This window comes from Rhamphochromis longiceps, linkage group LG7 (genome assembly GCF_057381845.1).
Source record: "Rhamphochromis longiceps isolate RC_006_pf linkage group LG7, R_longiceps_female_GT1.1, whole genome shotgun sequence".
NCBI lineage: Eukaryota > Metazoa > Chordata > Actinopteri > Cichliformes > Cichlidae > Rhamphochromis > Rhamphochromis longiceps.
In genome coordinates, this window is record NC_140563.1 from 47,030,294 (window position 1) to 47,152,810 (window position 122,517).

Genomic DNA, 122,517 nt, shown 5'->3' on the forward strand with positions numbered 1-122,517 from the left:
TATTGTGGAGTTTTTGCGTGTGGAGTTTGTACGTGTTTTGGAGTTTTTATGTGTTGTGGAGTTTTTACGTGCTTCAGGGTTTGTACGTGCTTCAGAGTTCGGATGTGTTTTGATGTTTGCACGTGCTTTGTCTCTAGGAGCCACCGTAAATATACTTTTATTTATTCACTCCACATAAAATCTAATAAATAAATAAATAATATAATACAAAAACCAACTATTCACATTTCAACTTTTAACCATTTAGCTTTCAGCTTTTTCCTTTTAAACAAATTTAAAGTGAAACAACACAAAACACTTCAAATCACAACACAATTAAATATAAATTAAAATATGAAAACAAAAAGAACATGCACATTCTCTGTCATGGGCCTGCATGAATAAACGTTCTGAATCCTTTATCATCTGCAACTGAAAATAGTTGTGGATGATCACTATACCTTTCTAATGTGACGTTTTTGTCCCTGGCTCTCTTTCTCTGTCTCTCCCTCCTGCTCTATTCCTGTGCTACTGCGACTGTAACTACCGCCCCTCCCCCCTCCTCCCAGCGCAAGCACAAGGCTCGCATGCAGAGTGAAGCGGAAAAAAAGTGCGAGAGAGAGAGAGAGGGTAAGAGCAGAGGCGGAGCCAGACATTGTATACACCCGGGGCTTAGCCCTAAAGGGTAATACGTGCGCGGGGGGTTGGAAATGACAAAAAAACCTGCTATGAAGTTGAAGATTTATTAGGCTGTGTTGTAAGCTTTAAAGAAAAGAAAAAAAACTTAATATGAGAAAAAAATATCACATATGTAGCTTAAAAACAGTTTTTTACTTAAACAGCAAGGCAGAACAAAATTAGGGCTGTTTCAAGATACGGGGACTAAACCCCATTTCAACCACACCCAGAACTGATCCGGAATGAAAACAGGACTACTTTAGTAAAGTAAAGTAAAGTGTGCGTGTTAGTCCCCATAGGGAAATAGTTCCTCTGCATTTAACCCATTCACCCAGTGAAGCAGTGGGCAGCCACCAGTGCAGCGCCCGGGGAGCAGTGTGTAGGGACGGTACCTTGCTCAGGGGTACCTCAGGGTAGCCGTTCAGTGGAGTTGAACCCCCGACCTTCCGATCATGGGGCCACCACTCTACCTACTGAGCTATCCCTGCCCGTTAGGACTTAACCAACAAAGAACCAAAATCAAAACTAGATGACAGTAGCACTGAAAATCATCACAGATCTGCACTACACTGACAACACCTCTTTATTGTGGTAACATGAGATTGTATCTTCGAGGCTTGAGTTTTGCAAACCTATCAATGACATTTTCAGGGTCAACATTATCCAAGTACTCCTTTTCAATAGATAATATGGCCAAATCATTCAGCCTCTCTTGTCCCATGGTTCTCCTTAGCCACATGTGGAGATGACGCAAGGCACTAAAAGAGCGCTCACAGCTGCAGCTACTGACAGGAATGGTTAGTGCAATTCTAAAGATGACCTTCAGAGTTGGGAACATGTCCTCGTCAAGCAAGTGGAAGGCAGTTGTGATGTCGCAAATGTCCTCTTTTTCCATTTTTCTTTTCATGAAGTTTTTTGCCACAACAAGTTCTTCAGGCTTTATCATCACATGGTAGTGTGCCACAATGGGTTTTAAGGCACCTTCGGAAAGGAATGTTGAGGAGGATGGATTGCATGCCTGAATGCCCTCCATTATTTTCTGTCCTGCCCCAGAAAATCTGTCTGCTAGCTCCTGCAACATTCGGTCCAAACAAGGAAAGAATATCTCGTACCTAAACTCTGCTGAGCTTGTGAGATTTGGTGTTGCACCACAGCTGGACTCAAGTACAAATCCTTCAAGTCTTTTCTGTTTGTGTCGTGCCCCCTGAGGAATCTGGATGTTGTAGCTTCCACAAATGTCCATGGCCTTCTCAAATATTTCCTCAGTAGCAGCCTCTGTGCGCAATTTACTTAGTGTATCAACTACCGACATCTTGTACTCCACAGCTTTGCCCATGTCTAGCCTTTCTCCCTGCAGGTAGCGGTGCAGGCCTTCGGTGATCCCAAGCAGCTGTGAGAACATGATTAACATGTACACAGTCTTGGGTTTTGAAAGCTTGGACAAGATCCCTTTAGCAATAGGAGTGTTTGTGGCTTCGAGAGTTGCTAAAACTGCAGAAATGTTGTTGAGAAGGGCTTTGATGGAATTTACTTGGCAGGCCCATCTTGTGTTAGAGAGCTGAACAAGCTCAGATGCAAACAGTCCAAGGTCCTTTTGCAGTTCCTTAAACTTTGTGTGGTTTACCAGGGAGGTGTTAAAAAAATGTGTAGACATTTTCCAAAAGTCCAAAGAAGTCAGAAGCAGCTGGAATAGCCTTGCATGTATGGCAAAGGACAAGGTTGAGCTCATGTGCATAGCAGTGCACATATACTGCTTCAGGGTGTCTCTGTCTGAAACGGGACTGCACACCACCCACAGCACCACTCATAACAGATGCCCCATCATAGGATTGAGCAACACAAAGTAAGTCACTGAGCGTGTGATACTGCAACAGCTCCTCAATAGTGTCTGTAATGCACTGTGCACCAAACCTTTCTAGTTTCCGTAGACCAAGAAAACATTCTTTGACATGGCCTTTACATGACACAAAACGTACACACACTGCAAGCTGTTCCATGTGCCCATCTCTAGCCTCATCAGCCATAACAGAGTACATCTTAGCTTTCTTCATCTCTTTAACTATATTTCCAGTTATTTCATGTGAAATACTGATTATCATCTCATTTTGTGAAAAATGAGTCAGATAGGTAGCATGTGAGACAGGACTGTAATTTTTCAAAAATGGATCAAATGTTTTCAGCAGCTTCATGCACTCAAGGAAGTTCCCTTGATTATGACTGGTGGATTCCTGCTCATCGTGGCCACGGAATGGTATTCCTTGTTTTCCAAGGAAACTTGTTACAGCTAAGATCCTGTGGAGATATTGTCGTCTCTCTGAAATCTCTGCTGCGCTTGCTGATCTAAGTTGCTCAACAACGTCACCTTGGTTTTTTGTGGTCTTAAAGCTGTGCCAGCAGATCATAGAAGACGAATGGCTGGAACTCTTTTCGTGCTCCCTAAAGGCATTTAAAGCCCTCTTCCAATTGCAGAACCCTGAATGACTGAGGCCATCTTTTTTTAAAGTATTCTGCTTCCCAAAAATGCGACATGAAAAACAGAAAGCCAAGTTCCTCACAACAGAATACTCCAGCCATGTAAACTGTTCAAACCAACTCTTATTAAACGCCCTCTGCTGGCCTCCAAACTGGCTCAGCGGATATTGTGGGAGGACATTTTGTCTTGGACCACTTTCTAGAGTTCCTTCCAGTAAACCTCCTTCAGCTGTCCTTAACGATCCACCTGCTGCTTCCTGCTGTGATGCTGTTGTGTTTTGGTTTTCTCTTGCTTTCCTGATTTCCCCTGACCTCTCTGAATGATCAGAAAGAGAATCATTACTAATTAATGATCCCTCTGTATTTGTCTTTGTGAGTCACAAGTTTGTGCCATATTATTTTTAATTCTACCAAAGTACTCTATTTAGATTCAGAAAAGTTTATATAACTAATTAGCCTTGTGGTGCAAATAAGTTTGCATAACTTAATAAATATAGAATTTGAAAAATAACAAACCTAAAAAGATACACTAGGTACTAGATATGTGTTCTGATGTTTTGGCAAACAACCATTTGACTAACGTCTCACCTGGTTCTTGTTCCATTTCTCTTCTGTCCTCATTCTCCTCTCCATCTCCCTCTCTCACCCTCTCTCTCCCTCTTTGTGCTGACAATCAAACCAAAACCAACATCATCAAATATACAGTTGAAACCAGATATTTACATGCTCTTCAGATAAAAACACAAACACTTATTTAAGGTAAAACCTCAAATTAGACTAAATGTTTAATTTATATTTGTTAAATTTAAGAGTAAAGAGAGAAACTGTCATGGTCCTGGGCCATGTTGGCCCAGTGTTCTTAGTTTTCTTGTATGTTTGTATTTTGTTCCTTATTTAGGCCATGTTTTCTGAGTTGCCCTGTTGTGTTGTTCCCTAAGTGTTTTCCCTTCATGGCTTTACCCCCTGTGTGCCCCTCTGTGTATCTGTGAGCCCTCGTCTCTCCTTATGTTTTATTCCATGTTTCCCCTGCCCATTATGTCCAAGTTCTCCCCGTGCTCTCTCTCTCCCCCCTGTGTGCCCTGTGTATTTATGAGCCCTCGTCTCCCTTTGTGGTTGTTTCATGTTTCCCCAGCCCGTTATGTCTGTGTTTTCCCCGTGCTCTCTCTCCTCCTGTCTGAACCTCTGTGCACTTCCTGTTTACTTTGTGACTCTCACGCCCGTACATGTCATGTTCAGTTCACCCCGCCCTGTCTCGTTATGATTATCAGTGTCACCTGTGTTCCCCGTGTGTTCCCACTTTCCTCGTTTACCCTCTGTGTATTTCTGTCTGCGTCTCCCTCTGTTCGGCGTGACGTCGTCCCTCATGCTGTGTGTGGATCTCCCTGTGAGTTCTTAGTTTATGGTTTCCCAGTTTAGTCTAGTTTGTATGTTTGTTCTCCCAGCAAATAAAGCTGTGTTTTGAGTTCACCTCCCCGAGTCTGTGAGTCCTGCATTTTGGGTCCAACTCCTGCCTGCCGCACAGCGATTCCTGACAGAAACTATCTGTATTTCTTAATTGCAAATGACACCCAAATTGTATTCAAACTTGAGCCACACTTATGGAGCTCCACAATTCTTTTCCTGGTGTTTTGGTTGACATCTCTTGATTTTCCCATTTCAAAGAAACAGGCTCTTTTGCCTTATATGCATCCACAGGTGTGCCACCAGTTTACTCACATGGACTGTACTAACCTATCAGAAGCTTCTTCAGCTCAGAATGGAATCGTCTGGAGTTTTCTTATTATTTAACAATAAACTTAGTGTACATGTACTCCTAAATTTGATGAAAGTGATAATAAATAGACCGATCTCTCTCTCTTTATTCTGACGTTAAACTAATTCAGAATATATTTCAATATTTATCTAAAACAAAAGTTTACTCTAAATTGATGTTGTACAGTAAAAATGTTTTATGTTTTCTCCCTAAAGTGTATGTAAATATCTGGTTACAAATGTGAATATCCTGCTGTGTACTGAAATCCCTCTTGTTTTGCATAGAAATATACTGAACAACATACAAAGCATAATATATAAAATAACATTTACCTGAGTTTTTTCTTTGAAAGAAGCCTCTAATGTCCATTCTTATATTTCAGTACATAACTGAAACCGATTTAGTTGGGGAGGGTAAGAACTGAAAATATGAAATAAACACACGTAAGCTAAGACTCTCTAAAAAAATAGCATTTGTTCGGCTTTTCATTTCGCCATTTGTTGATTCACTTGAAGAGCAAGTAACGTAATATTGGTCAAGTGATCAGTTTGATATCAATCTTTCGTGATGCACCGTCATATTCACATTATTTTTACGGTACGAATGATTTGCTTTGGTACCTGGTCAAACTTAAGCTCTCCTTAGTATGGCTGGCTCCGTTTCTCCAACAGCGCACTCACAGGCATCAGCTGCCCCGCCCTCTCGCTCAGTTGATTAGTGCCTGAGCTCGGATCATACCAATATCAGGGGGGGATTCACGCACAGTCGTAAATTCCCACAGTGTGCACTATGTGCTTCGAATATTGTGTGTACTTTTTGTTTTATACAGTTGTCAGCCAGGCATCTAACTATGAAAAAATTACACTCCAAAAGACCCCAGGCTTCTGACAAAACAACCCGGGCTTAAGCCCAGTAAGCCACCCCCACGCTCCGCCCCTGGGTGAGAGAAAGGAAAAAAAACAACAACCCATGGCTTGCGATAAGGAGCCGGCTCGCGTCGTTCATGTCAAAGACCCGGCTCTAAGAGCCATTTCGTTTGCGACCGACACATCACTACTACAGAAGGAATCGTCAGCCCTCATTTGTGTTTGGTGTGAACAAGTCATAACCCAATCAAATGATGCAGGTACAGCATCAGTCACCAAACGACAATGACAAAACCTGAAATGTAAATGTAATGAGGCCAAAGGAGAAGGAAGAGGGAGGTCTTTTTTCCATCGGATGGAGAGCAGCTAAAAGAATAAAATAAAGGGGTCAATGCACCCAAGAAATACAAAACTCAAGAGTAGCAGATAACATTTGTCTCAATCATCCAGGCAAGGAAATTCCCCAAAGTTAATTCTGTTCATCTGGACGTAGCGTTTTGTGGGAGAAACGTTTTGTCACTGATCCAAGTGACTTCTTCAGTCTCAGCTGACTGCAGGTTTCCCAGATCTTATAAACAGTACATTTGCATAATGACTGAAACTATCACAACTTAAGTGTACCGGAGGCTGATGCGTACTGGAAACCTATGCATAGGATCAGTATTTAAGGTTTGACTCTCATCATCCACTCAGTCTTGCTATATTTAACGAGTTTTCAGACCCCTTAGCGACTTTTTTTCTAAAAAAAAGTCGCTAAAAAAAGACGTGAAAGCACCTATCGCTTTTACTCTCAACAAGCAGCGGGTGCTGTAACGCAGTCAGTTCTTCTTTTACTCTTTTACTCTTATGCTGTTTTGTGGATCACAAGGTTTAAAACTACTTATAAACACACACACACAAAGTAACTCCACCAGAGGGCCTATTTCGGGTCACTTTTGCCGGTCCAAGCCCGGATAAAGGAGCAGGGTTGGAATTGTGACATTAAAAAAAAGCAATAATTGCTAAAAGAAATTTAATTTGTAGTTCTAAATAAACTCTAAATGCATTTAGGACGTTTTATACTCACTTTATGTCTCTTCCACGATGTTATTTCTCTCTCCAACAACATAGGTTACAATTAGATTAGCATGACCAATTATGCAAATTAGGCGATGACGTCATTTAGCGACTTCTAGCGACTTTTAGGACAGCCAATAGCGATTTTCCTTACTGAGGAGTTGGCAACACTGCATCCACTGGAGCATAAATTGGGTGTCATCAGGACGCTACAACACAGAGCAAACACCATCCCCACAGACACACTGGCCAGGGAAGCAGAAGAACATCACATCAAGAAGGCCCTGAGTAAATGTGGTTATCCCAGCTGGACATTTGCCAAAGCTGCAGTATTCATGCTTGTGCCACTTTTGTGCATACTCTGTCACTCCTCTCCCAACTGCCCATGCTCTGTGACTCTTCTTGACTGCCCTCACCTCCCATCTTTTATGCATTGTGAACAGGTGTGGAGAATTGCTTTGATTATGGTGTGGGTAGGAAGAAAAAAACCCTTAAAAATAAAAGCATGCAAAATATATATAAACATGCATAAAACCATACTATAACACCAAAACAGTAAAATACAGAATATAATATTAAAACTACTTCTACCCCCGTAACATAAACAAGGACACCCAAGTGGGTTGGTAGATAGCTATGGTCACACATAGTTTCAGGAATGGAAGTTCCCCATTTTCTTCTCCAGCTGGAGAAAGGGACAGCTCAGAAGCAGACAGGGACACAGGCTACGTCCACACGTACCCGGGTATTTTTGAAAACGCAGATTTTTCTATGCGTTTGCACCTTTCGCCCACACGTAAACCGCGTTTTCGGTCACTGAAAACGGAGATTTTTAAAAACTCCTGCCAGGGTGGATATTTTTGAAAACTCAGTTTTTGCATTTACGTGTGGATGAGAAAAACTGAGAAAATGCAGAAAACGCAGCGTCAAAGGTGTGCGCCTTTTTTGACGTGACACTGTGCGCCACGTTATTGTTTCGGTGAAATTAATTTCTACAATACTGTTACTGTTAATTGTACTCTCTGCAGTGCTTAAAGGCTTACATATACACACACAGTTACTGTCCCTCCTCACATACGACTCGGTTCTGCTTCTATGCCCCATCTTTATTTACTATTTCCCACCGAGGCTTCTAGACTTCTGATTGGCCAACATTTCTGCACGGTTAGGAATATATCGCCACCTGTTGCTTTGGCATGTTCCTAGCAGCGTTTTCCTTCATTTCTGCGTTTACGTGTGGATGGGATTATTTTTTAAAACGAAAACTGAAAATCTCTGTTTTCAAAAATACCCGTGTACGTGTGGACGTAGCCACAGTCTCATCCTGTGTTGCCACATTTCCTGATGTGTTTAGTAGCACAGCGGTCCCCAACCTTTTTTGCGCCACGGACCGATTTATGCCCGAGAATATTTTCACGGACCGGCCTTTAAGGTGTCGCGGATAAATACAACAAAATAAAACTAGTACTGGTACCAAAAAAAAGAAGATTTATTCATAACACACATGAAAAGACCCAGGAAAACCGAGTTAACGATAAAAACGATGACAAAATAACGCTGAAAACCGATAAAAACCCTGAAAACCACACATTTCGGACCTGAGCCTCAACTCTCGCGGGCCGGTACCGGTCCGAAGCCCGGAGGTTGGGGACCGCCGTAGTAGCACACCACACCGCACAATGAGACATTTGAAAGTGGCCTTGAACTGGCCTGGTGAGGGGTTGTTATTCCAGCCCCCTAAAAAAGCATACACACATAAACAACAAACAGATACCAAAAATCCTTTGTTAAGCTCACTCAAATAAGAAACATTGAAGAAAAATAAATGTATTATTTTTGTCTGGTTTGTTCAGTTGGCTAACCTTTATCTAGGTTTTGGACTGGTGTAAAAATCAGAGGGGGAAAGAAGCTGAATGGCTGGATGTCATAATGACAACATAGTTACCATAGAAAAACCCATTGGTGAGTTTAGACCCTTTGGGTATGGAACGCCAGGACTGCCATAATGAATTAATTAAATACACCATTAAATAATTAATTAAATGCGGCAATAATTAATTAAAATTGGAATTAATTAATTAAATAAATAGTTATGACACGTGTAATTAATTAATTATTGACACATTTAATTAATTATTTATGTATTTCACATTTTAATTAATTATTGACACATTTAATTAATTATTTATGTATTTCACATTTTAATTAATTATTGACACATTTAATTAATTATTGACACATTTAATTAATTATTTAATGATATATTTATTTATTTCATTTTGGCAGTCCTGACGCCTGGCTCTCATCTTGAAATAATTTTATCTGTCAGCCTCACCCATCAAACTCAGGGGGCGGGGTTAACGCTGCCCATGCAGCTTCTCTAACATTTGATTGGTTGCCGTGCAAAGTAAGTCAAAACAGGTTGATCCTAGAAAATCGATTGCTTGTGTAGACTTGGGGCAGCCAGTTATCCCAGAATGCAGATCAAATCACAAGCAGCAATGGTGGTGGTGTAGTTTTAAAATACCCCGTTTTTCTGTCACCAGCTACACTTTTAACAGTGTTTTAGCCGCGAATGTCGCAACGTATGTCTGGTCAGGTTGTCAACATAGAACATGTTTGCAAAAGTGCTCAGATGTTTTCAGAGATTTCACTAGCTCTGCTAACAATTAGCATGCAGAGTGCACCGAGGGGGTACGTTAACCGGTTTGTTTACATATTCCACTCTCCGTGTTCCACATGTTGCATTCGCAGATTCTCATTTTCACCGAACGATCGTCTCTTTCCGCCTGGTCTTGTGTCTCTGTGCTTCTGTAACATAAAGAACGAGCTGACATTTTTCTCACGAAACCAGCGATCAGCTCAGCAGACCCTCAGTTTACCTGCATGCATCCTCCTCCTCATCTGTCAGCTGTTTAACACCTGCTGCTAATTCAAGAAACACGCCTAGTTACCTGGTGATAGTCACAGTTTAACTGGGCAGCCGGTGCTCGATATAACGCAATGTCAGTGCATTTTTCTGCACAAGATAAGTAAATATAGTGTTTTCCCCGAGCGCAGAGCTGCTGGAGCTCGTTTCCTTACAGAGCACTTTATAGGCGAACCAGCTTCATCAGCGGCTGATGTCCAATCACCGGCACACAGCTTTGAAACCTCAGCTGAGTTTTAGCTCTCAGTGGTTAAACGCTGGACTTCATTCACTCAGGTTCTGTCTGTCGGGTCACGTTTACTTCGCTGTTTTATTTACAACTGAGCAAATCGGTTTGGCTGAGGTTAAAGTTACGTTTCATAACTGCATAGTTTCACAGACGTTTAATGGTTCACTGGCACATGTGTTAGACTGAACTATTCGCTTTTCTTTATCTGGTGTGTTTTGGATTTAACAGTGAATTTTGAGATTAAACTGACTTTTAAAATGTTTTTATACAAAGAGGAAAGAGAAGGCGCATTTCCACCAAGAGGAGCAGAGTTTGCAACAGCATGCTCATCATGAAGTCTGCAACCTGGACAGAAATATTATATCATCTGTTTTTTAATAGTTATTCAACTGTATTCTAAGCACCAGCTGTCTGTTAGAATGTGATTTTTTTTCTCTGTCTGTTGGCAGACGTATAAAAATGCGCAGGAAAATCTGACGTGCATGGCAAACTTCACCGACGATTAGGGAGGAATAAACACGCATCAAACATAAATGAACCATTTGCCTGTCTCCATAATTGAGAGCATTTTTCTTCACAGGTTTGCTCGTTTCTTGGATTCATTTGGTGATTTATTAAATGTATAACTGTTATTCTAATCTGCTGCTGAGTCTCTTACACTTTTCTTTATGCTGTATATTTTCACGTCTCTGGAATAGTTGGCAGTTAGATAGTCAGCTGGGAAACTCTGTGTTAACTCATGGAGCTGAGGATATCGTGGATATGCTGACCTCGCTCCGTGGTGTACAGGGCCGTTTACCCTCATGATTAATATTCACAATAAAAATATTAGCCGAACATCATGAAGTCTGTATGTGTTTCATAGTGTCGAACAACCTTTGTACAGTTAAAGCCAGCAGTTACTACATGACGGAAACACCAACGTTATCTCTTTTATGCGTTTATACACAGGTCACGCTGATTACTGAACAAAAACCCAAAGATCAGATGTTAAACAGATTTATTTGCTCTCTCTCCTCCTTAATCACCCCTGTAGATGACTGTTAACCATGTCACACGCTGGTCTAATGCTGAACATTAAACATAATATAAATTATTTTTAAAAAGCTAATTTAAAAACATTGATAGAGGAAATTTTCTGCAGAATAATATTTTTACTTTGATACTTTGTGCACAATTTTACAATTATATAATTTTATGTTTGGTGAGGTGTTTTCATAGTGTTTTATTGCTTCTTTTTGTAAAGGATTGGTTTGAAAAATGTCTCCACGACTTGTAATTGTCAGCCAATAAATAGCAAATAATTTGGTATAAAAACACAGTCACTCACACTAAATGACTGTTCTAAATGTTCATCACAGTCACAGCCTGTGGAAAGAAACTGTACTTGAAGCTGCTTGTTTTGGTGTACTCTGCAGCGCCTCCCAGAGGAGAGAAGTTGGAACAGGTTGTGCCCAATTTCTGATGCGACAAATGTGGCATCATTTAAGAGGAAAAAACAGACTGTTAAACAGTATAAGAGTTATTGCCAAAAAGCATCGTCACAACAAATAAATAATCGATCACACACAAATTTCCTTATTTTTTTGTGCTAACTTGTAGCTGCTGCATGCTGGGTGTGCTATGTTTTTATGCTTTGTGGTCGTCTCTGTGTAGCCAGAAGATTAGCTATGTTGTTATGTCTGTCCATCACTCAGGTCTCCTGCCTTGGGCTTGCAGATTACAGGGAAATGCCACACATCTGTCTGTTGTCACTGCTAGAATATTTCTTTTACAATTTTCTTTACATTTTTAAAATTTTAGTTAGATATTTTTCTATATTTGCTTATTTTGCAGTCTTAATAGTGTTCATAAAGAGACTAGCAAGAACAATATTAAAGAGCTGTTTCAATAAACAGTGCACAAATGCTGTGATGAAATACTGATGATCAGCTGTTTAAAGCTGTGGAAGTAGTATCGAATCCTAAATTCTATACTTTATACAGATGTCTTTGTGGACCTTTATGGGAGCATTAAATTGTCTAAAATATAGTATCCTATACTTTATATTTATGTTCTATAAGTTGTAACACCACAGTATATGTAGAGTCTATAAAAACAGACTTTTACTGAAAGTACAAATGTTCTGGAGTAAAATATACGTCAAACTCTATATAACTATTGAGTCTTTAAAGTGGGAATACAGTTGGATCTAATTCACTGTAACTGAATCACACCATAATTTATTTGTTGATTTATATTAACCTAAAGAAAGTTCAGTGAATAAATAAATCAAAAATCAATATGAAAGAAGTGTATGTATGTGTGATGTATGTGGTGTGGTCTTATACATAAACCCTGAGAAATCCATTAATACTTCATTTTTGATGCAATTATTTATGTATCCCTGCTCCTAACCTGCTACAGTGTGCAACTTGGCATCTTCATAAACCAGTGCGTGATCTGAAATGACAAAGCCGCTATGAAAAGTGCAGAGAGGTTTGAATATGGACAGGGGTGTGAAACACATCTGAGCCACACACACGAGCGAGTGCCATCAGTCATGTAAACAAGTGACACATGCAAAAAATAAATAAATAAATAAAAATACACAAAAGCAACCTGATATGAGACAGGCCAACACAACCAGAAGCAGATACACACAAAACAGGTCCGAAGAGTAGATCTGTCAGTATGGGTGGGGAATTGGCAGTAATAATGTTGGGTGAAGTCTGAAATGTTATTGTTTGCCAGAGAGCGTCACTGGATTATATTCCAGTGTTTGTTGAGCTGTCTAATTCATCCAGATTTGCTTTCGGCCTTTTCTAATATGAATAAATATATTTCTACAGTCAAATAATGCACAAAGTAAGCACTTTAATGCATAAAGGTCTCCGAATGCTGTGAAGTCTTGTGAAGTGAAGTCTTTGAAGCTTAAATGTGACGATCAGAATAATATTTCCACAGTATACGATCCCGTTAATTATTTAAAACAACTGTATAGTCCTATAGCGTGTCAAAACCATTTCTTTTGATTGACAGCTAAACCGAGCAATGGTCACGAGCCATGCAACCCAGCGGACCAATGGGAGTGAAGGTGACGGTTCAGTGGGCTGGGTTTAGAGCAACGATGGCCGCCGCCAGCAGCAGCAGTCTCTACAGTGGCTCCAAATTACTGCTCGGTTTTACATGCAAAGGGAAGAAAATGCCTTTGAAATTTCGCTGGACAATCGCTTTTCTGGTTGTTACTCTAAGCCTGTGTTTTGCCGACGATGACCACGAAATGGAGGAGTTCCTGAAGCGGGAGCATTCCCTTTCCAAGCCTTACCAAGGTACCTGTGGTACAGGAGGGGGCGCGGGCTGAGGGGCGAGGACAGATATTTCCAGAATAATGTACTCACTCATGAACTCGTGCACGCACTAGCCGCTTTTCTGAGATGAAATCACTCTATTTCTCACGCAACTCGTCTAGTGGCATTGTCATAGTGACATACTCGGTATATATTTTGTGCTTTCTTATCTTTCATGCGCGTGTCCCCCTCCCACTCACTGACAAAGCACTTTGATCTCAGGCTCAGTGAGCTGTGTTTTGCTGTCATTATAATGGGTGCTGATTGTTTTACCAGGTGTGGGCTCCTCAAGCTCCTCCCACTGGGAGCTGATGGGCGATGCCATGGTAACCACCGAGCAGGTGCGCCTGACACCTGACATGCAGAGCAGACAGGGGGCGATATGGAGCCGCATTGTGAGTAAAGGCTGCACTGTGTACACGTTTGCATACTCCCAGTATACTGCATGAGCAGCAAGTCTGGTGACTGAGTTATTTCCTTGACTTAACTGCTTTAGGTGCTTAAAAAAAAGTTACAATCACTTTTCATCATCTAACTCGATGCTAAGTGTCGGATGCAGTGGTGTAAAGCACGCTGCCACTGGACTCCAGAACAGTGGAGTCTGGTAATCCGATGGTAATCCGATTCTGGGTTTGGCTGTTTCCAGGAGAACGGTGATTGTCGGACTGTATTGGGCCAGGTATAAAGGTTGGTGGAGGGGCGATTATGGTGTGGGGTTGTTTTTCAGGAGTTATTTCCAGTGAAAGGAACTCTTAATGCTTCATCATACCAATCCATTTTGAACTATATCATGCTCCCAGCTTTGTGGGAACGTGACTGCACACCAGTGGATAAAGCGAGGTCCATGAAGACGAACGAGTGTGGTCTGGATGAACTTGACTGGCCTGCGCAGAGTCCTGACCTCAACCCAGTAGATGACCTTTGGGGTGAATTAGAGGGGGAACTGTGAGCCAGGCCTTCTTGTGCAAAAATCAGTGTCTGAGCTCACAAATGAGCTTCTGGACGAATGACCAGAAATTCTCATAAACACTCCTAAACCTTGTAGAAAACCTTCACAGAAGAGTAAAGGCTGTTAAAGCTGCAACAGCTGGGCCGAAATCATATTAAACCCCTATGGATTAAAAATGGGATGTCACCCAAGTTCATATGTGTGTGAAGACAGACGACCCAATACCTTTGGCAATATATTGTGTCGTTTCAGCTGTACTTGTAACAGCAGGTTCAAATAAAAAAGAGTAGAGCTACCTCTGTATTTACATTTACAGTAAGAGCCAGAGACACAAGCTGCAGATGGAGAGGTGAGGGTTAGTTTGAAATCCTGCAGGGTAATTTCCACTGTGTTGCCTGATGAAGTTAAACAGACTCGTGCACTCTGTTTCCTGTTTATAAGGTTTACTTAGCTACAGCAACGCAGGCTAACACCCCAGCCCTGCAGTAAATCCTGATTATTACTACATGGTAAATAAGCAAGATATACTAGGGTTAGAAATGAGAGATGTGTGAGAGCTAATGATTGTCATACTGTCATGCCAATATGCAGATCCATACTTTGTGGTGAAGTAAGGGAGCATCCAAAAGTACCCAGTCATGAAAATGTTTTGCTAGATTTGTCTAAAGCAGGGATGTCAAACTCATTTTACACCAGAGGCCACCTACAGTGCACTGTGATCTTAAGTGGGCCGGACTAGTAAAAATCGCTATATCTCGCTATAAGAAAAAGAAGTGTAATTTCAACATCCGCTCTCACGTATTACTATTATTATTTTATTGTGAAGACATTGTAAAAACATAAATTTCTGTTGTCTATTCTGTTGTTTAATTGTTTTTCTCTTACTTGTGTGTAGTATGAAAGACTTTGGGTGCAGTTTTCATCAGCTGTAAAATTTACGAAAATACAGTTAAATGTATGCCCTCCTTTACATTTTCCAAAGAGTGGGCCAGATTGGAGTCATTGCTGGGCCAATTCTGACCCGTGGGCCTTATGTTTCACACCCCTGCTCCATAGTAAAGCACAAATGTTTCTTCCACTTTCAGTAGTTGCTGCAAGAAACATTGAAGGTTTAGACCTATAGTTATTGTACAAATGCATGCAATGACTGTGTGGTCGTGATAAGAGCTGCTGTACACTGACACGAACTGGCTGATAACCACAGCCTGTCTTCAGTGAGCGAGGCTTTACTACGTTTTCAGTTTAAGTTGTTTTGTTCTGGAACTGTTTTGACTTTAAAAAATGGGCTTTTGACATTGTTATGCTCAGTCACAATATGATGGTAATATTTGGTTTTAAGAATTGGTTAGATGTGGTTCATTACAGTAAGAAGCTTGACTGCTTGCCCACTATCATCTTTACTTTAACCTTGCTGATTTTATCTCACACTGGTAAACAAACATCCTCACCGTCTGCTGCTTGTGACTGTGGTTGGGTTAAAAACCTCATGCAGCTACCTCAATCTTAGTAGACTCGCTAAAATGATGAAGTCTGCTTCTATTTTCCTTTCCTCTTAGCTTGACCTCAACCCATCCTTAAGTGTTGTCCATGCAGTCACCTCACCTACACCTAATAAAGCTCTATATCAAATGTAGCAGGCAGTGAAACATTATTTACTCAAAAGGAAACCAGACTGTGGAACAGTACTAGGCCTACCAAAGACTTTTAACTTATACTTCTGTAGCTTATTGGACTTGTTGTGTTTTAGCCCTGCCATCTGAAGGACTGGGAGGTGCAGGTGCACTTTAAAATTCACGGGCAAGGAAAGAAGAACCTGAACGGTGACGGGTTGGCCATTTGGTACACGAAGGAACGCATGCAGAAAGGTAAGCACTACAGGATGTAATTTAAACCCAACCATGGTGCTAAATAAACTACAAGAACTAGTGTTTATATGTTACCAGCACTGTCTTTAAATCCTTTTCCAGGGCCTGTTTTTGGAAATAAGGACAACTTCACCGGCTTGGGCGTTTTTGTGGACACATACCCCAATGAGGAGAAACACATAGAGGTGCGCTGCTGTGGTTCTGATTACTGTGTGGGTGCACTGTGGGATTAACAGTTTATGTAAAAGGGGCTGTATTAATCTTCTTTTGTGCACACAATTGGATACAGGCGCAGAAGAAGAGATACACTCCTCGCACACAGGTAACCAGTGTTTTTAACATCTGACCCTCTCCCTATGATCCGGCCTCCACTCTCGTTTAACCCTTTTTCTCCCCTCCCCCCGTGGTTTGTTTGTGGTTACAGCTGGGTCATACTTAATAAAATGTTATGAAATTACACAAAACAATCACATAATAGGAAGTGAGCCTGCATGTCCTAATTGTTCTCCATTTTATTATTTTTTCTTCTCCTTTAGCCCTTTTTCTTTTTCCCAGCTTGCTGCTGTCACTGTAGTCATACTAATGTGGATTCACTCTTGCTAAAATGCCCTGTTCCCTCTCTGCTTTTCCTCCTGTGACCACAAGAGGATCTTCCCCTTCGTCCTGGCAATGGTGGGGAATGGCACCATCAGCTACGACCACGAGCGGGATGGCCGGCCCACAGAGCTGGGTGGCTGCAACGCCATGGTGCGCAACCTCAAGCACGATAGCTTCCTCTTCATCCGATACGTCCGCCGCAGGCTCACGGTGAGAGACACAGCCTTTAAATCATTTTGGCGTGCAGGAAAAAGCAGCTTGTATCATATAAGTTCATTCTAAGTGGTGAACCTTAGAAGTAAATGGAAATGTGTCGCCCAGGTGATGATAGATATCGACGGGCAGCATGAATGGAGGGACTGCCTGGACCTACCTGGCGTGCGGTTGCCACAAGGCTATTATTTTGGCGCTTCAGCAATCACTGGAGATCTCTCAGGTAAACAAGTGCAGAGTAATGCAATGGCTGGTTTTAGCTTTATCTTTTAAAACTGTTGTTGTGTGCTTTAGAGGTCATGTGTGGCGTTGAGCCAACTGCAAGACGCAGAAACAATGGAATGAAGTGAAATCGAGCCTTTATTTAATAAAGGAAAAACATAGGGAGAGACAGACAGAAAAAACTCAGTGAACACTCTGAGAATAATGGATTCAAAAAAGAGACGGAAACACAAAAAAACAGACACCACAGAGGAGGTTAACGGATGCAGTGAAGGCCGACATGCAGAGGGTTGGTGTGTGAGGAGAGGATGGTAGAGATGGAGACAGATCTGCTGTGGTGAACTATAAAGGGAGCAGCTGGAAAAAGAAGAAGTTTAAATGTGAAAATCCACTTCTGCAAAGAATTAGGGAAACATTTGATCATCACAGTCTAACACCAAGTAGCAGACCTGTCAGTTCTCACGCCACCATCATGCAGACAAGAGTATATTTTGTAAAACTGTAGTAAAAATGAGATTAGGAAACGTAAAAATATGAAGAAAAAAGAAACTAGATGCTGTTTATTGTCGTTATCTGGCCTTGTGTAACAGGACACTCTACTCAGATATTAAAACTCTAAATTATGGCCTCAGGGCTGTGAATATTTAGCGCTGCGAGCTGGGATTTTAACCTTTAAGTCAGCAGTTTAGTCGTGAAAATAATGATCTCACCATCGATTCACAACGCCAGCTTCACTTGAGCTGAATTATAGTGCAAGAAGATTCCTAGAACTCCATATTAGCTTCTAATCTCTGGGTTTCTGTTTAACTTTTTCACATTTCCATTTGCTGATTCTTACTTAATAGATAACCATGATATAATTTCTATGAAACTCTACCAACTGACGGTGCTGCGGAGCAAAAAGGAAGAAGAGGAGGAAGAAGACGTAATAACCATACCCAGTGTAGACAACATGGAGCTCATCAGATGTGAGATAACACAGTCACGCATCACTTAGTGGAGTTTCCATCAGAGGGTGTGCTTTTCGCTCACTGCTGTGCTCTCTTTCAGTGGGTCAGAGTGATGAGGGGATGAGCGGAATAGCCATTTTCTTCACCGTGCTCTTCTCCATGCTGGGGTGCATCTTCCTCATCGTTATCGGCCTGGTGGTGTACAGCCACTGGAACGAGAACAGACGCAAGCGCTTCTACTGAGGACAACAACAAAGCAGACAGCGATTGTAAAAGCTATCGTGGTCCGCGGACACAACTGCACTGAAAGTGAGACGCTGCTGTCAGCTGGCACTGGTTTGTTTTTGTTTAGTTTTTTTTAAATCCCGAGGACAACTCAGTTTGACAGGAAGTGGAGTGGATGTATTCCCTGCTACACAAAAAGCCATACTACAACTTTGCCATCAGTAGCCATGAACCAATAGGAGGCTCTCAATTCACACTTTGTCGTCGCCCCCCCCGTTGACGCGCACCAACTCGGCCTTACCATCTCCACCTCTGTACCTGATACAAAGCAGATGTGCGGCACCGTCACTGACTTCTCATGAGCAGCTATTTTTTTGTGTTTTGGTACTGTTTGCTGGATTTGGAGGATATTTTTTTCACTGGTTTTCACATCACTGATGTTGATTTTGCAGCTTTAAGAAATCTACTTAAGTAAGCTGATGTGTTCCTGCTTGCAAGTCCATTAACTACCTGCAGTACAAGGCGCTAACCAAATTAGCAAAAGCCACTGATCCGCTTCTTTGCATTAGAAAAGCCTCTCAGTTTATACTGTGCTGTATTATGTGCTCTTTATTCTTATTGTTGTTTTAGCATGCATGGCGTTTGTGTGGGTTAGTCTGTGATCTGCTTTGTTAACATCATGTGTGAGCTTTTAGCCGTTCTATCTACACATAGCATGTGTCAATGGCAGCGATCGGTGTGTTTCAGGGAAATTATCAATTTAAGTCAGTTGCTTTGTCACAACGTTTATTTATATTTCATACCTTTACCCTAGTCTGTGTGCGCATTTAAAAAAATGTTTTTTTATTTTCACTACTGCTATTTTATGTTTGTTTTCTTTTATAAGAAGATGGTTCTTTCAGCCACTTTTCTTTTTCTATTTAGCACGTCACACCCTTCCTGACTCCACCCTCTCATTTACACCACACGTCATCATATCTCTTAGGTGGTGCTTTTTATTTATTGTGCAGTCTTTGGAAACTTCATTTGTTTCTGTAACCCAGCGGTCCCCAACCTTTTTTGCGCCACGGACCGGTTTATGCCCGAGAATATTTTCACGGACCGGCCTTTAAGGTGTCGCGGATAAATACAACAAAATAAAACTAGTACCGGTACCGAAAAAAAGATTTATTCATAACACACGTGAAAAGACCCAGGAAAACCGAGTTAACGATAAAAACAATAACAAAATAACGCTGAAAACCGATAAAAACCCTGAAAACCATACATTTCACACCTGAGCCTCAACTCTCGCGGCCCGGTACCAAACGACTCCGAGGCCCGGGGGTTGAGGACCGCTGCTGTAACCACTTTATCCACCGCACTACCTTATTTATGTTTTTTAAATGTTTTTTTATGAAACTGTGCCTCATGTATGCAGTCAGTGACTTAGGATTTACAATAAATTTAGGAGTTTTTATCTTGCTTCTGTGTCCTGAACTGTTTGATGTATTTAATGTCATGGAGGGTAGTGAGCACTGTTACTATGGCTCACTGCATTTTAAGGTTTTTACACATTTATGAATAGAGCCCTACTATTGTCATTGTTTACGGCTATGCCACCCTGAACACGCCCAATCTCAGAAGCTAAATGATAAATGAAGTGGTTCTTGTATAGTGCTTTCTAAGAGCTTTCTAACATTCACACTCCAATGGATGCATCAGATAGCAGGATACCCAAGGATACTTTGGGACGCGGCACAATTTTCCAGTGTTAGCAGATGACTCGCTGTACCTCCCCAACCAGATTTAGGCCTGGTTTGTACTTTGATGGGAGACTGCCTAGGAGTACCAGGTGCGGTAAGCTTGGGGTGGCTCAGGAGGTGGAGTGTGTCATCAAGTGTGAATGTTAGATAGAAAGCTCTTAGGTCTAGAAAAAGTTCTTATGTGAATGAGGCAAGTTGTATAAAGTGCTTGGAGTGCTCGAGTAAAAAAGCACTATAAAAGAGCCCATCCTTTTACCGTACTATTTACACATGTCTGTAGCTGGGGCACAGAAAACCCATTTTTCCTTTTTTTCTATTTTATTTCTGACTGTAGGAGGGTTTCTTTACACACCAATATTCTCCAGGTATCTAAAAATCAAGGATCATAAACCTTAATGACTACAGACCTTTTGCTGTCATATCTCCCTGACCCCATCTCAGACCCCCTGTAGTTTGCCTATAAAGCCAGCGTGCTGGTAGATGATCTCCATGAGTATGCAGTTAACATGGCACTGCACTTTATTCTCCAGCACCTGAACTTTACAGGAACTCTTTCCAGGTTACTTCATGGACACCATCATGCAGGACAAGCCGTCCCAGTTGAATGTTCCTGCAGCTGCATCGCTGACTTCCTGCCTGACAGGAGGCAGAAGCATGTGAAACTGCCAGACATATGATGGGCTCTCCGTCTGTCAGCACTGGTTCCCCTTAAGGCTTAATATGGTGATCTGTTGTAAATACAACAACCTGGAGCTTAGTGCTGTCAAAACAGTGGAGGTGATTGTGGATTACTACCAGTGCCTACAGACTTCATCTCTCTATATCGCTGCCCAGTTGACAGTGAAATCTTTCCACTTCCTGGGAACCACCATCTGCCAGAATTTAAATCAGGAGCTAAAAATCAGCTTCCTCATCAAGAATGCACAGCAGAAGATGCACTACAAACGCCAGGGACTAAGGAAGGCTGCAGCGTGTTATCAGTTTTGCCAAAAAGGTGACTGGCTACAATCTGCCTTCTCTATAGAGCTATACACCACCAGGACGCTGAGATGGGTCAAAGTTTATGTCTGTTTAAGTTTATTCCTCCTCATGACACCGATCAATGCAAAAAACTTGAAGGGCAAGTTGCTACGGTATGGGTTACTTTCCAATTCAGAGCTCTGGTATAGAAACTGTATTGGCTTTAATTCATAGTGATTCAGCTATAATTTAATATATAATTTCAAAGTCTGTTCTAAATGATAGAACATCATAACATCAGTGGGGAGGTCTGATGCCTTAATGTGACTGGGGTTTGTTGGCACATGCCGGGATGTCAATTTGGTTGCAAATTTGTGAACTGAATTCATTTCAATGAATCAGTTTCATTCATGAACATATAATTCAGCATTTAGAAACTTTGTGAAACATTTAAAATGATCTTGAAGGTGTCAAAATGGAAATAAATGACTGAAGAAAAATGGCAACAGGACAGACACCAGCACAGTTTATGCTACAGACAGGCATGCAAATGAGGACTTCAATATACCATTCAATACACTAAGCAAATACAGCCAGAGGATCAGACAGGAAGAGCATACACACACACTCACACCACCCTTATACAAATGATTTGGTTAAAATATGCATAAACTGTGTTGAATACTTGCCTGTTCTGTGGTATGAATTAAATATGTAACTTTTGCATTTTCAGTGTGCCGACCCTGTGGTTGGGAACAGACTTTAATCATGATTACAATAATTTCAGCAATCATGTGTGAATATGAGCTTTATATATCGTTAAAGCTTTCAGTTGGTACTCGTTTGACTATTTTAACTTTAAAGAGTCACAAGTGTGCCAGCTAAACCCTGTTTCACAGTGTTTGAGGCTGGCTGTGCGTTACCCTAACAGCTAAATGACACCCATCAATAATTTAGACTGAATGCCTGAGGTGCATTAACTCAACCATGTGATCATCCTCCAAATTAATATGTGGGTACAAGAGGGGACGGGGAACCTTTTGTAGCCTTTCAGGTTTGTTTGATCCTGAGGAAAAAGGGATTCTGCAAAAAGGACAAACTCAAAGTCGATCAGCAGTGCGCCAATGTTTGTTTTATTAAAAAAATAAAATACAAATGATGACCCAAAGAGTACACAGCAGACTTCTTACAAAACCAAAGCATTTTTTGTCTGTCAGTCAGTGCTTATTGTTTTTCTATGTTACTTATTTTGGCTTTTTTTTCTTTTCTTTTTAAGTTATTAGGAAAACAATGTAGAAAGAGTCAAGTTGCTTTTTTTTTTAAATAGATGCCTTCCCTCTCAAAAGTGGATGATTCCCATTTTGGCAAAAAAAACAAAACAAAACAGAAAAGACAAATGACACAGCTCAAAGACATGTGCCTCTCATCTGTTTGGTATAATCTATGTTTGAGAAAAAAAAAATAGTACAGTTCACAGGTTTGATGGACACAATCACACTGAAATGTTTTCAGTACAGTGTTGAGGGCTCAGCAAAGTATTACTAATAATGGCTGGTCTGATCCACGCTGACTGTGTTCCATGTTGAGGTCTTTCATGTGTATGATATAGATAAAAAACTGTGGTTCTGTATTAACTGGGGATTAAAGGCAATGTTTACATATTTAGCCTGTAATTTCATGAAGATGGAGAATAAAAAGTTGAGGAACAGAAAAGTGTCAAACAGACTAAATAATAATAATAATAATATAATCAACTCTTTCAGCATACTCAACTAAACGTGTTTTATCCATAAGTTTGTAGCAGAAATGTTAGTGGTTGAAGGAAGCAGAGAGAAAAAGCCAAAACAATAAGAGGGGAAATGGTGTATATATTCATATATATATATATATTTAAAAACTAGAATGGCATTTTAACTCAAGCCCCTCAATAGACACTCCCCACATCACTGTAGTAGCATTACAAGTATTTTTCTTTCTTTTTAAACAGTTTTTCTTAAACAAATAGATAAAACACAGACCAACCGAAGTAGATTACAGTATAGTGCAGTGCCACAAGTACTGAGAGTTATATTGCTTGTACTGGTGCCCACAAACAAAACGACAGAGAGACTGTAAAACAGGAGCGGAGGGGTCGCAGCATATAACAGTAAGTTCATGTTTTTGCATAGCCTAGATCAGTATGTTTCACAGAGATACGTGATGCAGACAAGAAATATCAAGACAGTAATAAAAGCGAAACAGTTGCTTTGGCTTTATGAGACTCGTGGGTGAAAAATGTGTCGATTTCAAACTACAGCGCTGCTCGCTAGAGGTAACCCTGAGAGTACGAAACAGTGATGAGCCGTGAAGCGCGAGGATGGTGAAGGCTTTGGTACGTTTACTCTGTCGATAAGCTGAGGAGCAGTGCAGCTGAGAATAAAACGAGCAGCTACAGTGTTGGCTACACTTTCTGTTATCGAGACGCAGCCTGGTGGAGGTTGGTGGAGTTGCAGCCCATAAACGGCCGACGGAGCAAAACATGCCACTGCTTTGGGGGGGCGGAGGAGTGTGTGTGGGGAGGGTGGGGATCGGTCGGTTACGCTGCATCACGGATCTCTGTTGAGGTCGACAAAACAAGAAGGCAAAGTTAAAGCCTATAAAACAAACATATGTGGTCGTATACAATCAGCTATTAGATAAATACGAGCTCCACCGCAACATCACGAGACAGCCAAGTCCAAACGGTGATCACGCGACTCGCTTCTGACCGCTTTCAGGTAGCGGATCTCGGCATCTGTGGCTTTTAAAGAACAACGCAGAACAGATGAATTGCTCGATGAAATGGGTGGACTTGACCAATATAGCCCTTACTCTCAGTAAACATGTGAAAACCAGGGAGGCATAGCAGTTGTTTGGCAATGGGGGAAAACCATGAACCTCCAGTTCACTCCTGCACAGAAGAAACCCCTATTCCCTTATTCATTCCCCACCCCCCACCACCCACCTGCCCTGCTCTGTTATTACCCTAAATATGTATACAAATAAGAAAAGAGCCACCTTAGCAACAAACAAAAAAACTCTTCTGGAGTCAGTTTTTGTCCTTCATATGGAAAACAAGCCATAGAAAACAAGAACGAGGACATTTTCTACTCTTCTCATGCTTTCAACTAAGTATATTTCACTAAATAAACCAACAGCCACCTCAAAGAGAGGAGAAAAAAAAAGCTAAAACAGACTGAGCACAAACTACATGGTCTGAACATACTCCGTCAGTGCCACAGCTAACTACACACAGATTTTAAAGTCACTACAACCGCCCCTCCAGTAACAACGCTGTACAGAACAGTTCAAATCTTGTGGCTTTTTAATGTTTACCCACCACATCCTTTTCTAAGACACAAGCACACTTTTCTCAGAAATGTATATTCTAGCTACAGCAACCATGCTTCAAAAACAAATGTTACCACAGGAAAAAAAACCCTGACTATTAGTCTACTTTAATAAGGCAGTATCACATCTGCTTCCGCACAGAGAGGTTATAATTTATATTTTACTGTGCAGCTCCTTAATCATCACATTTGCTCTGTATAAATGCACCAAGGCAGCTCGAGGTGTGTTGGCAAACAAAATGTCTATTATCATTTATGCTAATGAGTGTGCAGCCATGCTCACAGTGTGACTGCTCCTCTGATAAGGTCGCTGTCGTGTTAGTATGGCTTCATGTTAAAGCACCGGCTCGACCGCACAGCACACGGACTGCGAACCTCTAACTAATCTTGTATAACGCCATCGCAGCAAGTTTAAAGACGCCCGTTTAAATGAATATGAAATTTCAGGCAGCTGTGCATTCACATATTTTCATTCTGCTCTCAAACGCCTGACGCAGTGGCCCACTTGTTTTCGTTTTTTTTAGCATGCACAGCCACAACCAGAACATGCTGCTGCTAGCTGGGGGGAAATAACAAAACTGATTCATGAGCCACAGAGCTGCCTAAAATTACATATTTGTGCACAGAACTCAAGTGTTGTGTTCTGCTAACAGGGCCAACAAAGTTCAGTTCAAATGTGTCCTTGTCAGAGTTCATTCAGCACTGAAAATAAAGAAGCCGCATAAATATAACCAGCAAGCTTGAAATGCTAGCCTTTGTTCCCCGCTTTGCCAGATGGAAATGTCTTCTAACTCTATGGTATTTAAAGGAAAAATCAAAACACATGTGAAGATTGTGAAGCAACATCAGACAGACAGAGTGCATGTGAACTATTGTTACCCTTGGTGAAATCATCTAGAACAGAGAGTACTGCACCGCGATGTTAACTGGTGATAAAGGCCAAATGGAAGCAGGACTTGGTGAGTGCATGTGTGAAGCAGACTGACTGACCTGAGTCTCTACACTGTGTCCGTTTGGACATGTGCTATCAGAGCAGACAAAAAGTTATTCACTGTTGTTCCAAAATAAACTCTCAATGAAATATTTACTAACTTATCAGTTACTGCTCATCTTGCAAAGACAAGAATTTCTAAATCTGACTACAACCGGTTTGACTGGCTATGTTCTAAACACAAACTGCACGGTGTGCGGCGCAAGCAGCATGTAGTCAGTCACAATAGAGTTGGCTGTTGTACCAACACCGAATTGACTGCAGAGGACAGCCTGCATCCATCTCAACCTGCTAATGCACCGGGCTCTCTGTTGCCAATGGAAAATACCACTGCAAATCCCCTCACACTGCCAAGAGTTACAGGGGCCAGATAGAGAGCCAAGACAGCCTGAGCTAACAAGCTATCAGCACGACATGGCTCACACGGTCAAAACAACACAAAAATATTAGATCCAGACAGTTAATGTTAAACCTCAGTCCCTTTCTTTCCCCCAACATCGGGGCTCAAACCTGTGCAGTCATTATTACTGCAACAAAATAATAAGCAAAGCAAGTAGCACAAGTACTAGAAAATTCTAAAACGCTACTTTCGGCCATCCCCTTATTCACAAGGGGGTCGCCACAGACGGGTAGCTCCGCATGTTTGATTTAGCTGATGATTTCTTTCTGACAGAAACCCAAATACAGGATACAAATGAGCTCATATATAAACACATAAACCATGCCTCATGCAAAACACCAGTGCTTTTAATAGTAACCTCACCTCAGTCTTTTCAACCAGGCAACACAGCACTTTGAAAGATATACACACAGACACACATCTCAATGTTTCCCTACTGCACTGAAACACCCAAGCACTACAACCGCTACTACGACGCACTCCAGCAGCCCCTGTTTGGAGCTTTGTTGCAATTAAAAGTGACACCTGTGGCATTTACTGAAGCACAGCTGGCTACGAAATGAAAACCGCATTCTTTTATATGAACATCCAAACTACGTACTGAGCACGGCAATACAGAGCCACCGCAAGGCTTTTTTATTAAGTAATAAGTTTGGTGGCATCACTACTATGGATTTAATGCAATCTACAACCAGAGTGAGATTACATGTACACAATCCATAAACCGCTGAAATGCTGAGTATCCCAAATGTCATGGTGACTGTTGGTGACATGGCCGAGGAAACTGCACAAAGGGTGAGGAGAAAGTCGTCTAAAAAGGGGGTTCGTGTGCCATTCAGCATCCTAAGAATGAGCTAAACTCTTTGCTCTTCCACCAGTGAGAGTCCCAAAGTCTTCACACCAGATGCTGGTTATCATGACCTCAGACGTGACATCACTACGCAGCTGTGCCCTGGATTTCACAGCAGAGGCCGCAGTCTTGCACGCACAGAGCTTTGGGGAAAATGAAAAATAATCTGTTGTTGATTTCATCCAGTCTCATCCTACAGTTTCGAAATGTTTGCTGCTGCTTCCTCTGCTTAGTTGTAGCTGGGGGGGCAGATACGAGAGGAATGCAGCTGACTGCGTTGATACGCTCCTGAATAATTGCCTCCACCAGAGATGAAATGTCAGACAGGAAGGATGGTTGGAGATGTTTTGACCAAGGCCTGAAATATGACAGCAGGGCTAAAGGACAGTCACAATGACGTCAATTCTGGTTCACAATCAACTGCTGTCTTCTAACCACCCAATAACTTTCTCGTGGTTAGTACTAAATAAAAAACACCTAATGGGGCTACAACATATAATTGCTTGCTCCCCAATTAGAAAAGCAAAGAAAAAAAATTGTCCACACATTACAATAATTTTTCCTAATCTGGAGCTATTACGGATTATTTATCATTATCTTCATCACCTAGATGTCATGTCTAAGTTAGTTAGTTTAGAGAATTAAAACACAAGACGGTCTCCCTGTGGTTGTGGAAGCTGCACCAGTTGGCTGGTTGGTTACGCTGTGGATCACACCACGTGGTCTCCATTGCTGGTGCTAGTCTGGCTAGGCAGCTCTGAGGCGTGCTCCTTCTGTCTTAAGGTTTGCTGTTGGGGGGCGGAGCAGCAGTCCCTCCCGGCGACCTTACACATACGCTGCTCCTCTTCGCTTTCCTCCTCAAGCCCTGAGCCTTCGTCTACGTCAAGCTGGCAAACGCACACCTCAATCCCTGAGTCGCCGGTTACGTGCCGACGCCGAGTCACAAGCTCCTCGTCCTCCTCTGCCGCCTCTACATTCTCCTCTGCCGCACACTGTACTTGGATTGGGAGCGACACCGCCTCCTGGTCTGATGACGAACCGGAGGCCTGAGAGTCCACCCTCGGCTCAGCCTCGGCGAGGGGTTGTGGCACAGAAGAAGCGTCCGGCTGGTTCACTTGTGGAACGACTACAGGGATACACTCAGGAGGGTTTTCAGAGTAAGGAGGAGGAGGTGTCGGAGGGTGGCCAACTACCTCTTCATAGTCAGGAAGCTTGCAGTCATTCCAAAATCCTGAAAGTGAGCAGATACAGAAGCTTCAGCTTTGAACCATCATTATAATCAACTAACTTCAACTTTAATCTGCTAACTGGTAATCATAAACTTGTCAGGAAACACTCGCTACAAAACCAAATCTATCAAACTGTAGATTAGACAGGAAAAAAGTTCACTCTCAGTCACTTTTGGGTCTAAACTAACAACCCTGAAAGCACACACTGGGATTCACACTCTGACTCCTTTTTAAGGCTTTCAACTTATATAAATGTGGATCCCACGAATCTATGAATTTACACAGAAATAGTTTCTTATTGTGCCGACACTTATCTGAAGTGAAAAGCAACTACACTACATGTTGCCAGGGTCCCTGTGCAAGTGAGTCACTGTCTAAATATGCACACAGTTAGAGTTGTGTTCACATTCTTGATATAAAGTCAAGCATGTTTGGAGTGGGCTTCTGGTAAGTGTACACCTTATCCAGCTCCTATTTGTGATATCAGCGGACATATCATGTTCAAGCTGAGGTCCAGTGATCGCTGACATTAGAGCAGCATCTCTGCTGTGGCTCGGCCAGCTTCAGACCATAACTATGTAATACACGCTTTGTATAACAAGATTACCATGATCACCTTCTCCAATTCTAAGATCATGACTTTGAGAAAAAGGCAGCTGCTTAATCTGTTAGGAGGAGGGGAGAACATGGAGTATTGTGTTTTAGGGATAAAGATTCCAAGATGTGCTGCTGCCCCATGGACATATTAGTGGACCTCTGTGGTAGAGAGCAGAGTTCAATGTACCACCTATGAATACAGAGCTTTGAGCAGTGCCCAGAGAAGCTGCAAATATGAAGCCTGTCAGATTTTCATGACTCTGAGAATAACTAAATATCAGCTCAAGGATGAATTAGAGGTTCACAAACAACATCAGGTTGCAAAACCATAGAAACCTAGACGACTATGTTCAGCATGAGGGGGAAAACTACTCACTTAAATTGAGAGGTGGAGGTGAAATAAAGGAGCTGGAGGCTCCTTGGTAGGCCATGAGGCTGATCTCACGCTGGCGCTGCTCCTGCTGAAGACGCATTTTAACCCTCCGGTGTCGATAGGCACAACAGCAGCTCAGCATGATGATTAAGGTCCATACCAACCAGAACCCTGTGAGAAGGGACAAACTCAAAAGTCACTTCTCCAATGAGGGGATGTGGAGCACATAAGCCTTTTGGAGTTTTTTTTAAAGTTTTTTTTTGTTTATTTTCCTGCAGTGTAGGACTTCAGAGGTGAAGGAAATAATTTTGCAAGAGCTTCAAATACATGGTGGAAGATTCATCACTGCTGATGGTGGTGTCTAAGAAGAAAAAACAGAGTTGACAAGAGTCTCTTTTCTGAGTTTAACCAGTTAGCGCTGAGCTTTGCCTAAATATTTTTAGGGAGCTACCCTAAAATGAGTACTTACGGTATAACTCTTTTTCACTAGTCAACTCAACTCTATTCAGTCTTTAGGGTTTTCCACTAGGTGGTAGTAACTGGTATGAGGCTCTTTTTTAGCCAGGGTTCTGAGCAATCTGAATCGATCCAAAAATGTGATGTCAACAGACTGCATGTCAGACTGCATGTCAGCTGGATAGTAAATGGCATGACTTGATGAATCAAAACCGCCATTTTTGAAACCCAGCAAAATTGCTGGGTTTCAAATGGCTACTCATAAACCAACACCGTGGTCCCAGAGTCTGAAAACTCAATCATAATGGAAAACGAACGAAACCGAGTTGCGTTGTATCGTGCTGAGTAGGTACTAGCTATTTGTCTTCCTCAGTGGACCCAAAAGAGACCTTTCAGGTGAGGTTCCTGCTAGAAGAACAGGCACTAAAGCTGCAGTATGACAAAAGTCACAGCCTGATTCTAAACATCTCCACATTTACGATATAAAGCACACCTAAAACATCCACAACAATTAAACATTGTCTTTCTGCACTTAAAATAAATCAGGACATTTTTTTTTTCAGTCACAGGTTTATTTCACTTTTACTTCTCAGTTCACGTAGGTTCATTTCAACACTACATGAAAACTAAAACATTTAACAGCGAAAGTAAAGCCAACTCCAAAAGTTAAGCAGAGTCTGAAGAATTATACATACATATATTTATCTATCTATCTATTTATCTATCTATATATCACACATGGTGCTATGTATCTGAATTAAATGATGAAATGAATGAATAATCAGAAAATAGTAATTATACTTACACCACAGTTCATAGTAGTAAGTGCAGCATTCTGTTTCACCACAGCAGTACCCCATCTCACAGCGGTACTGCTCATTGTTTACCCCAAAACAGAACTCCTTCCCCTTAAATACACAAAGGTAAACAAAGCAAAGGCTTCAGTCAACAATCAATTGCACAAGTTAACAAGAAAATGTACAGCAAACTCTTGAGCAAATGCCCTGTTTCTAGGATTTCTGTTTAACCTGACTCACTCACATTTCTGTGCCAGTTTTCTGTCCTTCGTGTAACCTATATTTAGACATTTGAAAGTACACGCCACTTAAATGCACCCCCTTTATTCTGAATGCCATTGTAAGAGCAGCAGATATAGTGGTAATAGTAAAGTAATAACAATATACGTTATGTACTTATCATTTTCCTTTACGTTACAAAGTGTAACCAATTCAAAGCATTTAAGATAAGAAATAAGGAAAAGCTGAGGCTATAAAGACAACAACTGTTTATCATGAAGAAATAAGATTATGATAAGAGAAACCTTTACAAAAGCAATACAGCAAAATAATACAGATAACACCAGAAATGTAAAATAAACTCGGGGGTGGGCTGGTTGGTTTGTGACAGTAAGACGTCTGGCTATGTCTAATTTCGCTTTCATTTTCATGGTAAACTGTAATAAAATGATGGCATTGGGCTATCAAAAACTAGGCCGAAAAGCATTTCTTAACAAATATATTCACAGCAAATTGCTTAAAAGCTTTAAAAAGTTCAAATCGTTTCAGTTTGTTTGGTCAACATTTAAAATAGCGACTCTGTAAGGGAAGCCAGGCACAAACTGCGGCTGGCTGGCTGCCCCGTCTGTGCTGCTAAAATCAACAACTATGAATAAATACGTCCATTTGCCGGGTATCAGTTAGCAGCGGCTAATGTTAATCTCTACAACCTCGACCCAAACTGAGAAACAGACAAAATTAAATATTTCTCTCAAGCTCCCCCAGCTTCACCAACCCTCAAAACAATTTACTGTCGAAATTTTATCGAAAAACTTTTACTAACTGACGTCATCCCCAGCAATACAGTCGCGAGCCGTGCCCAGTTTCCTTTGTGGAGGAGACAAAAAGGTTCGACAGAAAGCGGCCTTCACCCAGCCCACGAGCAGCGGCCTCGCCTTGAAGCATCCGCCGACCCCGCGAGCTCGAGCGGAGGCTTACCTGCACAAGATAGGTCCCGGTGCAAAGAAGACCAACAATGGATCCCAGTGCTTTCTGTGCCATCTTTCTGGGTTGTCGGCCGTTGTCACGACGGGAATCATATAGCAGTCCGTCGAAGTGACGACTTGTTGCGGTGACAGCAGTCGGCTGTAGCTAGTAACGGTTCAACCTCTCGGACATGTTTTTGTTGTTCTCAATCTGAGGTACCGCGCTGGTACTGAGGCGAAAAGGTGCGCAGCCTTGGACACCAGGGGGCGCTGTGTGTGCGGAACAGAGCCCGTCGCGGTGCAAGAGAAAGCATATGACTTCACAGAATGCGGGTTCAAATTCACTGCGGAAAATGACTTCTTTCAAACAAACAGTAAAGTTTTGTTGATCAAATTTTATATATGTATGAGTAATCTCCAGCCAGAAGATAAGACCCCTCCAAGCAGCGATAATCAGCGCTACTCATTCATTATTTATAAGCACTGGGATTTGAAACTTTTTTTTTTCAATCAACATTTTGAGGTCAAAAAAGTTTAACGCAAAGCTTAACAAAAGAAATACCATGAATAAGCACCTATTCATTTCATAAAAGACAACCTTCATACTTACCATGAAAGTAAACTTGTTAAGGACTTTGACTTAAAAAAAAGTTTCCAAAATGAACATTTAATTTAAATAATTAATAGATTTAATTCAGCACTTTAAATCTTCCTACAAAAATAAGATATAGATGCTGATATTCTATAGTTAATTATTTGTACCTGCTTTTTTTCCTTCTTCTTCTTTGTATTTATGGTGAACTGGTTTTGTGCTGCTGGAACGAAATTATGGTCCCTCCCCAAGGGATGAATAAAGTTATATTCTATTCTGCTCTTTTTGTGACATTTGCCCAAAGACCTGATACCATTTATTTTGGTCTTATTTTGTAGCACTGACTTTAGTGAAAAAGACTATAGAGCATTTTACCATATTAGGCTGATGAGATAAAATGGAAGTTCTCAAATTATTCAGTTTAATTTTATTTACATAATGCCAAATCACAACAACAGTCACCTCAAGGTGTTTTATACTGTAAGGTCAGAAGCCTACAATAATAGAGAAAAATCCCAACAGTCATACAACACCTTATGAGCATTTGGCGACAGTGGGAAGGAAAAACTCCCTTTTACCAGGAAGAAACCTCCAGCAGGCATCTAGGGCAGCCATCTGCTGCAACCAGTTGAGGGTAAGAGAAGGGATACAGGACAAAAGACATATAATAACTAATGATTGAATGTAGAATGGTGCATAAACTCATAGTGCGAAAAAAAAGGTGAGTGAAGATTTATTTAATTTGTATGCTATTTTTTTGTATTCTAATCTTTGAAGTCTGTGGTTCACAATTATTGCTAATAATAATAATAATAACGATAAAATAATGTAAAATTTTATGAAAGTTAACTCAAAATCAGGTTTGAAGTGATTAACCAGAAAAAAAAGCAAATTAACTATTTATGTTCTTTTTATTTTCTACTTTTATTTTTTAACCTCGCGCCACAGGAGCCCTCTTGCCCAGCGTTCCAGAAGACTGAGCGATCACGTCGTTTACGCTGACGTCACCGTTTCCGTAGCAACAGAGCCTGACAGTCGTTCTGCCAGGAGGCCAACAAGCACGTGTGGTCAGAGAAGATGTTAATCCACTCACACACTGAGCGAGGGCCACAAAACCACCCGAGAAAAACATGGTGAGTTATAATGATTCACGGCCGCAGCGGGTTTTGTTTGCGTTGGGCAAAATGACTTTATTTTGATTTGTTTTATATTTAAAACAAAATTACTGAAATTACTCTTGGCACCTGGTAAACATTGGTGACAATGGTCTAAATACAGTTAAATGATGTGCCACCTTTAGCCAAATACTGAGGGCAGTGTATGTGATACTGGTCATTAAACTGGCCGTTTTATCCCTGAAACTTAATACGCGTTTCACTTCCAGTCGTTGATATAACTCAAACGTTTTGTTTGCCAGTGGCAGGATTAAACTATATTTATTTATTATATCTGTTTATTTAAATTTAGACTTGGACTTTCTTTTTCAACCCAGTTTATTTTTACCTATATATAACTATCACCTTAAGGTACTTATTGTAAGGCAAAGAGTTTAAACCAGGTATGGAGACTATGTTGAAAGGTAAACAGAAACACTTTTATAATTTTATAAAAACTAAATTTATATATGGAGTACTTTTCAAAATTGGAGCTAAAACAGACTTTATAGGGGGAGTAAAGCTGACGTAAAAGAGATGGAGAGGGAAATTTATGATAACACAAAAATAAAATGCACAAATTACAAAAAAAGTAGTGGCTCTGAAGATGGATTTTAAAAGTGCTATGTGTATTATTTTGTCTTTTCAGAGCAGATTTTGTATGGTGAGGGGTCACTGTTGCCTTAAAAGTAAATAGCATGAGCCAAAGCCTTTCCTTATTTCCCTCCTCTGGACAGAAGCCACTCAGTAACTTACTAACCTCGGCTGGCTAAAGAGGTCTTTAGGGCTGGTACATTTATAGGTCACTGCAGCTAAATCCTCACACTCTAGATGATTCTAGCTGTTGGGTGAGAGTGTAACATGCTGTGTGTACTGTGTCATGTTCCTGTGACAGACTCTGCCAACAGAGTGGTGTACTGTAACTGGTGCAAGCTGAAAATGATTTGGTCCAGCAGCTTATTCAGGCTTTATTTGATAAAACTTAGGCCATGACTCTGGAAAAGCAAGAAAATGCTTGCAGGTTCCTCAGTGTTATGACATCTCGTAAGCTGCTGTTCCTTTAAGACTAATCAGCTCTAATATGTGCTTTGATCCTCCTGCAGGGCCTTTTGTCCATCCTTCGGCGGCTGAAGCAGGCTCCAGAGCAGGAAGTACGCTTGCTGCTGTTAGGGTTGGATAATGCCGGCAAGACCACTGTGCTAAAACAGCTGGCAGCCGAAGACATCAGCCACATCACCCCCACACAAGTACACACATCCACACTCTCTCACATGCACAGAAATGTAGAGTCCTGTCATTTTTAGAGCCTTTGAATTCTCCTGCTGCAGATATTAAGCATCTGCGATACCTTTCTTAAGGGCTTTAACATCAAGAGCGTGCAGTCCGCAGGCTTCAAGCTGAATGTTTGGGACATTGGAGGTCAGCGCAAAATCCGACCATACTGGAGGAATTATTTTGAGAACACAGATGTGCTGGTACATACGTAGTCTTCATAATATCATTTTTTTTCTGTGTTCTGATCAGTTTGTTAATATCTACGACTGTATTGCGTGCAGATCTATGTGATTGACAGCTCAGACAGGAAACGGTTTGAAGAAACAAGTCTGGTGAGCTCCATAAATACGTTTACATTTTAGGGAGGCACAGTAGTCATCTTCTGATAAGGTTGAAGGTTAGAAGGCATTCAGGAGCTGTTGGAATTAGAAGCTGATCAGGGATGATCGGCAGTATGATGTTGTGTTGCTTCTCAACACGTCTCAGTGGTTTTTCTGTTGGCAAATACCATTAGAACAAGTGTATGTGTCTGCACCGTGTTACAGGAGCTAGCTGAGTTGCTGGAGGAGGAAACGCTCGCCATGGTGCCGTTGCTAATCTTCGCCAACAAGCAGGACCTGATGACAGCTGCTCCAGCGTCAGAGCTGGCAGAAAGTCTCCGTCTGCACACAATACGGGATCGCATGTGGCAGGTGCAGGCCTGCTCGGCGCTCACTGCAGAGGGAATTCAGGTAAACATAGAAACGGACACAGTCTGCAAACGCAACATTGCACACACAGCAAGGGTTGGGATAGTTGCCTGCAGCCGCTTTCGGAAGTCAGGGAATGCTGGGATTTATTTTACCTGTCCTGGTCTTAAAAAACGGGCTAGAGGGACTGAAGTTTGTTTAAGTAAATCACGTTACGATGAAATAGAATCATTTAACCGCGTTATGGTAGATTTCTAAACACAACCTATAATACCTTTAGATAGCAAAAATAAAATCAGTACAGTTCAATGGAGTAAAATGACACAAAGGAAGCACAATAAAATAGAAATATGCAGAATAATTAATGAATACAAATCTAATTAAAGCTGCAAGCAGCGTTATGAGGGCCCTCGCACCCCCGGCGCGTCGAGCCACGCCCAACACCTAAAACCAGCACCTCCGATCGATGTCACATTGATGGAATTCATGCATTTAACCACCAGCTAACATTTCAACTCATTCATTCATGATTAGCTAGTCGTTCCACTAGGTGGCACTCTAACCATTATGTACAAATGGCATAACAAACATTTCCGAACTCGAGTCTCATTATGCCTGCGACCTTTGGGTGAGATTGGACATTGTGTTTTTGAGTAACAGCAGATTACTGCGTTTTGGCGAGTGATTGAGAGTCTACGTGCCGCCATGACCACCCCGTTTCCCTGAACGTAAAAAGCTTCGCAATTTAACAACACAAAGGTCTTTGGATTCCACACACTGAAGAATAGTGCAATATGATGAAATCCCTTGGAGGAGTTCGTCAAAGAACGATGCCTGAAAAGAGGGGAAAATGTTGCCAAAATTGCACATTAATTTTAAAATGGCTGACTTCCTGTTGGATTTGGGATATTGCTCCAAGAGACTTTTTTGTACATCTTGATATCTCCTATAAGCTTACCAGGTTTCAGACTCATACATAAAACACAGAGCAGGGGCTGTGATTTTGAAATTTTGTAGGGGGCGCTGTGGAGCCATTTTGGGATATTCAATGAAAATGATCACATGCCAACAAAGCGTTCATCCATTTGGAGGTGTGTGCCAAATTTCAAGCCTCTATAAACTTGCCAAGACCCTCAAAAGCCACTTCATCTTTCATGTTGAACAGCATTGCCACCAGGGTGCGCCGTTCAGTTTAAAGTCACAATTTTTGCACTGAAGCATCACGAGGGACTGATGGTGATATTCACCACTTTTGAGGTGGCCACGATGAACCTGTGAAAATCAGTACAACAAAATTAAAGCCATGACATTTCCTGTTGCCACTAGGTGGCGCTGTCCGTATTTCCGACAATGGGCACATCAATCTGTTCAGGGCGCGTCTGACATCATGCCTGTAAAGTCTGGTACTGATCAGACTGGATTTCATTGAGTTATACTAATTTGTTTCTTCATGGCGTGACATCAAAGTTCGCCATGCTGCTGGGGTCACACCCTTTGGCGAAAACTCACAGTTTTCACTGTAACCCAAGACCAACTCCTTAAGGCTTTCCTGGAGAAATTTGAGGCTGCAGATGTCACCCATCACTATACTGTACCCCAAAGTGTAAAACATGACATTTCCTGTTCCCACTAGGTGGCGCTGTCCCTGGTGTCAAATATGGCAGTTGAAATATGTTCAGGGGTGGAGCCTTATCATATGTGTGCTCTTTGGTCCAGATCGGAACATGTATGACAAAATGAGAGGCAATAAGATTTTCATGGCGAGTCATCGAAATTCGCCATGGCGCCACGGCCTCATAGTATTGTGAAAACTCAAAAGCTCCGCAATTTAACATGGCACAAGGGTGTAGTTGACACTGTCCAAATTTGAAGGTTATGAAATGAAACCCCAAGGAGGAGTTCGCAAAAGTTCGAGGCATGGAAACGGTAAAATCAGAGCCAAAATGTCACATTCAATCCAAAATGGCGGACTTCCTGTTGGGTTTAGGACATTGCCATAATAGACTTTTTTGTTCGACTCTGAACGTTATATAGGTGTACCGACTTTCAAACATGTAGGTGATACCCATACCGGGGGCTCGCATTTTTCATTTTTCTAGGTGGCGCTACTGAGCTAATTTTCCCTGGCCATGTCTGAGAACATTAAAATACGTAAATTTTCACCAGACCTGACGCGTGTGCAAAATTTCATGAGTTTTCGAGCATGTTTAGGTCCTCAAAAGGCCGATTCATTTGCCGAAATAATAATAATTAAAGCTGCAAGCAGCGTTATGAGGGCCCTCGCACCCCCGGCGCGTCGAGCCACGCCCAACACCTAAAACCAGCACGTCCGATCTGATGTCACATTGATGGAATTCATGCATTTAACCACCAGTTAACATTTCATTTGGTTCAACCATGAGTATAGTCGTCCCACTAGGTGGCGCTCTAACCATTATAGACAAAGGGCATAACAAACATTTCCGAGCTCGAGTCTCATCACGCCTGCGACCTTTGGGAGAGATTGGACTTTGTGTCTTTGAGTGACAGCATATTACTGCTTTTTGGCGAGTGATTGAAACTCCACGTGCCGCCATGACCACCCCGTTTCCTTGAACGTAAAAAGCTTCGCAATTTAACATCACAAAGGTCTTTAGATTCCACACACTGGAGAATGGTTCAATATGATGAAATCCCTTGGAGGAGTTCGTCAAAGTATGAAGCCTGAAAAGAGGGGAAAATGCCGCCAAAATTACACATTAATTTTAAAATGGCTGACTTCCTGTTGGATTTGGGATATTGCTCCAAGAGACTTTTTTGTACATCTTGATATTTTCCATAAGCTTACCAGGTTTCAGACTCATAGATGAAACACAGAGCTGGGGCTGATGTTTTGAAATTTTGTAGGGGGCGCTGTGGAGCAATTTCGCGCTATTCAAGGAAAATGGTCACATAACTAGAAAGCCTACATCCATTTGGAGGTGTGTGCCAAATTTCAAGCCTCTATAAACTTTCCAAGTCCCTCAAAAGCCACTTCATCTTTCATGGTGAACCGCGTTGTCACCAGGGTGCGCCGTTCAGTTTAAAGTCACAATTTTTGCACTGAAGCATCACGAGGGACTGATGTTGATATTCACCGCTTTTGAGGTGGCCACGATGAACCTGTGAAAATCAGTACAACAAAATTAAAGCCATGACATTTCCTGTTGCCACTAGGTGGCGCTGTCCGTATTCCCGACAATGGGCACATCAATCTGTTCAGGGTGGGTCTGACATCATGCCTGTAAAGTCTGGTACTGAACAGACTGGATTTCATTGAGTTATACTAATTTGTTTCTTCATGGCGTGACATCAAAGTTCGCCATGCTGCTGGGGTCACACCCTTTTGCGAAAAGTCACAGTTTTCACTGTAACCCAAGACCAACTCCTTAAGGCTTTCCTGGAGAAATTTGAGGCTGCAGGTGTCACCCATCACAATACTGTACCCCAAAGTGTAAAACATGACATTTCCTGTTCCCACTAGGTGGCGCTGTCCTTGATGTCAAATATGGCAGTTGAAATATGTTCAGGGGTGGAGTCTTATCATATGTGTTCACTTTGGTCAAGGTCAGAAAATGTATGACAAAATGAGAGGCAATAAGATTTTCATGGCGAGTCATCGAAATTCGCCATGGCGCCACGGCGTCACCGTATTGTGAAAACTCAAAAGCTCCGCAATTTAACATGGCACAAGGGTGTAGTTGACACTGACCAAATATGAAGGTTATGAAATCAAACCCCAAGGAGGAGTTCGCAAAAGTTCGAGGCATGGAAATGGCAAAATTAGAGCCAAAATGTCACCTTCTCTTCCAAATGGCGGACTTCCTGTTGGGTTTGCGTCAATGGGCCCACTGACTTTTTTGTTCGTCTTGGCATGATACACATGTGTGCCAAATTTCATACATGTAGCTCAAACGATGTGGTCGTAGGGCTGCATTTAACAAGGCATAGGTGGCGCTCTAGAGCCATTTCCCAGTGCTCATATGTAAAACCATTAAAATACAAAATTTTTCACCAGACCTGGCATGTGTGCAAAATTTCATGAGTTTTTGAGCATGTTTAGGCCCTCAAAAAGGCCCTTGTTTCGCCTGAATAATAATAATAATAATAATAATAATAATAATAAGAAACGGAGCAGATACAATAGGGCCTTCGCACTCTCGGTGCTCGGGCCCTAATTAAAGCTGCAAGCAGCGTTATGAGGGCCCTCGCACCCCGGCGTGTCGAGCCACGCCCAACACCTAAAACCAGCACGTCCGATGTGATGTCACATTGATGGAATTCATGCATTTAACCACCAGCTAACAATTCAACTCATTCATTCATGATTAGTTAGTCGTTCCACTAGGTGGCGCTCTAACCATTATGTACAAATGGCATAACAAACACTTCCAAGCTCGAGTCTCATCACACCTGAGACGTTTGGGAGAGATTGGACATTGTGTTTTTGAGTGACAGCAGATTACTGCTTTTTGGCGAGTGATTCAAACTCTAAGTGCCACCATAACCACCCCGTTTCCCTGGACGTAAAAAGCTTCGCAATTTAACATCACAAAGGTCTTTAGATTCCACACACTGGAGAATGGTTCAATATGATGAAATCCCTTGGAGGAGTTCGTCAAAGTATGAAGCCTGAAAAGAGGGGAAAATGTCGCCAAAATTACACATTAATTTTAAAATGGCTGACTTCCTGTTGGATTTGGGATATTGCTCCAAGAGACTTTTTTGTACATCTTGATATTTTCCATAAGCTTACCAGGTTTCAGACTCATAGATGAAACACAGAGCTGGGGCTGATGTTTTGAAATTTTGTAGGGGGCGCTGTGGAGCAATTTCGCGCTATTCAATGAAAATGATCACATGACAACAAAGCCTACATCCATTTGGAGGTGTGTGCCAAATTTCAAGCCTCTATAAACTTTCCAAGCCCCTCAAAAGCCACTTCATCTTTCATGGTGAACCGCGTTGCCACCAGGGTGCGCCGTTCAGTTTAAAGTCACAATTTTTGCACTGAAGCATCACGAGGGACTGATGGTGATATTCACCGCTTTTGAGGTGGCCAAGATGAATCTGTGAAAATCAGTACAACAAAATTAAAGCCATGACATTTCCTGTTGCCACTAGGTGGCGCTGTCCGTATTTCCGACAATGGGCACATCAATCTGTTCAGGGCGGGTCTGACATCATGCCTGTAAAGTCTGGTACTGATCAGACTGGATTTCATTGAGTTATACTAATTTGTTTCTTCATGGCGTGACATTAAAGTTCGCCACGCCGCTGGGGTCACACCCTTTTGCGAAAAGTCACAGTTTTCACTGTAACCCAAGACCAACTCCTTAAGGCTTTTCTGGAGAAATTTGAGGCTGCAGATGTCACCCATCACTATACTGTACCCCAAAGTGTAAAACATGACATTTCCTGTTCCCACTAGGTGGCGCTGTCCCTTATGTCAAATATGGCAGTTGAAATATGTTCAGGGGTGGAGCCTTATCATATGTGTGCTCTTTGGTCAAGGTCAGAAAATGTATGACAAAATGAGAGGCAATAAGATTTTCATGGCGAGTCATCGAAATTCGCCATGGCGCCACGGCCTCATAGTATTGTGAAAACTCAAAAGCTCCGCAATTTAACATGGCACAAGGGTGTAGTTGACACTGTCCAAATTTGAAGCTTATAGGACCAAATCCCAAGGAGGAGTTCGTTAAAGTTCGAGGCATGGAAACGGTAAAATCAGAGCCAAAATGTCACCTTCAATCCAAAATGGCGGACTTCCTGTTGGGTTTAGGACATTGCCATAATAGACTTTTTTGTTCGACTCTGAAAGTTATATAGGTGTACCGACTTTCAAACATGTAGGTCATACCCATACCGGGGGCTCGCGTTTTTCATTTTTCTAGGTGGCGCTACTGAGCTAATTTTCCCTGGCCATGTCTGGGAAGATTAAAATACGTAAATTTTCACCAGACCTGACGCGTGTGCAAAATTTCATGAGTTTTCGAGCATGTTTAGGCCCTCAAACGGCCAATTCATTTGCCGAAATAATAATAATAATAATAATTAAAGCTGCAAGCAGCGTTATGAGGGCCCTCGCACCCCCGGCACGTCGAGCCACTGCCAACACCTCAAACCGGCACGTCCGATGTGATGTCACATTGATGGATTTCATGCTTTTAATCACCAGCTAACATTTCATCTTATTCAACCAGGATTATAGTCATGCCACTAGGTGGCGCTCTAACCATTATTGACAAATAGCATAACAAACATTCCCAAGCTCGAGTCTCATCACACCTGCGACCTTTGGGAGAGATTGGACATTGTGTTTTTTAGTGACAGCAGATTACTGCTTTTTGCGAGTGATTGAAACTCTACGTGCCGCCATGACCACCCCGTTTCCCTGAACGGAAAAAGCTTCGCAATTTAACATCACAAAGGTCTTTAGATTCTACACACTGAAGAATGCTTCAATATGATGAAATCCCTTGGAGGAGTTCGTCAAAGTATGAGGCCTGAAAAGGGGGGAAAATGTCATCAAAATTACACATTAATTTTAAAATGGCTGACTTCCTGTTGGATTTGGGATATTGCTCCAAGAGACTTTTTTGTACATCTTGATATCTTACACAAGCTTACCAAGTGTCAGACTCATAGATGAAACACAGAGCAGGGGCTGATGTTTTGAAATATTGTAGGGGGCGCTGTGGAGCCATTTTGCGCTATTCAAGGAAAATGATCACATGACAACAAAGCCTTCGTCCATTTGGAGGGGTGTGCTAAATTTAAAGCCTCTATAAACTTTCCAAGCCCCTCAAAGCCACTTCATCTTTCATGATGAACCGCGTTGCCACCAGGGTGCGCCGTTCAGTTTAAAGTCACAATTTTTGCACTGAAGCATCACGAGGGACTGATGGTGATATTCACCGCTTTTGAGGTGGCCACGATCAACCTGTGAAAATCAGTACAACAAAGTTAAAGCCATGACATTTCCTGTTGCCACTAGGTGGCGCTGTCCGTATTTCCGACAATGGGCACATCAATCTGTTCAGGGCGGGTCTGACATCATGCCTGTAAAGTCTGGTACTGATCAGACTGGATTTCATTGAGTTATACTAATTTGTTTCTTCATGGCGTGACATCAAAGTTCGCCATGCTGCTGGGGTCACACCCTTTCGCGAAAACTCACAGTTTTCACTGAAACCCAAGACCAACTCCTTAAGGCTTTCCTGGAGAAATTTGAGGCTGCAGATGTCACCCATCACTATACTGTACCCCAAAGTGTAAAACATAACATTTCCTGTTCCCACTAGGTGGCGCTGTCCTTGAGGTCAAATATGGCAGTTGAAATATGTTCAGGGGTGGAGCCTTATCATATGTGTTCACTTTGGTCAAGGTCAGAAAATGTATGACAAAATGAGAGGCAATAAGATTTTCATGGCGAGTCATCGAAATTCGCCATGGCGCCACGGCCTCATAGTATTGTGAAAACTCAAAAGCTCCGCAATTTAACATGGCACAAGGGTGTAGTTGACACTGTCCAAATTTGAAGTTTATAGGACCAAATCCCAAGGAGGAGTTCGTTAAAGTTCGAGGCATGGAAATGGCAAAATTAGAGCCAAAATGTCACCTTCTCTTCCAAATGGCGGACTTCCTGTTGGGTTTGCGTCAATGGGCCCACAGACTTTTTTGTTCGTCTTGGCATGATACACATGTGTGCCAAATTTCATACATGTAGCTCAAACGATGTGGTCGTAGGGCTGCATTTAACAAGGCATAGGTGGCGCTGTAGAGCCATTTCCCAGTGCTCATATGTAAAACCATTAAAATACAAAATTTTTCACCAAACCTGGCATGTGTGCAAAATTTCATGAGTTTTTGAGCATGTTTAGGCCCTCAAAAAGGCCCTTGTTTGGGGTGAATAATAATAATAATAATAATAATAATTAAAGCTGCAAGCAGCGTTATGAGGGCCCTCGCACCCCCGGCGTGTCGAGCCATGCCCAACACCTGAAACCAGCACGTCCGATCTGATGTCACATTGATGGAATTCATGCATTTAACCACCAGTTAACATTTCATTTGGTTCAACCATGAGTATAGTCGTCCCACTAGGTGGCGCTCTAACCATTATAGACAAAGGGCATAACAAACATTTCCGAGCTCGAGTCTCATCACGCCTGCGACCTTTGGGAGAGATTGGACATTGTGTCTTTGAGTGACAGCATATTACTGCTTTTTGGCGAGTGATTGAAACTCCACGTGCCGCCATGACCACCCCGTTTCCTTGAACGTAAAAAGCTTCGCAATTTAACATCACAAAGGTCTTTAGATTCCACACACTGGAGAATGGTTCAATATGATGAAATCCCTTGGAGGAGTTCGTCAAAGTATGAAGCCTGAAAAGAGGGGAAAATGTCGCCAAAATTACACATTAATTTTAAAATGGCTGACTTCCTGTTGGATTTGGGATATTGCTCCAAGAGACTTTTTTGTACATCTTGATATTTTCCATAAGCTTACCAGGTTTCAGACTCATAGATGAAACACAGAGCAGGGGCTGTTGTTTTGAAATTTTGTAGGGGGCGCTGTGGAGCAATTTCGAGCTATTCAATGAAAATGATCACATGACAACAAAGCCTACATCCATTTGGAGGTGTGTGCCAAATTTCAAGCCTCTATAAACTTGCCAAGTCCCTCAAAAGCCACTTCATCTTTCATGGTGAACCGCGTTGCCACCAGGGTGCGCCGTTCAGTTTAAAGTCACAATTTTTGCACTGAAGCATCACGAGGGACTGATGTTGATATTCACCGCTTTTGAGGTGGCCACGATGAACCTGTGAAAATCAGTACAACAAAATTAAAGCCATGACATTTCCTGTTGCCACTAGGTGGCGCTGTACGTATTCCCGACAATGGGCACATCAATCTGTTCAGGGTGGGTCTGACATCATGCCTGTAAAGTCTGGTACTGAACAGACTGGATTTCATTGAGTTATACTAATTTGTTTCTTCATGGCGTGACATCAAAGTTCGCCATGCTGCTGGGGTCACACCCTTTTGCGAAAAGTCACAGTTTTCACTGTAACCCAAGACCAACTCCTTAAGGCTTTCCTGGAGAAATTTGAGGCTGCAGGTGTCACCCATCACTATACTGTACCCCAAAGTGTAAAACATGACATTTCCTGTTCCCACTAGGTGGCGCTGTCCTTGAGGTCAAATATGGCAGTTGAAATATGTTCAGGGGTGGAGTCTTATCATATGTGTTCACTTTGGTCAAGGTCAGAAAATGTATGACAAAATGAGAGGCAATAAGATTTTCATGGCGAGTCATCGAAATTCGCCATGGCGCCACGGCCTCATAGTATTGTGAAAACTCAAAAGCTCCGCAATTTAACATGGCACAAGGGTGTAGTTGACACTGTCCAAATTTGAAGTATATAGGACCAAATCCCAAGGAGGAGTTCGTTAAAGTTCGAGGCATGGAAATGGCAAAATTAGAGCCAAAATGTCACCTTCACGTCCAAATGGCGGACTTCCTGTTGGGTTTGCGTCAATGGGCCCACTGACTTTTTTGTTCGTCTTGGCATGATACACATGTGTGCCAAATTTCATACATGTAGCCCAAACGATGTGGTCGTAGGGCTGCATTTTACAAGGCATAGGTGGCGCTGTAGAGCCATTTCCCAGTGCTCATATGTAAAACCATTAAAATACAAAATTTTTCACCAGACCTGGCATGTGTGCAAAATTTCATGAGTTTTTGAGCATGTTTAGGCCCTCAAAAAGGCCCTTGTTTGGGGTGAATAATAATAATAATAATAATTAAAGCTGCAAGCAGCGTTATGAGGGCCCTCGCACCCCCGGCGCGTCGAGCCACGCCCAACACCTAAAACCAGCACGTCCGATCTGATGTCACATTGATGGAATTCATGCATTTAACCACCAGCTAACATTTCAACTCATTCATTCATGATTAGTTAGTCGTTCCACTAGGTGGCGCTCTAACCATTATGTACAAATGGCATAACAAACACTTCCGAGCTCGAGTCTAATCACACCTGAGACGTTTGGGAGAGATTGGACATTGTGTTTTTGAGTGACAGCAGATTACTGCTTTTTGGCGAGTGATTCAAACTCTAAGTGCCGCCATAACCACCCCGTTTCCCTGGACGTAAAAAGCTTCGCAATTTAACATCACAAAGGTCTTTAGATTCCACACACTGGAGAATGGTTCAATATGATGAAATCCCTTGGAGGAGTTCGTCAAAGTATGAAGCCTGAAAAGAGGGGAAAATGTCGCCAAAATTGCACATTAATTTTAAAATGGCTGACTTCCTGTTGGATTTGGGATATTGCTCCAAGAGACTTTTTTGTACATCTTGATATCTCCTATAAGCCTACCAGGTTTCAGATTCATACATAAACCACAGAGCAGGGGCTGATATTTTGAAATATTTTAGGGGGCGCTGTGGAGCCATTTTGCGCTATTCAATGAAAATGATGACATGACAACAAAGTCTTCATCACATTGGAGGTGTGTGCCAAATTTCAAGCCTCTATAAACTTTCCAAGCCCCTCAAAAGCCACTTCATCTTTCATGGTGGACCGCGTTGCCACCAGGGTGCGCCGTTCAGTTTAAAGTCACAATTTCTGCACTGAAGCATCATGAGGGACTGATGGTGATATTCACCGCTTTTGAGGTGGCCACGATGAACCTGTGAAAATCAGTACAACAAAATTAAAGCCATGACATTTCCTGTTGCCACTAGGTGGCGCTGTACGTATTCCCGACAATGGGCACATCAATCTGTTCAGGGCGGGTCTGACATCATGCCTGTAAAGTCTGGTACTGAACAGACTGGATTTCATTGAGTTATACTAATTTGTTTCTTCATGGCGTGACATCAAAGTTCGCCATGCTGCTGGGGTCACACCCTTTTGCGAAAAGTCACAGTTTTCACTGTAACCCAAGACCAACTCCTTAAGGCTTTCCTGGAGAAATTTGAGGCTGCAAGTGTCACCCATCACTATACTGTACCCCAAAGTGTAAAACATGACATTTCCTGTTCCCACTAGGTGGCGCTGTCCCTGGTGTCAAATATGGCAGTTGAAATATGTTCAGGGGTGGAGCCTTATCATATGTGTTCACTTTGGTCAAGGTCAGAAAATGTATGACAAAATGAGAGGCAATAAGATTTTCATGGCGAGTCATCGAAATTCGCCATGGCGCCACGGCCTCATAGTATTGTGAAAACTCAAAAGCTCCGCAATTTAACATGGCACAAGGGTATAGTTGACACTGTCCAAATTTGAAGCTTATACGACCAAATCCCAAGGAGGAGTTCGTTAAAGTACAAGGCATGGAAACGGTAAAATCAGAGCCAAAATGTCACCTTCACTCCAAAATGGCGGACTTCCTGTTGGGTTTAGGACATTGCCATAATAGACTTTTTTGTTCGACTCTGAACGTTATATAGGTGTACCGACTTTCAAACTTATAGGTCATACCCATACCGGGGGCTCGCGTTTTTCATTTTTCTAGGTGGCGCTACTGAGCTAATTTTCCCTGGCCATGTCTGAGAACATTAAAATACGTAAATTTTCACCAGACCTGACGCGTGTGCAAAATTTCATGAGTTTTCGAGCATGTTTAGGCCCTCAAACGGCCAATTCATTTGCCGAAATAATAATAATAATAATAATAAACAGAGCAATTACAATAGGGCCTTCGCACTGTCAGTGCTCGGGCCCTAATAATAATAATAATAATAATAATAAGAAACGGAGCAGATACAATAGGGCCTTCGCACTCTCAGTGCTCGGGCCCTAATAAACAGAGCAATTACAATAGGGCCTTCGCACTGTCAGTGCTCGGGCCCTAATAATAATTAAAGCTGCAAGCAGCGTTATGAGGGCCCTCGCACCCCCGGCGCGTCGAGCCACGCCCAACACCTAAAACCAGCACGTCCGATCTGATGTCACATTGATGGAATTCATGCATTTAACCACCAGCTAACATTTCAACTCATTCATTCATGATTAGTTAGTCGTTCCACTAGGTGGCGCTCTAACCATTATGTACAAATGGCATAACAAACATTTCCGAGCTCGAGTCTCATCACACCTGAGACGTTTGGGAGAGATTGGACATTGTGTTTTTGAGTGACAGCAGATTACTGCTTTTTGGCGAGTGATTCAAACTCTAAGTGCCGCCATAACCACCCCGTTTCCCTGGACGTAAAAAGCTTCGCAATTTAACATCACAAAGGTCTTTAGATTCCACACACTGGAGATTGGTTCAATATGATGAAATCCCTTGGAGGAGTTCGTCAAAGAACGGTGCCTGGAAAGAGGGGAAAATGTCACAAAAATTACACATTAATTTTAAAATGGCTGACTTCCTGTTAGATTTGGGATATTGCTCCAAGAGACTTTTTTGTACATCTTGATATCTCCTATAAGCTTACCAGGTTTCAGACTCATACATAAAACACAGAGCTGGGGCTGATGTTTTGAAATTTTGTAGGGGGCGCTGTGGAGCCATTTTGCGCTATTCAATGAAAATGATCACATAACAACAAAGCCTTAAGCACAATGGAGGTGTGCGCCAAATTTCAAGCCTCTATAAACTTTCCAAGCCCCTCAAAAGCCACTTCATTTTTCACGGTGAACAGCGTTGCCACCAGGGTGCGCCGTTCAGTTTAAAGTCACAATTTTTGCACTAAAGCATCATCAAGGACTGATGGTGATATTCACCGCTTTTGAGGTGGCCACTATGAACCTGTGAAAATCAGTACAACAAAGTGTAAGACATGACATTTCCTGTTCCCACTAGGTGGCGCTCTTCATATTCCTGACAATGGGCACATCAATCTGTTCAGGGCGGGTGTGACATCATGCCTGTAAAGTCTGGTACTAATCAGACTGGATTTCATGGAGTTATACTAATTTGTTTCTTCATGGCAAGATATCAAAGTTCGCCATGCTGCTGAGGTCACACCCTTTCGTGAAAAGCCACAGTTTTCACTGTACCCCAAGACCAACTCCTTAAGGCTTTCCTGGAGAAATTTGAGGCTGCAGATGTCACCCATCACTATACTGTACCCCAAAGTGTAAAACATGACATTTCCTGTTCCCACTAGGTGGCGCTGTCCTTGATGTCAAATATGGCAGTTGAAATATGTTCAGGGGTGGAGCCTTATCATATGTGTTCACTTTGGTCAAGGTCAGAAAATGTATGACAAAATGAGAGGCAATAAGATTTTCATGGCGAGTCATCGAAATTCGCCGTGGCGCCACGGCCTCATGGTATTGTGAAAACTCAAAAGCTCCGCAATTTAACATGGCACAAGGGTGTAGTTGGCACTGACCAAATATGAAGGTTATGAAATCAAACCCCAAGGAGGAGTTCGTTAAAGTTCGAGGCATGGAAACGGTAAAATCAGAGCCAAAATGTCACCTTCAATCCAAAATGGCGGACTTCCTGTTGGGTTTAGGACATTGCCATAATAGACTTTTTTGTTCGACTCTGAACGTTATATAGGTGTACCGACTTTCAAATGTGTAGGTCATACCCATACCGGGGGCTCGCGTTTTTCATTTTTCTAGGTGGCGCTACTGAGCTAATTTTCCCTGGCCATGTCTGGGAACATTAAAATACGTAAATTTTCACCAGACCTGACGCGTGTGCAAAATTTCATGAGTTTTCGAGCATGTTTAGGCCCTCAAACGGCCAATTCATTTGCCGAAATAATAATAATTAAAGCTGCAAGCAGCGTTATGAGGGCCCTCGCACCCCCGGCACGTCGAGCCACGCCCAACACCTAAAACCAGCACCTCCGATCTGATGTCACATTGATGGAATTCATGCATTTAACCACCAGCTAACATTTCAACTCATTCATTCATGATTAGTTAGTCGTTCCACTAGGTGGCGCTCTAACCATTATGTACAAATGGCATAACAAACATTTCCGAGCTCGAGTCTCATCACGCCTGCGACCTTTGGGACATATTGGACATTTTGATTTTGAGTGACAGCAGATTACTGCTTTTTGGCGAGTGATTCAAACTCCACGTGCCGCCATGACCACCCCTTTTCCCTGAACGTAAAAGCCTTCGCAATTTAACATCACAAAGGTCTTTAGATTCCACACACTGGAGAATGGTTCAATATGATGAAATCCCTTGGAGGAGTTCGTCAAAGAACGGTGCCTGGAAAGAGGGGAAAATGTCACAAAAATTACACATTAATTTTAAAATGGCTGACTTCCTGTTGGATTTGGGATATTGCTCCAAGAGACTTTTTTGTACATCTTGATATCTCCTATAATCTTACCAGGTTTCAGACTCATACATAGAACACAGAGCAGGGGCTGTGGTTTTGAAATTTTGTAGGGGGCGCTGTGGAGCCACTTTGCGCTATTCAATGAAAATGATCACATAACAACAAAGCCTTAAGCACAATGGAGGTGTGCGCCAAATTTCAAGCCTCTATAAACTTTCCAAGCCCCTCAAAAGCCACTTCATTTTTCATGGTGAACAGCGTTGCCACCAGGGTGCGCCGTTCAGTTTAAAGTCACAATTTTTGCACTAAAGCATCATCAAGGACTGATGGTGATATTCACCACTTTTGAGGTGGCCACGATGAACCTGTGAAAATCAGTACAACAAAGTGTAAGACGTGACATTTCCTGTTCCCACTAGGTGGCGCTCTTCATATTCCTGACAATGGGCACATCAATCTGTTCAGGGCGGGTGTGACATCATGCCTGTAAAGTCTGGTACTAATCAGACTGGATTTCATGGAGTTATACTAATTTGTTTCTTCATGGCGAGATATCAAAGTTCGCCATGCTGCTGAGGTCACACCCTTTCGTGAAAAGCCACAGTTTTCACTGTACCCCAAGACCAACTCCTTATGCCTTTCCTGGAGAAATTTGAGGCTGCAGATGTCACCCATCACTATACTGTACCCCAAAGTGTAAAACATGACATTTCCTGTTCCCACTAGGTGGCGCTGTCCTTGATGTCAAATATGGCAGTTGAAATATGTTCAGGGCTGGAGCCTTATTATATGTGTTCACTTTGGTCAAGGTCAGAAAATGTATGACAGAATGAGAGGCAATAAGATTTTCATGGCGAGTCATCGAAATTCGCCGTGGCGCCACGGCCTCATGGTATTGTGAAAACTCAAAAGCTCCGCAATTTAACATGGCACAAGGGTGTAGTTGGCACTGACCAAATATGAAGGTTATGAAATCAAACCCCAAGGAGGAGTTCGTTAAAGTTCGAGGCATGGAAACGGTAAAATCAGAGCCAAAATGTCACCTTCAATCCAAAATGGCGGACTTCCTGTTGGGTTTAGGACATTGCCATAATAGACTTTTTTGTTCGACTCTGAACGTTATATAGGTGTACCGACTTTCAAACATGTAGGTCATACCCATATCGGGGGCTCGCGATTTTCATTTTTCTAGGTGGCGCTACTGAGCTAATTTTCCCTGGCCATGTCTGAGAACATTAAAATACGTAAATTTTCACCAGACCTGACGCGTGTGCAAAATTTCATGAGTTTTCGAGCATGTTTAGGCCCTCAAACGGCCAATTCATTTGCCGAAATAATAATAATAATAATTAAAGCTGCAAGCAGCGTTATGAGGGCCCTCGCACCCCCGGCGTGTCGAGCCACTCCCAACACCTAAAACCAGCACATCCGATGTGATGTCACATTGATGGAATTCATGCATTTAACCACCAGCTAACATTTCAACTCATTCATTCATGATTTGTTAGTCGTTCCACTAGGTGGCGCTCTAACCCTTATGCACAAATGGCATAACAAACATTTCCGAGCTCGAGTCTCATCACGCCTGCGACCTTTGGGAGAGATTGGACTTTGTGTCTTTGAGTGACAGCAGATTACTGCTTTTTGGCGAGTGATTGAAACTCCACGTGCCGCCATGACCACCCCGTTTCCTTGAACGTAAAAAGCTTCGCAATTTAACATCACAAAGGTCTTTAGATTCCACACACTGGAGAATGGTTCAATATGATGAAATCCCTTGGAGGAGTTCGTCAAAGTATGAAGCCTGAAAAGAGGGGAAAATGTCGCCAAAATTGCACATTAATTTTAAAATGGCTGACTTCCTGTTGGATTTTGGATATTGCTCCAAGAGACTTTTTTGTACATCTTGATATCTCCTATAAGCTTACCAGGTTTCAGACTCATACATAAAACACAGAGCTGGGGCTGTGGTTTTGAAATTTTGTAGGGGGCGCTGTGGAGCCATTTCGCGCTATTCAATAAAAATGATCACATGACAACAAAGCCTTCATCCATTTGGAGGGGTGTGCTAAATTTAAAGCCTCTATATACTTTCCAAGCCCCTCAAAAGCCACTTCATCTTTCATGGTGGACCGCGTTGCCACCAGGGTGCGCCGTTCAGTTTAAAGTCACAATTTTTGCACTGAAGCATCACGAGGGACTGATGTTGATATTCACCGCTTTTGAGGTGGCCACGATGAACCTGTGAAAATCAGTACAACAAAATTAAAGCCATGACATTTCCTGTTGCCACTAGGTGGCGCTGTACGTATTCCCGACAATGGGCACATCAATCTGTTCAGGGCAGGTCTGACATCATGCCTGTAAAGTCTGGTACTGAACAGACTGGATTTCATTGAGTTATACTAATTTGTTTCTTCATGGCGTGACATTAAAGTTCGCCATGCTGCTGGGGTCACACCCTTTTGCGAAAAGTCACAGTTTTCACTGTAACCCAAGACCAACTCCTTAAGGCTTTCCTGGAGAAATTTGAGGCTGCAGGTGTCACCCATCACAATACTGTACCCCAAAGTGTAAAACATGACATTTCCTGTTCCCACTAGGTGGCGCTGTCCCTGGTGTCAAATATGGCAGTTGAAATATGTTCAGGGGTGGAGCCTTATCATATGTGTTCACTTTGGTCAAGGTCAGAAAATGTATGACAAAATGAGAGGCAATAAGATTTTCATGGCGAGTCATCGAAATTCGCCATGGCGCCACGGCCTCATAGTATTGTGAAAACTCAAAAGCTCCGCAATTTAACATGGCCCAGGTGTGTAGTTGACACTGACCAAAGATGAAGCTTATACAACCAAATCCCAAGGAGGAGTTCGCAAAAGTTCGAGGCATGGAAATGGCAAAATTAGAGCCAAAATGTCACCTTCTCTTCCAAATGGCGGACTTCCTGTTGGGTTTGCATCAATGGGCCCACAGACTTTTTTGTTCGACTCGGCATGATACACATGTGTGCCAAATTTCATACATGTAGCTGAAACGATGTGGTCGTAGGGCTGCATTTAACAAGGCATAGGTGGCGCTGTAGAGCCATTTCCCAGTGCTCATATGTAAAACCATTAAAATACAAAATTTTTCACCAGACCTGGCATGTCTGCAAAATTTCATGAGTTTTCGAGCATGTTTAGGCCCTCAAACGGCCAATTCATTTGCCGAAATAATAATAATAATAATAATAAACAGAGCAATTACAATAGGGCCTTCGCACTGTCAGTGCTCGGGCCCTAATAATTAAAGCTGCAAGCAGCGTTATGAGGGCCCTCGCACCCCCGGCGCGTCGAGCCACGCCCAACACCTAAAACCAGCACGTCCGATCTGATGTCACATTGATGGAATTCATGCATTTAACCACCAGTTAACATTTCATTTGGTTCAACCATGAGTATAGTCGTCCCACTAGGTGGCGCTCTAACCATTATAGACAAAGGGCATAACAAACATTTCCGAGCTCGAGTCTCATCACGCCTGCGACCTTTGGGAGAGATTGGACTTTGTGTCTTTGAGTGACAGCATATTACTGCTTTTTGGCGAGTGATTGAAACTCCACGTGCCGCCATGACCACCCCGTTTCCTTGAACGTAAAAAGCTTCGCAATTTAACATCACAAAGGTCTTTAGATTCCACACACTGGAGAATGGTTCAATATGATGAAATCCCTTGGAGGAGTTCGTCAAAGTATGAAGCCTGAAAAGAGGGGAAAATGCCGCCAAAATTACACATTAATTTTAAAATGGCTGACTTCCTGTTGGATTTTGGATATTGCTCCAAGAGACTTTTTTGTACATCTTGATACTTTCCATAAGCTTACCAGGTTTCAGACTCATAGATGAAACACAGAGCTGGGGCTGATGTTTTGAAATTTTGTAGGGGGCGCTGTGGAGCAATTTCGCGCTATTCAATGAAAATGATCACATGACAACAAAGCCTACATCCATTTGGAGGTGTGTGCCAAATTTCAAGCCTCTATAAACTTTCCAAGCCCCTCAAAAGCCACTTCATCTTTCATGGTGAACCGCGTTGCCACCAGGGTGCGCCGTTCAGTTTAAAGTCACAATTTTTGCACTGAAGCATCACGAGGGACTGATGTTGATATTCACCGCTTTTGAGGTGGCCACGATGAACCTGTGAACATCAGTACAACAAAATTAAAGCCATGACATTTCCTGTTGCCACTAGGTGGCGCTGTCCGTATTTCCGACAATGGGCACATCAATCTGTTCAGGGCGGGTGTGACATCATGCCTGTAAAGTCTGGTACTGATCAGACTGGATTTCATTGAGTTATACTAATTTGTTTCTTCATGGCGTGACATCAAAGTTCGCCATGCTGCTGGGGTCACACCCTTTCGTGAAAAGTCACAGTTTTCACTGTAACCCAAGACCAACTCCTTAAGGCTTTCCTGGAGAAATTTGAGGCTGCAGATGTCACCCATCACTATACTGTACCCCAAAGTGTAAAACATGACATTTCCTGTTCCCACTAGGTGGCGCTGTCCTTGATGTCAAATATGGCAGTTGAAATATGTTCAGGGGTGGAGCCTTATCATATGTGTTCACTTTGGTCAAGGTCAGAAAATGTATGACAAAATGAGAGGCAATAAGATTTTCATGGCGAGTCATCGAAATTCGCCATGGCGCCACGGCCTCATAGTATTGTGAAAACTCAAAAGCTCCGCAATTTAACATGGCACAAGGGTGTAGTTGACACTGTCCAAATTTGAAGTTTTTAGGACCAAATCCCAAGGAGGAGTTCGTTAAAGTACAAGGCATGGAAACAGTAAAATCATAGCCAAAATGTCACCTTCAATCCAAAATGGCGGACTTCCTGTTGGGTTTAGGACATTGCCATAATAGACTTTTTTGTTCGACTCTGAACGTTATATAGGAGTACCGACTTTCAAACTTGTAGGCCATACCCATACCGGGGGCTCGCGTTTTTCATTTTTCTAGGTGGCGCTACTGAGCTAATTTTCCCTGGCCATGTCTGAGAACATTAAAATACGTAAATTTTCACCAGACCTGACGCGTGCGCAAAATTTCATGAGTTTTCGAGCATGTTTAGGCCCTCAAAAGGCCGATTCATTTGCCGGAATAATAATAATAATAATAATAATAATAATAATAATAATAAACAGAGCAATTACAATAGGGCCTTCGCACTATCAGTGCTCGGGCCCTAATTAAAGCTGCAAGCAGCGTTATGAGGGCCCTCGCACCCCCGGCGCGTCGAGCCACGCCCAACACCTAAAACCAGCACGTCCGATCTGATGTCACATTGATGGAATTCATGCATTTAACCACCAGCTAACATTTCAACTCATTCATTCATGATTAGTTAGTCGTTCCACTAGGTGGCGCTCTAACCATTATGTACAAATGGCATAACAAACACTTCCAAGCTCGAGTCTCATCACACCTGAGACGTTTGGGAGAGATTGGACATTGTGTTTTTGAGTGACAGCAGATTACTGCTTTTTGGCGAGTGATTGAAACTCCACGTGCCGCCATAACCACCCCGTTTCCCTGGACGTAAAAAGCTTCGCAATTTAACATCACAAAGGTCTTTAGATTCCACAAACTGCAGATCGGTCCAATCTGATGAAATCCCTTGGAGGAGTTCGTCAAAGAACGATGCCTGAAAAGAGGGGAAAATGTTGCAAAAATTGCACATTAATTTTAAAATGGCTGACTTCCTGTTGGATTTGGGATATTGCTCCAAGAGACTTTTTTGTACATCTTGATATCTCCTATAAGCTTACCAGGTTTCAGACTCATACATAAAACACAGAGCAGGGGCTGTGATTTTGAAATTTTGTAGGGGGCGCTGTGGAGCCATTTTGGGATATTCAATGAAAATGATCACATAACAACAAAGCCTCAACGACATTGGAGGTGTGTGCCAAATTTCAAGACTTTTTAAACTTTCCAAGCCCCTCAAAAGCCACTTCATCTTTCATGGTGAACCGCGTTGCCACCAGGGTGCGGCGTTCAGTTTAAAGTCACAATTTTTGCACTGAAGCATCACAAGGGACTAATGGTGATATTCACCGCTTTTGAGGTGGCCACAATGAACCTGTGAAAATCAGTACAACAAAATTAAAGCCATGACATTTCCTGTTCCCACTAGGTGGCGCTGTCCGTATTCCCGACAATGGGCACATCAATCTGTTCAGGGCGGGTCTGTCATCATGCCTGTAAAGTCTGGTACTGATCAGACTGGATTTCATTGAGTTATACTAATTTGTTTCTTCATGGCGTGACATCAAAGTTCGCCATGCTGCTGGGGTCACACCCTTTTGCGAAAAGTCACAGTTTTCACTGTAACCCAAGACCAACTCCTTAAGGCTTTTCTGGAGAAATTTGAGGCTGCAGATGTCACCCATCACTATACTGTACCCCAAAGTGTAAAACATGACATTTCCTGTTCCCACTAGGTGGCGCTGTCCTTGATGTCAAATATGGCAGTTGAAATATGTTCAGGGGTGGAGCCTTATCATATGTGTGCTCTTTGGTCCAGATTGGAACATGTATGACAGAATGAGAGGCAATAAGATTTTCATGGCGAGTCATCGAAATTCGCCATGGCGCCACGGCCTCATAGTATTGTGAAAACTCAAAAGCTCCGCAATTTAACATGGCACAAGGGTGTAGTTGACACTGTCCAAATTTGAAGCTTATACGACCAAATCCCAAGGAGGAGTTCGTTAAAGTACAAGGCATGGAAACGGTAAAATCAGACCCAAAATGTCACCTTCAATCCAAAATGGCGGACTTCCTGTTGGGTTTAGGACATTGCCATAATAGACTTTTTTGTTCGACTCTGAACGTTATATAGGTGTACCGACTTTCAAACGTGTAGGTCATACCCATACCGGGGGCTCGTGTTTTTAATTTTTCTAGGTGGCGCTACTGAGCTAATTTTCCCTGGCCATGTCTGGGAACATTAAAATACGTAAATTTTCACCAGACCTGACGCGTGTGCAAAATTTCATGAGTTTTCGAGCATGTTTAGGCCCTCAAACGGCCAATTCATTTGCCGGAATAATAATAATAATAATAATAATAATAATAATAAACAGAGCAATTACAATAGGGCCTTCGCACTGTCAGTGCTCGGGCCCTAATAATAATTAAAGCTGCAAGCAGCGTTATGAGGGCCCTCGCACCCCCGGCGTGTCGAGCCATGCCCAACACCTGAAACCAGCACCTCCGATCTGATGTCACATTGATGGAATTCATGCATTTAACCACCAGTTAACATTTCATTTGGTTCAACCATGAGTATAGTCGTCCCACTAGGTGGCGCTCTAACCATTATAGACAAAGGGCATAACAAACATTTCCGAGCTCGAGTCTCATCACGCCTGCGACCTTTGGGAGAGATTGGACTTTGTGTCTTTGAGTGACAGCATATTACTGCTTTTTGGCGAGTGATTGAAACTCCACGTGCCGCCATGACCACCCCGTTTCCTTGAACGTAAAAAGCTTCGCAATTTAACATCACAAAGGTCTTTAGATTCCACACACTGGAGAATGGTTCAATATGATGAAATCCCTTGGAGGAGTTCGTCAAAGTATGAAGCCTGAAAAGAGGGGAAAATGTCGCCAAAATTACACATTAATTTTAAAATGGCTGACTTCCTGTTGGATTTGGGATATTGCTCCAAGAGACTTTTTTCTACATCTTGATATTTTCCATAAGCTTACCAGGTTTCAGACTCATAGATGAAACACAGAGCAGGGGCTGTGGTTTTGAAATTTTGTAGGGGGCGCTGTGGAGCCACTTCGCGCTATTCAATGAAAATGATCACATGCCAACAAAGCGTTCATCCATTTGGAGGTGTGTGCCAAATTTCAAGCCTCTATAAACTTGCCAAGACCCTCAAAAGCCACTTCATCTTTCATGTTGAACAGCGTTGCCACCAGGGTGCGCCGTTCAGTTTAAACTCACAATTTTTGCACTGAAGCATCACGAGGGACTGATGGTGATATTCACCGCTTTTGAGGTGGCCACGATGAACCTGTGAAAATCAGTACAACAAAATTAAAGCCATGACATTTCCTGTTGCCACTAGGTGGCGCTGTCCGTATTTCCGACAATGGGCACATCAATCTGTTCAGGGCGGGTCTGACATCATGCCTGTAAAGTCTGGTACTGATCAGACTGGATTTCATTGAGTTATACTAATTTGTTTCTTCATGGCGTGACATCAAAGTTCGCCATGCCGCTGGTGTCACACCCTTTTGCGAAAAGTCACAGTTTTCACTGTAACCCAAGACCAACTCCTTAAGGCTTTCCTGGAGAAATTTGAGGCTGCAGATGTCACCCATCACCATACTGTACCCCAAAGTGTAAAACATGACATTTCCTGTTCCCACTAGGTGGCGCTGTCCCTGATGTAAAATATGGCAGTTGAAATATGTTCAGGGATGGAGCCTTATCATATGTGTTCACTTTGGTCAAGGTCAGAAAATCTATGACAGAATGAGAGGCAATAAGATTTTCATGGCGAGTCATCGAAATTCGCCATGGCGCCACGGCCTCATGGTATTGTGAAAACTCAAAAGCTCCGCAATTTAACATGGCATAAGGGTGTAGTTGGCACTGACCAAATATGAAGGTTATGAAATCAAACCCCAAGGAGGAGTTCGTCAAAGTTCGAGGCATGGAAATGGTAAAATCAGAGCCAAAATGTCACCTTCAATCCAAAATGGCGGACTTCCTGTTGGGTTTAGGACATTGCCATAATAGACTTTTTTGTTCGACTCTGAACATTATATAGGTGTACCGACTTTCAAACATGTAGGTCATACCCATACCGGGGGCTCGCGTTTTTCATTTTTCTAGGTGGCGCTACTGAGCTAATTTTCCCTGGCCATGTCTGAGAACATTAAAATACGTAAATTTTCACCAGACCTGACGCGTGTGCAAAATTTCATGAGTTTTCGAGCATGTTTAGGCCCTCAAACGGCCAATTCATTTGCCGAAATAATAATAATAATAATAATTAAAGCTGCAAGCAGCGTTATGAGGGCCCTCGCACCCCCGGCGCGTCGAGCCACGCCCAACACCTAAAACCAGCACGTCCGATCTGATGTCACATTGATGGAATTCATGCATTTAACCACCAGCTAACATTTCAACTCATTCATTCATGATTAGTTAGTCGTTCCACTAGGTGGCGCTCTAACCATTATGTACAAATGGCATAACAAACACTTCCGAGCTCGAGTCTAATCACACCTGAGACGTTTGGGAGAGATTGGACATTGTGTTTTTGAGTGACAGCAGATTACTGCTTTTTGGCGAGTGATTCAAACTCTAAGTGCCGCCATAACCACCCCGTTTCCCTGGACGTAAAAAGCTTCGCAATTTAACATCACAAAGGTCTTTAGATTCCACACACTGGAGAATGGTTCAATATGATGAAATCCCTTGGAGGAGTTCGTCAAAGTATGAAGCCTGAAAAGAGGGGAAAATGTCGCCAAAATTGCACATTAATTTTAAAATGGCTGACTTCCTGTTGGATTTGGGATATTGCTCCAAGAGACTTTTTTGTACATCTTGATATCTCCTATAAGCCTACCAGGTTTCAGATTCATACATAAACCACAGAGCAGGGGCTGATATTTTGAAATATTTTAGGGGGCGCTGTGGAGCCATTTTGCGCTATTCAATGAAAATGATGACATGACAACAAAGTCTTCATCACATTGGAGGTGTGTGCCAAATTTCAAGCCTCTATAAACTTTCCAAGCCCCTCAAAAGCCACTTCATCTTTCATGGTGGACCGCGTTGCCACCAGGGTGCGCCGTTCAGTTTAAAGTCACAATTTCTGCACTGAAGCATCATGAGGGACTGATGGTGATATTCACCGCTTTTGAGGTGGCCACGATGAACCTGTGAAAATCAGTACAACAAAATTAAAGCCATGACATTTCCTGTTGCCACTAGGTGGCGCTGTACGTATTCCCGACAATGGGCACATCAATCTGTTCAGGGCGGGTCTGACATCATGCCTGTAAAGTCTGGTACTGAACAGACTGGATTTCATTGAGTTATACTAATTTGTTTCTTCATGGCGTGACATCAAAGTTCGCCATGCTGCTGGGGTCACACCCTTTTGCGAAAAGTCACAGTTTTCACTGTAACCCAAGACCAACTCCTTAAGGCTTTCCTGGAGAAATTTGAGGCTGCAAGTGTCACCCATCACTATACTGTACCCCAAAGTGTAAAACATGACATTTCCTGTTCCCACTAGGTGGCGCTGTCCCTGGTGTCAAATATGGCAGTTGAAATATGTTCAGGGGTGGAGCCTTATCATATGTGTTCACTTTGGTCAAGGTCAGAAAATGTATGACAAAATGAGAGGCAATAAGATTTTCATGGCGAGTCATCGAAATTCGCCATGGCGCCACGGCCTCATAGTATTGTGAAAACTCAAAAGCTCCGCAATTTAACATGGCACAAGGGTATAGTTGACACTGTCCAAATTTGAAGCTTATACGACCAAATCCCAAGGAGGAGTTCGTTAAAGTACAAGGCATGGAAACGGTAAAATCAGAGCCAAAATGTCACCTTCACTCCAAAATGGCGGACTTCCTGTTGGGTTTAGGACATTGCCATAATAGACTTTTTTGTTCGACTCTGAACGTTATATAGGTGTACCGACTTTCAAACTTATAGGTCATACCCATACCGGGGGCTCGCGTTTTTCATTTTTCTAGGTGGCGCTACTGAGCTAATTTTCCCTGGCCATGTCTGAGAACATTAAAATACGTAAATTTTCACCAGACCTGACGCGTGTGCAAAATTTCATGAGTTTTCGAGCATGTTTAGGCCCTCAAACGGCCAATTCATTTGCCGAAATAATAATAATAATAATAATAAACAGAGCAATTACAATAGGGCCTTCGCACTGTCAGTGCTCGGGCCCTAATAATAATAATAAACAGAGCAATTACAATAGGGCCTTCGCACTGTCAGTGCTCGGGCCCTAATAATAATAATAAACAGAGCAATTACAATAGGGCCTTCGCACTGTCAGTGCTCGGGCCCTAATAATTAAAGCTGCAAGCAGCGTTATGAGGGCCCTCGCACCCCCGGCGCGTCGAGCCACGCCCAACACCTAAAACCAGCACGTCCGATCTGATGTCACATTGATGGAATTCATGCATTTAACCACCAGCTAACATTTCAACTCATTCATTCATGATTAGTTAGTCGTTCCACTAGGTGGCGCTCTAACCCTTATGCACAAATGGCATAACAAACATTTCCGAGCTCGAGTCTCATCACGCCTATGAGCTTTGGGAGAGATTGGACATTGTGTTTTTGAGTGACAGCAGATTACTGCTTTTTGGCGAGTGATTCAAACTCCACGTGCCGCCATGACCACCCCGTTTCACTGAACGTAAAAAGCTTCGCAATTTAACATCACAAAGGTCTTTAGATTCCACACACTGGAGATTGGTTCAATATGATGAAATCCCTTGGAGGAGTTTGTCAAAGAACGGTGCCTGGAAAGAGGGGAAAATGTTGCCAAAATTGCACATTAATTTTAAAATGGCTGACTTCCTGTTGGATTTTGGATATTGCTCCAAGAGACTTTTTTGTACATCTTGATATCTCCTATAAGCTTACCAGGTTTCAGACTCATACATAAAACACAGAGCTGGGGCTGTGGTTTTGAAATTTTGTAGGGGGCGCTGTGGAGCCATTTCGCGCTATTCAATAAAAATGATCACATGACAACAAAGCCTTCATCCCTTTGGAGGGGTGTGCTAAATTTAAAGCCTCTATATACTATCCAAGCCCCTCAAAAGCCACTTCATCTTTCATGGTGGACCGCGTTGCCACCAGGGTGCGCCGTTCAGTTTAAAGTCACAATTTTTGCACTGAAGCATCACGAGGGACTGATGTTGATATTCACCGCTTTTGAGGTGGCCACGATGAACCTGTGAAAATCAGTACAACAAAATTAAAGCCATGACATTTCCTGTTGCCACTAGGTGGCGCTGTACGTATTCCCGACAATGGGCACATCAATCTGTTCAGGGCGGGTCTGACATCATGCCTGTAAAGTCTGGTACTGATCAGACTGGATTTCATTGAGTTATACTAATTTGTTTCTTCATGGCGTGACATCAAAGTTCGCCATGCTGCTGGGGTCACACCCTTTTGCGAAAAGTCACAGTTTTCACTGTAACCCAAGACCAACTCCTTAAGGCTTTCCTGGAGAAATTTGAGGCTGCAGGTGTCACCCATCACTATACTGTACCCCAAAGTGTAAAACATGACATTTCCTGTTCCCACTAGGTGGCGCTGTCCCTGGTGTCAAATATGGCAGTTGAAATATGTTCAGGGGTGGAGCCTTATCATATGTGTGCTCTTTGGTCCAGATCGGAACATGTATGACAAAATGAGAGGCAATAAGATTTTCATGGCGAGTCATCGAAATTCGCCATGGCGCCACGGCCTCATAGTATTGTGAAAACTCAAAAGCTCCGCAATTTAACATGGCACAAGGGTGTAGTTGGCACTGACCAAATATGAAGGTTATGAAATCAAACCCCAAGGAGGAGTTCGTCAAAGTTCGAGGCATGGAAATGGTAAAATCAGAGCCAAAATGTCACCTTCAATCCAAAATGGCGGACTTCCTGTTGGGTTTAGGACATTGCCATAATAGACTTTTTTGTTCGACTCTGAACATTATATAGGTGTACCGACTTTCAAACATGTAGGTCATACCCATACCGGGGGCTCGCGTTTTTCATTTTTCTAGGTGGCGCTACTGAGCTAATTTTCCCTGGCCATGTCTGAGAACATTAAAATACGTAAATTTTCACCAGACCTGACGCGTGTGCAAAATTTCATGAGTTTTCGAGCATGTTTAGGCCCTCAAACGGCCAATTCATTTGCCGAAATAATAATAATAATAATAATTAAAGCTGCAAGCAGCGTTATGAGGGCCCTCGCACCCCCGGCGCATCGAGCCACGCCCAACACCTAAAACCAGCACCTCCGATCGATGTCACATTGATGGAATTCATGCATTTAACCACCAGCTAACATTTCAACTCATTCATTCATGATTAGCTAGTCGTTCCACTAGGTGGCACTCTAACCATTATGTACAAATGGCATAACAAACATTTCCGAACTCGAGTCTCATTATGCCTGCGACCTTTGGGTGAGATTGGACATTGTGTTTTTGAGTAACAGCAGATTACTGCGTTTTGGCGAGTGATTGAGAGTCTACGTGCCGCCATGACCACCCCGTTTCCCTGAACGTAAAAAGCTTCGCAATTTAACAACACAAAGGTCTTTGGATTCCACACACTGAAGAATGCTTCAATATGATGAAATCCCTTGGAGGAGTTCGTCAAAGTATGAGGCCTGAAAAGAGGGGAAAATGTTGCCAAAATTGCACATTAATTTTAAAATGGCTGACTTCCTGTTGGATTTGGGATATTGCTCCAAGAGACTTTTTTGTACATCTTGATATCTCCTATAAGCTTACCAGGTTTCAGACTCATACATAAAACACAGAGCAGGGGCTGTGATTTTGAAATTTTGTAGGGGGCGCTGTGGAGCCATTTTGGGATATTCAATGAAAATGATCACATGCCAACAAAGCGTTCATCCATTTGGAGGTGTGTGCCAAATTTCAAGCCTCTATAAACTTGCCAAGACCCTCAAAAGCCACTTCATCTTTCATGTTGAACAGCATTGCCACCAGGGTGCGCCGTTCAGTTTAAAGTCACAATTTTTGCACTGAAGCATCACGAGGGACTGATGGTGATATTCACCACTTTTGAGGTGGCCACGATGAACCTGTGAAAATCAGTACAACAAAATTAAAGCCATGACATTTCCTGTTGCCACTAGGTGGCGCTGTCCGTATTCCTGACAATGGGCACATCAATCTGTTCAGGGCGGGTCTGACATCATGCCTGTAAAGTCTGGTACTAATCAGACTGGATTTCATGGAGTTATACTAATTTGTTTCTTCATGGCGTGACATCAAAGTTCGCCATGCTGCTGGGGTCACACCCTTTGGCGAAAACTCACAGTTTTCACTGTAACCCAAGACCAACTCCTTAAGGCTTTCCTGGAGAAATTTGAGGCTGCAGATGTCACCCATCACTATACTGTACCCCAAAGTGTAAAACATGACATTTCCTGTTCCCACTAGGTGGCGCTGTCCCTGGTGTCAAATATGGCAGTTGAAATATGTTCAGGGGTGGAGCCTTATCATATGTGTGCTCTTTGGTCCAGATCGGAACATGTATGACAAAATGAGAGGCAATAAGATTTTCATGGCGAGTCATCGAAATTCGCCATGGCGCCACGGCCTCATAGTATTGTGAAAACTCAAAAGCTCCGCAATTTAACATGGCACAAGGGTGTAGTTGACACTGTCCAAATTTGAAGGTTATGAAATGAAACCCCAAGGAGGAGTTCGCAAAAGTTCGAGGCATGGAAACGGTAAAATCAGAGCCAAAATGTCACATTCAATCCAAAATGGCGGACTTCCTGTTGGGTTTAGGACATTGCCATAATAGACTTTTTTGTTCGACTCTGAACGTTATATAGGTGTACCGACTTTCAAACATGTAGGTGATACCCATACCGGGGGCTCGCATTTTTCATTTTTCTAGGTGGCGCTACTGAGCTAATTTTCCCTGGCCATGTCTGAGAACATTAAAATACGTAAATTTTCACCAGACCTGACGCGTGTGCAAAATTTCATGAGTTTTCGAGCATGTTTAGGTCCTCAAAAGGCCGATTCATTTGCCGAAATAATAATAATAATAATAATAAACAGAGCAATTACAATAGGGCCTTCGCACTGTCAGTGCTCGGGCCCTAATTAAAGCTGCAAGCAGCGTTATGAGGGCCCTCGCACCCCCGGCACGTCGAGCCACTGCCAACACCTCAAACCGGCACGTCCGATGTGATGTCACATTGATGGATTTCATGCTTTTAATCACCAGCTAACATTTCATCTTATTCAACCAGGATTATAGTCATGCCACTAGGTGGCGCTCTAACCATTATTGACAAATAGCATAACAAACATTTCCAAGCTCGAGTCTCATCACACCTGCGACCTTTGGGAGAGATTGGACATTGTGTTTTTTAGTGACAGCAGATTACTGCTTTTTGCGAGTGATTGAAACTCTACGTGCCGCCATGACCACCCCGTTTCCCTGAACGGAAAAAGCTTCGCAATTTAACATCACAAAGGTCTTTAGATTCTACACACTGAAGAATGCTTCAATATGATGAAATCCCTTTGAGGAGTTCGTCAAAGTATGAGGCCTGAAAAGGGGGGAAAATGTCATCAAAATTACACATTAATTTTAAAATGGCTGACTTCCTGTTGGATTTGGGATATTGCTCCAAGAGACTTTTTTGTACATCTTGATATCTTACACAAGCTTACCAAGTGTCAGACTCATAGATGAAACACAGAGCAGGGGCTGATGTTTTGAAATATTGTAGGGGGCGCTGTGGAGCCATTTTGCGCTATTCAATAAAAATGATCACATGACAACAAAGCCTTCATCCATTTGGAGGGGTGTGCTAAATTTCAAGCCTCTATATACTTTCCAAGCCCCTCAAAAGCCACTTCATCTTTCATGGTGGACCGCGTTGCCACCAGGGTGCGCCGTTCAGTTTAAAGTCACAATTTTTGCACTGAAGCATCACGAGGGACTGATGGTGATATTCACCGCTTTTGAGGTGGCCACGATGAACCTGTGAAAATCAGTACAACAAAATTAAAGCCATGACATTTCCTGTTGCCACTAGGTGGCGCTGTACGTATTCCCGACAATGGGCACATCAATCTGTTCAGGGCGGGTCTGACATCATGCCTGTAAAGTCTGGTACTGAACAGACTGGATTTCATTGAGGTATACTAATTTGTTTCTTCATGGCGTGACATCAAAGTTCGCCATGCTGCTGGGGTCACACCCTTTTGTGAAAAGTCACAGTTTTCACTGTAACCCAAGACCAACTCCTTAAGGCTTTCCTGGAGAAATTTGAGGCTGCAGGTGTCACCCATCACTATACTGTACCCCAAAGTGTAAAACATGACATTTCCTGTTCCCACTAGGTGGCGCTGTCCTTGATGTCAAATATGGCAGTTGAAATATGTTCAGGGGTGGAGCCTTATCATATGTGTGCTCTTTGGTCCAGATCGGAACATGTATGACAAAATGAGAGGCAATAAGATTTTCATGGCGAGTCATCGAAATTCGCCATGGCGCCACGGCCTCATAGTATTGTGAAAACTCAAAAGCTCCGCAATTTAACATGGCACAAGGGTGTAGTTGGCACTGACCAAATTTGAAGGTTATGAAATGAAACCCCAAGGAGGAGTTCGCAAAAGTTCGAGGCATGGAAATGGCAAAATTAGAGCCAAAATGTCACCTTCTCTTCCAAATGGCGGACTTCCTGTTGGGTTTGCGTCAATGGGCCCACAGACTTTTTTGTTCGTCTTGGCATGATACACATGTGTGCCAAATTTCATACATGTAGCTCAAACGATGTGGTCGTAGGGCTGCATTTAACAAGGCATAGGTGGCGCTCTAGAGCCATTTCCCAGTGCTCATATGTAAAACCATTAAAATACAAAATTTTTCACCAGACCTGGCATGTGTGCAAAATTTCATGAGTTTTTGAGCATGTTTAGGCCCTCAAAAAGGCCCTTGTTTCGCCTGAATAATAATAATAATAATAATTAAAGCTGCAAGCAGCGTTATGAGGGCCCTCGCACCCCCGGCACGTCGAGCCACTGCCAACACCTCAAACCGGCACGTCCGATGTGATGTCACATTGATGGAATTCATGCTTTTAATCACCAGCTAACATTTCATCTTATTCAACCAGGATTATAGTCATGCCACTAGGTGGCGCTCTAACCATTATTGACAAATAGCATAACAAACATTTCCAAGCTCGAGTCTCATCACACCTGCGACCTTTGGGAGAGATTGGACATTGTGTTTTTTAGTGACAGCAGATTACTGCTTTTTGCGAGTGATTGAAACTCTACGTGCCGCCATGACCACCCCGTTTCCCTGAACGGAAAAAGCTTCGCAATTTAACATCACAAAGGTCTTTAGATTCTACACACTGAAGAATGCTTCAATATGATGAAATCCCTTGGAGGAGTTCGTCAAAGTATGAGGCCTGAAAAGGGGGGAAAATGTCATCAAAATTACACATTAATTTTAAAATGGCTGACTTCCTGTTGGATTTGGGATATTGCTCCAAGAGACTTTTTTGTACATCTTGATATCTTACACAAGCTTACCAAGTGTCAGACTCATAGATGAAACACAGAGCAGGGGCTGATGTTTTGAAATATTTTAGGGGGCGCTGTGGAGCCATTTTGCGCTATTCAAGGAAAATGGTTACATAACAACAATGCCTTCATCCATTTGGAGGTGTGTGCCAAATTTCAAGCCTCTATAAACTTTCCAAGCCCCTCAAAAGCCACTTCATCTTTCATGGTGAACCGCGTTGCCACCAGGGTGCGCCGTTCAGTTTAAAGTCACAATTTTTGCACTGAAGCATCACGAGGGACTGATGTTGATATTCTCCGCTTTTGAGGTGGCCACGATCAACCTGTGAAAATCAGTACAACAAAATTAAAGCCATGACATTTCCTGTTGCCATTAGGTGGCGCTGTCCGTATTTCCGACAATGGGCACATCAATCTGTTCAGGGCGGGTCTGCCATCATGCCTGTAAAGTCTGGTACTGATCAGACTGGATTTCATTGAGTTATACTAATTTGTTTATTCATGGCGTGACATCAAAGTTCGCCATGCTGCTGGGGTCACACCCTTTTGCGAAAAGTCACAGTTTTCACTGTAACCCAAGACCAACTCCTTAAGGCTTTCCTGGAGAAATTTGAGGCTGCAGATGTCACCCATCACTATACTGTACCCCAAAGTGTAAAACATGACATTTCCTGTTCCCACTAGGTGGCGCTGTCCTTGATGTCAAATATGGCAGTTGAAATATGTTCAGGGGTGGAGCCTTATCATATGTGTGCTCTTTGGTCCAGATCGGAACATGTATGACAAAATGAGAGGCAATAAGATTTTCATGGCGAGTCATCGAAATTCGCCATGGCGCCACGGCCTCATAGTATTGTGAAAACTCAAAAGCTCCGCAATTTAACATGGCACAAGGGTGTAGTTGGCACTGACCAAATATGAAGGTTATGAAATCAAACCCCAAGGAGGAGTTCGTCAAAGTTCGAGGCATGGAAATGGTAAAATCAGAGCCAAAATGTCACCTTCAATCCAAAATGGCGGACTTCCTGTTGGGTTTAGGACATTGCCATAATAGACTTTTTTGTTCGACTCTGAACATTATATAGGTGTACCGACTTTCAAACATGTAGGTCATACCCATACCGGGGGCTCGCGTTTTTCATTTTTCTAGGTGGCGCTACTGAGCTAATTTTCCCTGGCCATGTCTGAGAACATTAAAATACGTAAATTTTCACCAGACCTGACGCGTGTGCAAAATTTCATGAGTTTTCGAGCATGTTTAGGCCCTCAAACGGCCAATTCATTTGCCGAAATAATAATAATAATAATAATAATAATAATAAACAGAGCAATTACAATAGGGCCTTCGCACTATCAGTGCTCGGGCCCTAATAAGAAACGGAGCAGATACAATAGGGCCTTCGCACTCTCGGTGCTCGGGCCCTAATTAAAGCTGCAAGCAGCGTTATGAGGGCCCTCGCACCCCCGGCGTGTCGAGCCATGCCCAACACCTGAAACCAGCATGTCCGATCTGATGTCACATTGATGGAATTCATGCATTTAACCACCAGTTAACATTTCATTTGGTTCAACCATGAGTATAGTCGTCCCACTAGGTGGCTCTCTAACCATTATAGACAAAGGGCATAACAAACATTTCCGAGCTCGAGTCTCATCACGCCTGTGACCTTTGGGAGAGATTGGACTTTGTGTCTTTGAGTGACAGCATATTACTGCTTTTTGGCGAGTGATTGAAACTCCACGTGCCGCCATGACCACCCCGTTTCCTTGAACGTAAAAAGCTTCGCAATTTAACATCACAAAGGTCTTTAGATTCCACACACTGGAGAATGGTTCAATATGATGAAATCCCTTGGAGGAGTTCGTCAAAGTATGAAGCCTGAAAAGAGGGGAAAATGTTGCCAAAATTACACATTAATTTTAAAATGGCTGACTTCCTGTTGGATTTGGGATATTGCTCCAAGAGACTTTTTTGTACATCTTGATATCTCCTATAAGCCTACCAGGTTTCAGATTCATACATAAAACACAGAGCAGGGGCTGTGGTTTTGAAATTTTGTAGGGGGCGCTGTGGAGCAATTTCGCGCTATTCAATGAAAATGATCACATGCCAACAAAGCCTTCATCCATTTGGAGGTGTGTGCCAAATTTCAAGCCTCTATAAACTTGCCAAGACCCTCAAAAGCCACTTCATCTTTCATGTTGAACAGCGTTGCCACCAGGGTGCGCCGTTCAGTTTAAACTCACAATTTTTGCACTGAAGCATCACGAGGGACTGATGGTGATATTCACCGCTTTTGAGGTGGCCAAGATGAACCTGTGAAAATCAGTACAACAAAATTAAAGCCATGACATTTCCTGTTGCCACTAGGTGGCGCTGTCCGTATTTCCGACAATGGGCACATCAATCTGTTCAGGGCGGGTCTGACATCATGCCTGTAAAGTCTGGTACTGATCAGACTGGATTTCATTGAGTTATACTAATTTGTTTCTTCATGGCGTGACATCAAAGTTCGCCATGCTGCTGGGGTCACACCCTTTCGCGAAAACTCACAGTTTTCACTGTTACCCAAGACCAACTCCTTAAGGCTTTCCTGGAGAAATTTGAGGCTGCAGATGTCACCCTTCACTATACTGTACCCCAAAGTGTAAAACATGACATTTCCTGTTCCCACTAGGTGGCGCTGTCCTTGAGGTCAAATATGGCAGTTGAAATATGTTCAGGGGTGGAGCCTTATCATATGTGTGCTCTTTGGTCCAGATTGGAACATGTATGACAGAATGAGAGGCAATAAGATTTTCATGGCGAGTCATCGAAATTCGCCATGGCGCCACGGCCTCATAGTATTGTGAAAACTCAAAAGCTCCGCAATTTAACATGGCACAAGGGTGTAGTTGACACTGTCCAAATTTGAAGCTTATACGACCAAATCCCAAGGAGGAGTTCGTTAAAGTACAAGGCATGGAAACGGTAAAATCAGAGCCAAAATGTCACCTTCAATCCAAAATGGCGGACTTCCTGTTGGGTTTGCGTCAATGGGCCCACAGACTTTTTTGTTCGTCTTGGCATGATACACATGTGTGCCAAATTTCATACATGTAGCTGAAACGATGTGGTCGTAGGGCTGCATTTAACAAGGCATAGGTGGCGCTCTAGAGCCATTTCCCAGTGCTCATATGTAAAACCATTAAAATACGTAAATTTTCACCAGACCTGACGCGTGCGCAAAATTTCCAGAGTTTTCGAGCATGTTTAGGCCCTCAAAAGGCCGATTCATTTGCCGAAATAATAATAATAATAATAATTAAAGCTGCAAGCAGCGTTATGAGGGCCCTCGCACCCCCGGCGCGTCGAGCCACGCCCAACACCTAAAACCAGCACCTCCGATCTCATGTCACATTGATGGAATTCATGCATTTAACCACCAGCTAACATTTCAACTCATTCATTCATGATTAGTTAGTCGTTCCACTAGGTGGCGCTCTAACCATTATGTACAAATGGCATAACAAACACTTCCGAGCTCGAGTCTAATCACACCTGAGACGTTTGGGAGAGATTGGACATTGTGTTTTTGAGTGACAGCAGATTACTGCTTTTTGGCGAGTGATTCAAACTCTAAGTGCCGCCATAACCACCCCGTTTCCCTGGACGTAAAAAGCTTCGCAATTTAACATCACAAAGGTCTTTAGATTCCACAAACTGCAGATCGGTCCAATCTGATGAAATCCCTTGGAGGAGTTCGTCAAAGAACGATGCCTGAAAAGAGGGGAAAATGTTGCCAAAATTGCACATTAATTTTAAAATGGCTGACTTCCTGTTGGATTTGGGATATTGCTCCAAGAGACTTTTTTGTACATCTTGATATCTCCTATAAGCCTACCAGGTTTCAGACTCATACATAAAACACAGAGCTGGGGCTGTGGTTTTGAAATTTTGTAGGGGGCGCTGTGGAGCCATTTTGGGATATTCAATGAAAATGATCACATGACAACAAAGCCTTCATCACATTGGAGGTGTGTGCCAAATTTCAAGCCTCTATAAACTTGCCAAGACCCTCAAAAGCCACTTCATCTTTCATGGTGAACAGCGTTGCCACCAGGGTGCGCCGTTCAGTTTAAAGTCACAATTTTTGCACTAAAGCATCATCAAGGACTGATGGTGATATTCACCGCTTTTGAGGTGGCCACTATGAACCTGTGAAAATCAGTACAACAAAGTGTAAGACATGACATTTCCTCTTCCCACTAGGTGGCGCTCTTCATATTCCTGACAATGGGCACATCAATCTGTTCAGGGCGGGTGTGACATCATGCCTGTAAAGTCTGGTACTAATCAGACTGGATTTCATTGAGTTATACTAATTTGTTTCTTCATGGCGTGACATCAAAGTTCGCCATGCTGCTGGGGTCACACCCTTTCGCGAAAAGTCACAGTTTTCACTGTAACCCAAGACCAACTCCTTAAGGCTTTCCTGGAGAAATTTGAGGCTGCAGATGTCACCCATCACAATACTGTACCCCAAAGTGTAAAACATGACATTTCCTGTTCCCACTAGGTGGCGCTGTCCTTGATGTCAAATATGGCAGTTGAAATATGTTCAGGGGTGGAGCCTTATCATATGTGTTCACTTTGGTCAAGGTCAGAAAATGTATGACAAAATGAGAGGCAATAAGATTTTCATGGCGAGTCATCGAAATTCGCCATGGCGCCACGGCCTCATAGTATTGTGAAAACTCAAAAGCTCCGCAATTTAACATGGCACAAGGGTGTAGTTGACACTGTCCAAATTTGAAGGTTATGAAATGAAACCCCAAGGAGGAGTTCGCAAAAGTTCGAGGCATGGAAATGGCAAAATTAGAGCCAAAATGTCACCTTCTCTTCCAAATGGCGGACTTCCTGTTGGGTTTGCGTCAATGGGCCCACAGACTTTTTTGTTCGTCTTGGCATGATACACATGTGTGCCAAATTTCATACATGTAGCTCAAACGATGTGGTCGTAGGGCTGCATTTAACAAGGCATAGGTGGCGCTGTAGAGCCATTTCCTAGTGCTCATATGTAAAACCATTAAAATATAAAATTTTTCACCAGACCTGGCATGTGTGCAAAATTTCATGAGTTTTTGAGCATGTTTAGGCCCTCAAAAAGGCCCTTGTTTTGCCTGAATAATAATAATAATAATAATAAGAAACGGAGCAGATACAATAGGGCCTTCGCACTCTCAGTGCTCGGGCCCTAATTAAAGCTGCAAGCAGCGTTATGAGGGCCCTCGCACCCCCGGCGCGTCGAGCCACGCCCAACACCTAAAACCAGCACGTCCGATCTCATGTCACATTGATGGAATTCATGCATTTAACCACCAGCTAACATTTCAACTCATTCATTCATGATTTGTTAGTCGTTCCACTAGGTGGCGCTCTAACCCTTATGCACAAATGGCATAACAAACATTTCCGAGCTCGAGTCTCATCACGCCTATGAGCTTTGGGAGAGATTGGACATTGTGTTTTTGAGTGACAGCAGATTACTGCTTTTTGGCGAGTGATTGAAACTCCACGTGCCGCCATGACCACCCCGTTTCCCTGAATGTAAAAAGCTTCGCAATTTAACATCACAAAGGTCTTTAGATTCCACACACAGGAGATCGCATCAATCTGATGAAATCCCTTGCAGGAGTACGTCAAAGAACGATGCCTGGAAAGAGGGGAAAATGTTGCCAAAATTAAACATTAATTTTAAAATGGCTGACTTCCTGTTGGATTTTGGATATTGCTCCAAGAGACTTTTTTGTACATCTTGATATCTCCTATAAGCTTACCAGGTTTCAGACTCATACATAAAACACAGAGCTGGGGCTGTGGTTTTGAAATTTTGTAGGGGGCGCTGTGGAGCCATTTCACGCTATTCAATAAAAATGATCACATGACAACAAAGCCTTCATCCATTTGGAGGGGTGTGCTAAATTTAAAGCCTCTATATACTTTCCAAGCCCCTCAAAAGCCACTTCATCTTTCCTGGTGGACCGCGTTGCCACCAGGGTGCGCCGTTCAGTTTAAAGTCACAATTTTTGCACTGAAGCATCACGAGGGACTGATGTTGATATTCACTGCTTTTGAGGTGGCCACGATGAACCTGTGAAAATCAGTACAACAAAATTAAAGCCATGACATTTCCTGTTGCCACTAGGTGGCGCTGTACGTATTCCCGACAATGGGCACATCAATCTGTTCAGGGCGGGTCTGACATCATGCCTGTAAAGTCTGGTACTGAACAGACTGGATTTCATTGAGTTATACTAATTTGTTTCTTCATGGCGTGACATCAAAGTTCGCCATGCTGCTGGGGTCACACCCTTTTGCGAAAAGTCACAGTTTTCACTGTAACCCAAGACCAACTCCTTAAGGCTTTCCTGGAGAAATTTGAGGCTGCAGGTGTCACCCATCACTATACTGTACCCCAAAGTGTAAAACATGACATTTCCTGTTCCCACTAGGTGGCGCTGTCCCTGGTGTCAAATATGGCAGTTGAAATATGTTCAGGGGTGGAGCCTTGTCATATGTGTTCACTTTGGTCAAGGTCAGAAAATGTATGACAAAATGAGAGGCAATAAGATTTTCATGGCGAGTCATCGAAATTCGCCATGGCGCCACGGCCTCATAGTATTGTGAAAACTCAAAAGCTCCGCAATTTAACATGGCACAAGGGTGTAGTTGACACTGTCCAAATTTGAAGTTTATAGGACCAAATCCCAAGGAGGAGTTCGTTAAAGTACAAGGCATGGAAACGGTAAAATCAGAGCCAAAATGTCACCTTCAATCCAAAATGGCGGACTTCCTGTTGGGTTTGCGTCAATGGGCCCACTGACTTTTTTGTTTGTCTTGGCATGATACACATGTGTGCCAAATTTCATACATGTAGCCCAAACGATGTGGTCGTAGGGCTGCATTTAACAAGGCATAGGTGGCGCTGTAGAGCCATTTCCCAGTGCTCATATGTAAAACCATTAAAATACAAAATTTTTCACCAGACCTGGCATGTGTGCAAAATTTCATGAGTTTTTGAGCATGTTTAGGCCCTCAAAAAGGCCCTTGTTTGGGGTGAATAATAATAATAATAATAATAATAATAATAATAATAATAATAAGAAACGGAGCAGATACAATAGGGCCTTCGCACTCTCGGTGCTCGGGCCCTAATTAAAGCTGCAAGCAGCGTTATGAGGGCCCTCGCACCCCCGGCGTGTCGAGCCACGCCCAACACCTAAAACCAGCACATCCGATGTGATGTCACATTGATGGAATTCATGCATTTAACCACCAGCTAACATTTCAACTCATTCATTCATGATTTGTTAGTCGTTCCACTAGGTGGCGCTCTAACCCTTATGCACAAATGGCATAACAAACATTTCCGAGCTCGAGTCTCATCACGCCTGCGACCTTTGGGAGAGATTGGACTTTGTGTCTTTGAGTGACAGCAGATTACTGCTTTTTGGCGAGTGATTGAAACTCCACGTGCCGCCATGACCACCCCGTTTCCTTGAACGTAAAAAGCTTCGCAATTTAACATCACAAAGGTCTTTAGATTCCACACACTGGAGAATGGTTCAATATGATGAAATCCCTTGGAGGAGTTCGTCAAAGTATGAAGCCTGAAAAGAGGGGAAAATGTCGCCAAAATTGCACATTAATTTTAAAATGGCTGACTTCCTGTTGGATTTTGGATATTGCTCCAAGAGACTTTTTTGTACATCTTGATATCTCCTATAAGCTTACCAGGTTTCAGACTCATACATAAAACACAGAGCTGGGGCTGTGGTTTTGAAATTTTGTAGGGGGCGCTGTGGAGCCATTTCGCGCTATTCAATAAAAATGATCACATGACAACAAAGCCTTCATCCATTTGGAGGGGTGTGCTAAATTTAAAGCCTCTATATACTTTCCAAGCCCCTCAAAAGCCACTTCATCTTTCATGGTGGACCGCGTTGCCACCAGGGTGCGCCGTTCAGTTTAAAGTCACAATTTTTGCACTGAAGCATCACGAGGGACTGATGTTGATATTCACCGCTTTTGAGGTGGCCACGATGAACCTGTGAAAATCAGTACAACAAAATTAAAGCCATGACATTTCCTGTTGCCACTAGGTGGCGCTGTACGTATTCCCGACAATGGGCACATCAATCTGTTCAGGGCAGGTCTGACATCATGCCTGTAAAGTCTGGTACTGAACAGACTGGATTTCATTGAGTTATACTAATTTGTTTCTTCATGGCGTGACATTAAAGTTCGCCATGCTGCTGGGGTCACACCCTTTTGCGAAAAGTCACAGTTTTCACTGTAACCCAAGACCAACTCCTTAAGGCTTTCCTGGAGAAATTTGAGGCTGCAGGTGTCACCCATCACAATACTGTACCCCAAAGTGTAAAACATGACATTTCCTGTTCCCACTAGGTGGCGCTGTCCCTGGTGTCAAATATGGCAGTTGAAATATGTTCAGGGGTGGAGCCTTATCATATGTGTTCACTTTGGTCAAGGTCAGAAAATGTATGACAAAATGAGAGGCAATAAGATTTTCATGGCGAGTCATCGAAATTCGCCATGGCGCCACGGCCTCATAGTATTGTGAAAACTCAAAAGCTCCGCAATTTAACATGGCCCAGGTGTGTAGTTGACACTGACCAAAGATGAAGCTTATACAACCAAATCCCAAGGAGGAGTTCGCAAAAGTTCGAGGCATGGAAATGGCAAAATTAGAGCCAAAATGTCACCTTCTCTTCCAAATGGCGGACTTCCTGTTGGGTTTGCATCAATGGGCCCACAGACTTTTTTGTTCGACTCGGCATGATACACATGTGTGCCAAATTTCATACATGTAGCTGAAACGATGTGGTCGTAGGGCTGCATTTAACAAGGCATAGGTGGCGCTGTAGAGCCATTTCCCAGTGCTCATATGTAAAACCATTAAAATACAAAATTTTTCACCAGACCTGGCATGTGTGCAAAATTTCATGAGTTTTCGAGCATGTTTAGGCCCTCAAACGGCCAATTCATTTGCCGAAATAATAATAATAATAATAATAAACAGAGCAATTACAATAGGGCCTTCGCACTGTCAGTGCTCGGGCCCTAATAAACAGAGCAATTACAATAGGGCCTTCGCACTGTCAGTGCTCGGGCCCTAATAAACAGAGCAATTACAATAGGGCCTTCGCACTGTCAGTGCTCGGGCCCTAATAAGAAACAGAGCAGATACAATAGGGCCTTCGCACTCTCAGTGCTCGGGCCCTAATTAAAGCTGCAAGCAGCGTTATGAGGGCCCTCGCACCCCCGGCGCGTCAAGCCACGCCCAACACCTAAAACCAGCACGTCCGATGTGATGTCACATTGATGGAATTCATGCATTTAACCACCAGCTAACAATTCATCTCATTCAATCATGATTATAGTTGTCCCACTAGGTGGAGCTCTAACCATTACTGACAAATGGCATAACAAACATTTCCTAGCTCGAGTCTCATCACACCTGAGACGTTTGGGAGAGATTGGACATTGTGTTTTTGAGTGACAGCAGATTACTGCTTTTTGGCGAGTGATTCAAACTCTAGGTGCCACCATAACCACCCCGTTTCACTGAATGTAAAAAGCTTCGCAATTTAACATCACAAAGGTCTTTAGATTCCACACACTGGAGATTGGTTCAATATGATGAAATCCCTTGGAGGAGTTCGTCAAAGAACGGTGCCTGGAAAGAGGGGAAAATGTTGCCAAAATTACACATTAATATTAAAATGGCTGACTTCCTGTTGGATTTGGGATATTGCACCAAGAGACTTTTTTGTACATCTTGATATCTCCTATAAGCTTACCAGGTTTCAGAATCATACATAGAACACAGAGCAGGGGCTGTGGTTTTGAAATTTTGTAGGGGGCGCTGTGGAGCAATTTCGCGCTATTCAATGAAAATGATCACATGCCAACAAAGCCTTCATCCATTTGGAGGTGTGTGCCAAATTTCAAGCCTCTATAAACTTTCCAAGACCCTCAAAAGCCACTTCATCTTTCATGTTGAACAGCGTTGCCACCAGGGTGCGCCGTTCAGTTTAAACTCACAATTTTTGCACTGAAGCATCACGAGGGACTGATGGTGATATTCACCGCTTTTGAGGTGGCCAAGATGAACCTGTGAAAATCAGTACAACAAAATTAAAGCCATGACATTTCCTGTTGCCACTAGGTGGCGCTGTCCGTATTTCCGACAATGGGCACATCAATCTGTTCAGGGCGGGTCTGACATCATGCCTGTAAAGTCTGGTACTGATCAGACTGGATTTCATTGAGTTATACTAATTTCTTTCTTCATGGCGTGACATCAAAGTTCGCCATGCTGCTGGGGTCACACCCTTTCGCGAAAACTCACAGTTTTCACTGTAACCCAAGACCAACTCCTTAAGGCTTTCCTGGAGAAATTTGAGGCTGCAGATGTCACCCTTCACTATACTGTACCCCAAAGTGTAAAACATGACATTTCCTGTTCCCACTAGGTGGCGCTGTCCTTGATGTCAAATATGGCAGTTGAAATATGTTCAGGGGTGGAGCCTTATCATATGTGTGCTCTTTGGTCCAGATCGGAACATGTATGACAGAATGAGAGGCAATAAGATTTTCATGGCGAGTCATCGAAATTCGCCATGGCGCCACGGCCTCATAGTATTGTGAAAACTCAAAAGCTCCGCAATTTAACATGGCCCAGGTGTGTAGTTGACACTGACCAAAGATGAAGCTTATACAACCAAATCCCAAGGAGGAGTTCGCAAAAGTTCGAGGCATGGAAATGGCAAAATTAGAGCCAAAATGTCACCTTCTCTTCCAAATGGCGGACTTCCTGTTGGGTTTGCGTCAATGGGCCCACAGACTTTTTTGTTTGTCGTGGCATGATACACATGTGTGCCGAATTTCATACATGTAGCTGAAACGATGTGGTCGTAGGGCTGCATTTAACAAGGCATAGGTGGCGCTGTAGAGCCATTTCCCAGTGCTCATGAGTAAAACCATTAAAATACAAAATTTTTCACCAGACCTGGCATGTCTGCAAAATTTCATGAGTTTTTGAGCATGTTTAGGCCCTCAAAAAGCCAATTCATTTGCCGAAATAATAATAATAATAATAAGAAACAGAGCAATTACAATAGGGCCTTCGCACTGTCAGTGCTCGGGCCCTAATTAAAGCTGCAAGCAGCGTTATGAGGGCCCTCGCACCCTGGCGTGTCGAACCACGCCCAACACCTAAAACCAGCACGTCCGATGTGATGTCACATTGATGGAATTCATGCATTTAACCACCAGCTAACATTTCATCTCATTGAACCATGATTATAGTCGTCCCACTAGGTGGCGCTCTAACTATTACCGACAAATGGCATAACAAACATTTCCGAGCTCGAGTCTCATCACACCTGCGACGTTTGGGAGAGATTGGATATTGTGTTTTTGAGTGACAGCAGATTACTGCTTTTTGGTGAGTGATTGAAACTCTAAGTGCCGCCATGACCACCCCGTTTCCCTGAACGTAAAAAGCTTCGCAATTTAACATCACAAAGGTCTTTAGATTCCACAAACTTCAGATCGGTCCAATCTGATGAAATCCCTTGGAGGAGTTCGTCAAAGTATGAAGCCTGAAAAGAGGGGAAAATGTCGCCAAAATTACACATTAATTTTAAAATGGCTGACTTCCTGTTGGATTTGGGATATTGCTCCAAGAGACTTTTTTGTACATTTTGATATCTCCTATAAGCCTACCAGGTTTCAGATTCATACATAAAACACAGAGCTGGGGCTGTGGTTTTGAAATTTTGTAGGGGGCGCTGTGGAGCCATTTTGGGATTTTCAATGAAAATTATCACATGACAACAAAGCCTTCGTCACATTGGAGGTGTGTGCCAAATTTCAAGCCTCTATACACTTGCCAAGACCCTCAAAAGCCACTTCATCTTTCATGGTGAACAGCGTTGCCACCAGGGTGCGCCGTTCAGTTTAAAGTCACAATTTTTGCACTGAAGCATCACGAGGGACTGATGGTGATATTCACCGCTTTTGAGGTGGCCACGATGAACCTGTGAAAATCAGTACAACAAAGTGTAAGACATGACATTTCCTCTTCCCACTAGGTGGCGCTCTTCATATTCCTGACAATGGGCACATCAATCTGTTCAGGGCGGGTGTGACATCATGCCTGTCAAGTCTGGTACTAATCAGACTGGATTTCATTGAGTTATACTAATTTGTTTCTTCATGGCGTGACATCAAAGTTCGCCATGCTGCTGGGGTCACACCCTTTCGCGAAAAGTCACAGTTTTCACTGTAACCCAAGACCAACTCCTTAAGGCTTTCCTGGAGAAATTTGAGGCTGCAGATGTCACCCATCACTATACTGTACCCCAAAGTGTAAAACATGACATTTCCTGTTCCCACTAGGTGGCGCTGTCCCTGGTGTCAAATATGGCAGTTGAAATATGTTCAGGGGTGGAGCCTTATCATATGTGTTCACTTTGGTCAAGGTCAGAAAATGTATGACAAAATGAGAGGCAATAAGATTTTCATGGCGAGTCATCGAAATTCGCCATGGCGCCACGGCCTCATAGTATTGTGAAAACTCAAAAGCTCCGCAATTTAACATGGCACAAGGGTGTAGTTGACACTGTCCAAATTTGAAGGTTATGAAATGAAACCCCAAGGAGGAGTTCGCAAAAGTTCGAGGCATGGAAATGGCAAAATTAGAGCCAAAATGTCACCTTCTCTTCCAAATGGCGGACTTCCTGTTGGGTTTGCGTCAATGGGCCCACAGACTTTTTTGTTCGTCTTGGCATGATACACATGTGTGCCAAATTTCATACATGTAGCTCAAACGATGTGGTCGTAGGGCTGCATTTAACAAGGCATAGGTGGCGCTGTAGAGCCATTTCCCAGTGCTCATATGTAAAACCATTAAAATACAAAATTTTTCACCAGACCTGGCATGTGTGCAAAATTTCATGAGTTTTTGAGCATGTTTAGGCCCTCAAAAAGGCCCTTGTTTGGGGTGAATAATAATAATAATAATAATTAAAGCTGCAAGCAGCGTTACGAGGGCCCTCGCACCCCCGGCGCGTCGAGCCACGCCCAACACCTAAAACCAGCACGTCCGATCTGATGTCACATTGATGGAATTCATGCATTTAACCACCAGCTAACATTTCAACTCATTCATTCATGATTAGTTAGTCGTTCCACTAGGTGGCGCTCTAACCATTATGTACAAATGGCATAACAAACATTTCCGAGCTCGAGTCTCATCACGCCTATGAGCTTTGGGAGAGATTGGACATTGTGTTTTTGAGTGACAGCAGATTACTGCTTTTTGGCGAGTGATTGAAACTCCACGTGCCGCCATGACCACCCCGTTTCCCTGAATGTAAAAAGCTTCGCAATTTAACATCACAAAGGTCTTTAGATTCCACACACAGGAGATCGCATCAATGTGATGAAATCCCTTGGAGGAGTTCGTCAAAGAACGGTGCCTGGAAAGAGGGGAAAATGTTGCCAAAATTGCACATTAATTTTAAAATGGCTGACTTCCTGTTGGATTTTGGATATTGCTCCAAGAGACTTTTTTGTACATCTTGATATCTCCTATAAGCTTACCAGGTTTCAGACTCATACATAAAACACAGAGCTGGGGCTGTGGTTTTGAAATTTTGTAGGGGGCGCTGTGGAGCCATTTCGCGCTATTCAATAAAAATGATCACATGACAACAAAGCCTTCATCCATTTGGAGGGGTGTGCTAAATTTAAAGCCTCTATATACTTTCCAAGCCCCTCAAAAGCCACTTCATCTTTCATGTTGAACCGCCTTGCCACCAGGGTGCGCCGTTCAGTGTAAAGTCACAATTTTTGCACTGAAGCATCACGAGGGACTGATGGTGATATTCACCGCTTTTGAGGTGGCCACGATGAACCTGTGAAAATCAGTACAACAAAATTAAAGCCATGACATTTCCTGTGGCCACTAGGTGGCGCTGTCCGTATTTCCGACAATGGGCACATCAATCTGTTCAGGGCGGGTCTGACATCATGCCTGTAAAGTCTGGTACTGATCAGACTGGATTTCATTGAGTTATACTAATTTGTTTCTTCATGGCGTGACATCAAAGTTCGCCATGCTGCTGGGGTCACACCCTTTTGCGAAAAGTCACAGTTTTCACTGTAACCCAAGACCAACTCCTTAAGGCTTTCCTGGAGAAATTTGAGGCTGCAGGTGTCACCCATCACTATACTGTACCCCAAAGTGTAAAACATGACATTTCCTGTTCCCACTAGGTGGCGCTGTCCCTGGTGTCAAATATGGCAGTTGAAATATGTTCAGGGGTGGAGCCTTATCATATGTGTTCACTTTGGTCAAGGTCAGAAAATGTATGACAAAATGAGAGGCAATAAGATTTTGATGGCGAGTCATCGAAATTCGCCATGGCGCCACGGCCTCATAGTATTGTGAAAACTCAAAAGCTCCGCAATTTAACATGGCACAAGGGTGTAGTTGACACTGTCCAAATTTGAAGTTTTTAGGACCAAATCCCAAGGAGGAGTTCGTTAAAGTACGAGGCATGGAAACAGTAAAATCATAGCCAAAATGTCACCTTCAATCCAAAATGGCGGACTTCCTGTTGGGTTTAGGACATTGCCATAATAGACTTTTTTGTTCGACTCTGAACGTTATATAGGAGTACCGACTTTCAAACTTGTAGGCCATACCCATACCGGGGGCTCGCGTTTTTCATTTTTCTAGGTGGCGCTACTGAGCTAATTTTCCCTGGCCATGTCTGAGAACATTAAAATACGTAAATTTTCACCAGACCTGACGCGTGCGCAAAATTTCATGAGTTTTCGAGCATGTTTAGGCCCTCAAAAGGCCGATTCATTTGCCGGAATAATAATAATAATAATAATAATAATAATAATAATAATAATAATTAAAGCTGCAAGCAGCGTTATGAGGGCCCTCGCACCCCCGGCGCGTCGAGCCACGCCCAACACCTAAAACCAGCACGTCCGATCTCATGTCACATTGATGGAATTCATGCATTTAACCACCAGCTAACATTTCAACTCATTCATTCATGATTTGTTAGTCGTTCCACTAGGTGGCGCTCTAACCCTTATGCACAAATGGCATAACAAACATTTCCGAGCTCGAGTCTCATCACGCCTGCGACCTTTGGGAGAGTTTGGACATTTTGATTTTGAGTGACAGCAGATTACTGCTTTTTGGCGAGTGATTGAAACTCCACGTGCCGCCATGACAACCCCGTTTCCCTGAACGTAAAAACCTTCGCAATTTAACATCACAAAGGTCTTTAGATTCCACACACTGGAGATTGGTTCAATCTGATGAAATCCCTTGGAGGAGTTCGTCAAAGAATGGTGCCTGGAAAGAGGGCAAAATGTTGCCAAAATTGCACATTAATTTTAAAATGGCTGACTTCCTGTTGGATTTGGGATATTGCTCCAAGAGACTTTTTTGTACATCTTGATATTTCCTATAAGCTTACCAGGTTTCAGACACATACATAAAACACAGAGCAGGGGCTGTGGTTTTGAAATTTTGTAGGGGGCGCTGTGGAGCCATTTTGGGATATTCAATGAAAATGCTCACATGACAACAAAGCCTTCATCCATTTGGACGTGTGTGCTAAATTTCAAGCCTCTATAAACTTGCCAAGACCCTCAAAAGCCACTTCATCTTTCATGGTGGACCGCGTTGTCACCAGGGTGCGCCGTTCAGTTTAAAGTCACAATTTTTGCACTGAAGCATCACGAGGGACTGATGGTGATATTCACCGCTTTTGAGGTGGCCACGATGAACCTGTGAAAATCAGTACAACAAAATTAAAGCCATGACATTTCCTGCTGCCACTAGGTGGCGCTGTCCGTATTTCCGACAATGGGCACATCAATCTGTTCAGTGCGGGTCTGACATCATGACTGTAAAGTCTGGTACTGATCAGACTGGATTTCATTGAGTTATACTAATTTGTTTCTTCATGGCGTGACATCAAAGTTCGCCATGCTGCTGGGGTCACACCCTTTCGCGAAAACTCACAGTTTTCACTGTAACCCAAGACCAACTCCTTAAGGCTTTCCTGGAGAAATTTGAGGCTGCAGATGTCACCCATCACTATACTGTACCCCAAAGTGTAAAACATGACATTTCCTGTTCCCACTAGGTGGCGCTGTCCTTGATGTCAAATATGGCAGTTGAAATATGTTCAGGGGTGGAGCCTTATCATATGTGTGCTCTTTGGTCCAGATCGGAACATGTATGACAGAATGAGAGGCAATAAGATTTTCATGGCGAGTCATCGAAATTCGCCATGGCGCCACGGCCTCATAGTATTGTGAAAACTCAAAAGCTCCGCAATTTAACATGGCACAAGGGTGTAGTTTGCACTGTCCAAATTTGAAGTTTATAGGACCAAATCCCAAGGACGAGTTCGTTAAAGTACAAGGCATGGAAACGGTAAAATCAGACCCAAAATGTCACCTTCAATCCAAAATGGCGGACTTCCTGTTGGGTTTAGGACATTGCCATAATAGACTTTTTTGTTCGACTCTGAACGTTATATAGGTGTACCGACTTTCAAACATGTAGGTCATACCCATACCGGGGGCTCGCGTTTTTCATTTTTCTAGGTGGCGCTACTGAGCTAATTTTCCCTGGCCATGTCTGAGAACATTAAAATACGTAAATTTTCACCAGACCTGACGCGTGTGCAAAATTTCATGAGTTTTCGAGCATGTTTAGGCCCTCAAACGGCCAATTCATTTGCCGAAATAATAATAATAATAATAATTAAAGCTGCAAGCAGCGTTATGAGGGCCCTCGCACCCCCGGCGCGTCGAGCCACGCCCAACACCTAAAACCAGCACGTCCGATCTGATGTCACATTGATGGAATTCATGCATTTAACCACCAGCTAACATTTCAACTCATTCATTCATGATTAGTTAGTCGTTCCACTAGGTGGCGCTCTAACCATTATGTACAAATGGCATAACAAACACTTCCGAGCTCGAGTCTAATCACACCTGAGACGTTTGGGAGAGATTGGACATTGTGTTTTTGAGTGACAGCAGATTACTGCTTTTTGGCGAGTGATTCAAACTCTAAGTGCCGCCATAACCACCCCGTTTCCCTGGACGTAAAAAGCTTCGCAATTTAACATCACAAAGGTCTTTAGATTCCACACACTGGAGAATGGTTCAATATGATGAAATCCCTTGGAGGAGTTCGTCAAAGTATGAAGCCTGAAAAGAGGGGAAAATGTCGCCAAAATTGCACATTAATTTTAAAATGGCTGACTTCCTGTTGGATTTGGGATATTGCTCCAAGAGACTTTTTTGTACATCTTGATATCTCCTATAAGCCTACCAGGTTTCAGATTCATACATAAACCACAGAGCAGGGGCTGATATTTTGAAATATTTTAGGGGGCGCTGTGGAGCCATTTTGCGCTATTCAATGAAAATGATGACATGACAACAAAGTCTTCATCACATTGGAGGTGTGTGCCAAATTTCAAGCCTCTATAAACTTTCCAAGCCCCTCAAAAGCCACTTCATCTTTCATGGTGGACCGCGTTGCCACCAGGGTGCGCCGTTCAGTTTAAAGTCACAATTTCTGCACTGAAGCATCATGAGGGACTGATGGTGATATTCACCGCTTTTGAGGTGGCCACGATGAACCTGTGAAAATCAGTACAACAAAATTAAAGCCATGACATTTCCTGTTGCCACTAGGTGGCGCTGTACGTATTCCCGACAATGGGCACATCAATCTGTTCAGGGCGGGTCTGACATCATGCCTGTAAAGTCTGGTACTGAACAGACTGGATTTCATTGAGTTATACTAATTTGTTTCTTCATGGCGTGACATCAAAGTTCGCCATGCTGCTGGGGTCACACCCTTTTGCGAAAAGTCACAGTTTTCACTGTAACCCAAGACCAACTCCTTAAGGCTTTCCTGGAGAAATTTGAGGCTGCAAGTGTCACCCATCACTATACTGTACCCCAAAGTGTAAAACATGACATTTCCTGTTCCCACTAGGTGGCGCTGTCCCTGGTGTCAAATATGGCAGTTGAAATATGTTCAGGGGTGGAGCCTTATCATATGTGTTCACTTTGGTCAAGGTCAGAAAATGTATGACAAAATGAGAGGCAATAAGATTTTCATGGCGAGTCATCGAAATTCGCCATGGCGCCACGGCCTCATAGTATTGTGAAAACTCAAAAGCTCCGCAATTTAACATGGCACAAGGGTATAGTTGACACTGTCCAAATTTGAAGCTTATACGACCAAATCCCAAGGAGGAGTTCGTTAAAGTACAAGGCATGGAAACGGTAAAATCAGAGCCAAAATGTCACCTTCACTCCAAAATGGCGGACTTCCTGTTGGGTTTAGGACATTGCCATAATAGACTTTTTTGTTCGACTCTGAACGTTATATAGGTGTACCGACTTTCAAACTTATAGGTCATACCCATACCGGGGGCTCGCGTTTTTCATTTTTCTAGGTGGCGCTACTGAGCTAATTTTCCCTGGCCATGTCTGAGAACATTAAAATACGTAAATTTTCACCAGACCTGACGCGTGTGCAAAATTTCATGAGTTTTCGAGCATGTTTAGGCCCTCAAACGGCCAATTCATTTGCCGAAATAATAATAATAATAATAATAAACAGAGCAATTACAATAGGGCCTTCGCACTGTCAGTGCTCGGGCCCTAATTAAAGCTGCAAGCAGCGTTATGAGGGCCCTCGCACCCTGGCGTGTCGAGCCACGCCCAACACCTAAAACCAGCACGTCCGATCTCATGTCACATTGATGGAATTCATGCATTTAACCACCAGCTAACATTTCATTTGGTTCAACCATGAGTATAGTCGTCCCACTAGGTGGCGCTCTAACCATTATAGACAAAGGGCATAACAAACATTTCCGAGCTCGAGTCTCATCACGCCTGCGACCTTTGGGAGAGATTGGACTTTGTGTCTTTGAGTGACAGCAGATTACTGCTTTTTGGCCAGTGATTGAAACTCCACGTGCCGCCATGACCACCCCGTTTCCTTGAACGTAAAAAGCTTCGCAATTTAACATCACAAAGGTCTTTAGATTCCACACACTGGAGAATGGTTCAATATGATGAAATCCCTTGGAGGAGTTCGTCAAAGTATGAAGCCTGAAAAGAGGGGAAAATGTCGCCAAAATTGCACATTAATTTTAAAATGGCTGACTTCCTGTTGGATTTGGGATATTGCACCAAGAGACTTTTTTGTACATCTTGATATTTTCCATAAGCTTACCAGGTTTCAGACTCATAGATGAAACACAGAGCAGGGGCTGTTGTTTTGAAATTTTGTAGGGGGCGCTGTGGAGCAATTTCGCGCTATTCAATGAAAATGATCACATGACAACAAAGCCTTCATCCATTTGGAGGTGTGGGCCAAATTTCAAGCCTCTATAAACTTGCAAGCCCCTCAAAAGCCACTTCATCTTTCATGTTGAACAGCGTTGCCACCAGGGTGCGCCGTTCAGTTTAAAGTCACAATTTTTGCACTGAAGCATCACGAGGGACTGATGTTGATATTCACCGCTTTTGAGGTGGCCACGATGAACCTGTGAAAATCAGTACAACAAAATTAAAGCCATGACATTTCCTGTTGCCACTAGGTGGCGCTGTACGTATTCCCGACAATGGGCACATCAATCTGTTCAGGGCGGGTCTGACATCATGCCTGTAAAGTCTGGTACTGAACAGACTGGATTTCATTGAGTTATACTAATTTGTTTCTTCATGGCGTGACATCAAAGTTCGCCATGCTGCTGGGGTCACACCCTTTTGCGAAAAGTCACAGTTTTCACTGTAACCCAAGACCAACTCCTTACGCCTTTCCTGGAGAAATTTGAGGCTGCAGGTGTCACCCATCACTATACTGTACCCCAAAGTGTAAAACATGACATTTCCTGTTCCCACTAGGTGGCGCTGTCCCTGGTGTCAAATATGGCAGTTGAAATATGTTCAGGGGTGGAGCCTTATCATATGTGTTCACTTTGGTCAAGGTCAGAAAATGTATGACAAAATGAGAGGCAATAAGATTTTCATGGCGAGTCATCGAAATTCGCCATGGCGCCACGGCCTCATAGTATTGTGAAAACTCAAAAGCTCCGCAATTTAACATGGCACAAGGGTGTAGTTGGCACTGACCAAATATGAAGGTTATGAAATCAAACCCCAAGGAGGAGTTCGTCAAAGTTCGAGGCATGGAAATGGTAAAATCAGAGCCAAAATGTCACCTTCAATCCAAAATGGCGGACTTCCTGTTGGGTTTAGGACATTGCCATAATAGACTTTTTTGTTCGACTCTGAACATTATATAGGTGTACCGACTTTCAAACTTGTAGGCCATACCCATACCGGGGGCTCGCGTTTTTCATTTTTCTAGGTGGCGCTACTGAGCTAATTTTCCCTGGCCATGTCTGAGAACATTAAAATACGTAAATTTTCACCAGACCTGACGCGTGTGCAAAATTTCATGAGTTTTCGAGCATGTTTAGGCCCTCAAACGGCCAATTCATTTGCCGAAATAATAATAATAATAATAATAATAATAATAATTAAAGCTGCAAGCAGCGTTATGAGGGCCCTCGCACCCCCGGCGCGTCGAGCCACGCCCAACACCTAAAACCAGCACGTCCGATCTGATGTCACATTGATGGAATTCATGCATTTAACCACCAGCTAACATTTCAACTCATTCATCCGTGATTAATTAATCATTCCACTAGGTGGCGCTGTAACCATTATGTACAAATGGCATAACAAACATTTCCGAGCTCGAGTCTCATCACGCCTATGAGCTTTGGGAGAGATTGGACATTGTGTTTTTGAGTGACAGCAGATTAGTGCTTTTTGGCGAGTGACTGAAACTGTACGTGCCGCCATGACCACCCCGTTTCCCTGAATGTAAAAAGCTTCGCAATTTAACATCACAAAGGTCTTTAGATTCCACACACTGGAGAATGGTTCAATATGATGAAATCCCTTGGAGGAGTTCGTCAAAGTATGAAGCCTGAAAAGAGGGGAAAATGTTGCCAAAATTGCACATTAATTTTAAAATGGCTGACTTCCTGTTGGATTTGGGATATTGCTCCAAGAGACTTTTTTGTACATCTTGATATCTCCTATAAGCTTACCAGGTTTCAGACTCATACATAAAACACAGAGCTGGGGCTGTGGTTTTGAAATTTTGTAGGGGGCGCTGTGGAGCCATTTCGCGCTATTCAATAAAAATGATCACATGCCAACAAAGCATTCATCACAATGGAGGTGTGCGCCAAATTTCAAGCCTCTATAAACTTTCCAAGCCCCTCAAAAGCCACTTCATTTTTCATGGTGAACAGCGTTGCCACCAGGGTGCGCCGTTCAGTTTAAAGTCACAATTTTTGCACTAAAGCATCATCAAGGACTGATGGTGATATTCACCGCTTTTGAGGTGGCCACTATGAACCTGTGAAAATCAGTACAACAAAGTGTAAGACATGACATTTCCTGTTCCCACTAGGTGGCGCTCTTCATATTCCTGACAATGGGCACATCAATCTGTTCAGGGCGGGTGTGACATCATGCCTGTAAAGTCTGGTACTAATCAGACTGGATTTCATGGAGTTATACTAATTTGTTTCTTCATGGCGAGATATCAAAGTTCGCCATGCTGCTGAGGTCACACCCTTTCGTGAAAAGCCACAGTTTTCACTGTACCCCAAGACCAACTCCTTAAGGCTTTCCTGGAGAAATTTGAGGCTGCAGATGTCACCCATCACTATACTGTACCCCAAAGTGTAAAACATGACATTTCCTGTTCCCACTAGGTGGCGCTGTCCTTGATGTCAAATATGGCAGTTGAAATATGTTCAGGGGTGGAGCCTTATCATATGTGTTCACTTTGGTCAAGGTCAGAAAATGTATGACAAAATGAGAGGCAATAAGATTTTCATGGCGAGTCATCGAAATTCGCCGTGGCGCCACGGCCTCATGGTATTGTGAAAACTCAAAAGCTCCGCAATTTAACATGGCACAAGGGTGTAGTTGGCACTGACCAAATATGAAGGTTATGAAATCAAACCCCAAGGAGGAGTTCGTTAAAGTTCGAGGCATGGAAACGGTAAAATCAGAGCCAAAATGTCACCTTCAATCCAAAATGGCGGACTTCCTGTTGGGTTTAGGACATTGCCATAATAGACTTTTTTGTTCGACTCTGAACGTTATATAGGTGTGCCGACTTTCAAACATGTAGGTCATACCCATATCGGGGGCTCGCGTTTTTCATTTTTCTAGGTGGCGCTACTGAGCTAATTTTCCCTGGCCATGTCTGGGAACATTAAAATACGTAAATTTTCACCAGACCTGACGCGTGTGCAAAATTTCATGAGTTTTCGAGCATGTTTAGGCCCTCAAACGGCCAATTCATTTGCCGAAATAATAATAATAATAATAATAATAATAATAAACAGAGCAATTACAATAGGGCCTTCGCACTGTCAGTGCTCGGGCCCTAATAATAATAATAAACGGAGCAATTACAATAGGGCCTTCGCACTATCAGTGCTCGGGCCCTAATAATAATAATTAAAGCTGCAAGCAGCGTTATGAGGGCCCTCGCACCCCGGCGTGTCGAGCCACGCCCAACACCTAAAACCAGCACGTCCGATGTGATGTCACATTGATGGAATTCATGCATTTAACCACCAGCTAACAATTCAACTCATTCATTCATGATTAGTTAGTCGTTCCACTAGGTGGCGCTCTAACCATTATGTACAAATGGCATAACAAACACTTCCAAGCTCGAGTCTCATCACACCTGAGACGTTTGGGAGAGATTGGACATTGTGTTTTTGAGTGACAGCAGATTACTGCTTTTTGGCGAGTGATTCAAACTCTAAGTGCCACCATAACCACCCCGTTTCCCTGGACGTAAAAAGCTTCGCAATTTAACATCACAAAGGTCTTTAGATTCCACACACTGGAGAATGGTTCAATATGATGAAATCCCTTGGAGGAGTTCGTCAAAGTATGAAGCCTGAAAAGAGGGGAAAATGTCGCCAAAATTACACATTAATTTTAAAATGGCTGACTTCCTGTTGGATTTGGGATATTGCTCCAAGAGACTTTTTTGTACATCTTGATATTTTCCATAAGCTTACCAGGTTTCAGACTCATAGATGAAACACAGAGCTGGGGCTGATGTTTTGAAATTTTGTAGGGGGCGCTGTGGAGCAATTTCGCGCTATTCAATGAAAATGATCACATGACAACAAAGCCTACATCCATTTGGAGGTGTGTGCCAAATTTCAAGCCTCTATAAACTTTCCAAGCCCCTCAAAAGCCACTTCATCTTTCATGGTGAACCGCGTTGCCACCAGGGTGCGCCGTTCAGTTTAAAGTCACAATTTTTGCACTGAAGCATCACGAGGGACTGATGGTGATATTCACCGCTTTTGAGGTGGCCAAGATGAATCTGTGAAAATCAGTACAACAAAATTAAAGCCATGACATTTCCTGTTGCCACTAGGTGGCGCTGTCCGTATTTCCGACAATGGGCACATCAATCTGTTCAGGGCGGGTCTGACATCATGCCTGTAAAGTCTGGTACTGATCAGACTGGATTTCATTGAGTTATACTAATTTGTTTCTTCATGGCGTGACATTAAAGTTCGCCACGCCGCTGGGGTCACACCCTTTTGCGAAAAGTCACAGTTTTCACTGTAACCCAAGACCAACTCCTTAAGGCTTTTCTGGAGAAATTTGAGGCTGCAGATGTCACCCATCACTATACTGTACCCCAAAGTGTAAAACATGACATTTCCTGTTCCCACTAGGTGGCGCTGTCCCTTATGTCAAATATGGCAGTTGAAATATGTTCAGGGGTGGAGCCTTATCATATGTGTGCTCTTTGGTCAAGGTCAGAAAATGTATGACAAAATGAGAGGCAATAAGATTTTCATGGCGAGTCATCGAAATTCGCCATGGCGCCACGGCCTCATAGTATTGTGAAAACTCAAAAGCTCCGCAATTTAACATGGCACAAGGGTGTAGTTGACACTGTCCAAATTTGAAGCTTATAGGACCAAATCCCAAGGAGGAGTTCGTTAAAGTTCGAGGCATGGAAACGGTAAAATCAGAGCCAAAATGTCACCTTCAATCCAAAATGGCGGACTTCCTGTTGGGTTTAGGACATTGCCATAATAGACTTTTTTGTTCGACTCTGAAAGTTATATAGGTGTACCGACTTTCAAACATGTAGGTCATACCCATACCGGGGGCTCGCGTTTTTCATTTTTCTAGGTGGCGCTACTGAGCTAATTTTCCCTGGCCATGTCTGGGAAGATTAAAATACGTAAATTTTCACCAGACCTGACGCGTGTGCAAAATTTCATGAGTTTTCGAGCATGTTTAGGCCCTCAAACGGCCAATTCATTTGCCGAAATAATAATAATAATAATAATAAACAGAGCAATTACAATAGGGCCTTCGCACTGTCAGTGCTCGGGCCCTAATAAACAGAGCAATTACAATAGGGCCTTCGCACTATCAGTGCTCGGGCCCTAATAAACAGAGCAATTACAATAGGGCCTTCGCACTGTCAGTGCTCGGGCCCTAATTAAAGCTGCAAGCAGCGTTATGAGGGCCCTCGCACCCCCGGCACGTCGAGCCACGCCCAACACCTAAAACCAGCACCTCCGATCTGATGTCACATTGATGGAATTCATGCTTTTAACCACCAGCTAACATTTCAACTCATTCATTCATGATTAGTTAGTCGTTCCACTAGGTGGCGCTCTAACCATTATGTACAAATGGCATAACAAACATTTCCGAGCTCGAGTCTCATCACGCCTGCGACCTTTGGGAGAGATTGAATATTTTGATTTTGAGTGACAGCAGATTACTGCTTTTTGGCGAGTGATTGAAACTCCACGTGCCGCCATGACCACCCCATTTCCCTGAATGTAAAAGGCTTCGCAATTTAACATCACAAAGGTCTTAAGATTCCACACACAGGAGATTGCATCAATCTGATGAAATCCCTTGGAGGAGTACGTCAAAGCACGGTGCCTGAAAAGATGGGAAAATGTTGCCAAAATTGCACATTAATTTTAAAATGGCTGACTTCCTGTTGGATTTGGGATATTGCTCCAAGAGACTTTTTTGTACATCTTGATATCTCCTATAAGCCTACCAGGTTTCAGATTCATACATAAAACACAGAGCTGGGGCTGTGGTTTTGAAATTTTGTAGGGGGCGCTGTGGAGCCATTTTGGGATATTCAATGAAAATGATCACATAACAACAAAGCCTTCATCACATTGGAGGTGTGTGCCAAATTTCAAGCCTCTATAAACTTGCCAAGACCCTCAAAAGCCACTTCATCTTTCATGTTGAACAGCATTGCCACCAGGGTGCGCCGTTCAGTTTAAAGTCACATTTTTTGCACTGAAGCATCACGAGGGACAGATGGTGATATTCACCGCTTTTGAGGTGGCCAAGATGAACCTGTGAAAATCAGTACAACAAAATTAAAGCCATGACATTTCCTGTTGCCACTAGGTGGCGCTGTCCGTATTTCCGACAATGGGCACATCAATCTGTTAAGGGCGGGTCTGACATCATGCCTGTAAAGTCTGGTACTGATCAGACTGGATTTCATTGAGTTATACTAATTTGTTTCTTCATGGCGTGACATCAAAGTTCGCCATGCTGCTGGGGTCACACCCTTTCGCGAAAAGTCACAGTTTTCACTGTAACCCAAGACCAACTCCTTAAGGCTTTCCTGGAGAAATTTGAGGCTGCAGATGTCACCCATCACTATACTGTACCCCAAAGTGTAAAACATGACATTTCCTGTTCCCACTAGGTGGCGCTGTCCTTGATGTCAAATATGGCAGTTGAAATATGTTCAGGGGTGGAGCCTTATCATATGTGTGCTCTTTGGTCCAGATCGGAACATGTATGACAGAATGAGAGGCAATAAGATTTTCATGGCGAGTCATCGAAATTCGCCATGGCGCCACGGCCTCATAGTATTGTGAAAACTCAAAAGCTCCGCAATTTAACATGGCACAAGGGTGTAGTTGACACTGTCCAAATTTGAAGTTTATAGGACCAAATCCCAAGGAGGAGTTCGTTAAAGTACAAGGCATGGAAACGGTAAAATCAGAGCCAAAATGTCACCTTCAATCCAAAATGGCGGACTTCCTGTTGGGTTTAGGACATTGCCATAATAGACTTTTTTGTTCAACTCTGAACGTTATATAGGTGTCCCGACTTTCAAACATGTAGGTCATACCCATATCGGGGGCTCGCGTTTTTAATTTTTCTAGGTGGCGCTACTGAGCTAATTTTCCCTGGCCATGTCTGAGAACATTAAAATACGTAAATTTTCACCAGACCTGACGCGTGTGCAAAATTTCATGAGTTTTCGAGCATGTTTAGGCTCTCAAACGGCCAATTCATTTGCCGAAATAATAATAATAATAATAATAATAAACAGAGCAATTACAATAGGGCCTTCGCACTGTCAGTGCTCGGGCCCTAATTAAAGCTGCAAGCAGCGTTATGAGGGCCCTCGCACCCCATCGCGTCGAGCCACGCCCAACACCTACAACCAGCACCTCCGATCTGATGTCACATTGATGGAATTCATGCATTTAACCACCAGCTAACATTTCATCTCATTCAATCATCATTATAGTCGTCCCACTAGGTGGCGCTCTAACCATTACTGACAAATGGCATAACAAACATTTCCGAGCTCGAGTCTCATCACGCCTGCGACCTTTGGGAGAGTTTGGACATTTTGATTTTGAGTGACAGCAGATTACTGCTTTTTGGCGAGTGATTCAAACTCCACGTGCCGCCATGACAACCCCGTTTCCCTGAATGTAAAAAGCTTCGCAATTTAACATCACAAAGGTCTTTAGATTCCACACACTGGAGATTGGTTCAATATGATGAAATCCCTTGGAGGAGTTCGTCAAAGAACGGTGCCTGGAAAGAGGGGAAAATGTCACAAAAATTACACATTAATTTTAAAATGGCTGACTTCCTGTTGGATTTGGGATATTGCTCCAAGAGACTTTTTTGTACATCTTGATATCTCCTATAAGCTTACCAGGTTTCAGACTCATACATAAAACACAGAGCTGGGGCTGATGTTTTGAAATTTTGTAGGGGGCGCTGTGGAGCCATTTTGCGCTATTCAATGAAAATGATCACATAACAACAAAGCGTTAAGCACAATGGAGGTGCGCGCCAAATTTCAAGCCTCTATAAACTTTCCAAGCCCCTCAAAAGCCACTTCATTTTTCATGGTGAACAGCGTTGCCACCAGGGTGCGCCGTTCAGTTTAAAGTCACAATCTTTGCACTAAAGCATCATCAAGGACTGATGGTGATATTCACCGCTTTTGAGGTGGCCACTATGAACCTGTGAAAATCAGTACAACAAAGTGTAAGACATGACATTTCCTGTTCCCACTAGGTGGCGCTCTTCATATTCCTGACAATGGGCACATCAATCTGTTCAGGGCGGGTGTGACATCATGCCTGTAAAGTCTGGTACTAATCAGACTGGATTTCATGGAGTTATACTAATTTGTTTCTTCATGGCGAGATATCAAAGTTCGCCATGCTGCTGAGGTCACACCCTTTCGTGAAAAGCCACAGTTTTCACTGTACCCCAAGACCAACTCCTTATGCCTTTCCTGGAGAAATTTGAGGCTGCAGATGTCACCCATCACTATACTGTACCCCAAAGTGTAAAACATGACATTTCCTGTTCCCACTAGGTGGCGCTGTCCTTGATGTCAAATATGGCAGTTGAAATATGTTCAGGGGTGGAGCCTTATCATATGTGTTCACTTTGGTCAAGGTCAGAAAATGTATGACAAAATGAGAGGCAATAAGATTTTCATGGCGAGTCATCGAAATTCGCCGTGGCGCCACGGCCTCATGGTATTGTGAAAACTCAAAAGCTCCGCAATTTAACATGGCACAAGGGTGTAGTTGGCACTGACCAAATATGAAGGTTATGAAATCAAACCCCAAGGAGGAGTTCGCAAAAGTTCGAGGCATGGAAACGGTAAAATCAGAGCCAAAATGTCACCTTCAATCCAAAATGGCGGACTTCCTGTTGGGTTTAGGACATTGCCATAATAGACTTTTTTGTTCGACTCTGAACGTTATATAGGTGTACCGACTTTCAAACATGTAGGTCATACCCATATCGGGGGCTTGCGTTTTTCATTTTTCTAGGTGGCGCTACTGAGCTAATTTTCCCTGGCCATGTCTGAGAACATTAAAATACGTAAATTTTCACCAGACCTGACGCGTGTGCAAAATTTCATGAGTTTTCGAGCATGTTTAGGCCCTCAAACGGCCAATTCATTTGCCGAAATAATAATAATAATAATAATTAAAGCTGCAAGCAGCGTTATGAGGGCCCTCGCACACCCGGCGTGTCGAGCCATGCCCAACACCTGAAACCAGCACGTCCGATCTGATGTCACATTGATGGAATTCATGCATTTAACCACCAGTTAACATTTCATTTGCTTCAACCATGAGTATAGTCGTCCCACTAGGTGGCGCTCTAACCATTATGTACAAATGGCATAACAAACATTTCCGAGCTCAAGTCTCATCACGCCTATGAGCTTTGGGAGAGATTGGACATTGTGTTTTTGAGTGACAGCAGATTACTGCTTTTTGGCGAGTGATTCAAACTCTAAGTGCCACCATAACCACCCCGTTTCACTGAACGTAAAAAGCTTCGCAATTTAACATCACAAAGGTCTTCAGATTCCACACACTGGAGATTGGTTCAATATGATGAAATCCCTTGCAGGAGTACGTCAAAGCACGGTGCCTGAAAAGAGGGGAAAATGTTGCCAAAATTGCACATTAATTTTAAAATGGCTGACTTCCTGTTGGATTTGGGATATTGCTCCAAGAGACTTTTTTGTACATCTTGATATCTCCTATAAGCCTACCAGGTTTCAGATTCATACATAAAACACAGAGCTGGGGCTGTGGTTTTGAAATTTTGTAGGGGGCGCTGTGGAGCCATTTTGGGATATTCAATGAAAATGATCAGATGACAACAAAGCCTTCGTCACATTGGAGGTGTGTGCCAAATTTCAAGCCTCTATAAACTTGCCAAGACCCTCAAAAGCCACTTCATCTTTCATCGTGAACAGCGTTGCCACCAGGGTGCGCCGTTCAGTTTAAAGTCACAATTTTTGCACTGAAGCATCACGAGGGACTGATGGTGATATTCACCGCTTTTGAGGTGGCCACGATGAACCTGTGAAAATCAGTACAACAAAATTAAAGCCATGACATTTCCTGTTGCCACTAGGTGGCGCTGTCCGTATTTCTGACAATGGGCACATCAATCTGTTCAGGGCGAGTCTGACATCATGCCTGTAAAGTCTGGTACTGATCAGGCTGGATTTCATTGAGTTATACTAATTTGTTTCTTCATGGCGTGACATCAAAGTTCGCCATGCTGCTGGGGTCACACCCTTTCACGAAAACTCACAGTTTTCACTGTAACCCAAGACCAACTCCTTAAGGCTTTCCTGGAGAAATTTGAGGCTGCAGATGTCACCCATCACTATACTGTACCCCAAAGTGTAAAACATGACATTTCCTGTTCCCACTAGGTGGCGCTGTCCTTGATGTCAAATATGGCAGTTGAAATATGTTCAGGGGTGGAGCCTTATCATATGTGTGCTCTTTGGTCCAGATCGGAACATGTATGACAAAATGAGAGGCAATAAGATTTTCATGGCGAGTCATCGAAATTCGCCATGGCGCCACGGCCTCATAGTATTGTGAAAACTCAAAAGCTCCGCAATTTAACATGGCACAAGGGTGTAGTTGACACTGTCCAAATTTGAAGGTTATGAAATGAAACCCCAAGGAGGAGTTCGCAAAAGTTCGAGGCATGGAAATGGCAAAATTAGAGCCAAAATGTCACCTTCTCTTCCAAATGGCGGACTTCCTGTTGGGTTTGCGTCAATGGGCCCACAGACTTTTTTGTTCGTCTTGGCATGATACACATGTGTGCCAAATTTCATACATGTAGCTCAAACGATGTGGTCGTAGGGCTGCATTTAACAAGGCATAGGTGGCGCTCTAGAGCCATTTCCCAGTGCTCATATGTAAAACCATTAAAATACAAAATTTTTCACCAGACCTGGCATGTGTGCAAAATTTCATGAGTTTTTGAGCATGTTTAGGCCCTCAAAAAGGCCCTTGTTTCGCCTGAATAATAATAATAATAATAATAATAAGAAACGGAGCAGATACAATAGGGCCTTCGCACTCTCAGTGCTCGGGCCCTAATTAAAGCTGCAAGCAGCGTTATGAGGGCCCTCGCACCCCCGGCGTGTCGAGCCACGCCCAACACCTAAAACCAGCACATCCGATGTGATGTCACATTGATGGAATTCATGCATTTAACCACCAGCTAACATTTCAACTCATTCATTCATGATTTGTTAGTCGTTCCACTAGGTGGCGCTCTAACCCTTATGCACAAATGGCATAACAAACATTTCCGAGCTCGAGTCTCATCACGCCTGCGACCTTTGGGAGAGATTGGACTTTGTGTCTTTGAGTGACAGCAGATTACTGCTTTTTGGCGAGTGATTGAAACTCCACGTGCCGCCATGACCACCCCGTTTCCTTGAACGTAAAAAGCTTCGCAATTTAACATCACAAAGGTCTTTAGATTCCACACACTGGAGAATGGTTCAATATGATGAAATCCCTTGGAGGAGTTCGTCAAAGTATGAAGCCTGAAAAGAGGGGAAAATGTCGCCAAAATTGCACATTAATTTTAAAATGGCTGACTTCCTGTTGGATTTTGGATATTGCTCCAAGAGACTTTTTTGTACATCTTGATATCTCCTATAAGCTTACCAGGTTTCAGACTCATACATAAAACACAGAGCTGGGGCTGTGGTTTTGAAATTTTGTAGGGGGCGCTGTGGAGCCATTTCGCGCTATTCAATAAAAATGATCACATGACAACAAAGCCTTCATCCATTTGGAGGGGTGTGCTAAATTTAAAGCCTCTATATACTTTCCAAGCCCCTCAAAAGCCACTTCATCTTTCATGGTGGACCGCGTTGCCACCAGGGTGCGCCGTTCAGTTTAAAGTCACAATTTTTGCACTGAAGCATCACGAGGGACTGATGTTGATATTCACCGCTTTTGAGGTGGCCACGATGAACCTGTGAAAATCAGTACAACAAAATTAAAGCCATGACATTTCCTGTTGCCACTAGGTGGCGCTGTACGTATTCCCGACAATGGGCACATCAATCTGTTCAGGGCAGGTCTGACATCATGCCTGTAAAGTCTGGTACTGAACAGACTGGATTTCATTGAGTTATACTAATTTGTTTCTTCATGGCGTGACATTAAAGTTCGCCATGCTGCTGGGGTCACACCCTTTTGCGAAAAGTCACAGTTTTCACTGTAACCCAAGACCAACTCCTTAAGGCTTTCCTGGAGAAATTTGAGGCTGCAGGTGTCACCCATCACAATACTGTACCCCAAAGTGTAAAACATGACATTTCCTGTTCCCACTAGGTGGCGCTGTCCCTGGTGTCAAATATGGCAGTTGAAATATGTTCAGGGGTGGAGCCTTATCATATGTGTTCACTTTGGTCAAGGTCAGAAAATGTATGACAAAATGAGAGGCAATAAGATTTTCATGGCGAGTCATCGAAATTCGCCATGGCGCCACGGCCTCATAGTATTGTGAAAACTCAAAAGCTCCGCAATTTAACATGGCCCAGGTGTGTAGTTGACACTGACCAAAGATGAAGCTTATACAACCAAATCCCAAGGAGGAGTTCGCAAAAGTTCGAGGCATGGAAATGGCAAAATTAGAGCCAAAATGTCACCTTCTCTTCCAAATGGCGGACTTCCTGTTGGGTTTGCATCAATGGGCCCACAGACTTTTTTGTTCGACTCGGCATGATACACATGTGTGCCAAATTTCATACATGTAGCTGAAACGATGTGGTCGTAGGGCTGCATTTAACAAGGCATAGGTGGCGCTGTAGAGCCATTTCCCAGTGCTCATATGTAAAACCATTAAAATACAAAATTTTTCACCAGACCTGGCATGTGTGCAAAATTTCATGAGTTTTCGAGCATGTTTAGGCCCTCAAACGGCCAATTCATTTGCCGAAATAATAATAATAATAATAATTAAAGCTGCAAGCAGCGTTATGAGGGCCCTCGCACCCCGGCGTGTCGAGCCACGCCCAACACCTAAAACCAGCACGTCCGATGTGATGTCACATTGATGGAATTCATGCATTTAACCACCAGCTAACAATTCAACTCATTCATTCATGATTAGTTAGTCGTTCCACTAGGTGGCGCTCTAACCATTATGTACAAATGGCATAACAAACACTTCCAAGCTCGAGTCTCATCACACCTGAGACGTTTGGGAGAGATTGGACATTGTGTTTTTGAGTGACAGCAGATTACTGCTTTTTGGCGAGTGATTCAAACTCTAAGTGCCACCATAACCACCCCGTTTCCCTGGACGTAAAAAGCTTCGCAATTTAACATCACAAAGGTCTTTAGATTCCACACACTGGAGAATGGTTCAATATGATGAAATCCCTTGGAGGAGTTCGTCAAAGTATGAAGCCTGAAAAGAGGGGAAAATGTCGCCAAAATTACACATTAATTTTAAAATGGCTGACTTCCTGTTGGATTTGGGATATTGCTCCAAGAGACTTTTTTGTACATCTTGATATTTTCCATAAGCTTACCAGGTTTCAGACTCATAAATGAAACACAGAGCTGGGGCTGATGTTTTGAAATTTTGTAGGGGGCGCTGTGGAGCAATTTCGCGCTATTCAATGAAAATGATCACATGACAACAAAGCCTACATCCATTTGGAGGTGTGTGCCAAATTTCAAGCCTCTATAAACTTTCCAAGCCCCTCAAAAGCCACTTCATCTTTCATGGTGAACCGCGTTGCCACCAGGGTGCGCCGTTCAGTTTAAAGTCACAATTTTTGCACTGAAGCATCACGAGGGACTGATGGTGATATTCACCGCTTTTGAGGTGGCCAAGATGAATCTGTGAAAATCAGTACAACAAAATTAAAGCCATGACATTTCCTGTTGCCACTAGGTGGCGCTGTCCGTATTTCCGACAATGGGCACATCAATCTGTTCAGGGCGGGTCTGACATCATGCCTGTAAAGTCTGGTACTGATCAGACTGGATTTCATTGAGTTATACTAATTTGTTTCTTCATGGCGTGACATTAAAGTTCGCCACGCCGCTGGGGTCACACCCTTTTGCGAAAAGTCACAGTTTTCACTGTAACCCAAGACCAACTCCTTAAGGCTTTTCTGGAGAAATTTGAGGCTGCAGATGTCACCCATCACTATACTGTACCCCAAAGTGTAAAACATGACATTTCCTGTTCCCACTAGGTGGCGCTGTCCCTTATGTCAAATATGGCAGTTGAAATATGTTCAGGGGTGGAGCCTTATCATATGTGTGCTCTTTGGTCAAGGTCAGAAAATGTATGACAAAATGAGAGGCAATAAGATTTTCATGGCGAGTCATCGAAATTCGCCATGGCGCCACGGCCTCATAGTATTGTGAAAACTCAAAAGCTCCGCAATTTAACATGGCACAAGGGTGTAGTTGACACTGTCCAAATTTGAAGCTTATAGGACCAAATCCCAAGGAGGAGTTCGTTAAAGTTCGAGGCATGGAAACGGTAAAATCAGAGCCAAAATGTCACCTTCAATCCAAAATGGCGGACTTCCTGTTGGGTTTAGGACATTGCCATAATAGACTTTTTTGTTCGACTCTGAAAGTTATATAGGTGTACCGACTTTCAAACATGTAGGTCATACCCATACCGGGGGCTCGCGTTTTTCATTTTTCTAGGTGGCGCTACTGAGCTAATTTTCCCTGGCCATGTCTGGGAACATTAAAATACGTAAATTTTCACCAGACCTGACGCGTGTGCAAAATTTCATGAGTTTTCGAGCATGTTTAGGCCCTCAAACGGCCAATTCATTTGCCGAAATAATAATAATAATAATAATTAAAGCTGCAAGCAGCGTTATGAGGGCCCTCGCACCCCCGGCGTGTCGAGCCATGCCCAACACCTGAAACCAGCACGTCCGATCTGATGTCACATTGATGGAATTCATGCATTTAACCACCAGCTAACATTTCAACTCATTCATTCATGATTAGTTAGTCGTCCCACTAGGTGGCGCTCTAACCATTATAGACAAAGGGCATAACAAACATTTCCGAGCTCGAGTCTCATCACGCCTGCGACCTTTGGGAGAGATTGGACTTTGTGTCTTTGAGTGACAGCATATTACTGCTTTTTGGCGAGTGATTGAAACTCCACGTGCCGCCATGACCACCCCGTTTCCTTGAACGTAAAAAGCTTCGCAATTTAACATCACAAAGGTCTTTAGATTCCACACACTGGAGAATGGTTCAATATGATGAAATCCCTTGGAGGAGTTCGTCAAAGTATGAAGCCTGAAAAGAGGGGAAAATGTCGCCAAAATTACACATTAATTTTAAAATGGCTGACTTCCTGTTGGATTTGGGATATTGCTCCAAGAGACTTTTTTGTACATCTTGATATTTTCCATAAGCTTACCAGGTTTCAGACTCATAGATGAAACACAGAGCAGGGGCTGTTGTTTTGAAATTTTGTAGGGGGCGCTGTGGAGCCATTTTGCGCTATTCAATGAAAATGATCACATAACAACAAAGCCTTATGCACATTGGAGGTGTGCGCCAAATTTCAAGCCTCTATAAACTTTCCAAGCCCCTTAAAAGCCACTTCATTTTTCATGGTGAACAGCGTTGCCACCAGGGTGCGCCGTTCAGTTTAAAGTCACAATTTTCGCACTGCAGCATCAAGAAGGACTGATGGTGATATTCATCGCTTTTGAGGTGGCCACAATGAACCTGTGAAAATCAGTACAACAAAGTGTAAGACATAACATTTCCTGTTGCCACTAGGTGGCGCTCTTCATATTCCTGACAATGGGCACATCAATCTGTTCAGGGTGGGTCTGACATCATGCCTGTAAAGTCTGGTACTGATCAGACTGGATTTCATTGAGTTATACTAATTTGTTTCTTCATGGCGTGACATCAAAGTTCGCCATGCCGCTGGGGTCACACCCTTTTGCGAAAAGTCACAGTTTTCACTGTAACCCAAGACCAACTCCTTAAGGCTTTCCTGGAGAAATTTGAGGCTGCAGGTGTCACCCATCACTATACTGTACCCCAAAGTGTAAAACATGACATTTCCTGTTCCCACTAGGTGGCGCTGTCCTTGATGTCAAATATGGCAGTTGAAATATGTTCAGGGGTGGAGCCTTATCATATGTGTGCTCTTTGGTCCAGATCAGAACATGTATGACAAAATGAGAGGCAATAAGATTTTCATGGCGAGTCATCGAAATTCGCCATGGCGCCACGGCCTCATAGTATTGTGAAAACTCAAAAGCTCCGCAATTTAACATGGCACAAGGGTGTAGTTGGCACTGACCAAATATGAAGGTTATGAAATCAAACCCCAAGGAGGAGTTCGTCAAAGTTCGAGGCATGGAAATGGTAAAATCAGAGCCAAAATGTCACCTTCAATCCAAAATGGCGGACTTCCTGTTGGGTTTAGGACATTGCCATAATAGACTTTTTTGTTCGACTCTGAACATTATATAGGTGTACCGACTTTCAAACATGTAGGTCATACCCATACCGGGGGCTCGCGTTTTTCATTTTTCTAGGTGGCGCTACTGAGCTAATTTTCCCTGGCCATGTCTGAGAACATTAAAATACGTAAATTTTCACCAGACCTGACGCGTGTGCAAAATTTCATGAGTTTTCGAGCATGTTTAGGCCCTCAAACGGCCAATTCATTTGCCGAAATAATAATAATAATAATAATAATAATAATAAACAGAGCAATTACAATAGGGCCTTCGCACTATCAGTGCTCGGGCCCTAATAAACAGAGCAATTACAATAGGGCCTTCGCACTGTCAGTGCTCGGGCCCTAATAAACAGAGCAATTACAATAGGGCCTTCGCACTGTCAGTGCTCGGGCCCTAATAAACAGAGCAATTACAATAGGGCCTTCGCACTGTCAGTGCTCGGGCCCTAATAAACAGAGCAATTACAATAGGGCCTTCGCACTGTCAGTGCTCGGGCCCTAAATATAACACAAACTTGGATATATGTTCTTTTTTGTGGCAATGGAGCAGAGACAGATGTTTAAGGAGGTGTTCCACTGCAGAGGGTGGTCTCAATTATCCATGATGGCCTCATATCCTCCTCCCCAACATAGCCACAGTCATTTAGAAGACCTCGGCATCAGCTAATGAAGGAATCCAAAGTGTGCTGAATTCAAACAGGGAAAAAAGGAAAAAGAAGCAGATTACTTAAGATCCATTATTCCTTTAATTACCATCATAAAACACATGCTTGTATAAGAAGATTTCCCAATCTGGGTGGATCAGTTATGTCATCTTTCTAAAGACTAAAGAAGCTCAGCTGCTTTGTGTTATCATGTGCATTAAAACAGTTTGCTACTGCCAGTCTGCACGTTTCACATCACTGCTTTGCCTCAATTTCATGGGTGGGATGGTGATGTGTGGAGCGTGGAGTTTGCATGCTCTCCCTGTGCATGTTCCTTACACCTAGCACACACATGCTAGGCTAAGTATTTTTTCCAAATTGCCCATCTGCATTGAGTAAAGTCGATTGAGTGCTTGAAGTGTACAGGATGAAGTGCTGTGTGACTGCGTGCTTAAAAATATGACTTGTATTCTTATCAATTTTAGTGGCGGTAAGTAATCAGTAGCACAAAAGTCCTTGTAAGAAATGATGTTAAATGCATAAATAATAAATCACAATGGTTGTCTGGAAAATATGATCAAACAGCAAAAAAATCACACAGTACTTCTGGAGATATATTTTGAATGCTATTTTTAGGTCCACTTCATTTTTACTTCTCTAATTTTCCGCAATTAAAAAAATATATAATTCTGTTTATTTATTTATGTTTTTTTCAGGATGGGATGACCTGGGTTTGCAGAAATATAAAGTTTCGGAAGAAGCCATGAAAAATGGCATCTTACACCTGGAATATCCAGTGTTTCATGTTCAGGACAGGAGACAACATCATGTGGTAATTCTTAAAGACACTTGTGTCTTTTTTTCCTTATGTGGCATCAAAATAATTAGTCACTATCAGCACAGTTGTCCAACACAACCCTCAGCCCTGTATTACATATCTTAAAATGTACATACTGTAAATAGGCTGTTTTATTTAAACTGTACACACTTTTTTTTAAATAATTAAACCATGTTAACTCAGTGTTTTGTAGACAATGTGTTTTTTTTTTAAATAAGCATTTGGTGTTGTGCAGTGGATTCATGAAAAATGGAGGTTTTGTAAGGCTGTAAGTCTATTCAGTCGAAGCTAGAGGGCGATATGGTGCTAGTCTTGTGTATCAGAGCCTTATGCCAAATTATTACATCTCTTACTTTCTGTCAATGACAAAGCCAGGGGGAGGGCCTTGATGCTGGTGGTGCAGTGTGTGTGTTTGGGCAGGTGGGGGATATATAATAAGCTGTAAGGATGAAGTTTTTCATTCATCCTGTCACATTCTAACACAACTCAAGCCACAGGCAAGAATAAACAGCCAAAACGTAACTGAACTGGCCTGTTACTCAGGCACAGGCCGCACAAAAATTAAACCTCCGCCCTGTGACACATCAGGCGCACACACAGTTAATCAAATTAATTATGAAGCCATTAAAAAGTATGCCAGTGATGCGACTACAAAGTCTTTAAAGGCTCAGTAATCAAGACATAGAGTCAGCCTGTTTGCACACAGCTGGCTGGAATCTGTCTGAATATTTTAATCGGCCCAAAAGCCAAATTTGCGCAGCATATAACACAGTCATGTACCCTTCTACAGCAACGGTAGCTGTATGAAAGGTTACCTTCATCAGAATGCGCTGATATAATGCTCCAAATGTGACTTGGTGCTCAAAGGTTTAGGCGATAAAAGCTCATGATGGGCACTGAGGAGATGTTGTTCAAAATGTCTGTGATGGCATTCATCAGGGACCTGTGTGTGAGTCTCTTCTGCGTCATGGTAACCATGTTTTTAACTGCAGCCTGGAAAATGATTACTCAGATGAGGCCAAGAGGGATAATTCCAGGAGTTTTCAGGGGGATGAAACTCCTGTTAGGCTCTTTTTGTCAGCTGCTAGTTAAAAAAATATATCTTTGTACATTTTTATGATAGCTGATAGCTCACTTTGAAATGCACCAGTTTTAATCTATTAGTGACTTCTGTTTAATGTCATTTGACCATGATGCTAGGTGTTGTTTTTATTATTGTTACCTTTGTTTTACCAGGAAGTCCCACTGAGATCACAATCTCTTTTAAAGGAGAAACCTGGCAAAGACAGCACTCATACAAACTCAGAACAAAAGTCAACAAAATTCTCCTTTACTGGAGCTTATTATGCTTTTAAAGTAATCAATATTTAAAGAAAGAAAGTCATTTTTCTGTGCTTTACTCATTTATTACAATTTCATAATTCAGATATTTGTCAAAGTAAACCAATGACAGCGGGAATAGTGTGTGAAGTGTTTTGACAACTTTATTTTTTTTGCATTAAGGTGGGGGTGCTATGACGTCTGCCTTTTGGAGGTGGTGGGTGGGGCTTCTGCTTCCCACGGCCTTGACCAGTGATGTTGCATCCTTTGCCATGTTTGATTTGTCGCTTACATAATTTTTTTTCTTCATGCAATGTTCTACAATTTCAAAGTGTGCTTTAAATGTCTTGTTTTGTCACAGCGCTGCTGCGCTCAGGTACAGAAGCTCTACATCATGAGCAAAATGACCATAAAACACGCACACCTGTGTCTGCACACAGGAAACAGACCTCAACACATCTCTCTTGCATATGCAATAAACCATACAGAAACACCTTGGCCATTCAATTACTCAACTTCTCACCTTGTTCACCATGATTTACCACAAGGCAATTGCATTTTCTGTCTATTTTTCTTTTTTGTCTTCTGCAGCACATTTGCCACAAACCCCACTAATCTGAACTGGATGAGTGCTGCACTGTGGTCCTATAGGGCATTTACATACAAACCTTTTCTAGGACTAATAGCTCTCTCCAATACAATTTGCATTTATATAGCCCCCTTCATACCCAACATGATTTGGCACCTTTGCCCATGATAAAAATAAACCTCCTCCTTTGGCCTTGAGTTACTGCCCTGCTGCCGGTTGTGTGTGTGTGTGCACTTGTGTGTCCCTCAACATATACAGGGTTGGCTGATTTTAATATGCCAAAGCTGCTTGGTCGTCAGATGGAGACTGAAACAAGTGCAAAGCCTTTAAAATGGACCTCATAATGATTTGGTCTCGTTCCCTGTGTGTGTTTTCTGCTATACAGTATGCATGAATTTTGTCGATATAGCAGTGTGGGGCACTAGAACACACTAGAAGACACGAGGTAAATATTAAACCACAACAGATCTTGCTGGATAAACTACAACAGAACACGCACAGTACTGACCCCACCCTCATTTATTTATCTTTTGCTTCCAAGAAGCCAGACTTGTCATTTTTTTTAAAAGTGGTATTTAGCAATAGTTCTCCAGGCTTTCTGAAGGTCCTTCAAATGTTTTCTTTGGATGTTGGCTGCATTTTCATTCATCTTCAATCTAATCCTTGTTCTTGTTCATGTTGATGTTTTGACTGTTGAACCAATTGAAACTGACCTGTGGACCATTCAAACATAAAAAGTTACCTAACTAAGGAGAAGAACCAGCGCTCTGTCTACAAATAACAGACATTTTAGCAAAGAACCAATTTTAAATTGTGTCTTTAGGCACTTCCCTATCACAAAAGCACTTTTCACCCTCAACCTACCAAAACGACAAAGATAAAACTGTTTATCAGAAATAAAACTGTATTTTTACACCAACAAAGTGACTCCCAAAGAGCTGGTAGCTGAAAACTTGGAAGCTGGACAAGTGGAGGACAGAAGAAAAAGTGGCATGCCTGAAAAAACTACTACTGATGGATCGTATGTGAAAGTCATCTCTTTAATTAATAGGAAAATATCCAACTGATCCATCTACTGTTCACTCCGCTTCTCAGAAAAAATGCTGTTGTGATCCTGTATGAAAAAGTGAGAAGAGAGGCACAATAGTGAGTCGCTACAGAAATCTGTAAAGCAAGGTGGAGGCTACGTCATGGTTTGAGCCTACGTTTCAGCTAATTTTGCTGGAGATCTTGTCGAATTAATGGAATTACAACCACAAGAAAGTACCATCAGATTTTCATCCACCATGCCACACCATCTGGAAAGCATCAGACGGTGGCTTAATTTTTTTTTACCATGACAGTGATCCCAAATACACTGCCAGTGCCACAGAAGTGGATAGAAAAACATACAGTGGATCATTATCAGTCATGGACTGGCCTCGTCAGAGCCCGGACTACAACATTATTGGAGCAGTCTGGGATCGTGTTGACAGAGAACAGAACAAATGCATTGATTAGCATTTAAAGAAATTATGAGAAAGCTTGCTTAAGAGAGGTCAGTGTGTGTTGAAGATGAAAGATGTTATGATAAAATATTGATTTTTTTTCCAGATTTCCCTTAAATACTATATTTTCTTGATGTGTTTACAGGTTTCAATAAATTGCTTCACATATTTCTCATTTCCTACTAAAATATAAAGAAACAAGAGGGGGGGGGGGGGGGTCAATACTTTATTTTCAGTTAAAAGTTGCTTTCAGTTTCCTGAAATAAATCTATCAACACTAAAAACAAAATGGAAAAACAAGTTGAAAGTCTAACATGTTAGATGATAAAAGACCTCCTTTCTCTCTGCACTGTTTAATCATTAACAGTTTTACCAAGTGATAGTTGTTCACCCTGTAAAACATATACCCAATTATACATATAAGGAATCGGACAAATCTTTCCTGATTTATCTACAAGTTGTCTCAAAATCAGATGGCAAAGGTTGTGGAGTAGCTTTAAATCCCCAAAATTAATAAAACAGAATTTAGCGAATAGGTAATTGGATTGGAGTAACCACTCTTCGTTACCTCTGGCTCTATCATCAGTGAGGTGAGAGGCAGTCAGGCCTGCAAAAGGCCATAAATCACAGGACTTTCCCAGCTTTTCAAGCCGGCACTCCAAGCCTCCCACACAGGGGAAATGAAGGGCAGAGGGTCTAACTGACTCACAGGGCCTGTGAAACCAGGACAGAGCTTCTGTGACTTAATTAAACTGTTGTGTATCTGGCAACTCATGCCCTTTTTTTTTATTCAAAGATATTGAATCCATACAAGAGAGTGACATTTAGAATGGGACGTCCTCTGAACTTATTTAAACCATTCATATTTATATTTTATCTCCATCCTTTGAGTTCTCCAACGGCACTACACTGCTATAATAGTGAAAACTTGCAGTGGTTCAGTCAGTCAATAGCCATACATTAGAAATACCACAAAGGGCAGCTTTTTCAGAAATTAGTGAGCCAATCATAAACTTTTCTGCATCCTCTGGACTTGCTGTGGCACTAAAACACAGGTAATCTATGCACTGGTTGGGTACCATATATACACGAAGTGGTCCCAAAAAAGTGAATCTTTTTGCATACATAGCGTTAAGACTTCGCTTTTACTTTGAGATCCTTTTAGGCCTTTGAACAGAGTGAGATGTAGTTGTATAACAATCAGTAAAATGTAGTAAAAGGCAAGAAAAAAGCAATTCTAGAAATAATGAGTCCGTAATAAAGAGGTGAACATCTAGTTTTATTTCCTCACATATCTGGCTTTGAGCTTTGCACCATTACAGAAAAATACAAACAAATGAACTGCCATACAACTAATAAATTGCCAAACAGCGAGGTTCATCAGGGAGTTGGTGTCCTATTCTCAACCATTCTTTATTATCTATATATATATTGATAATATATCATAATGTGTTAACTCCTTAAATAATATTCTGTAAGAAAACCTCCTGCGGCATGTGTTCCTGTTCAACTCAATAAAACAGGGATAAACTCATGTAGACTGGTCACTCAGGCGAGTCTTTACTCTGATAGCAACACTCCATACTTTTCTAGGATTTAATTTTAAACCAAATTGGTGCCTCTCGTAGTCTTTTTTTCTTTTCCTCTTCAAATAAAACTCCCATGCAAGCAGCTATAACCACTATGAATCTGGCACATCCCTCTAGTAGCAATTACTGTGTTGGGAATAGTTTGTTTGGCCAGCGCGGCGTCCATCCTGCCTCATTCCCAGGCCAATCCTTTATGATTAAGCAGATAAGTGGTGGTACTGGATGATAAAGCAAACAACAAATGCCCACATTCCTCTCATAGCTCCTTTGATGTGTGTGTGCCTCTGCAGGGCTCCTACCTCTCCGAGTCCCCTTTGCTATAATCAAACTGCAGAGTCATAAACAGCGAGGGATGAGGTCTATAAAAATCGTGAGTCTCTATCAGCCAGGGGGACAGAAGTTCACACCTCAGAGTGGGTCAGTTTCAAAGCTTGGGAGGGGGGTCAGCTCAGGGGTTAGCCTGGGAGGGGGTCCAGGGCTCTGTTTGATGCACCTGAGACAGAAAGCAGAGGGGTAGAGATTGTGTCAGGATGAACTAAGAAGTTGTGTAGTAATGCAGTGGGTGCTATCAGAAACTTTTGTTGGGCTCCTGGTCGAGATCATGCTTCTGGGCCCCGGTGCTTTTATGAAGATGAGGCATTTCCTCGGGGGGGATAAAAGCAATTTTTTATTATTATTTTTTTACGGCAGTAAAGTCACAACAAACCTCAACAAAGTGACTTTAAGAAGGTGACACTGTATGATTCCAGGAGCTTAAAGAGCTTTTCACAGTTTAAGGAATAATTAGATAAACAGATCTTTACTTGTTTTAATTCACTTTCACAGGAAATCACTAAAACCGTAAACCAGTCTAGTCCAATAGATAATAACATGGGTAAACTGCAGAGCGTGAATCAATAACCCGCTGACCGGTCTCGTTCTCGTCAGTAGTTTGAGGTCAAAGGTTATACTCTTGACCCCTCACTGACCCTTGCACTGGGAGGAAATAACACTTTCCCTCGTCTTCCCCTGATTAACTGATTGCCCTTATCATTTAACGGATCTGGTCCAATTTTCTCTCCGTGTCGTTGCCCTCCCTCCTCCCCTTGCACGCTGTCTTGTCCCTCCCTGGCGTTCATAATTTGACTTTTTATCACCTCCTGCTGAAAGGGAGACCCGGCTCCATCCGTCATTACAGCACACGCTGACAGCTCCTCACACATGCCTGGATTTTTACATTTGACTCAATCCAGGGGCTTACTTTACTGTAACCGATTCAATATTTCTCAAATGAGCCGGCCGATCTGTATACACGCCACAGTGGATGGGATGATCTATGGCATCGCCTTAATAGATTTCCCAGGCCTCATAGCCAGGCTAGTTTAGGGGAAAAAGCCATAATCTGTGCAATAAAAACATGATTATTCATGTGAATTGCTTGATAATTTATGTTACTCGCGTGTTCCCAGACATTAAACTAAAATGTGTGTGTGTGTTTGTGTGCACACACTCATAATTGTCACTGTCTCTAATTTCTTATCCACTAACTAGTTTCATGAAGTGATTAAAACTTTTGAAGTGTATGTTATGAAATTTGCTATGAAATTTCAGCTTATTTTATTTGGATAGCCCAATATCACACTAAGGACTATATATATAGAGTTCAAAGGCACAGGCACAAAAGCATATCAGGAACTGAAGTTCCAGCAACCCATCAGACATATATAAATACACATGCACCCCTAAACACACATTCATATAGTAATAATGCAATCACAACAAAAATAAATATAAATCTTAGAAGTAAGTTATGCATATGGTCTTATCTGCCAGATTACTTAATGTGGCTGAACTCAGATAGTATGGCTGTATTATTATAATTATTAAGCCTAAGCTCTCGTTTAATGTCAGATTAAAAAGGTATGTCGCTACCAAGTTCTTGAAATTATCTGTAAAGTTTGCCTCCTTAATTTTTCAAGGAATGTTGTTCCAGAGATGTTGTTTCCACAAACTAGGAAAGTGGCATCCAAATTTTTTGATCGCTAACAATTTCACAGTGGAGGATCTAAGATAACAAGTTGGGACATAGAGTCACAGACATTCAGAGATATTAGAAGGTTCAAGACCATTAAGGATTTTATATGCAGTATAAATAAGAGTATTTTTTAAAATCGGTTCTGTATGATACTGGAGGCGAGTATAGCTCTGCTAAAACTGGACTAATGTGTTCTCTGTTATAGCATAGCTGTGCATCATCTGTGTTAATCTGGTAACAAATTTCATGCTGGCTGATAAGATTGCCAAGTGTCAGAATGTTTAAGGACAAACGTAAGAGACCCAGATAGCTTCCCTGGGAGACTCCACAGGAAAAATTATGAGTGCTTGATACCTGATCTCCACAGCTAGTGAAACATTTCCTATCTATGATATAAGATCTAAACCATTCAGGAACTTTAGAATTCAACAACTATCAGAAAAGCCAACCCACTGCTTGAGAGGGAGATTAGAGAGTTTATGATCAATTGTGTCAAAAGCTGAATAAAGTTGAATAAAGTAAGGACTGCAACCTTATTAGCATTGAAAGCTGGTCCTAAAAAAGGTTTGACATTAGCCTGTATTCTGTATTTAAGTGTCCAGGCTTGGCTTCTTTAAAAGAGATTGAACTATGTTTGTTTAAAAGGAGAGGGAAAAGTAACCTTGTGCAATCAAATGAAGGGGTAAGCATCATGAAACAAATATGTTTTTGAGGACTAAGAAATAAGTTAAACAGTGGAAAAGTCCTTTCTAAATGTACGCTTTTGTCATTCTTTCACATACATATATATTTTAAAAAATTTGTTAGTGGTATTCACATAATCATCAAGTTAGGCTAACAGTGAGCTAACTGCTATTATTTGGTCAGCAAGCCTAAAGGGTTTTTGGCTAACTTTGACATAAAATTATGATATTTTAGGTATTTTCTATTCAAATTCAAGTAAGTTTTCATTTTTGGCATTTATAAACAGTAAAAGTTACATCTGGCATTTAACTGGTACTGACTAAATACAAAGATGCAGCTAATTTCATTATAGACTAATATCTTTCTTTGCTTACATGAAATAACTTGACTTAGTTATAAATCATGTGCATTTTACTACTTGTTATTATGTTATAGCTAATTGTTGATGAACAGTTTACTCATTGCTTTTGAATGACTTTGGAAGGCCAGCGATCCAGTAACAGCAAAGGAAACAAATATGTTATTCCACAAGCAGGAGGAAGCAGTGCCCTTAACTAGTCTGCTGGGTTTGAGCATGTAAAAGCTACTTCAAGTAGTTGGCTACCTTGTCAAGTGTCATAGCAAAAGACATGTTGACAGTCATTGTAGGATCATCAGAGAGACAGAGTAACTGGATTCTGAATATGTGGAAGAGGAACAATTTATTTTTTGAGGACCAGTAAGGTAAATTATAAAACTAGCAATAAGTTGTGTTTTTTTCTCACAGCAGATGACATTTTTTATTAAAGTTAGCTTGCTAGCGCTAATGGCTGTTACAGGGATAATATCATACTGGCTGATATTTGGCGGTAACGACGAGCTATCTTTACTGCTCTCTCTTCAGTGCCCCCAAAAAAGTTTTTACTGCTCCCTAAAGTGAAAAGTCAACAAATTTGAAATGTAGCTTTGCTGAAGTTTACACTATGAATGCAGTTTGGCCCTCCTGGTGTCTGCAGCAGAGAAATAATTGCAAATAAAGGCAGTAGTCACAGTGATAGCTGCTGAGGTAGCTCTAAATGAAATTTGGTTATTGTAGTAACTTTGGCTGATTAATTGAAGGACGTATTCCAAGCATTTCACTACATATCGTACTGTGTATGACTGTGTACGTGACAAATAAAAATTTGAATTTGAATTTGAATTTGAATTTATTTGACTTTAAGATTTGAAGCTTGAATTAAAATAGAATTCTATAGGTAAATTTTCATGGCTGGTAAGTCACTTCCTTGTTATTATATTCAACTTGCACAGAACAATTCAGCTTAAATGCTCTTGTCAAATATGTAAAGGCATAAAAAGATGTAGTCACATCTTTTGTTTTTGATTTTGTTTTTATTTCTATGTTGATATATTGACCCAAGTATTGTACAGTATTTAAGAATTAAAATTCCCATGTGTACAAGGAGGAACTAACCCATGTAAAGATTGTGTTATCATAAATCTGTGGGTTATTGACTAACTGTTTCCTGTTCTTACATACGTCATGGAGTTTAAACCTCAATTTGAGGTATTATTCTTTTATCTGTAAGACGATGTCATACTCCACCTAAACACCTTAATAAACTTTATACAAATAAATTGTTAAACCTAAATAGATCCAAGAACAGAGGTATATTGAATTGCTGGCATTTATTATTAAAGGACAACAGGCCCTGAAAAACAAAATGGAAAATAAATAAATAAATTCATTTTGGTGCTCACGTCTGTGGAGCTAAGAAGAGACAGATGTAGTTCAATAATATTTCACTGAATTGAGGACAACACCTTATCTTAAATAAATATAACAAAAGCTTCCCAGCAAGTGTTAAACCAAATCATCCTCCTTCTTCTCTCTATCTTACATAAAAGCCCTCTGACTAACATAACAAGATATATAAAAGCAGGAGAGTAAAGGTTAACAAAATATTTGCATTTTTAAGTCATATAAACTCACTTTGACCACAGTTTGCAGTTAGTGGATTATTAACGTTCCTTAGTCTTGTACTTGATTTGTGGTTTGTTGTTTTATAAACCAGATGTGACAGCAGTGTGCATCCATTTACTGCGAGGCCTCCCTGGTGATGATCCATCCTACTAATATCTACAACACTGGTACGTTTTTATTAAACGAGGGCACAGAGCTGTGTCGAAATTTGCTTTACGTTTAAGGACATCAACAAACCATTAGATGATGAAATTAATGCAGATTATTTATTATATACACAAAAATTTGGAATAAAGATGGACATCAGCTGGATACCAACTTTTACACATCTTTTGTTTGTTTCGTTTTTTTGTAAAGCACTTCAGGATTTCTGACAGGAGGAGAGACACCAGCACAAAGAGGAGCCGGTAAAGCACTGATTCACAGCTGACCTCGTTCATAGAGAGAAGAGTGATGTAACCTACCTCAGTTACTGGACACAGCTTGATTTATAACAACTGAAATGGTAAAGTAGTACTTAATCACAGCGTTTTCCTGGCTCCTTAATTTCTTTTTAACTTCTTTATATTTCTTTCAAGCTAATAATTGATCATGCCTAACTGCATCTCCCTGTTATGACGTTCTTGTATTTGCAGGTTTGTGACAGTGATGACACCTGGGCACAAGTATCTGATGGAGTGCTGGCTTTCATCGATTAAGCTGTGCCTTTCTGTCCCATCGCCACTTTAATCCAGTGTCTGCTGACGTTATTATCAAGGGAGGTATTTTAACGGTTTCAAGAACTTACCTCAAACTGTTTGGGCTCCTTTACACCTGATCTACCTTGAAAAACACCTTCAGCTTCATTCAGAGGACTCATTCAGACTTAAATCTGATCTCCAAACTTTTATAAATCAAAGCTTTTAGAGTTAGGTGTAACTCTAAGCACACGTGAAGCCAAAGTGTGCTTTCTGACTTTTTAAAATATCTAAACAATTACACCTCTTGCGGGCTAAAGCTGTTTTCAGTACCTTGTGCCTCATGTCTAAATTATGTTACCCCAAAATCTTTTGAAAGCAATCCGTTTGCATGCTTTGACTAAGATTGGCACATTGGAATTTACATTGCAAGATCTAGGTTATTACTGATGCACAAACGATCCCCCAGTAGGAACGCAAACGTTAGCTATAGCTAAGTTGAAATTTAGCAGCAGCCGGTGCAGCCAGTGCTCGATTAAATTTGGCAAAGCGAGAACAAATGGCTTCGTGTAGCATTTTCAAAGATACCTTATCTTTAAATAAGGTATCTTTCTGAAGCGCCTATTATAAAAACATTTCGGAAGAGCGACTAAGGAGAGGTGTGTATTTGTGCTCAGAAGTCTCCTCTGTGTGACAGAGTGAGAGAGAGTGTGTGCCGGAGAGAGGGGAAAGGGAAATATTGTTTGTGTTTTTATTCTGTTTATATCTCGCTGTATTTTTATGTCCTACACTCAAGCTTTGCAAGCAGCAGAGAGGTTGAAAAAAAAAACGAGGGAGAGTAAGAGAGTATTCTCAATTTCCTTCTAAAAAGAAAATTCATTTGCAGTTGCTAATGTAATGTCATCGTTGTGTTTACTGAGCGTGGATGATGTATAGGGGATGTTGCATTGAGTGAGACTGCTTAATGATGCATAGAATTAAGTCTGTGGCTTTCAGCTGAGCTCCCCTCTCTCCCTCTCTCTTTCTCTTCCTTTCATACACTCCTCTCCCTCTTCCTCCCTCCCCTTCTCTCTCACACACTCACTGACTCCCTGCTTCCTCTTTCCTTCCCTTCCTTTCACCTCTCTTTTCGTTTAATCCCCATCCCCCTCCTCCTCCTCACCAACCTCTCTCTTTCCCTCTCACGCAGGCTGTCTTGGACTGTTGGCCACACGTTGCTCTGTGTACTGTTGCCTAACTCCATCAATCACCACGAAGGGAGAGGAAGAGAGCGTGTGGAGGGAGGGTGATAAAAAGAATAAAAATAAGATATGGCTGGGGAAAAAAAATGAGCAAGATGAAAACAGACATTGTACAGGAACAGCTTTAGGAAGCTGGAGGGGAAGTGAGTAAACGAGTGGGAAGAACACCTCGATACATTTAATGATCCACCGAGAGCGCCGACAGTCCAAATAACTGCTTGAAAACTGCGAGAATATATGGACGTAATTGTGTTATTTCTGGCTCTCGCTATGATGATCCTCTGCTGGGATCTGAGGCAATAAAGAAAATGATGATTATGATGATCTCATTTCAGCACTTATGTTATTACCTGAGCCAGATGACTACCTGAGTGGGAAGGCCTGCCGCTGTGGAGGAGTGCAAGAAACAGGAATAAAGAGGATTTTTTAGTATTTAAACTGGTGTTTTCCATCTGCTGATATTTACATCGGTTTATTACGATATAGGTGCTCGTTGTATATATGTTGGAAGTAGCTTTAGTTGAGGATTGCAGATTTAACATCTTTATATGTTGATCCTGCAGACATCTGTGGCATTTGGAGCTTTGCTCAGATGTCTAGATAACAGGGGTCAGCAGTAGTCACCAAAGTCACCTTTAAGATAAAACGATGAACTTTTTACAAGCAAGTAGACATTTACAGTTAATTTATGAGAATTTTTATATCCTCTGTAGTTTTCAATGAAAACCCGCAAAAATTTAGATGTGTGTCTTTGGCTTGGCGGTGGAGGGGGAGGTCAGAGATTTAAAACAACAAAGCTACATGTGAGGGCGTGCAAAGCCACCGGATATAATCCAAGAGCAACATAATTTACTGTTTGCTAAATGTAGGAGCCAAAAATTTTGTATGTGCTTAATCTAACATACGTATGTTAGAGGTGTGTAACGTATCTACAAAATGTGAGGTAGTTATAGAAAAACATTTTTCTTTGGCGGTTGTGGTTAAGTTTCACTTTATTTATCAAATTATTTTGTAGTTTCTGGGAGTTGTATTTCAACTTGAGTTCAGCTTTTTTCCTTTTATTTGGTTGTCAGAGAATTTATTTTGCTTTTCTTTGTCACTGTGGCTTCAGTAATTACTCACCAAGCCCTGTAAAAGGGTCACTACATGTGATCAGATGAAAAGGGAGCAAGAGATAGAGATAATGTTGTTTTCATAGTTGTAGAAACAAAACCTCATGTGAGAGCATGTAGTAGAAGCGCGACAGCAGATGCAGCAGGCCCCTTTTTTGAATTACCCAGGATAAGAAAGAATAACGTCTGTGCTCATTCAAACGCTGGCTGCTGTGAGTTTTACTCAGAGATGACTTAAATTGTAGTTTATGGGAAAGAATTACAATAGTTACACTAGTGACAGTGATGAGAAATGAAGTTAAAACAAATATCCAATGAAAGTTTTCAAAGTTTAAATCCTAGAAGCTGTGAAAATGCTGTTTGTAAAAGAGCTGGTGAGAAATGTTAAAACTTTAATGATGTTTTTAAGAGAAAAACGGGATTGTCAAGACTACGGACACTTTTCTGTAGTTTTCTCTGAGTTAACCAGTCATGAGATTACTGTGCAAGAACATTCAGCATGTTTTCAAAAAATATGTGATTTATTTTATTTATTTATTTATTTTTAAAAATGTAATTTTAAATTGAACTCAATTACAGTCACTGGCCACTTCATTAGGTACACCTGTTTAACTGCTTGCTATCTCAAACATTTAATCAGCCAATGGCACACCAGCTATTCCACGCAGACATGGTCAGGATGACACGCTGTAGTTCAAACTGAATGGAGAAACTCACACTTTAAGTGAATTTAAACCTTGGATCGTGGTTGATGCCAGACAAGCTGGTCTGAGTGGTTCACAAACTGTTGATCCACTGGGATTTCCCCATGCAAACATCTCCCAGGTTCAGTCTGAAAAAGAGAACATATCCAGTGAGCGGCAGTTCTCTGGGTGAAAATGCCTTGATGATACCAGAGGTCAGAGGAAAGACCAGACTGCTTCAAGCTGATAGGAAGGCACACAGCTCAAGTAACCACTCATTACAACCAAGGTATGCAGAAGAGCATCTCTGAATGCACACCACATCCAGCCTAAAGCAGATGGGCTACAGCAGCAGAAGACCACACTGACTGTTGAGCCTGTTAGTTAAGAACAGGAAACTGAGGCTGAAATTCACACAGATGCTACAGAAGATTAAAAAGACATTGCCTGGTCTGATGAGTCTGCAGTGACATTCAGGTGGTAGGAACAAAATTTAGCATATAAAACATCAAAACACGGATCCATCCTGGTTTATATGAGAAGTTCGGGCTGGGATATTTTCTAGGCACACATGGGGCCTCTTAGTACCAACTGGGGATCCGCCACAGTGTACCTGCCGACCATGTTCATCCCTTGATGACCACAGTGTACCCATCTTCTGATTGCTGCTTCCAGTGAAGATCATAGAGAAGATGTGGTGGAACAGGAGCTTCACATCATGTATGTGAAACTGGCAAATCTGCAGTAGCTGTGTTACAATATGGACCAAAATCTCAGAAAAATGTTTCCAGCAACATGTTGAATCTCTGCAATAAGAATTAAGGCAGCTCTGAAGGCAAAAGGACATCTAAGCTGAACTATTTTTATTTAGTACAACATACAATAATAATCAGAGACCTCGATGTGATATGTTGTTATCATCCAATTTTTTGGCAGCATTTTGAGAACTCCTACACTGCAAAGTCAGGTAGAGAGTCGCCCCCACCCACCTTTTCATCCAGCACCTGTGGGATGAATCAGAGCTGTGACTGAGAGACAAACTTCTCTCACAACATCAGTGAGCAGAGAATGCATTTTTCTTGGGAATTGTTCCCAGGAGGAGACTGAAGCCTGTTAGCGGCACAATCCTGATATGAAGTGTCCAGTATTCAGATATGGGTGTGCTGTCTAGGTCAAATGATCTCATGTCACAAAGTTAGCTTATTACAAAACATATAAAACCTTTTCTTTTTTTGCTTGTTGATTTTGCACTTTCTTACTCACACCGTGCCACTTCATCTCTCTGTTTCTCTTCTCTCCCTCGCTTTCACTCACTCCATTGCTCTACTGTGATCCAGCTGTCCACCCCCATTCATCATCCCGCCACTCTCCCCCACACAGAATTATTATTTCTTTGATGTGTTACCAGTTGAAAACAAATCCATTTTTCTGGCCATCAATTTATCATTTGGAATGGGGAGTCACACTTGAGTTGTAGGGGCAGCCACATTTTCCCAATTCCAACTTGGACTGGAAAGCTATGTGTGTTTGTTTGTGTTCATGATCGAGTGTGTATATATGAACATGAAAGGCATGCATCCTGTTGTAATCAGAGCTGAGATGCAGCATGAGGGAAATCAGAGGTAAATAGAAATGATGGGATGAAATAGAGGAAGTAGCTGTTTGGATAAAAGAGAGAGATGAGAGAGAGAGAAAGAGAGAGAGAGGGGGCTTCCCTCTTCCTGTCGTCCTCCTTCACCTAACGTCTGTGATAATTTATCACTCCTCCTAGCTTGGCTGACAAACTATTTGCAGGAAAATGAGTTTTTCCGCCACGGATTTGTCCTCTGGGAATAGAAAGGGGAGCTGCTGTGGTTTTATTCCATCACACACACACACATATCCAGATGTAGGGTTTTTCATGCACGCACACACTCTCACGCGTGCACTCTGAGGTCTCCAGTATTTATTGGGGGGGAGGGGGAGGTGGTTAAGATAAATGAGGTAAATTAATAGAGTCACTGAGGGAAAAGATCCGCTTCCACACCAGCAGATCCGCAACTGACACACAAAAGATAAGCTCACGCACCGCCGCTGTCCCACCCTCATATCCTTCCCTCTGTTTCCCCCACCCTCGTACACCTACCAAGCCCCCCCTCCTCCCCAAGTTCCCCCTCACTTGGCTCTCCAGTCCCCCTGATCCCTCGTTTGCCCTCCCACAGATGACAAATGTAACACTCAGACAAACAGCGATCATTGCCATACAGCATAATGTCAGCTTAGATCAACACAGGGACAAAAGCAAATATCACAGCATCAACACTGCATTACAAGCGCCGTGTATGGGTGTGCGTGTATGTGCATGTGTGCGTGCATGTGTGCACGTGCACCGTTATTACAGCAGCTGGCCCGGGTCACTGGATTCCAATCTCACTTTCAACCTCATCAACCAAGATATCGACAGTGTGCTTGACAGAGAATTACACGACAGTAAAGGCCTAATTACATTGCTATTACCCTGGGCTATTCATAATAGTCAAACACAACGCATCAGTTGGACATCGCCGCTGTACATCTACAGGCATACAGTCTGTCTCTCTTAATGCCTGTTAGTATTATGACATTCACTTTTCTTTCACTTTATTGGCAGCTGACAACAGGTAATATACCAAAATCAGAGATGCCAGGATACTGCAGGATGGATATCCCACTTTGCCCCATGTCTACAGTAATTTTTATGTCCTGCTGAACCTGTTTACCATTAAGCCATCATGCTGCGTGGGATTTCTGTCTGCCTGCACTGACAGCACACTTAAACCTCTTATTTTAGCTGCTCACGCTCTGTTCAATATGCCAAACTTATAAGGCATAATCAGCCGACCTAAAGTAGCAAAGCAGCTAAATTGCTAAATAATGTCACAAATTATATATGGATCTACTTCTTTTTAGGTGAGGTGGTTTGGTGTTATGTGTACTCTACAGTGTCCTTTGTCCTTTATCACACCCAACACAGACCAACCAGTGGGAGCCTTCTTCCTGTTAAAACAGAGTTTTTCCTTCCTACTGTTGCCAAGTGCTTGGTCACTGGGTGTCATGTGATTGTTGGGTTTCTTGCTATTACTGTAGGGTCTTTACCTTACAATATAAAGCGCCTTGTGGTGACTGTTGTTGTGAACTGGCACTATATTAATTGAATTGAATTGAATTGAATTGAATTGAATTGAATTGAATTGAATTGAATTGAATTGAATTGAATTGAATCATTCCTGTGCCACATCTCGATGGACAAAAGGGATTTAAAACATTTGTGACTCATTAAATTAGTGAGTATTTAAACGTTTCTCCAGTGATTGCTTGAGGTTGGCTACAAATCCAAGTCCCTATGGACTCCCATGCTAAATGAAAACATAATTATGTTTACAGCCTAGTTAAAAAAAACATCAGTTTTCCCTTTAGGATAACAGTAGAGAGGTAAACTTTTTTTTTTTTTTATTAAATTTGCCCATGAAATTGTATATAATAAAGGAAGTGTTTGCTTTGGTGACAGATAGGTGCAATTTTGTCCTGTTCAGCATTTTTTTTTTGTACCCTAGTAAACATTGCTTTTAGGTTTTCTTCTGAGCACATTTTGTTACTGGTGAAAATATGCACAGCCCTTAATGTCATAATTAATAAAAATGATCCTAGACGACCAAGCTGGCTATCCAGATATGTTTAAGTTCCAGTTTAACAAAACCAGGATGACTAGGCTTGTCCAGATACCCTGTGCAGCTGCTCTTACGCGCAGCATCCATGAGTCTAAGGCATGCTCACAGTATACAGCTACGATCCTGTTCACCATGTGCATCATTTTTAGTTTAGCTTGGTAACATGCTAGCATTTCCTAATCAGCCATGAACATGAAACTCAGCTGAGGCTGGAAGAATCTGAAACTGACACCGTGATGGACGGTGCTGCACGAATGTGGAGAGCAGATCGCCAAAGTTAATACAATTCATGCTGAGAGGCAACATCGTGTCTGCTTCAAATCCACACACAAATGGTAACCTTAAACGTCCCGTATAACACTCCTTTGTAATTCATTCGTGACAGGCAGGTTGTATTTGTCGAAACCTAGCAACTTAACTGGAGCTATAAAATCACTCTCCAAGGACACTTCACAGCGATACTATTGGGTTAAAAAGGAAACTAGGAAACTAACTTTTTCTCCTTGGCAGTTTTGCACAGCATAAGTTCTTCTCTTAAGTGACCCCAATGTGCTGTGTTCCTGTTGTCACGTCTCTTCAGCAAGTTCATCAGAAGCAGGAAGTAATAAGGCACTAATCCAGAGGATGACACAAAGTGCTCTGTTTTTCTTTATTTTTTCATTTGCTTCACATTCTTTGATATTTTCTGCATTATGGCTACATACCACTCCGAGGATAATGAGGCTCTTTTACTTTACGTACGATCAGCTCTGCGGTCTCACTCTTTTTTTCTTGCAAGGAGAGCACCTGAGTTCCCCTGAGGACACTCGGCTCCACACCCCTTCAACTGTTGCAGCCAATTGCAAGCTTTGTGATGCACGTCTCCTTGGTAATCTCTTCTGAGTGACAGGTATGAAGACAAGGTCCACCAGCTGCTCTGATCAAAGTCTCCTTCTTTTACCCAGAGAGTGCTGTTGTCAGTTTGTGGCCTGTATCACCCACCCTCCTGCTTTGTGTAAATTATTAAGGAAATAACTGCACGTTTTAATAAGTTCCTCCACTTTTATGTTGTTTTAGGGGGGGAAGAAAGAAAAATACTGGAGAAAAAGACTCAGAGGAAATTAAAAACTTGATGGTGATCGGTCATGAAAGTGAAAGTTCCTATCTGACCACCGGTCCAAGTTGCATGTGGGCTAAACACAGCTCAACATTACGTCCGAGCCAAGCCCCTCTGCTGCTAATGGCTATTACTGCCAGCACGCCATTGTACGTCTCACAATAGCAATCATGCTGGGATTTTGTGTGGAGCTTGCTGGCAACAGTTATTAGCCCTCCGAAAGAAACTTAAAAGGGGAATCAGTGAAGAGAAGAACAAGAAGATTTGGGGTCCCAAGTTGTGTGGGGTGATGGCGGCGGAGGTGGTGGTGATGGAGGGGGTCAGCAGGGTGGAAGGGGGTG

At 42.4% G+C, this 122,517-nt stretch overlaps 3 protein-coding genes across 4 annotated transcripts; 2 read left to right on the plus strand and 1 right to left on the minus strand.

Annotated features, from left to right (window-relative positions):
* Positions 1-13,071: 13,071 nt before the first annotated feature.
* On the plus strand, positions 13,072-19,345 carry lman2la (lectin, mannose-binding 2-like a). 2 transcript variants are annotated; one of them, XM_085413940.1, is made up of 9 exons: positions 13,072-13,273; positions 13,568-13,686; positions 15,988-16,105; positions 16,208-16,290; positions 16,395-16,427; positions 16,751-16,912; positions 17,024-17,138; positions 17,983-18,105; positions 18,188-19,345. In XM_085413940.1, exons 1-9 carry the CDS (start codon positions 13,072-13,074, stop codon positions 18,328-18,330), a joined length of 1,098 nt encoding a protein of 365 aa, XP_085270066.1. In that variant the 3' UTR covers positions 18,331-19,345. The 2 variants fall into 2 exon arrangements, with proteins under 2 accessions (XP_085270066.1, XP_085270067.1); XM_085413941.1 differs by lacking the exon at positions 16,395-16,427 and having other exon boundaries at positions 13,073-13,273.
* A 2,784-nt stretch (positions 19,346-22,129) lies between these two features.
* wbp1 (WW domain binding protein 1) lies at positions 22,130-31,517 on the minus strand. The gene is made up of 4 exons (XM_085413942.1): positions 31,276-31,517; positions 30,087-30,189; positions 28,829-28,996; positions 22,130-27,857 (listed from the first exon to the last, which is right to left on the minus strand). The coding sequence occupies exons 1-4, from the start codon at positions 31,336-31,338 to the stop codon at positions 27,337-27,339; spliced, it is 855 nt and encodes a 284-aa protein (XP_085270068.1). The 5' UTR covers positions 31,339-31,517; the 3' UTR covers positions 22,130-27,336.
* A 1,351-nt stretch (positions 31,518-32,868) lies between these two features.
* Positions 32,869-104,114, plus strand: LOC146666116 (ADP-ribosylation factor-like protein 3). Its single transcript, XM_085411304.1, has 6 exons — positions 32,869-32,987; positions 34,112-34,255; positions 34,367-34,483; positions 34,565-34,615; positions 34,829-35,014; positions 103,914-104,114. The coding sequence occupies exons 1-6, from the start codon at positions 32,985-32,987 to the stop codon at positions 103,962-103,964; spliced, it is 552 nt and encodes a 183-aa protein (XP_085267430.1). The 5' UTR covers positions 32,869-32,984; the 3' UTR covers positions 103,965-104,114.
* Positions 104,115-122,517: the final 18,403 nt, after the last annotated feature.

Excerpts from the sequence above, each read along its gene's own strand:
- lman2la (XM_085413940.1), top strand. The coding sequence starts at position 13,072 with ATGGCCGCCGCCAGCAGCAGCAGTCTCTACAGTGGCTCCAAATTACTG. Across the intron at positions 16,106-16,207 it reads GAAGGAACGCATGCAGAAAG|GGCCTGTTTTTGGAAATAAG; the intron begins GTAAGCACTACA and ends ATCCTTTTCCAG. Across the intron at positions 17,139-17,982 it reads AATCACTGGAGATCTCTCAG|ATAACCATGATATAATTTCT; the intron begins GTAAACAAGTGC and ends CTTACTTAATAG.
- LOC146666116 (XM_085411304.1), top strand. Across the intron at positions 34,484-34,564 it reads TTGAGAACACAGATGTGCTG|ATCTATGTGATTGACAGCTC; the intron begins GTACATACGTAG and ends TATTGCGTGCAG. Across the intron at positions 35,015-103,913 it reads TCACTGCAGAGGGAATTCAG|GATGGGATGACCTGGGTTTG; the intron begins GTAAACATAGAA and ends TGTTTTTTTCAG.
- wbp1 (XM_085413942.1), bottom strand. The coding sequence starts at position 31,338 with ATGGCACAGAAAGCACTGGGATCCATTGTTGGTCTTCTTTGCACCGGG. Across the intron at positions 30,190-31,275 it reads CCGGGACCTATCTTGTGCAG|GGGAAGGAGTTCTGTTTTGG; the intron begins GTAAGCCTCCGC and ends TGTGTATTTAAG. Across the intron at positions 28,997-30,086 it reads TTACTACTATGAACTGTGGT|GGTTCTGGTTGGTATGGACC; the intron begins GTAAGTATAATT and ends CCCTTCTCACAG.